Consider the following 121,896-nt stretch of genomic DNA (forward strand, 5'->3'; position numbering starts at 1 on the left):
TGGCCCACAAGAAGCTGTCTGTTCCCGTCACATGCAAAATTCGCATCTTCAAGGATGTCCAGAAGACTGTACGCTTCGCTCAGATGCTGGAGAAAGCCGGATGTCAACTGCTCACAGTCCATGGTCGTACCCGAGAGATGAAGGGACCAGTGACTGGCCTGGCAGACTGGTCGGCCATCAAAGCTGTCAAGTGAGTTCTTAGGCTTGGGGGAGGAGAATATTTTGAGTGCAAATTCTCTTAACCAGAAACCAAGTGTATCATGAGCTGACTGATATCTGTAAGGTAAGGGAGTATATGTATACTTACATTTGTAAGTCAGTTCAGTGTGTTGTATGATTTAGTAAAATTTCAGTTAACAAAACAAAAGCAAGAACTTCGCTTTGTTCTAACATGTCAGAGGACATTAGTGTAGATTTGAACTTTCCAGTGTTAAAAAACTGTGAAAATTACCACAAATTATGTTAGTTTGTGTGAACTGTGGGCCACGTGGATATAGTGGTGGGGTCACCTACGTATGTCTTTATATTTCGATTGAAATCTCATACGAGCTAACATGATCCTTATGTTTGTTTATCGGTGAAATTGACTTTTTATGCCTCCGCCACGAAGTGTCGCCGGAGGCATTATGTTTTTGGGTTGTCCGTCCGTCCGTCCGTCGGTCCGTCTGTCCTTCCGTCCGTAATCAATTTTGTGGACAGCGTATCAAAAAAACTGTTAGAGGTATCCTAATGAAACTTGGCATGTATATGTATGAGTGGGCGAAGTTGTGCCTATCAACTGTTGGGTGCACATGCTCAAGGTCAAAGGTCAAAAGGTCAAGGTCAGATGCTCAAAATTTCACTATTTCCCTTATATCTCTGCAATGCCTTGAGGTATTTTCTTAAAACTTGATGTATACATGAACTACCAAATAAAGATTCCCCAGAGAGAGTTTTGGGTCGTGAGGTCAATGGTCAAGGGTCAAAGGTCAAGTGAAAATGTTAAAATTTCACTTTTTTCTCCATATCTCACAAATATTTCAAGGTATCTTCATGGAACTTAGTATATGTATGCATGTACTGACTGGCAGTGATGTAGGGAATTTAGGGGTCATGGGTCAACGGTCAGGGGTCAAAGGTCGAGGTCAACTCGTCAAAATGCCATTATTTCCCTCTTACAATGTATCTATACAATGCCTGCAGGATTTTTTCTTGAAACTTAGTGTATGCATGTATTACCCAATACAGATTATCTGGGAAGTTTCTTGTTAAAAGGTCAAAGGCCAAGAGGTCAAAGGTCAAGTGGAAGTGTTAAATTTCACATCTTTAAACTTATAAAAGGGTCAAAAGTTGGGTACAAATCCCCAAATACCTGCACTCTTATTAGACAGTATAGCAATTCATCCAAATAAACCTAGTTCAAGGAAAGTGAACATTCAGTGGATGTGTCACAAACCTGTCATTTTAATGTTTTGCCAGTTATGTGAAACTGTTATCACACATTGTCAAGGCATTGTGCTATAGACCTATTCGGAGAACCATGCATTATGGCGGAGGCATACCAGTCGCCATAGAGACATTTCTAGTCAGCAATACAATGTGTCCACATGTTTTGTGGTGCAATTTATTTCTGGGCAGCATTGCAAAGTGCACATAATCTACATTTGAGAAACAAATTACATGTATACTGCTTCATGTCTTTTTGTTGCAACTTGCCTATATATGCAATCCATATCAGGAGTGCACAAGGATGCAGTATGTGATGATTAATGCGCTATTTGTTGTAGTATACATGGCACCACGAGATTTGCTGTATCTAAGAATGCTTTGTATTCTTAGTTGTAATCATCAGTCAGGCAGGGGCTTCATAAACACTGTCTCAGGGCTAGTTGACCTATGCCCTTTGCCATTAGTTTGACCTCAATCCACTGCTGTAAACCCAACAGAGATGCTGTCAAGATCCCAGTGTTTGCTAATGGCAACATCCAGTCACTACAAGACGTAGAGCAATGCATGGCGGAGACGGGCGTTGATGGTGTGATGAGTGCTGAAGGAAACCTCCATAACCCTGCCCTGTTTGAAGGGACTTATCCTCCCATCTGGACCGTTGCAGAGGAGTATGTCAGCCTGGTCAAAGCTTACCCTTGTCCACTCTCATATGTCAGAGGTCATCTCTTCAAATTGTGGCATCATAGGTGAGTAGAAGTGAACAAAATCTAAAATTAATGATCCATTTTAAGTGATAATGTCCATGACATCTATTGCTGTGAGGAGGGGGAAGGGTTGCTAGAGCTTGTCAGTTTCTCCTAATGCTCTTTTATTTTTATGCCTCCACCACGAAGTGGTGCCGGAGGCATTATGTTTTCAGGTTGTCCGTCCGTCCGTCTGTCCGTATGTCCGTCCGTATGTCCGTCGGCATTTGTGTATGCGATAACTTGAGTAATATTGACTGGAATTTTACCAAACTTGGTCCAAGTATAAAGTATGATGAGGCAATTACTTGATTAGATTTTGGGTGAAATCGGCCAAAGGTTAAAGGTCAAAGGTCGAGGTCAAATCATGAAATTGTATCTGTGTATGCGATAACTCAAGACTGGATCAAGCAAATTTCACCGAACTTTGTCCAAGGATGATGTATGGTAGGACAATTACTTGATTAATTTTTGAGGGAAATCAGACAGAGGTCAAAGGTCAAAGATCAAGGTCAAATCCTAAAATTTATCTTTTTACGTGATAACTCAAAACTGGATGAAGCAGCTTTCACCAAGCTTGGTCCAAGGATGATGTATGATACGGCAATTAGTTGAGTAGATTTTAGTGACATTGGCAAGAGGTAAAAGGTCAAGGTCAAATGCTAAAAATGTTGCTATTTCCACATATCCATGCAATGCCCAACGGTATTTTCTTGAAACTTAGTGTAGACATGTACTACTGCATAAAGATTCTCCAGAGAGAGTTTCATATCATAAAGTCAGAGGTCAAAAGGTCAAAGATTAGGTGAAAATGTTACAATTTCACTTTTCTCACAAATGGTTCAATGTATCTTCATGGAACTTGGTACATAAGCATGTACTGACTGGCAGGGATTATCTAGGGAATTTAGGGGTCATGGGTCAATAGTCAGGGGGTCAAAGGTCAAGGTCAACTTGTCAAAATTTTACTATTTCCCTCATATACTAGTATATGCAATGCTTGCATTATCATTTTTTAAAACTTGATATACATGTATAACCTAATGGAGATTCTCTTGGAAATTTCCTGCCAGAAGGTTAGAGGTCAAAGGTTAAGGGTCAAGGCCAGGTTTAAATGCAAAAAAAGTCAGTCAGAAGTCAAGTAAAAATCCTTAATTCCCCAAATACATGTACCTGCACTCTTTAATAGACAATTATAGCAAATGTAGTTCAAGGAAAGTGAACATTCAAGGTATTTCTGACAAACCTGTCATTTCAATATTTTGCCAGTTATGTGAAACTGTTATCACACATTGTGAAGACATTATACTATACACCTATTGGGAAAATCATGCATTATGGCGGAGGCATCAGTCGCCATAGCGACATTTCTAGTTTTTCTTTAGTTTGTATGTTTGTTTAGATTTTTATGTCTTTTTGCTTGGTTTTGGAAATCATGTAGATGTATTTACTGTATTTCTTCAACTGTATTTTCTCCATGGATCATATTTCATATTGTTTACTCGTGTAACATGTAAAGGGAGATAGCATATCCATTATACATTTGTTGAATAGGTAATTATAATTTTCTTGTGTCAAGTTTTCATTTATGTTATGCAATATTAGTACCAGTTATATTTCATAGTACAATTGTATCTTAAAGTTGTCTAGTGGGGAATGAAATTAAGTATGAATGAATGTAAGTCTTGTGTGAAGAACAAAATACTTCCTTGTATCTGAATTAAGAAGGTACTACTCTTTGCTAGATGTACAAACTAAGAGCAAAATACCCAAACCACGTAGAACAGAATCAATTACTCACACATAGAATACTGTGTGGACTGACATGCCCTTGTCTGTCTTCATTCTAGCCTGCTGGTTAACAGTGACCTACGCATTGAGCTAGCCAAAGCCAAGAGTCTTGGTGAGTGTGAGAACATCTGCAGCCGGCTGCGTGCTCGCTGTGAGGAGGAGGCTAGTCAGCAGCCTGCCGCTGAGATAGCAGACAATGGCAAGCGCCCCCATTGGCTTTGCCAGCCCTACTTCAGGCCCAGGTTAGTTATGACAGCCCAGCCTTAAAGACCTGGGCCCCGTTTCATAAAACTTTTATCAATAACAAGTTATGATAGTTGTTATACGCTATTGAAATCCTTGCATCTCATTGGCTGAGAGCAAATTTTTTCATAGAAATGTGCTGATAACAAGCTTTATGAAACGGGACCCAGGTAGCATGGGTACCATGGAGTGAGAAGGCTGGTTCATGTTGGATGTATGTAAAAAAAAAAGCTTGTAACAAATTGTGTACAGCTTTTATCACTGATCTTTGTATACACACAGCCGAAGAATCTCAATTGCAGTTGACTGTTACCAATGAGTGTATGATTTGATGCACATATTTTCTTACGGGTGCCATTCGTGGCGTCCAAATTTACTCCAGTGGGCACTTGCAACAAGGGAACATCAATGCATTAGTTTTTCTCTGTAAGCACTGGCATTTTCCATAAACTTGATAATCAATTTAAGTCCAGATGATAAAGTATTTGTACATGAGGGCATAGTGTACTCCTGATAGCAAATGCAATTACACACATATTGCACATTGATGAATGCATTGCATGACTACAAGTTTTAATAGACATTTCTAAGCATTACTGTATAAGCTGTTACTTTCGTGTACAGATATTTTTGCGAATGAAGAGGTCATGAACATTTTCGAGAGATGTTGTTTTCACGAATTGACACAAAGCTGTTGTGAGTGCACTATTACAACCGCATATGGGTGACATTTTCATGTGTTGTCAAATTCGCGGTCCAACAGGGATTTGTGAAATTCGCAAAAATGAGAGCTTATACAGTATTGCATTCAATAAAATTACATCACTGTCTGGTACCTTATATAGTGAACATGTTTCAGTTTGTAAGACCTTTTGTCATTTGATAGCAGCAATTTCAAGAGACTAAAAAGGAACAATGTAGCTAGATGAGTGGCTCCTTTTGTCAATCTCTATAGTCCTGAGCAGATGGAGAAGAGCAGAGCAGAGCGGAATCGAAAGCGCCCTCTAGCCCTCATCAATGAAGATTTCAATAGCGAGGGTCTCTCCAAGAATCAGCTGAAGAAGAGAATTCGCAACCCACGTGCAACATTCCATGTGAAATGTAAGTGTTTCCTACATTACCTTGATGATGTCAAAGACGTTAGAGCCGTGAAAACTGGAAAATAAGGTTATTTGGTATGAACGAGGGAGAAGAATTTGAAGTGTTAAGTGATCAAAAGTTTGAGATTCAAAGTACAGTACCTCATTTCCATATTTCATGGTGTTTGAATATTTTGAAGTTATAAATGTTTGGTTTGTGTGAATAGTGTTACTTTCGTGTTTTCAATTGAACAATTCACTTTAGGCCTAGTACCTAATTTCATACCTACTTCACTGTATGTAGGGTTAAAGGTGATATTCTTAGAACTTTGTTTATCCGGTGGCTAGATTTCTCATTGCTTTGGTGGTGGCTTGTTGGAAATGGAGAGGCCCAATTCATGTAGAAGGAGGAGAAGATTTATTTTTTTTATTTTTTTTTATAACAAAATCATTCAGTGTTTGGTGACTTTATCATGCTCTCATGGTTACAAGTCACATTTATCTTCAGTATATGTAACATAGAAAGAAGGAATAATTAATTTGTGATCATTGGATTCGTTCCTATTTTGTAGCAGAAATATGGGACTCTATAATGTTTTGTGGTTATTTGCCCTGTGGACAATAAACAGAGACTCCAACCCCAAGCACCTTCTGATCTGGAGATTCTCCCGCCTGAAACTCCTAGCAAACGGGAGACCCAAGTTTATGTGTGCGAAGGGCGAAGTTCCTAGGGTTATAGATGCTCTCTAGTGCTATCTAAGGCTTATTTTTGCAACATACGATAGCAATAAGTAAGAAATCCTTTCCAACGGGAGACATTGAGCCAGGGCGGGAGAAATTAAATCTTAAACGGGAGAACGGGAGATTTTGCAAAAATGGGTTTTCGGCGGGAGATCTCCCGTCGAAAACGGGAGAGTTGGAGTCTCTGAATAAACTACATTGCAAGTACCTAGAAGCCAGCATTCTGATTATGCACAGGAAAAGTTGGAACCATTATGCTTTAGTTAAAGACAGTCACAGCTTCCAATGTGACATTGCTAAACCCACACAACTTCTCCCATCTAATATCATATCAGTGCAACAAGATTCATTATAGTGAGTCTCTTCTTGTGTGTTTCTAAACATTTCTCCTCTTCTAGCAACTAAATATGAAAAGTGTGCAAAATGTGCCAATCCACGAGGGAGGAAGTGTGTGTTTGAACAGTGTAGAGCATGCTGCAAACACACTGCACACAAAGCTATGGCAGACTGTCCAGGTGAGTCATGGATGAGAGTGGGATAGGGATGGGATGCATGGGTTACTTGGCCCTCCTAAGATCTCGGCCATTGATCACGTGATCATGGCTAAAATTTGACGCTCATGTTGCCCATTACATTATCTCCAAGAATTAATCATTAAATTTCCCTAAACATGGTCTTTTTCTGTAAATTATGCTCACTATGCATATTTATGCCATTTTTTTTTTGTTGTGCATCAGATTTTAAAAGAGAATAAAAGTGTTGCAACATATACCATTTTATCTAAATAGAGAACATTACTACCTACAGTTTGTAGAAGAAATTACAAAGTTGCACTGTACTGTGAAATGCTGTTGTGTACGCATAATTGTGAAGAATGAGTGCACTAGTTTTCTGTGGCTTAATGTGTCGCTTGTTCGAGATGCCGTACTGTCAGGCCTTCGGATATTCGAAAGAAGAGTGGAATGGTGAGTGGGAAAATGTTCAATTCCCTCCCAAACCCAAAGAAAAACAAATCTCTCACAGTTTGTCACTTCATGGCAACATCAGCAGTGCAAAGCCGAGTCTAGTGTCTCACAGTAGCTACAGCGGCACCACTGATTGTTGGCCATCTGGTCTGCAGGGATAGGGGAAGCTGGGCAATCATAATCTCTGATTGTGCTGCTTCTGGCTGCTCCTACTGCAGCTGCATCAAACCGTTTTTACTGTGTTCCAATTCACTCTCTAAAATACACTAGTTCATACCCGTAAGCCACTGGGCCAGCCATTCACAAATGTAACAAATCTAGAGATTACCAATCATATGTGATAAATGATGACATTAAAACACTGAAACTTTTGATCCACAAAAAATAGCACGAATGAATGAAGAGATGGAAATAGCATCGATGGTAGTGTAAACACAAGTGAAAACACACAGTCTGCTTCTGTGGATGTGTTGGAGCTCAATGATCAATTTCATGATGTAAAATTTTTTGTGTAATGTATGCTGCTAAACAAGAAAAAAAAAGATTTAGAGGAAATAAGATACTTAGTAAGAATGTGTTTTTTCTTTTAAAGTTGGAATCATGACTAAAAACATTTTAAGTGATGATCTACTCTCTATGGAACAAATGCACACTGATCGAGTGCAATTGAGAAATGTTGAGAGCTACATGGGGACCAGAGAGATGCCACTTATGAGAATGAATGGTGCTCCAAGTAGATTTTTGTTTTTTGTTCTCAATGCAGGTCATAATTTACTCTTCAAGTCCAAGCAAGAGAGGAGACTGCAGTGGGAAGCAGAGCAGAGACTCAAAGGCATGATGGAGATTTCCTCAGCCGGTGGCTCCTCCTCCTCCTCCTTTGTCACAGCAGTGCAGGCAGAAGGAAATGGGCAAATTGATTCTGGCTAGACAGAGAGGGAGGCACAGCTCTCTCTTTTTGCATCTATCTCTTACTCTATACATATCCTGTACATATCTACCAAATATGAAGTGAATATACCTACTTTTTATCAGGGCCCAGAATATTGGTATGAAGAGTAGTAACTAACTGTAGGATGAAGATCTGTCATGACTACTGTAAAAGCTGTTATTTTTGTGAGATGTTATTTTCTCAATTTGACACAAAGGTTATCATAAGTGCACTAACAACAGTCCACCGCTAATTCATGCAATGCAGATCAAGTGGTGATTTTTTTTTGCATGTGATTAAATTGTGGGGCAATAGTGGTTTGTGAAATTTGCAAAAATCATACCCTCGCAAAATATCAGCTTTTACCGTACCAGTTAAGTGATTGTCTGTATGCAGGACAATGTTGTGATAAATGGCAGTTGTTTCATGCTGGGCTGAGTGTCCTGCAAAGGTTGCAGGTGACCACAAATCTTTTTAAACCACTTCAGTAACGACTGATGCCAATGTTATAGGCAAAAGCAACAGGGTCTAGGACAATATCTCAGAGGAGAAAAAGAGGATATTGGGTTATTCATAGCAGCATGATGTGTATGTGTGTTTGTTTGTATATGTGTGTGTTTGTTTTTATGTGTGTGTGTGTGTGTGTGTGTGTGTGTGTGTTTGTGTATGTGTATGAAAAATATACAACTTCTACAGATCTTTCAGAAAACCCACTCTGACTGCTTACAGATGCTTACATTTTTATTGTCTTCTTCCCTTAAAAAGATTGTAAAGTTGTAATCCTGCAGTCCAGATGCCCATTCTGTGGATATAGCTTCATCACAAGTCCTGGAAGCATTGCCCTTTTGTCTTGTCCTCTACTTTAAATTTGATTATACAGTGACTCAAATTACATTTCTCACAAATCTATTTAAGTTCCTTCAAGGTTCAAACAAAATAGGGTACTTATCAAGGTAAAGGTTATGAAGTACAGGGGTAACAGATGGAGGTCAAATGCCAATATTTACCTCTGTGCATCTACTCAGAATACTTCAGATTACATGGGCAATGGAAGAGATAGTGAACAAATTATGGTGAAAGTTTTTTTTATTGTGGTTTTATTTTTTCAGATACACGGACATATGGGAAGGCGAAATGAACTGTACATTGTGATGTAGATATAATATATTCATAGTGTATTAAAAGGTAAAATGGTTCACTGCATTGGTATTATTTATTTCAGTGTACAGAATGACTGTACAGCATTGTTAGAATTCTGGGTGCTTCTGACTTCCTTGCTCATGCATTAAACCTTGATGTCACACTGAGCTTCACTATTGCTTTGCATACAATGAATGTCTGACTGACTGTTTAATCTCACTTAATGTCTAGTAGACATTGTGCCAGTGGGACTATGACCTGCTAATTGAAATGTTCTGGCTGCCTTAGGGCCTTTCAGTTGTCTGAGGATTACTTGTTTTTCTTTTCTTCTTTTTTTTATAGGTGATACAAAATAAAAGTTAAATGATACAAAACTTCAGTCTGTTGTGTATGAATTAACAGATGTCCATAATGGAACCATCTCAGTGTCATATGTAATGTCTGCATAGTGCCCATTGACAGCTGTCATATGATAGTGCTGATCAATACTGTGCTGGCTTTGTGGTATAACTTTTGAGGTACTGCATGGTCTAAAACAGACTACATAATATATTTGAGCATTATATTTTTGTATTCATAAATTTAAGGAACTCTCCAAATCATTTTATCAGAGTGAAAAGAGTGTAATCATGTGGTAATATCATACTAGGCTCTTTCACCTCAATATTCTGGTCGATATTAAGCTTTACAAGTAAGACTGTTTGACTTCTTGTAAGTTTATGACTCTTATAAAGAATAATATGGGTATGATTTGAAGGTATGTTGCATCCTGCAGACTTCATCACAATGATTGAAAGAGTTTTTTTTTTTGTCAAGTAGCTGCTCTATTATGGGAAAGATGTGTCATTTGAGTAAAAAATATACTACAGGGAAACCCTGTTACAGCGAGCTCACTTACAAGGTACTGCTTTTTACAAGCTAAACATGATGGTCCTGATTTTCTGCTCATGCTGTTCTATGGCAAGTCACCCCACATAAAATGAGTGTGATTGTTACAAGATTCCAGTTATGAATAATCAATGAAAGAAAACATAACCATTTTGCTCATTAAACATGTTGAACATCATTGGCAAAATTGTTAATAGCATGTACCAACTGTATGCAGGCACCATTACTGTTTTAGCTGATTTTTTGTTGTATGTTAACAATGTGGTACATTGTTGTACCTGGTACAGTATAATGAGGTAAACTTGGCGGTCGTGGTAACATCATTTTTAGGGGGTTTCTCTGTAGTACTGTACCAAATGTAATCAAAACTTACCATCCTGAAGTTAGACTTCTGTCTTCAGATATCTATTGCCAGTTTATATACAGTGTACATGTGCTAGCCCAAGGGGAAGCGAAACGAAGATTTTGTATCAGTCCATGCAAAGTAATTTCGTTATCAATACTAGAGAATGCTCATTTGAAATCAAATTTTGGTCACGTGTACAGTATGTGATATACAGTATACTCTGAGAGAATGGGTATTGTAAAATTTTTGCTCTCTTGCATATTTATAGTATTTTATGTATGTAAATCAGTTCCCATGCAGTCTTTGACTCGAATTTTTTTCCATTTCCAGTGATTTTTACTTGAAGAAATTAAGTACCCTGTACCTGTACTGGTAACCACAGTGTAGAATTAGACACAGTTTTTATTGCCCATCACCATGAAAAAATGATGTTTCAAACCATGCTTTTCAGATGTTCTCTGCTTTTATCAAACTTGTAACAAGTCTCAGTGCAGAAAAGTCATCCAAATGTTTGTGTGTACTTTACAATATAGCCCCAGGAAGAAAAATGGGGTATTCTGCATCTCATTAACTTTACATTTCTACAGGACAATTTTTTTTTTAGTAGTGTACAAATGAAAGTCACTAAATTGTGCATAAAATGTGTTGTTACCTTGTACACTTGTACTTTTTAGCATATCACAAAGACCATGGTTTCAGCTGCAGAAACAGTCAGAATACTCTGGTTATCTCATTCGGTGCAATATTATCTTTCTCTCTCTCTCTCTCTCGGTCAAGAAACACAAATATGAGTGCCTTGCATTTACTACGTCTGACATGCTTAGAATTATTGCTATGATGTGTTGAAGACATGACAATTCATTGAAACTAACTGAAGGTGAAGAGCTCTGAGCAGATCACTGAGGAACACTTTTGTAGTCTCAACCAAGACTCCCGCCATAATGAGAACCTGTTATGTCTCTTCTGTAGAGTCTTCTGTATTCATGTGATACATGTACATGTATTGTCTTCACTGATTTAGTGTAGTACTTAATTATGATCAGATATTTGGCAAAGATAAGGAAATGTTATTGCAGTCAAACAACTAGTCGGAGGTATCTACATAGTGCTGTGAGTGCCACAATAGTTTCGTTTGGCGTAGCCATCAAATTGCTCTGCCAAGCTGCCAAAGACAACAAGAAGCATTGGCAAGTGATATTTACAGGCAGAGGTCACAAAATAATATAGCACAGCATTGGTTGATCATATAAAGATAATCAGTACTTTTCTCAAACAATCATGTCAATATTGTACTGTGGTTTTGCGTAAGGATGAGAACTTAGCCTGTGTCGTTGTCACACACACACACACACACACACACACACACACACACACACACATAAAGTGTACTACAGGACCATTTACAGTAACATGTACTGTCACCTCATAAAGACAGGCAGAGCATGGCTTCTGTTTGTTCAGAGTTCTTTGCATCTGGAAGGCATGTTTCAAAATGAGATTTGCAGTAGATATCATTAACAATAATTACACACTCAGAACATCAATTCAAATGCTCATTATTTATTGATTGTTGATGAAACTTGTCATGGTAATGGAATTGAATTAGATGAAATTGACGTTTGAATAATGTAAAGTCCCCAAGGACATAAAACATTGTGATGTCTGCAGTAATGTGACACTGATGTTTCTGCTTTTTTTTTTTCTTTCTTTTTTTGGTAATAGATAGGCAGCAGAGGCGTGCTAGCAAGTCACCAGAATAATATTAGAAATTTGATAGCTGGCAGAGGGAAGGGTGTGGACTTCAGTGATCAACATCTTCAGGCTACAATATGGGTCTAATCTTATGATTAGTTGAAGGTCACAGCCATGCTGCAAGTGTAAAACCCATTACTACGTTCAGAGAAAAGCTATGCATGTGCCTCTATGTGTAGTGAGGATTGCCTTTGTGTTTTGGCTGTTCTGATCTGCAATTAGTGGGTAAGGGTATAATGAGTCGGACAGTGACTAGCAGAGTGAAAAGCTGCAAGTGCAATGTTTACTAAGTAGCTTCAGAACGATGTACAATGTACATATTGTAACAACTGCTTTATGTTGCACTCAGTGACTGTAAAATGCTTTGTATAATAAAATTCACACTTTGTAGAGCCGTGGATTTTTCTCTATAGATCTCTTTGGCGTCCAGTTTTATTTAGTTACAAAATCATCCTGGTAAATGTATGATGTATTTCATAGCTTCATATCCACTTACATGTGCAGTACGGTTCCTGTATTTTGGAATACTGTATTCTTTGTGCAGAAAGGGACATCTTTTGGGGTTATTTAGATACTTTGTGTTCATCGACGAACAAGGAATCAAACCTTTGGGAACTTGTTCAAACTTGTTCACAATTTCAAAGTAGAAAATAAACATATATATATATATATATATATATACATATATATATATATATATATATATATATATATAATGTTAATCTTGGAATTTTCCACGTGTTGGACTTCGAATGTTATAATTATAAGAAGAATGAGTCTCAAATACGCCATCTGTAGATCCAACAAGAAGGTTTTGTGAATAAAAACCTTGTTGGATCTACAGATAGCGTATTTGAGACTCATTTTTCTTATACTGTAATTATATATATATATTATATATATATATACATATATACGAAAATCTGCACAAGATGTATCAAATAGTTTCACCGTATTTGAAGAGGTTTACTTGGGCTCCCAAACGTATCAAAGATATACCACATTATGCTGAACCAACTAAGGTAAAAATAAAGCGACATGAAAGTTATGATAACTTGGAAAATCTATGCATTTTGAAGAATTTCGAAGCTGTGAATAATTAAACGCTAGAACATACAACATATTTTGGAACCAAAAAGAGCGTTATCACCGTCACCACAATGGTATTCTCTCTGACTGTAGGTTAAGATAAATACGCCTTTTCTGAAATGGTTGATACCTATTCGTTTGACAGATCTCAGAGGATGCCAAGAAATGCCTCGCCACAGACCACGCCTCCCAAATCTCAGACCTTCAGACCCAACGAGAAGATCTCAAATCCAAATTGGAGGTAACATTTTGATTGAGCCGTCTTGCTCCGATAGACGTGTATGACTTGATAAACTTTATTCATTTCTACTCCCGGGTCTAAGTTAAAATATTTGTTTGTTGTTTGGACAAATGTGACTGGCCTATTGATGTCCAAAGAAAACAAACCGCAGGACACCAAAACATATCCCTTGCTGCCGGCTATCAAATAGTCGTTTTTGCTTGTTTTTTGAATGATTATTAGATAGCATTGTCTACAAACTTAATACAGAAATCACACTTGCCCCATGAGAACAAAAGACAAATTCAACACAATAGAAATGCAAATTAATTTGCAAAAATCAACCTATGATCTCAATAATGTCTCTGTATCCCTCCAAAGATAAAGAAAGGCAAAAAAATAAGGAGGAAAATGAAAAATCTTCTGTCAAATCCGCAGTCAAAAGACATAAGAGAAAAATTATGGTAACAAAGAAAGCTGAATTTGAAACGTTATTCCAAATTAAGAAAATTTGAAAAAATATTTGGTTCTTGAATTTGTCTCGTGCATTCTTAAATTCCTCAATTAAAAGTTAAAATGAAGAAATTCTGTCGAGTTTATCACCTTTACGGTTTACTCCCTATGTCATTTCAAGTTTGAATTGATGGAAAATGCTTATGTTACACCTTCGGTTCCCCACTATGTTTTTGTTTTGAATATAAAGGGAAACAAGGGAACGGAAACTTATTTCTGCTGTTTCATTCATGTCTCTCATTGCGTTAAATTGGTCTTTTGTTATCATTCCTATCTTGGAGGGCATTTGCAAATGAATTTCAATATGTCCAATTCTGCAATTTTTACTTTTCTGCATTGGACGACAAAAACGAATGTGTTCACTCATGCGTAAAATTTCCCTTTGTATAAACCTACCAGGTTGATAGCCAATTAAATAATCTTTGATATGGTATATGACAAACTGCTTTTTATCAAAATCTTCTATGAAAAATATTAACTGGAAAAAGTGTTTACTTTCTTTTTTTACCTGAGTGTATTACTGTTCATGGTAGATTGATTCTCTGACTCGATTCGACATTAATTTAGTCAGTCTCGCGACACTTGATTTACTGAAATTATGGATATTACTTTTTGCTCCAATTAAGTGAGCAATCTACTGTCTTCATTCGATTTTTTTTTTAAATTTAAAGAACATTATGCGCTCGTAAAGTTGAATACTTGATAATTGGCAGTAAATATTCTTGACCGCATAAAAAAATAAAACGGAAGAGGCAAAATTAGTAAATTATCGGCCGAATTAATCTCCACTGGAAATAAAAAACAAATTGATGCAAGCTAATGTTACAAACAGTATTTTAACAACAGCAACAACAACAACAACAACAACAAACAGACTGAACAATGCAAACTATCTCGTTGAAAGAGTGGCGAAAAATTAAACAGCGCTGACCAGATATATCTCAAGTTTAGAAATGAATGACACGAATTATGAAATTATAAAGCGAAATCGAGTGACCTAAAGTTGAGGCATTGTTAATCCACGTGGTCAGAAATTTGTATGTATTACCTGTGATATCATTAAAACTGATAAAAGCCGATGAGAACTTCTATGTACACGCTTTCTGTGTTGCTGTCGTCAAATATCTCATGGTATATTCAGTCTTTTGATTTTTTTTTTTCGGATGACCCATGTTCGTGTCTTTCACGAGTGAAATAATACAGTGTATGTTCCTACCCGTATCACATCATTATATGGGTCATCGTTCAAGATACACCTCGATAAACTAAAAAAAATACAGATTAGGGCTGGTCGAATTATACTAAGATTACAACCTGACTCATGTTTCGATCTATTCTCGAGATGCACAACGCCTTAAATTGGCAACTTCTTGACCAAAGAAGACATCATCATTCTCTTACTTTTATTTTCAAAATAATGAATAACTTAGGTAGGTAGGTAGGTAGGTAGGTATTTCCGTTACAAACATGCACAAAATATATACAGTTTAAAACGGCTGGAAAGCCCATATTCAGCGGTGCCGCCATGGCACCACTGGTCTTCCATGGGGTCCAGTTACATAGTAATCAAACAAGGCTTTACAATATGCAAAAAGGCAGAATGGTACATAGAGATAAAATTGGAAAGAAAATTAGAGAAAAAAATACAGGGTCTGAGGTAACAACATACATAACATTACATAGTCAAACATTACATAACAGAACAGAACAAAGTAACCCGGCTATCCTATTACAGCAAACAAAACATTGCAACTGGGATTCATAAATTTGTATATATCCGCAGAAAAACATCTAAATTTAAGGCTGATCGAGCAGCTGGTGGTAGGTTATTATACATTTTGGGTAAGGTTTGGGTAATTTAAGTTTGTTTCCGAAACGCAAAGAATAAGGATGAGAGAGATAATCAAAAGATTCAGACAGATATTCTGGGGTCATACCATGGAGTGTTCTAAACAAACATACTATCATCAACTTAACCCCGTCTTATCTAAAAGAAATGAATGTGAATTTGTAACTCATTCTTACCCCTCTCGTTTTGGACAAAAATTAAGACCACCCAAACCTAGAACTGATTTTGAAGAAATAATTTAAATACATGTATAGATATGCCAAGGATTAAAATGACCTCCCCATGGATACAAAGATTTCCCCCAGTGTTTATTCATTGAAATTTAAAATAAGTATGTTTAAGGTTACTGCCCTGTTGATTTGATTCTCATTATAATTGTTGATGAAAATGAGTTGTATTATTTGATACAAGTTATTATAAGTTATGATTTATTATAATATTTTCCTCTTTTCTTTCCCGTGTATCCTTTCTTTTATTATTTGCTTGTATCAACTGTGATATGCGATATTGGGTTTTTTCTCTCTTTCAATCTACTGTATGTACTTCATGTCTTCATGGTTTCAATTTATGTATTTCATAATTTCATATTGTATTTGGAATTTTCATGTTCTGGACCCCATGGAAGACCAGTGATCCCATGTTGGCATCGCTGAGTATGGGCCATCCAGCCGTTGTTGTTGTTGTTGTTGTTTTTTAAAACGGAAAATACAATTAATCAATCAATCAATTAATCTATCAATCAACCAATCAATCAATCAATCAATCAATCAATCAATAAATCATATGATTATATGAATATACTTCATTGATTGTCGTACATACTGAGCGTTACCTTTCACTATATAATAGCATAGTATAAAAACATTTCTAGTCCCCTTTTCAGATTGGTGATGAAATACAATGTATCAATAAAGAACACTGTATCAGTAGTGATACATTTTTATACGTTAATCAAATAATGACATTAATTATAGTGACATAGATTATGTTTGCGAGGAGCCGCAAAACGCTATATATACAGTGTACAATGAGTTTGTACTGTCCCTATATAGACAACCTTTTCCGGGATTCGATTAACAAAAAAGTACCCGGTAACCCATGCAAGACTGTGAAAAACTGCATTGAAAAGTCTACCATTCCCACTTGGAGTATAAAATAGACTGACACGGACAGGGTGTCATTTTGGAGGGTAGTTTAGATCTAGTTTTGTTTTCCGACGAGACTCTGTCCATTCGGTAAGATCTTTGGGACTACAATGTATACGTTTATGCCATGACACTGCATGTTGGGAGATAATACGACGGACAAAATAATTAAAAACCTTTTCAGAATCTAAACTACAGCTGTACAGCGTGTCCCAGAAAAAACGAAACCGAGTTTCATTGCAATTCTTTGCGATCATAATCACATATTTGCTTTATGAGTTAAAGTACATGTATTGAAAGATACACTTCTCTTCTTTCATTTGATGCACAACTCATTGTTCAAAATTCGTGCATGACTGAGTTAGACCAATAGACAGTAGTGCTACGAAATTTTCATTTGCACGGGCAAATGTCGACTTTGAATGAGTTTTTCACACTTTTTCAGCAATCTTTTGCAAAAAATAAAATCATAGCCTTAATATTCAATCTTTTTCCTTTCATATGATATTCCATGCGTCAAAAATGATCAACGCCTGCTCGAGAAAACTTAATTTGAAAATATGCTTCCATTTAACCCAGATATAGATAGTAAGTAAGGAGCCAGTTAGCTTTCCCGACATGCCCAACTTGGCAGATAACAATGGCCTTCATGCTTCAATGAATTTACACAAACACGAAGGGAGGGGGTTAAAGAGATTGTTAATCAGTGGCGGATTCAGAGGGGGCGCAACCGGCGCGCCCCCTTTATTTTTCGTTAAAAACAAGAGAAATAAAAAGAAAAAAAATAATTGAAATCCGGAAGTGGCACGAGAAATATTAGTCACGCCCCCCCCCCCCTTTACAGAATTCCTGGATCCGCCCCTGTTACTGACGGTACGGTTGTGAATAGGGTCTTAAATTAGCACATGATCATGAGCTTGCCTGACCATGCAGCTAACTACAGAGCAAAGGGTGTTCATCAGCGGAATGTTTGGGAAGGTGGGGTGGGAGAAACGGACTGAAAAAAACCTTCCGTGCGCCCCCCCCCCCCCCCCAAAAAAAAAGGCGACTTTCTGCCCTGCACTTGCACCTTTGAAATGTTAGAAGCGCAAGTTCAGTGATAAATAAAGTGATGTACCCTCTCTTTCTACTTCACCTCCCCCTTAAAAAACGTCAAAACCCTGTCAGTGATGAAGGACTAACCACGCGTGAGGGAAATGTAGAGAGGAATGAAAACAGTGAAATAAGTTTGAGGTACAAAATCATCAAAATGTGTTTCATTGCTGTAATGTTGATTTCCCATAGCCATTGGACTGCGTGCAGCCCGAGCATACTAACGATATTAGTCTTCAATAATTTTGGTTATGTCTCATAGCTTGTTCTAAATAAATAACAACAAAGGGCTTTCCATCTCGTACAACATTCTCTGTAAATATCTCCCCCCCCCCCCCTCCACCGAACAACATTCACTGTAGCACTGCGGTTGTTTTGTCTGAATTCAATGGTGCAGATGAGCCCATTTTCTGATGCTAAGTCGGGAGAGCTGAATGCTTGTTTTTCGACTATCCGTCGTAAAAGAAAGCATGTTTTCATGCAAATTTTTCTCAAGCATGCGTTATTCATATTTGACGCGTTAGGTCTCATATGAAAGAAGAAAATATGAATATTTGGCTAATGAACTTTGTGTTTCGAAAACGTAACGTTAAAAGTCTGAAAAATTCACTTAAAGTCACCATTTGCGCGTGCAAATGAAAATTTGGTAGCACCACTGTTCATTGTTCTAACTCAGTCATGCATGAACGATGAACATCAAGTTGTACATCAAATGAAAGAAGAAAAGTTTATCTTTCCATTGATGTATATCTCATAAAGAAAATGTATGATTCCGATAGTAAAAAGTTGCATGGAAACCCGGTTTCGTTTTTTTCTGGGACACGCTGTATATAATGCAGTGTATTCCCGTTATAATGAGCACGGTTATAACAAAACTCGTATTACAACGAAGTAAAATTTCAGACCCTAAAATTGTATATTTGTTATGTACAATGTATCTTTTTATATGTTATTGTTAGGCTATGACGAAATTTCGATACAACGAAAGAAAAGTGCCGGTCCCGAGGACTTCGTTACAGCGGGAGTCGCCTGTAAATGCAGTTGCACAGACTTTGGATGCCTTAAATTTCTGTAGAATCAATACTTGTCAGACTGGATTCATAACAGATACACCCTCAATGTATGGTATCCTTTCTCCACAAACACACACACACACCCACACACACACACACACACACACACACACACACACACGCACACACGCACGCACGCACGCACATACACACGAAAGAACCTATGAAAATAACTACAATAATGTACACAACTCAAAACAACTCGTAACACAATTGTCACTATCCAACAGGTACACGAAGTCACAAAATTTATTGCGGAAAAAAAGTTTCTACACATGAAAATCTTTGGCTTCTAACAGGAAGTGGGGTAACATCACAGGGTTGTAAATACAGATACTTTTAGGAATAGTCTCAAGGCTTGAAGACCACAATGACACACAAATATATATTTCTATATACAAACAGACAAGTCTTCATATAACCCCGGAAGCCATGTCATGAGTTACCGTGTATACAATGTGGAGGCACAGTGAATGTGGATACACTGGTGTTTTTTGTAAAGCCCCTACAAACTTGCTTGGACTATATGTACCATGGGCCGATGCTGAGATGTGACAAGAAAAGAAAGATTTAATTTCTTTCAGCTTTCTTCGTCTACGATGCACTGTGTCGTCATGCAAGATTAAAGGTTCACCTACTGCTCATGGTGCTCGTCAGCTGGCCATTATGTAAGTTCATGTATACAGAGCAACAGCAGCTTTGATTGGAAAATATGGTACATTGTCTAAAGTGGATGTCCATTATTTCTTCTATAGACATGCCGTATTACTCCACCAGCTGTGCGGTAACAACAGAGACTTTATGAAATATTTTGTGGTATGTCCATTAAAAACTAGAAATGTCGCTATGGCGACTGACGCCTTCGCCATAATGCATGATTCTCCCAATAGGTGTACAGTACAATGTCTTCACAATGTGTGATGACAGTTTCACATAACTGGCAAAATATTGAAATGACAGGTTTGTCAGAAATATCTTGAAAGTTCACTTTCATTGAATTGGGTTTGCTATAATTGTCTAAGAGTGCAGTTACACATATTTGGGGAATTGAGGATTTTTACTTGACTTCTGACCGACCCTTTTATAAGTTTATGCATTGAGTAATTCTCAAGGTATGAAGAAAGAGTGTAATTACGGTACAAAATAGATCTTTTTTTTCATTTAAACCTGGCCTTTGACCCTTAACCTTTGACCTTCTGGCTGGAAATTTCCCAGAGAATCTCCATTAGGTAATGCATGTATACGGTGTATATTAAGTTTTAAAACTAATAATGCAAGCATTGCATATATACTAGTACATGAGGAAAATAGTAACATTTTGAGGAGTCGACCTTGACCTTTGACCCCTGACTATTGACCCCTAAATTCCCTAGATAATCCCTGCCAGTCAGTACATGCATATGCACCAAGTTCCATGAATACATCGAACCATTTGCGAGAAAAGTGAAATTGTAACATTTTCACCTAACTTTGACCTTTTGACCTTTGACCCTATGACATAAAACTCTCTCTGGAGAATCTTTATGCAGTAGTACATGTCTACACTAAGTTTCAAGAAAATACCTTCGAGCATTGCATAGATACGGGGAAATAGCAACATTTTTAGCATTTGACCTTGACCTTTTGACCTTTGACATCTTGCCAATGTCACTAAAATCTACTAAACTAATTGCCCCATCATATATCATCCTTGGACCAAGTTTGGTGAAAGCTGCTTCATCCAGTTTTGAGTTATCACGTACACAGATAAATTTTAGGATTTGACCTTGATCTTTTACCTTTGACCTCTGTCCTATTTCACTAAAAAAACTAATCAAGCAATTGTCCCATCATACATCATCCTCGGACAAAGTTTGGTGAAATTTGCTCAATCCAGTCTTGAGTTATCGCGTAAACAAATACAATTTAATGGTTTGACCTTAACCTTTGACCTTGACCTTCGGCCGATTTCACCCAAAATCTAATCAAGTAATTGCCCTATCATACTATATACTTGGACCAAGGTTGGTAAAATTCCAGTCAATATTACTCAAGTTATCGCGTAAACGAATGCGGACGGACGTGCGGACGGACGTACGCACGGACGGACGGACAACCCGAAAACATAATGCCTGCGGCACCATGGAGGCATAAAAACAGCACACAAGATTACACACTACCTTCAACATTCAAGGTTCACCTGAGTAGAGGTTGACTATTAATTTAGTGGATGTCTGACAGTACAGTTCTCAAAGCACAAATACAGATCAGATGGAAGAATAAAACTACATGTACTGGTAATGGGGGGAAAGTCACTTAATGTGGCATACTTCTGATATAATCCTGATTAACTGATTACAATGTTCAATGCCATGATTGCAAATCTGTCGTGTGTAAGCCTGGATTTTATATCCTTACAACTTGTATGCATCTTTCCATCTAAAGAAGTTTTATGACAACTTGACCAAGACTGGTCTTAGGTTTAGCACTACTTTTGTCTGACAAAAAGGAGTCATTACAATGTACCATACCAACATTGCAAAATGCAATGATTTGCATCAAACTTTACCTCATTACCATATCAACAGCTGACATTCAAAAACATAGTGCAATATGCCACAGAGTGAGTAGCCTTTTAACAAGGCCTCATGGCTAAGATTTATGTCCGACAAATTAGGGCGGCTGAAATTAGACTAATCACAAGACTCCGGGTGAATGCGAGGGCGAACGGCGTCATTCGCGTTCACCCGGTATAGCCCAGTCTCGTCTAAGTCGTCACGCGGCGTGGAAAAATAGCCTAAGACGCGAGGCCTTGTCAAAAGGCTACAGAGTGAGTGCTTTTGGACTCAACTGGCAACACTATCAAATGTACTGTGATATACAGATTATCCATTAGACCAGCCAGTGTAGCAAGCCAGTCGATATACCTTGTACAGTAGTTTTCACACACAAAGGCTTCCTGACAAGGCCTCAGGTATGTCTAGTGGTAGAATTACCATCAATCACACAAAGAACCATAAAATCACTAACATCATCATCTCCAAAACGGCTGAATTACATACATCCTGCATGAATATGCAAATGTACTAAGTCTGTAGTACAGATTACTAATACAAACAATCTGTAACTTACAGGATTGTGATAATTGGAGTATGATAATATCATTATCAAAAGCAAATCACTATGCAAATAAAAAGCGTATCATGTCATGTATGTTTCATTACTTTATATTCATGGAAAAGCATTAAATTTACTACAGTATTTTTCAGATGCATTTAAACATAGTATCTTCCAAAGATCACTCAAAAAACAGATGAAAAGTTGCATTATCATTATCATACTGCTTTATCAAGAGAAGAAGCAAGACTAAAAGATTTGTGCTTTCTTTTAAACGATGAATTAATACTCTTTGATTGGTCAGGGTGTTTAACATGTAAGGCATTCACGGAGAAAATTACACCGATATTGCATTTTCCCCTGATTTTCTATCACTTGACAAAAAAATTCTTTCACTGATACTTCATTGATATACATTCATTTCTTGATTGGTGTGTATCATTTGATATAAAATGACATTTTCTGAACAAAATACACAAGAAGGGAATGATTTCAAGGATACAAATACTTTCAAAATACATATCATTTAGCAAGTGATCACTTCACTGTACAATGTTATTACTTGGAGCTGCATATCAATATTTTTAGACTTGTTTTAATGAATGAAGAATTTTACAATTCTGTTTGGCACAGAACAGCTAAAGCAATGTGATAAAACACCTCTCACTGCCTTATGTACAAGAAGCCAAGAAAGAATTTATATGATACACAAATATAAGTGAGCAAGAAGATTGCATCATCATCCTTAGCATGATCATCACTAAATACTTCAGCATGATTATCACCAATACCTACTAGATATACTGTATATGCCAAAAAGACACAATGAACACACTACTTAGGTGCACATTGGGCTATTTGGATCTCACACTGAGTCAACTCTGAGTATATTGTAGTTGACGCAAGTCAGAAAATCCCGTAATATTGACAGCAAAAGTTCTGTGTCACGGACTACAAACAGTATAAAGCAAACCCTTTGATCTCAGTAGAGTGAAACTTAAGAAAAGTTGTAGCAAAGTGTGATGTCATAGCAATTCATCGCCATGGAAACTTGTTCTAAATAACCTCACCTGGCCTGGATGTCTGTGTACATGTACACTATTCTTGCTAACATGCTCACACCCGATAACCCAAGCTACATGTATGACAAAAGATTGTGACATCATCACTTTGATACTCCATAGTAAAATCAAACAAGAAGTCAGCCCTGAAATAAGAAAGTCAAGGCATTTTACAAATTTACTTGTCTGTACGAAACATCTGTACTCGAATCAACCACATATCTTTCTTTTTGTACGCACATTAGATAAGGTGATGGTGATGTAGTATACCTTTGACCAACATACACATTTTCAATAAATTTCCCTGTTGAATTCAACATCAAAGAGAAAAAGAAGCACACACACTTGAATCATTCACATCAGAGTTGCAATAACCTAGCAGTAATGATGTTGTAGGGGTACAACTGCTAAAATCATCAGCTGGCAGGTTTACTTGCAACAAACATCACACAAAGCTACAATTTTAAAGCAAAATTACAGGAGAAAAAAAATCCAAGCTTTATTTTGAAAAGAAAAAAAAAATCAAAATCACAGTAGATTGGTGACAAACAGGATACCGAGGCTGTACCCAGACAAAAGCATGTTACTACTAATTACTTGGCAATGCCAAGTATGCTAAAATTGAGATGAGTTTTCTTCAATTTGTCTGCCCTCTGTACAAATGAAATTTGTGAGATCGCAACTGCAGATCTAAATTTTTTAACATGTCGGAAAAAAAGCAACCTACAACATGAAACCTGTCATCTACCGCTTTCTGGGCAGCGATCCTACCACTAGGGTATCCTAGGTTGCCGACAGTGTTACGCTGAACATGGAACAAATATCCGAATGTTCCGATATTTCGACATTTTTATGTTAAGAAGTCTAAGGCAGACAAGTCATGTTAAATGAAAGCAGGAGATTACTGAGCAGAGGGGTGAAGATACCAGGTATGTATTTTCTTCAATTTGTCTGGCCTCTCTACAAATGAAATTTGTAAGATCGCAACTGCAGATCTACACTTTCAACAAACATGTCAGAAAAAAGCAAACAGCTGGAATAGAACCTGTCATATTGCTTTCTGGGCAGCGACACTACAACCAGGCCATCCCTGGCTGCTGGCAATGAACTTGGAACAAATACCTGAGCTCCAAAATTCCGACATTGTTATGTTATCTAGTCCAAGGCGGACAAGGCATATCAAATGCAAGCAAGAGATTATAAAGCACAGGGGGTGAAGATATGATGTATGAGCTTTTTTTCAATTCATCTGCCCTCTGTACAAATGAAATTTGTAAAATCGCAACTGCAGATCTATATGTACATGTCTAACAAACATGTTGGAAGACAGCAACCAGCGGGAATGGAACCTGTCATCTACTGCTTTCCGGGCAGCAACCCAACCACCAGGCTATCCCTGGTCGCTGGCAGTGACATGATGAACTTGGGACAAATACCCGAGCTCTGAAATCCCAACACAATAATCTCTTGCGTAAATTACCTCCGCCAAGGGAGGAGGTTATGTTTTCGTTACCGTTGGTTTGTTCGTTAGTTAGTTCGTTAGTTAGTTAGTTAGTTTGTCTGTGTGCAACATAACTAAAAAAGTAGAGAACGGATTGGGATGAGACTTGCAGGAAAGGTTGAGAATGACACAAGTACCAAACGGTTAACTTTTTGGCAGTGATCCGAGAATTTTTGGGGAATTTATGAAGGATTTTTGACATTTTGGCAGGTAGGGTCAATGAACTTGAGAGTTCAGGCTGCGCGTATTTGAGGTTTGCCTGCGCGCACTAAAGTGCGTGCTCTAGTTTCTGCTGGGGTGAGGTGCGCTGTGCAGCTGAGGGTTTATGACGTAACAAAGGCTTCTATATTGGGAAATCTCGCAACTTTCAGCACACAATGCAGTACGTATGGGTGGAAATCACCGATATCTCTACGGAAGAACAAGATCAGTGGTGAAAATGATTTGCATGCTTGGCGGAGGTCTGCGCTCTCAGAGTGCTTCTCTAGTTTAATATACCTTGCCCATCTTTGACTTCTCATTAAATAACAATGTCTGAATTATAGTCGAAGCAGTAAAGCTGTCATAATGGCGATTGTACAAATCACATAGAAGTGGATCCACACATCTGTCTCTGTTGACCGATGCTTAGAATAGTCAGTTGTGCATACAGTGCATGTCAACAACAACAACAAAAGAAGAAAGAAAATAAAAGGTTATCCAATTATGAAGGGCTACTACATGTATTTCATAATTGTCGGCTATGGAGAGTGCAATGTTGCTTGTGAGGAAAGGGGAACTCTTCTTCTTTCCATCGATACCTAATTATGTTGCCAAATGTCATGCATGACTGAATACATGAACTTTAAAGACAACAATGACACACTGCATCTTTTCCAAGTTTGATTGTCATAGTAAAGGAAAAACGGCTGTCTCAATAAATGGATGAGATCTGTCAAAAAAAGAAGAAAAAAGAAGAAGTGGTTAAATGAATAGGCAAGCCTGCACAACTGCAGGTTTGTTTTAGGGTTTCTTCTAACCTCTTATGGTCTATAACCTTCAACATGGCCATGTTGTCGATAACTTGTTCACTCTCAGAAAGGTTAACCCATTATCAATTTTTCTCTCTTCATATTCAAGACATGGTTTGTCACTGCGAGCTGTGTGTTGAATATGAACAGAGAGAGAAAAAAAAAAAGGGGACGGTGTGGGTTGGCCTTTGTGGGAGTGACAAAGTTATCAGACAGGTGGCCATGTTAAAGGTTATGGACCATAAAATGTTAGAAGATCCCTAAACACAAACCTGTATTCATACAGGCTGGCCTATTTATTTGGCCTCTCTCATTGACAGATCACATCCATTCAGTGAGACATTCATTGTTTCCTCAAGATGACACTGAAACTTGGAAAAAGTGCAATTTGTAATTGTTGTTTTGAAGTTTATGTGCTCAGTCATGCATGACATTCGTCAACATAATTAGGTTCCAATGGAAAGAAGAAGAGTTCTTCTTCTCTTCTCACAACCAACATTGCGCTCTCCAGGGCTGATAATTATGAAATACATTGTAGTAGCCCTTCAAAGTTGGATCACCCCCCTTTTTTAATACACATTGTATAATTTGCTTAAAGAAATAGACTCAAGCAAGACAGTCATATTCATACGTTGGAAGTATAAAGCCATTCAGAGGGGGGAAATGTATGTACATTGTAGACCACATGACTACTCAGACAGGTCTCCCCCCCCCCCCCCCCACACACACACACACACACCAACTGTAACATAGATATATCACAGATGCAGAAAATATGTCACACTTAACATTCTACCTGTCTTTAGAAATTACAGTCTTCTCCATTACAATCATTTGATTGTCTAGGTGTTTTAAGGCATCCATCTTCAAGAAACTGTTTCATTGAATCCCTAATGTTTGTACTTGTGCGAAACAACATTCAATACACTTTAAATGGCCATGAATATATCAATGTCATTTATGTTTTTTAATCAAAGACATGAAATGATATAAAAATTGCACATGTTTGGTATAATTAAAGGCACAATTTTCCTTTGACTGAAAGACAGTTGAGGTTTACATAGATCCTTCTTGATTTAACTAGCTGAATACTGGCTCAAAGTTTAGGACATTACAACATATGTCGATGTGGTAAGACTTAATGGTAAGAGAATGGTAGCCCCATGTATCAATACCTCCTCTTCCATGAAAACCAAGCAAGGATTGCATCTGGTTTTAGAATCATGCTGCCTTCCCACTTTACAATGTTTAGTAATTATACACGTATTACTCCTTACATCTCTCTGCAGATTCTGCACATCATAACATACTTGTGCGAAAAACTGGCATGAAGGAAGCTAATGCAGGAAATGAAGATTACAGGTGATCAAAGCTTTGAGGTAGCTGATATAGGAAGAGGGATTTTATACTTTGGCAAAGAATGAAATTATCACAGGGAAGATTAATTCGAGAACAATTTAGATTGCATGCCTCTTGGTGATATTAAAAAAGGCTGTAGAACAAAAATAAAAATTTTGCATAAAGGAGCCACAGTATGAACTAAAGTATATCACAATCTCACCCAACAAGCCATTATTTCATGCCATACCCAGCAAATATCTGTTCAGAAACAGCATGTACCTTGCATAAATGTATGGAGTGATATCTGATCAAATTTCAGCCTTACATGTGATATGCAGTATTATGAGCAAAGGAAGTTCACTCATATATTTGCTGACAGCCTGTTGTGTCTTAACTACAGCATCTATGTTGGTATGTGAGTGGTGTTTTCCTATTTTTACTTCAGACACTTCTACCAGCTCAAGGTGTTTAAAAAAAAAGTGTAAAAGAACTCAAAATGTTCTTTGATTCAGCTCTTGTCTTTCTATCTCTACTTCAGCCAGTAACAAGTAGCACTCTAATACATTTCAAGAGAACATGAGCTCTACTTTAAAATCACCAGAGCCTAATCTCATCAGTAATGTCTGTTGATTTCCAATCAACTCTTCAGCCTAACCAAAAACATTAAAGACCCAGTAGCATCTACAGGCATACCATGCAATGGGATATATTCAGGAATTCCCAAAACTAACTGAATACAGCTAATCTCTGTGTAAGTACAAGTGCAGCCGAAGAATCTTGACTGGAGTGGAATGTTATCCATGAGCATACACTTTGATGCTCATATTCACCAACAGGCAATTCTGAGAGGAAGTCTGTACTAGTCTCTGTTTTTCAATGTACCATGGTGGGCAGTTTGGTTAAAATTTGGTTAAAATTCAGTTCCCAGTGTTTAAGAAGATAAGAATGATGCAAATTTGCAAATTTTGGTACTTGGTATCTCATCAAACTATGACCCTCTCTAAACATTGATGATTCCTGCCAGTTTGGTCAAACCCAGCTGATAGGGGGCATTACATCAAGCCTTTTGTCAGTGATTTTCACTGACAATATTGCTCTCATCCAATCAGATGCAAAAATTTCAGTAGCTTAAAATGGTTGTCAACAAATGACAAATTTCATGAAACGTTGCAAAGCTTTTCAAGAAGGTGGACATGTGAAACAGAGGTGACAGCACACAACAGATGACACACATGATGGACAATATGTGGACGATGCATGCAAGATGGCGAGTAATCGCAATACAACTTTTGTAGCTCAACGGAGCTGAATGGCTCATGTGAGCTAAAAACATCAAAATAAATAATCTCAGATGCTACATCAGGTGTCATCACAACAACTAGCCTGATCATCACTATCTATATTACATAAGAATAGTGGAAACTATCATGCTTGTGTTACTATCATGATTATCATATCAATTATCATAATACGTACACTTTATGTAAAAAGAAACAACGCCATTTACAAGTATGCATCCTAAAAATGAGAAGAAAGACGAAAAGGGACGGACTTATATGTGTTTATGACAAACTGAAAACATATCTCATCTGCACTGTATGGAGGAAACACTATAAAGATTTCACATTGTCACTTTGAACCACTTACTTGATCCATGCATTCTTACTGTGACTGTTGCACTAGAACGACAAAATTGATTTTGCCTTGTATGAAAAAAAATAACGAAGATAATGACTTTCAGCTACAAACCTTGCTGCAGTCAAAAAAAATCAGAACAAATGAGAAGTTCTGCATTCACGAACTTGTGCACATTGAGTTTAACTTGGACTAAAGTTTTCTAAACAGAGAGTGACCAAACAATCATACTAAGTTCATTCGAAGAGTTAGAACAAATACATCATGAATGGAACAGTTAAAGAGTTGCAATCATTTTATTTTGTAAAAAAAATATTTCATACATTTTCAACCAAGAGGGAAGAGTGAAGAGCTTAACAAACCAGAGTATCAAACTTGTATTTGCTTTCAAGTTTGATCATAGTGGCCCAACTTAGAGAGTGAGTCTTTTCCCTCTATGAGTCCCCTCAGCCACGACAGCTCTCCTCAGCCTCTGGTTATAAAAAGTGGGGCACACAACTTGCCAGCAAACAGCTCAGAGACGACAGTGAGCACGATGGACAGAAGAAAGATGACATAGGAAGAACCCACTGACACAGTGCTGGGGAGTTTGTATGGCTCACCACCAATTTCATCCACGTAGAACCCCATCGGAAAGACAATGGCAGCCAAGCAGAGAAGAACCACTGTGTAAGATTTAAAGAAATCACAATCACTTGAAAAAGAAATTAATTTTCACATTTATAAACATTGTCAGGACATTATTCCACGTGGTAGGTCATACAGTAATAGCAAACATCAAATCGAACAATATAAATTGAAATATAGATTAATGTATCCACAGTCATCAGCAATTGTTATAGCAAATGATACTAGCTGTAAATCATGTGATACACATATTTCTATTAAATGACTTTGGCACTAATAATCATTTCACTTGAACAATGTCACAGCATGAATGCTCACACCAAATCAAATCAAATTATGTTAATTCATCCTGTCAAAATTAATAAATCTTTCTATTCTAATGACACTATGTTTATTGTGTTTTCTTTAATAATGCTGCTGGCACCACAGTCCAGACACTTTGCCCTGGAACAGATCATTATGGGTTTGAACAACAGACACAGAGCAGAACTCACTTGCTGAGAAGGAGAACCAGCGGGCATAGTCCAGTGCAGACTGTCGACGGTGGGAGTAGGCAAACATGACACATGTCGTTGTGAGGCAGATGATGGCACAGACAATGAAGAAAAGAGCTGCTTGCCAAGCAGGGCACAGTGTAGGGGGCATGCATACAGTCTCACGACCAAAAATTGTCAGACACTGCGAAATCAGTCCCATTGTCATTGCCCCTGTATGTTGTGACATCAAACAACAAAATGACTTTCAAGACCCTGAAATTTCCTGGTCTTTCACTTAGACAAAATATTCAAAGTTCTTTGTGATGAGACTTTACTGGGAATATAATAGCACCTACGTAAAATATATTGTGCTAGTGTACCTTCAGATCCATGTAGATACATTTTACACTTTACAGGTATCTCAAATTCCACTGAACCAAATTGCACCAAAATCACAGATGTACTTAGAATAGCTTATTTCCAATCACTTGCATGAATTTGAACCAAATCGCTTGTCAAGAAGAATTCATATCGACATCGACTTTTATGTCATCACTCACTCTTCACAACTCACTCTTCACAAGCAATTGCAATGTACCCTGTTTGCACAATCTGAATCTGAAATTAGTCGTCCGATATAAATATGCAACATATCTTTTAAGTAAAGTTAACCGGGAGTTCAAAATCCTTTTAGTTTCAATAATTATGGCAAGTTGAAACTAGAAATGTCGCTATGGCGACTGATGCCTCCGCCATAATGCATGATTCTCCCAATAGGCGTACAGTACAATGTCTTCACATGTGTGATCCATGACAGTTTCACATAACTGGCAAAATATTGATATGACAGGTTTGTCAGAAATGACTTGAATATTCACTTTCCTTGAACTGGGTTTGCTATAATTGTCGAAGAGTGCAGGTGCACATATTTGGGGAATTGAGAATTTTTACTTGAATTCTGACAGACCCTATAAGTTTATGCATTGAGTAATTTCCAAGGTATGAAGAAAGAGTTAATTACAGTACAAAATAGATTTTTTTTTTTTTTTTTTGGGGGGGGATGCATGGAAACCTGGCCTTTGACCCTTAACCTCTGACCTTTGACATTCTGGCTGGAAATTTCCTGGAGAATCTCCATTAGGTAATGCATGTATATAAGTTTGAAAACTAATAATGCAAGCATTTCATATATTAGTGTATGAGGGAAACAGTAAAATATTGAGGAGTTGACCTTGACCTTTGACCCCATGACTATTGACCTACGACCCCTAAATTCCCTAGATAATCTCTGCCAGTCAGTACATGTGTATGTACCAAGTTCTATGAAGATACATTGAACCATTTGTGAGAAAAGTGATATTACATTTTCACCTAACCTTCGACCTTTTGACCTTTGACCTTATGACATGAAACTCTCTCTGGAGAATCTATATGCAGTAGTACATGTCTGCACCAAGTTTCAAGAAAATACCTTAGGGCATTGCATAGATATCGGGGAAATAGCAACATTTTTAGCATTTGACCTTGACCTTTTGACCTTTGACCTCTTGCCAATGTCACTAAAATCTACTCAACTAATTGTCCCATCATACATCATCCTTGGACCAAGTTTGGTGAAAGCTGCTTCATCCAGTTTTGAGTTATCACGTAAACAGATAAATTTCAGGATTTGACCTTGATCTTTGACCTTTGACCTCAGTTCGATTTCACTAAAAAACTAATCAAGTAATTGTCCCATCATACATCATCCTCTGACAAAGTTTGGTGAAATTTGCTCGATCCAGTCTTGAGTTATCGCGTAAACAGATACAATTTCATGATTTGACCTTGACCTTTGACCTTTGACCTTTGGCGGATTTCACCCAAAATCTAATCAACTAATTGCCCCATCATACTTTATACTTGGACCAAGTTTGGTAGAATTCAAGTCAATATTACTCAAGTTATCGCGTAAACGAAAGCGGACGGACGTACGGACGTACGGACGTACGTACGGACGGACGGACAACCCGAAAACATAATGCCTCCGGCACCACTTCGTGGCGGAGGCATAAAAAGTTGGTTGAGAAATAATCATGTGTATAAGTGTGTGTTTGCCTCTGTCTGTCTCTGTGTGTGCCTGGCAAGTTCATGTGCAATCTACATGTACAGCAACAACTGCATTTCTCAACCAACTTCATTCAACTTGCCATAAATCATTTTATTTAATGATTGTTAGGTAATGTTAGTTCAGTTACTTGAAAGGTAAATGTATACATCATGTCACATATTAGACGGCTAACTTCAGTGTCAGATTATGCCAGCAGTGGTCGCTCGAAAAGAGTGAATTGTTTGGATTGACGACTTGAAAGTCAACGGCAATATTGATGCCTTGCGATAACCAATTTTGTTCAAATTCATGCGGTTGATTGGAATTAAGCTAATGTTATTAGTATCATTAAGTATTTCCTGTGATTTTTGTGCAATTTGGACTTGCAGAATCTGAGATATCTAAAAGTACATGGGTATGAAAGTACTGTAAAGCAAGCCGCCTATAAATCAACCATGATGCCATCCAAGGTTCGACCTAGAACTCCCTACGCTTTTGCTTGAGGTCAAATTTTGGCACAAGCCCACTGGATCCTGGAGGTCAAACCTTGCCCTTGGTGCAGGTTTTTTTACATGTCATTGATAGAACTAAATATACCTGTTAGCTGCCTGCACTTTATGATGGCATTTATTTCATTGATCAAATTTCTAACATGTTAAGCTGTTAACATTATTAATATAGAGGGGATTGTGAAACTGTGTTGACTAATTCCAGTCATTGTCATTCGTCGAAATGTGCATTCGCCAACAGCAAGACTCGACTCAACAGGGAACCACCAGACATTAGATCTTTGCACATGCACAATGAACTCAGAGTCAGTTAACCCCGTTGCGGGGTGCTGTAGTGTGTGAGTCACCTCCCTGGAGTAACCAGTAAACACGTAATTTACGTGTTGGGGTCGCTGTTGCGGTTCAAGACTCAAGACAAAAGTCAAGAGTCTAGCTAACATGTTTATGCCAACAGCAAACTAATTTACTATGAGTTCGACCTAACAAATGCAGCACTTTCCTGTAAAACTGCACTCTTAAGATACCAATTCTGCATTCCACGTAGTGAATCTATACCTCTATGTCTACTGTGTTAAAGTAAGCAAAACAACCCTAACCTAGATTCTAGAAATTTACACAAGCAAAATGAAGATAAAACAAATCACACAATATACAATACATGGGACTACATGTGAGCTTAAACCGTTGTTTTCCTTACCCGAGCCACGAGAAACCACCCACATTGGGTTGAATAAACTCGTTAAAGCGAATACATCTGCTGTGAAGAATAACAACCCCGCAATCACGATAAGTTTATCCATTGTTTGTGCAAATATGCTTTGCCTCCACAGCCACGACGAGGGAAAAACTCATATTTCTAGCCTCCGTACAAAATTAGGTTCCAGTCACCTAGCTGCTAGCAACACACAGCACGTTCACACAGCAACAGCGGTCGCGTAAGGTCGGCCAGGTACAATGTATCCCCGGTACAGTACAAATTGTACGTGTATCTCACCAGCATGAACATACGCTGGCAGGTGTCTATGGGAAATGCGTGTTATAGCAAAATCAGTCCGTCCTCAACGGATTAAGAAACCGACACACTGTTTATATGCACCAGAAAGCTTTCTTACCGTGGGGAAAGCATTTTGTCAAGATTATGAGCTCTAAATAACGAAATTGAAACGTGATGGCGATTCTGCATTCTATAGTTGTTTTTCTTTCTTAATCTAATCATTACGTTAAACATGTTTACTGAATGGAATATGAAACGTTTTAGGTTGCCATTTCTTACAAACCCACATCGTGTAGTTACCTAATTATCTACATGTATTTTCTCCCTCTATGCGTATTCAACCGAGTCTTGAATTGCAACTTTATCTCATAAGAAAAGTAGTGATAAATCGGATGTATTATTCACTCTCACAGGCCCTATAGTAACTGGATTAACACCCTCACCCCCCCCCCCCGTATTGTACACTATTATACATTCATTATCCCCTATTCTACTTTCTTATCATTACCCTTCTACTTCTTCTTTTTAAAGGGACTGTACAGTTCTGGTTGAGGTGAAAATTTAGCTTTTAACGTTTTGCGAGATATTCAGAAACCACTCTATGAGATGTCAAAGAGCATACAATTCTAACGGGAATCAAGACTTTATTTGATGAAAATCGGTTTTGAAATGACTGAGATATCCAAAAACAAGGTGAAACAAAGAGATCCTAATAAAAGGCGTGGCCTGTCGCCTTTATTGGTATCACTTTTTGGGATATCTCAGCCATTTGAAAACCAATTTTCATCAAATAAACGTTGAATCCTTCTTAAAATTACATGCTCAGTCTTTCATACTTTATTAGAGGTTTCTCATTATCTCACTTAGGTATGTTATAAACCTGAATCCTCACCTCAACCAGTCGGCCTATACTGTACGCTCCCTTTAAGCCACCTTTACTTTCAGAGTTGCAGCTCAATTAATGCTGTCTATGTTCTGCGCCACGGTTTTCAGACCACTTCTTCTTCCGCATTAATGTCTTCTGATGTCGCTTTTGTTCATGAATTGATTTCTTGTAGTGTTTTAGTATGAATGCATTGTATTCGTTCTATAGTGGAAAGAACTTGCAGTGAACTTGAACTTATTTACCTACCTATACTTACTATATGCAGATACTCTTTTTTTTTTTCATATCTGTACGTGGCTGCATTTCCGCCCCGGTACTCCTGTGATGATGGCGATCGGGAGACTAATGATATCATTTGGCGTTTGCTTTGTGAAGTAGGTTTTTACTACCTATTTATTATACTCGAGCACATATTATTTTGGCCGTTAGAGGAGGAGGGGGGGGGGTGGTAAGATTCAGTGTGATTGTGAATTGCAGTGTATGTAGTGCACCGAATATGGAGAATCCCATCTTGGCAGGTGTTTTAAAAAAGCTTTTGAAGACAGAGCCTGTAATCTTTTTTTTTTTTTGTTATTCGAGTGAACGTTTAAGATTCCACAACTCAGTTCGAAAAACAAGGTGTAAACACAACAAAGCTTCTCAATGTTAAATGTATGTTCATACATCCGTTGCCATGAAATCTGATTTCTCGTTCTGCGGTTGCCCTATAGGACCTACTAGTACCTATAGCTTATACTATAGCCTTTACGGTTATTTTGTTAGGTTTTTCAATACAGGTTGTCATCAGCTCCATGACGACAATTAAAGGACCAGTTCACCTTCATAATGATACATGGATTGAGTACATGCAATCTAGTAGAACACGTCAGTGAAAGTTTGAGGAAAATCAGACAATCCGTTCAAAAGTTATGACTTTTTAGATACGCACTCTCTGCTGGATAAGAACTGATTACTGATACAGTAAAATGTCACATGCGTAGAACGATAATGAAGAAAATACAAAGAGAATTTCATAAATTTTCATGTTTTGAAAAAAGTACACATATTCCCTCGACTTATCACTGACATTATGTTAAGGGTTATTATGCCCTGCATGCCTGCTGAAAGAGGCAAGTCAAGTGCTCTGTTATTAAGTGCGAAAAGTGAAAATATGTTGAATTTTCTTTATATTTTCTTTACATTGTTCTACACAATATTGAAGTGACATCAGAAGATGTATAGCAGTCTTCTCATCCAGCAGTGACTGCGCAAAAACTTCATTATAACTCTTGAATGGATTGTCCGATTTTCCGAAAGCTTTCACTGATCTGTTCTATTAATATTACTGCATTCTCTCAACACTTAGCGAACTTAATTGTCCTTTTATCTTGAGAGGATATAGATGCCAACGGGTCTTACACATTGTACATTGTATATTTATATCACCTAATCATTTCCACTCTTTCCTCTTTGCATTCTAATACGCCTTCACTTGCAGCTGCTACGACTTACGGAAATTAATTTATGCCCTTCAGGGGGCATTTCATGAAGCGTTTTGTCAGATATTTTGTCTGACAAACTGTTACAAGCTACTGAAATCCTTAAATCTGACTGGCTGAGAGCAAATTTATCCGACAAAATTGTCGGACAAAATGCTTCATGAAATGCTCCCCCCCCCCCCCTCCCCAGTAATGGGTATAGTCATTGGGTTTATTATGTCATGTACGAGCTTTGATTGCATTAGCGCTGTTTACTCATTCACTTATATATAACAACAAAAATTCGACGAAAATTTGTGCCAGCTCTCTGGTCATATTAAGTGTTTTCACTATTTTTCTTTTGCCTCTTAATTTCACCTCATCCGCCCTCAGTTTTCCTGCTTTCTCCTTCTGACAACTCTCTTTTTTCTCATAGGAAATTCCACATCTTTTATAGTTTACGCCTTTTGCTTGCATGGATCCTCTCATCAATGCGTACAACTGTATAAAGGTGACATGTATGTCCCGACCACAATAATGAAGAATTTGAAAAACAGATCAGCGTCATTTCACTTTTTTAATTTTTTATTAAGGTCATCATGAAATATGGGGGAAATCCCTTTTTTACTGACATTGCACTCGTTACATAATAAGAAATATTTCGAAGACATTATTGAAATTATCATTAAAGACATCTCAATGTCTTTGTATTTAAGAAACTTTATTCTCAAATAATTCGAATTGGTAAGAATAGATTTCTATTTTTGCATCTAAACACTAAATAGCTGGGGGGGGGGGGGGGGGGCAATGGTAAACCGGTCTCTAACGACAGTGTTCTGCTGTATTGTTCTGCTGTACACCATGGAATGACAGTCTGCAAATAATCATTATTTGCCATTATTATTACCATTTTTTGTCCGCTGCTTTTTATTATTGTCTCCTAGTCAAAACCAAAAGGCTGTGACGAGAATCCATAATAACTAATAACTTTTTTTTTACTCAAATCAAGAATGTCGCATTATCTGTCATAAAGTTGTCTTTCTACGGCCTTGGCTTTGTAATCATCTTAACATTCAAGAACGTTCAGTTAACTAATAGTGCAAATATTCTTATTATATCGTATAAAGTCACTGGTTTATATCAGCAACGAAACAAAATCAAAATTAAAAAAATATCAATAGACACAGCATGCTGAGGCGGATCTACCGGGGGTGTGTGGGTTAGGGGTTTACCCCCCCCCCCCCCTAAAAAAAAAAAAAAAAAAAAAAAAACCCTCGGCCACGCCTTTATTTTTCGTAACAAAGAGAGAGATTACCTCAAGAATATTCATTAGTGTGTGTTCACACAGAGGTGTACGCGTGTACAAATCGTCTGTGTAGTGTACTGTATAATTATTAGTTGTCTGCACGCAGGTGGTTGCATGCATCAACCGCGACAAAAAAAAAAGAAAGACCTAGTCAATTGCTTTCCAAATGAATTAAGGGGAAATATAGAGATTATTTAGGGTCTGGCAAAAATAGTCAAAACTTAAGCTGATTTCACCCAACACCAAACAACCAACACCCAACACCCAACACCGTACCTCCTTGGAAGAATCATGGAGCTATTTCCTTGATAGAACTGATGATCGCATACAAGAAACATATATCCGAACTCACTGGCGTAGCCAGGGGGGGGGGGGGGGGGGGCGATGGGGGCGGTCGCCCCCCCTAAGATTTGGACCGGGGATTTGGGAGGCGGAAAAAAAAAAATGCGTGTATACTGTATGCATGCACATGAAGCGGGTCTCCTTTGCAACCTTTCATCTAATAAGATATTTTTTTTTGAATATTTCACTCAAAGTGTGCACCAGATCGTTGAATTTCAATTCAAAATATGCAAAATCTCTCGTGCTTGGGAGGGGGTATCCCCCTCCCAAACCCTCCCCCTCTGTGCCTCTTTCCCTAGCTAAGTACACTTTTTAGATTTACAAAAAATTATGAATAATTCTGAGTGCACAAGACTTATCACTTATATTCCGAAAACTCAAGGTTCCCTCATGTATTAGGGGAATTTCCCCTTTTAATCGACCCTTTCCTCCCTCAGCCCCCCCCCCCCCCATCAGTTTTTTATTTTTTTTTTTGGTGATTTCCCAAATGTTGATTCCATCAAATATGCGTATACGAGATATCTCAATTTCAACCTTCAAAAGGAAGGGAAGAGTGGAGATAACACTCGCCCACGCCTTCTCCCTGCTCGCCCCCCCCCCCCCCCCCCCGCCATGCATAGAAGTAGACTGTGGCTATACCCAGATCGCTTTATTTCAATTCTAAGAACGCAAAAGCTCCACGAGCGGGAGGGGGAATCCCCCTTCCCCTAAGCTCTACCTCACTAGACTTTATACATACACACAGATGGTGCACATTCGGAATAAGAGCTAAATTCCATGATTTTAACACTTCGATGAAAAAGTATGGCACCAAAAATTTGCACCAGAAAACGCAAAATTACCTTCGTGTGGCAGGGGATATGCCCCTATCTACACCCTCGTGTGCATGCTTTTTCTGTTTGATTGCTGAACAGACAGCGTTCATGATATTCAGTGAATACAAGAAGACTAGTGTATTTAAATTATACCATTTTATAGGCAAATTGTTCAATAATAATCTGCACTAAAATATACTGCAACCTTAAACAAGTGGCACTTTTTCAACTCGTTAAAACACGCAAAAACATGCATCAAATTGCACCATTTGCAACATCAAAATGCAAAAAGTTCTCACCGTGGAAGGGGGGACACTCCCCTCCCACACCCTCCCCTCCCCCCTGGCTCGCTCCACCCGCTCGGGTTCAATCGCGTTCATGATATTCAGTGAAAAGAATTAATACAAGAAGTGTATTTAAATTATATCATTTTATAGGCAAATTGTTCAATAATAATCTACACTAAAATATACTGCAACCTTAAACAAGTGGCACTGTTTCAACTCGTTAAAATACGCAAAAACATGCATCAAATTGCACCATTTGCAACATCAAAATGCAAAAAGTTCTCACCGTGGGAGGGGGACACCCCCCTCCCACACCCTCCCTTCCCCCCTCGCTCGCTCCACTCGCTCGGGTTCAGTCGCGTTCATCAGTGAAAAGAATTGATACAAGAAGTGTATTCAAATTAGATCATTTAATAGGCAAATTGTTCAATAATAATCTACACTAAAATATACTGCTACCTTAAACAAGTGGGACTGTTTCACGTCGATAAAACGCGCAAAAACATGCACCAAATTGAACTATTGCAAAATCAAAATGCAAAAAGTTCTTACCCTGGGAGGGGGGAAACCCCCCTCCCGCACCCTCCCCTCCCCCCTCGCTCGCTCCACTCGCTAGGGTTCAGTCGCGTTCATGATATTCAATGAAAAGAATTAATACAATAAGTGTATTTAAATTATCCCATTTTATAGGCAAATTGTTCAATAATAATCTACACTAAAATATACTGCTATATACCTTAAACAAGTAGGACTGTTTCACGTCGATAAAACGCGCAAAAACATGCATCAAATTGCACCATTTGCAATATCAAAATGCAAAAAGTTCTTATCGTGGATAGGTCCCCCCTCACCCTCCCCTCCCCCTTCGCTCGCTCCGCTCGCTCGGGTTCAGTCGCGTTCATGATATTCAATGAAAAGAATTAATACAATAAGTGTATTTAAATTATCCCATTTTATGGGCAAATTGTTCAATAATAATCTACACTAAAATATACTGCTATATACCTTAAACAAGTGGGACTGTTTCACGTCGATAAAACGCGCAAAAACATGCATCAAATTGCACCATTTGCAACATCAAAATGCAAAAAGTTCTTATCGTGGGAGGGGGGACACCCCCCTCCCACACCCTCCCCTCCCCCTTCGCTCGCTCCGCTCGCTCGGGTTCAGTCGCGTTCATGATATTCAGTGAAAAGAATTAATACAAGAAGTGTGTTTAAATTATACCATTTTATAGGCAAATTGTTCAATAATAATCAACACTAAAATATACTGCTACCTTAAACAAGTGGGACTGTTTCACGTCGATAAAACGCGCAAAAACATGCATCAAATTGCACCATTGCAAAATCAAAATGCAAAAAGTTCTTACCGTGGGAGGGGGGAAACCCCCCTCCCACACCCTTCCCTTCCCCCCTCGCTCGCTCCGCTTGCTAGGGTTCAGTCGCGCTCATGATATTCAATGAAAAGAATTAATACAAGAAGTGTATTTAAATTATACCATTTTATAGGCAAATTGTTCAATAATAATCTACACTAAAATTTACTGCTATATACCTTAAACAAGTGGGACTGTTTCACGTCGATAAAACGCGCAAAAACATGCATCAAATTGCACCATTTGCAACATCAAAATGCAAAAAGTTCTTACCGTGGGGGGGGGGGGGACACCCCCCTCCCACACCCTCCCCTACCCCCTCTCTCGCTCCGCTCGCTCGGGTTCAGTCGCGTTCATGATATTCAGTGAAAAGAATTAATACAAGAAGTGTATCTAAATTATACCCTTTTAGAGGCAAATTATTCAATAATAATCTACACCAAAATAAACTGCTACCATAAACAAGTGGGACTGTTTCACGTCGATAAAACGCGCAAAAACATGCATCAAATTGCACCATTTACAACATCAAAATGCAAAAAAGTTCTTACCGTGGGAGGGGGGACACCCCCCTCCCACACCCTCCCCCCCCCCCCTCGCTCGCTCCGCTCGCTCGGGCTCGGTCGCTTCGCTCCCTCGCAGACTAACCGCCCCCCCTAAGATGAAATCCTGGCTACGCCGTTGTCCGAACTACAAGATCACCTGGGTGCCGTTTTATCAAAAGATAATTGATTATAAATTTCCTTTTCACGGAGTTTCCTTAGTTACTGCTGTTGTGAACTAATATGTTCGTAGACTTCGAGCAGAAACTTTTAGCGGTTATTCATAAGTGTATAGGCCTACATTGATAGGTTGTTGTTTTTTTTTTTTTCAAGTGTTCGGATACAACGAGAGTCCGGTTATAACGAGAAAAATCACCCAGAACCGCGACGATCTCTTTATAACGGGATTCTCCTGTATTTGATTTTATGCTTATGATTGATGTCGGAGAGTTAAATCATTGATTTCAGGGACTTATAATCGATTAGGCCTATAAGTTTTAATAAAACGGGGTCCAGGATCATTAGGAACAAATAGTGCACAATTTTTAAATATGGTCACAAAGCAAACCCCATTGTGGCACAAGATGAACAGGTGAGAGTGCGTTAGTAGAGATGCAGCGTACTCGAGGCTATAATGGTAAAACATGCACGACATTGTGAATACCCGAGAGTGTGCTGCATCTCCATGAACTTAAACCTGTGCATTATTAGTTATATATATAAGGCCGAAAACGAACGCAAGTTTTATGTACTTTTAAGGGTGAATACCAGTCAGCTACATGCAGAACTTGCTCAAAAGCCAAGATGTCCGAAAATGTTTGTTTCAAACACTATACACACAACTAAAAGTTGTTTTTCAGAAATAAGTGATTGAGAGCGCACCAGCACAGTTACTGATAGTGCCCACTGCTAAAGTAATCATTTTGACGTCAGTGAGCGTGCAGTTATGCTTTTTCGGTAATGTGTGGGCAACAGGATAACAAGCCGTGCTGTATATGCTTTGTTGCACTTTTTGCACGTTAGTATGAGAATAAAGATCGAACACGAAACTTAAGCTCATCAGCGCTTCTGATTGGCTACAGTCTTGAACCCGTTTTATCAAAACAATTGTGACATCGCGCCCTGCTTCATACGGTCATTGTCACTCATCTTTACGTAACATTATACGGGTGATGAAAATGGATGATGGTTTTGAACACAGACAAATGCAAGGTTCTGACAATCTCCAGGAAAAGAAGAAAGGCTCAATTACACGTGAATCATCTGAACAACGCCCCTCTTGAATCTGTTGAATCCGTGAAGTACTTGGGTGTAACCATCACGTCTGATTTGCAGTGGACCCAACATGTCTGTAATACTGTCAAGATAACGTCCTTGCATTCTTCGCATAAAATCCCTCGATGTCAAAGCCACAGCTTACAAAACGTTACTCGTCGACCAATTATTATATAGAGTTTTATGCCTCCTCTGTTTGATACCCAGCTTCCAAGAACTTCGCATCCACAAAGTGAAATGGTCCAGAGAAGAGCTGCGAGATTCACTCTGAATCCCCACCATATTATGATACCTCAAGTGTCACCAAAATGCTGCAAGAACTTAATTTGACCACTCTGCAACAGCGCCGAGAAAATGACAGGCTAACCATGATGACAACGTACAAAATACACAATAATCTTGCTCATCTTTCGGCAAAGGACTATAGTATCAAACAGGTAACTCAGTTGACGAGAGCCACGCAACCACATTCATATTAGATACCATACTCGAGAACTGAATCGCATCGTCATTCGTTCTTTTCGAGAACATGAAGGAGCTGCACTCCCTGTCCTCGGAAATTGTTGCAGCGCCATCTGTGGGAGCCTTCCGTGAGGGTATAACATCAGCTCGTCTATGTTCTTCGTATTTGCGCTCCAAGGTGTAAGTGTTTGTAAATACATGCAGTATCTGTGAATGAGTTTGAGTTTGAGTTTGAGTTTATTTTATTTCACCACGGGTCACTCACTTCAGCCAATGGCTGTTCTTCTGTGAGTCCGTGAAGTAAAAAAATCATACAATTACAAAATACAACATTTTATACATAGTATAGGAAACTTTAAAAAAAGTAACAAAAAAAAAAAACAAAAATCAAATAAAAAAATCAAACAAACAGACACACAAAAACAAATCATAGGAAATCATGCATACTACATAAAGAACATGAGAATTAAGATACTGAAAAAAACCAAAGGAAAACAATTAATGCACAGTGTTACAGTTCAATGTAAACAATTACTACGTATATAATTTATCCACCTTATGTTTACATGTAAGAAAAGATACACTTTGCTTTACATCATCTGATAAATTATTCCATAATTTAGCGCCTCGATATGTTACACTACGTTTCTTAAAATTAGTTCTTGGGTGTGGTACATCTAGTTTCAATATTCCTTTTCTCAGTATGTAAGTAGTCTGCTTAAATGGAAATAAATTACATACAATTTGTGGCATAATCCTATTTACAATTTTATACATCACATACAATAACTGTTTATCACTTCTTTCAATAAATGTATCTATCTTTAACTTTGCATTTGTTTGTATCAAATCAAATAATGCTTCACTCGAAAATCTCCATTTTACATTCATAGAAACTCTCAATGCTCTATTTAATAATTTCTGAATTTTATCAATACGTATTTTCCCCGCGTTTCCCCAGATTATACTACAGTAATCAATCCTACTTTGAATAATAGTTTTATAGAAAATCAATGCCATTTGCTCTGTTATATAAGGTCGAATTCTTTTTAACAAATATAAAAGGGTTTGTAATTTTTTATACAATGAATCGATGTGATTTGTCCACTCTAAATATTGATCAATTTGCACACCCAGATATTAACAATTTGAAACACGAGTAATAACAGTGTCCTTTATCTTAATACATGATGGCTCCACTGAGTTGAGTTTCTTTCTTGACCCAACTAAAAGAAATTCACATTTTGTAACATTAAGAGCGAGCTTATTTCTGGTTAACCATCTATGTATTCTCACCAATTCTTCATTTAAAACGCCCGTCAATCTCTTCACATCACTACACGAGTAGTGCAGGCAGGTGTCATCTGCGTATAATGAAACCTTGCATTTCTTTACATATAAAGGCAAATCGTTTATGTATAGAACAAAAAGTAAAGGGCCCAGATTTGACCCCTGTGGTATTCCACATGTGATTGTCCGTGGACTAGATTGTACACCGTTGATGATAGTGCATTGTGTGCGACTGGTAAGATAACTTCGGAACCATTCAACAACAACATCACTGATACCATACATACGTAATTTCTTTAAGAGGATACCATGGTCTACTGTATCAATAGCCTTCTTTAAATCCAAGGTTACTATCCCAACAAAGTTGCCTTTGTCCATATTATCAAGCCAGTCTTCAGTGGTGGTAAGCAAGGCAGTCATGGTGGAATTGTTTGGCCTAAAGCCTGACTGGTGCTCACTAAGCAAATCGTTCGTTTGCAGATATCCGTAGAGTTGATCAAATACTAACTTTTCTATAATTTTTGTGATAATCGATAATATTGATATAGGTCGGTAGTTACTCATATTAGTTTTCTCCCCACCCTTGTGGACTGGCGTAATACGCGATCGTTTCCACGACAACGGCACCTTACTTTGATGTATTGACTGATTAAATATATATGTCAACGGCTTAAAAACATAATCAGCTATTGATTTCAAAACGATAGCGGGAATATTGTCCAAACCAGTTGCTTTATCAACAGATAGACTATTCAAACTGCTCAAAACATCTTTCTCATCTATCTTTTTCAACTTAAAATCATTTCCGTTATCAACGATTCCAGGGTCATTGCTCTCATCTTCATCATTGACTTCAATACTCTCTTGAATAACCTTTCCAATATTTGTGAAGTGCTTATTGAAGTTATCTGCTATTTCAACTTTATCATAAATGTCCCTGTTTTCATTTGCAATACACGTTATTCTTTCAGCCCGCGGTTTACGAGGTAAAACATAACTCAATGATTTCCATACGTCACCAGAGGTACCACAACTATTTTGAACACAGCTAGCAATATACTCTTTCTTTGCTTTCCGAATTTCATACGTTACTTTATTTCGCAGTAGCTTATACTTATTCCAGTCATCAGACAGACCTGATTTCTTTGCTACACACTTTTGTACATTTCTTAGTCTGATTAATTCGAGGACCTGCTCAGTGATCCAAGGTGATTCTTTTTTCTTTATTCGTTTTTTCCTCAATGGGGCATGTTTGTCTATAATACCAGTTATCACCTCTTCAAACTTATTGTACAATATCTCCACATCAGTTTCTGTCATCATATCATCCCATGCTACAGACGATATATCTTTTTTCAGCAATTCAAAATCAACCTTCTTTAAATTACGAGAAACCTTATACAAATGTCGAGCATCTTTCTGAGTGCGTCGTTTCCCAAAGGAACAATACACAAGATAATGATCACTTAAAGTTAGTGGCAATACATCCACCATACCTATTTTTTCTGCTGCATTAGTCATGATGAGATCAATAATAGTGGAAGATGAAGTAGCTGTATCCCTCGTTGCAGAATTCACTAACTGTTCATAACCATAACATTCAGTTACTTCAAACAACCTTTTAGTTTGCCACGATCTTTTCTCAGACATTGTATTACAATTCATGTCACCAAGAAGTATACATTCATAATCTAAATCTTCTATCGTCTGAAGTACTGACTCCAGCAAATCAAATGCGCTCCGATTTGAGTGAGGAGGTCTATACCACGTAGCAATCAATACTGGCTTTAAATACACACGTTTTATTTCAATAATTAACATTTCCAGCTCGGAATTCATAAGGTCATAATTATCTTACAGTATAATCAACTTCATCTCGCACATATACAGCTACACCTCCCCCTGATCTATCCCTGTCTTTACGAATTATGCTATAACCGTTACACAGTAATTCGTTATCATAAATTGATTCATTAAGATGTGTTTCACTCAGTGTTAACACGTGGATATTTGTTTGAGTAGTGAGTACACGTAATTCATCAATGTTCTTTGTCAGCGATGCACAGTTTAAATGTGCGATTTTGATTCCATCCGCACTGCGAAGGTTATCTATATGTTCTTCCAAGGACGCTAATACATTTCTTTTCGCTTTCCAGGGTTCCAAACCTCGATGTTCATCACTGTGGGATGCATTTTCATTATCAGTGTGCAAACCTTCATCAGATATATCGTAAATGCAATCACTGTTTACATGAAATGGTAATTCAGATAGGCAACAACATCGGCAGATCCAGTCATCGTCTGAGACAAAAATGTCTTCACTGTAAGGAGTGCATTTCAAATGACACCAACGTCGACATACAGAACACAGGAGTGCATTTTGGTTGCATTGAACTTTTTTATCACAAACAATACATGGGTACTTAATATTCATATTTGTCTTAGTTCACTAGTTGGTATTACAGCTAACCTTTCTTTACTGCAGCCTCTCGATGTCGGACATGTTCCTGATCGGGACTCGCTTGTCGTCTTTCCCGTAGATTTTGACTAGCGCGGTGATTTTTCCGTCTTTGGTCCATACTCGCTTCACGGACGACTTTTTCGCTGCGGCGTTGACGAGTGACCGTCGCTGCAGCGTCAGGTCCTCGTGAACGAAAATCGGGCTGCCTTTGAAGCGGGACTTCGCGTCGTAGACAATTTGACGAGTGTTGTAGACTGCAAATTTGACGATGATGGGTTTGGGCGTCTGTTGTCGCTCTGTTTCCTGTCTGGACCTGGGTGTAATACGATGGCTCCTGGCAATGCATGAAGACTGGAGGGTGATGCCAAGGTGTTTCTTGACGACATCAATGATGACGGCGTCAGTGTTTTCGTCCTTGGTTTCTGGAATCCCGTAGAATCTGAGACATTCTCGTCGGGAATACTGTTCCTGTTCTTCAATGTCATGCTGTACCTTTGAGATGTCGTTTTCCAATGCTTTCAGTTTTGCATTCACTGAGTGTTGTTCGGCCTTCAGCTGCGCTAGGTCCAGTGAAATGGCTTCGTACACACTCTGTGTCACTTTCTCCAAAATGGCGTCGGTGATTACCTCCTGCATTCTTTCAATGATGTCATCCGAGCACAATGCCTCCTTTATTTGTGAATAAACTGTATTATAATGTAAATAATATTCGAACAAAAGACGTAATTTACGGAGAACACTCTCAGTCTGTAAGAAACTTCAGTTTATTGAAGGAGGCAGAAGAAAAAGAGACCATGTCAGGGGTCACTGTAGGATCTCTCCACATCATCGCATCCACCACACGACTTCTCTCCTCGCATTTTCCTCTTTTTTGTTTAAGTTTTGATCACAAATATAGAACAAATTGAGAGTTTGTTCGCAAAAACCGATAAGTCCATTTATGAAGATTTTGAAGTACGGTCTCTATCATAAAGTACAAAATAATACCTTTTAAATGATATATTGGTCACTAAAGGTACATTTTTGAAGTTATGGTCAAAAGAAGCAAATATTTTCTTATTATTGTCTTTATTTTTCTTGACCTTTAATCGCAAATATCTCCATTTGGCAAATATGGAATTATCGGTTTTTGCGAACAAACTCTTCAAATATACTCTGCCTAATTTGATTTTCTTGTTAAAACTATGGGCAATGGTGTCTCCAAAAGGACTATTCACTTCGGGGCTGCGCCCTTAATTAGTGAATGCATGTAGTATACCGGATGTCCCAAAAAAAAAGCGGAACGGTGGATTTTCAGTACCTTGCGTTCTAAAAGTGATATATTTTTTGACATCATTAGAAAGAGCATCTTCTGCAGAAGACCATGATACCAAAATCATTAAATTTGGTTGCGCACTTTTTATTCTACGCCAATTTCTGTAAATGCAGTCATTTTCAATTTTTTGCGACTTATGAGATAATAATTTGGGCGCGACTCGCGTTCCATACGGTGAATTGTGTTAGCTCGTTGATCCATGTCAACAAAAGATAACGCTTTCATATTGGGAGCGCGCACACACACACACACACACACACACACACACACACTATTTTTTTCCCCTGGCCCGTGTCCAATGCACAGAACTCTTACAAGAGTTCTGTGGTCCAATGTGAAAGCTGTATCTTTTGTTGACATGGATCACCGAGCTTACACAATATCCACTGTATGGATCGCGTGTCGCGCTCAAATTATTATCTCATAAGTCGCAAAAATCTGGCGAAATTTGACAATCACTGCATTTTCAGAAATTGGTGTAGAATAAAAAGTACTGAACCAAATTAAATGATTTTGGTATCATAGTATTCTGCGGAAGATGCTCTTTTTAGTGATGTCAAAAGATGTATAACTTTTAGACCGCAAAGTACTGAAAATCCACCGTTCCGCTTTTTTTGGGACACCCGGTATTGGGGGGCATTGATAAGTTTTCACGTTAGAGAGGGCAAAACTTGGAAATTAAAATTATTATAATACAATGTGCGAGGGAGCGGAGCGACCGAGCCGGGGGTGGGGTGGGGGGGGGGGGGGGTTGGGAGGCCACAATGAGAGGGATATCCCCCTCTCACACTTACCGGGGGGGGGGGGGGGGTGCATTTTCAGACCTGCTGCACACCTTTTGTATTTTTTTAATTTTTTTTTTCCAATCAGAAAGTGAGAGAAATAGATATTCCCAGAAATGACAATGACTAAATCGCGGTATCTCAGCTCTCGTTCCGCGTCTGTACGAGTAATCAGTGTTGTGCTGCGTGTTTGGCAGTTGACGGGGGAGGGGGGAGGGGGGAGGTTTTCGACCAACAAGGGTTTGTGCCTGCAAACTAGGGGGGGGGGGGACATGACGGACCTATTGCTTTGCATCATCAGAACTGAAATAGAACGATCTGATGCACACTTTTTTTAATATATTCGGAAAATTGTCAATTTCCGTGAAAGTGTACAGAGTCTGGGGGGGGGGGTTGAGGAGGATGGGGCATCCCCTCTCATTCGAGGGAGCTTTTGAGTTTTTAGAATTGAAATTCAACGATCTGCTGGAGCACACTTTCGGTGGAATGTCCAGAAATTTGTATGGGAGGAATGTAGGAGTTTATAAGTGGTCATGTCGGAGGGAGACCATGCGGGGGAAGGATGGAGGAGGAGGTAGCCACCTCCCACATGAGGGATTTTTTTAAATGATTGCAATTCAACGATCTGGTGCACACTTTTGGTGGAATATTTGGAAAATTGTCAATCCCCAAAGTGTAGCAATAGTCAGTGCATGGTGGGAGTCTAAATAGAAGGGAAAGTGTGTCCCCAATCCGTCTCATCGACGAGAAAGCTTTTGCATTTTAAGAATTGAAATAAAAATATCTCTGATAACCAGGCCGCATATAGCCTTAAATTCTGAGATTATCGTTACAGGGCGGATAAAAGCGCCATATTTTGAGAGATGATCCCTCAGGACATACTCAGTTATAGAGTAGGAGCCATCTGGATATTTTTTTTTTTCATTTTCATAGTATGAATGCTGAACTTCATTTTCCAGGATTTTTTCGCATGCCGCATGAAACTTTCGCAAATTTCGCGAGGAGTTATACGATTAGCGAAAGGAACATTATTTTGCGCGACTCTTATACACAGTGCATTGAATGCCAGTGACAATTCGCGGAAGTTTTATGCAGCGAAAGTAACACTGCATTTATGTATCTGATGAAGTACAATAAAAAAAAAAGAGGTTCAGATTTGCTGTAAATTTTCTCATTTCTCATAGAAATGAAAACATGAATATATCAAGAAAGTATATGAAAACATGGAAATGATTAAATTAATTACCGGTTTATAATTATGCTGTTGAGGTGCCACAGTGTGACGTATACAAGCACATAAAATTAGGCCTACTTCAGTATTCCCAGTTCAGAGTTACGTATGGGCTGCGAAACGTTTTCTAATGTGCGCTGTGTGTGTGTGCGGGGGGGGGGGGGAGGGCGTTCAAGGGTCAGTGATTCCCCCCCCCCCCCGCCACACACACACACACACACACACACACACACACACACACACACACACACATACAAAACGTTCCGAGGCCCCTTTGATATCGATATACGCAACACTCTAAACTGGAAATAACGCATCACACTGCAATGCACAATGACACCTAAACAGCATTTTAAACTTATAAATCGGAAATTAATTCAGCCAACTATTATAGAGGCGCCTGCCCCCGGGAAAGGCCAAGACATCACCGGCGTCGACGGGCGGGTCCTATACCTGCTTTGCCGACGGGAACGGCGTAACCCTGCATTTCTCTCGATGCAGGAGTAGGCAGATGACATCATTTCCGGAACCCTGTCCCCTTTTCCTTCCTTTGTAAATATATCACTTGTAAATATTAAAATAAATGTGATTAGTTTTTTTTTGTAAATAATTAGAAGTAGTATAGGTTTTGTAATTGAATTTAAAGGTATATTTGAATAACTATATCTTTTGGAGCAAATTGCCCACCCGGCAGAGAGTTCCAATAAATCTAAAACAACAACAACCACCTTCATGTTTCAAATGCTTTGTTGATCATGCATGGGATTCAAGATTGGGTTCATGTTTTCCAGCTCCATGAAAAATGAAAAATTACAACAAATCTGAACCTTTTCTGTCACTATATATTTCCTCATATACATACAATGTTACTTTCGCGGCATGAAGCTTTCGCGAACTGAAGCCGACGTTTTTTTTTGTTTTTGTTTTTGTTTTTTTTCGTTTTTTTTTCCCGGCATAAACTTCCGCGAATTGCCACTGCCATTCAATGCATTCCGTAGAATCGCGCACATTTTGCTTCTGCGAATCTTGGCCCCACGTGAAATTTGCAAAAGTTCATACAAGCAAAAATTTATGGAAAATGAAATTCAGCATTTATACCATAACAATGACAAAATTCCAGAGGGCTCAAATACTCTAATATTAACAATCAGTATGCCCTGAAGGACTATCTCTCCAAACTTGGTGCTGTGGTGCCGTGTAACGGTCATTTCACTGAGCGACCTGACTATGATACACATTTACTATTGGCATATGAAATTTGGGAAATTGTCAATAAAAGGGGTCTAGGTACACTACCCCCTGGAAAACCACCCTCCGGATAACTACCACCCGGATGATTACCCCCAGGACAATCCCCCCCCCCCCTAGGGCAACTACCCCCCGGACAACTACCCTCCAAGGGCAATTACCCTCCAGGGTAATTACCCCCTAGGACAACTACCCCCCGGACAACTACCTTCCTAGGGCAATCACCCCCCAGGGCAATTCCCCCTTATAGGAAAACTATACCCCCTGGATAACTACCCCTCGGATAACTACCCCTGGATAACTACCCCCCTAATACCTAACATTTTTTTTTTAACCACAATCGTCTATCGTTTACCACAACTCCATGTAACACTTCTTTATTTTGAGGAGCTTATATCTCATGCCTCACGTGGCACGTGCCCTGGTTTTGACCCATCATCTTCTTCTTCCCTCTCGCTTTTCTCTGTCCACCGTGAAGGTAGTCTATTCCTGTCATTCATTACTCACCTTTCCTCTTTCTCTCATTACAAGGGATTTATCTCGTGTGTGTTCATGTGCAGTGCACTCCCGTTAAAACGAAATGCTCAGGACCGGCATTTTTTTTTTTCGTTTTAACGAAATTTCGTTATAACCGAACAAATATAATAATATTATGCAATGTATAACGAAAAGAAGGAAACCACGCATAAAAAATTCTATTTGTTGAATCCTCATCATACGCTGGAAAACTAAGTGAAATGGGAGAATACCTTTTTAATTTCGTTTAAATATTACATTTAAAAAAGAGCATAAAGTTGTTTATGTTGTCACACATGTGTAGAAAATGACGGTGTAGGATTTGGTTACAGTTCGCTATAGGTTCTTTTCTTACTAAAGCACGTTACTCCGAAGGCTCCTTAATCCGAAGTTTCGCCATTCCCGGGATTCCGATGGTTTGTTTATCTGAGGGTTCGCATTTCCGAAGAATCATTATTCCGAAAGTTCATAATTTAGATCAAAATAATATATTGTTCATTTTCCGAAGGCTCGTTGATCTGAAGGTTTATAAATCAAAAAATGAGAAAGGTTCACAATTCAGAAAGTCCGTTGTTCCGAAGGCTTTTTCATCCGAAAATGAAATAAGGTTCGTTATTCCAAAGAAATTTTGTTAATGAAAAAAAAAATGATAAAAGGTTAGTTATTTCGAAGATTTATTTATCTTAAGACGATTATAAGGATTGCAATTCTTAAGTTTTGTTAGTGTACTCTCTTTTTTCCACCATGGATTAACGATACTTTTTGTAATGTTCCGATTAACGAACGTTTTGAATTCCTATCATTTTCGGACTAACGAACCGTATAAGAATAAGAATAAGGACCATATTTTATTATCGGATTAACGAACCTTTGAAATAACGCCAAAATGTGCTTAATAACAAACCCTATTTCATTTCCGAACTAACGGACATTTAGTTGTATCAGAATCTGTGTGCTTTGTATTAAAGGACTTCGGAACAATGAAACAAACCTTAAGGCCGTGTCACACCATTCCGTGCAAGCTACGCGGGCTTGTGGCGAGGAGGTAGTTTCCAGCACGTAGAAGATTTTCAGCGGGCGAACAAGAATGTTTGTAATTTTCATTCATGCCTTGTCATACCGTACGGGGGAACTTCTGCAGCTTGACTTGCGGGGAAACAAATTTACTCCCCGGAGCTCTCCGCAGTTGGTCCGCACCTGACAGTATCTAGCGCGTAGTTGCCCGGAGGTGCTCACACAAGTCCGATTTAGCCGCAGCCAAGTTCTGAGCATGACCAAAACTTTTTCCGGGTGAGTCGCGGGAATGCCCGTAGAGGTCCACGCAGAACGCCAGTAGGAGACCCTTAGCGGCAGTACTTCCCAGGCAATTCCCACGCAGGTACTTCGCAGTCCCGTATGCAGCCAAGATAATGAAATTCTGTGAGATTTCAGCCATTCCATTAGAGGAATTCCATCACTGAGTTGTCGGCCCCCACGCGACTGGTACAAAGGTCACACAGTATACTCGCAAGTATAACGCGTCCAGCAAGTAAGACACATGCGCTGACTCGCACAAATCCTTTTCCGCCCTCAGGAATGTCCGGTATGCTAGAAATCCCTACACGTAACAAGCCCGAGTAGCTTGCCCGGAAAGTTGTGACAGGGCCTAAACACGGTTGCGGGTAAAAAAATATGCGTGCGCACCTCCGGGCGACTACTTTTGAGATACATGCTAGGTACTGTCATGCAGAGCTACCAAGTCTCACGCATTCTGCGTGAGACTCAAGCATTTAGGGGCCATCTCACGATCTCACGCATGGCACCCATTTTTCTCACGCATCGGGCGAAGTCTGCAACTTGGGCCTATAATAATGAGCATAGCTCAAAAAATTAAAGTCATAGCTGCAAATGAAGGTATATTTCCCTTTTGTCTTTCAAGATAAGTAAAAAATAGTCACTTAAGTATGCACCTGATCGCACCATTAAGAGCTTAAAATTGAAAAAGCTCCCTACCATGGGAGGCCACAGGGGGGAAAACCACTCCCATACCCTCGCTCGCGCGCACATTCGCATGCCGAGATGCCGAGTCATGAAAATCTCACTTATAACATTTTTTTGAACTTGGCATCCCTGTGTCATGTGCGGATCATCTATACGGGGACCTCCGGGTAGTCAAAATTGTTCTTTGCAAGTCGCACGCAAGGCTGGTGTGACACGGCCTTTATCTGAATTCAGATTATTGTATTACAATAACGCAAGTTCCTCTCGGAAACTGCGTGATACACGGAGTGAACATTCAATGATGCGTTCGCTCATGCAGAGACGCTTGTTCCGCAACGCATTTTCGGATGCGATCCGCATTTCGTTAAAACGAAGCACATTTCTTTTGTTTTTCTTTGTCAGTGGCGCTCAGAAAAGACTTCGTGATAATGAAAATTTTGTTATAACCGTCTTCGTTATAAGCGAATTTTGTACCATGACTTTAATGGCGATAATTCTGGGACCGGAAGTTTTGCTTCGTTATAACGAAATTTCGTTATAACCGTGTTCGTTGTAACGGGAGTGCACTGTATCTTTTTTTGTGTACTCCGTCTCTGTCTTAATTTGCTTTCTTTGCATTGTTTCATCAATTTTGTAACTATTTTGCTGTTATACCGTTAACGCTCATTTCAGAATTGCCCTACTGCATTATTGGGCATTAACAACTTATAATATCAAGGACGTGGAAAGAGATTGTCACCTCCTTGGTATGATCACCGCAGAGCATTACCTCCCTTGACAATTACTCCTTATCAAAATTAGGCTCCAAACAATCACCCCTCTTACAATAACTCTCCCCCAGAAAATATACGTCTCTCATTGTTATTTTCGAACAACGTTTTCTATTTAAATTGAAAAAAAAATTCATATCGTCTGGTTTTGGTCGAGACCTAACTTCAGGCTATAAACATCTTTTGGGTGAGATAATTAGAAACCCCTTACGAAATATTAAAGAGCATGTTATTCCAAGAAGGATTCAAGTTTTTGTGAAAAAAAAATACTCTTGAAATGGCCGGGATAAAACAGAGCAGCCCTATAATGTAAAAAGGATTCTGTCAACTACAACTCTCTATAGATCTATTCAAAAAGAGGGTGCAGGACAAAAGACTTCATTAACAACTAGGGGCGTTTTGAAAAAAGAAAAAAGAAAAAAGAAAGAAATACCGTTAAACTCGAAATATTTTACTCTTTCTCATCAGACTAACTTATATTTGAACTGGATTTCCCCTTAAAGTGTGGAGAACATTTCATTTGAAAACTAGCACAATTCTACTTGTATGGAAAGCAAGCTGTAATTTTACTCTTATGACAGATTAGGGCACCGTTTGATAAAAGTTGCCAGTTATGACATCTTGTTAGTCTCTAATATTTTCAATAAAACCATGGGTTCTGCTTGATTGATAAGTTCGAGTCACTGACTTGTTACCATGGACCTGCTTTGATCGACCTACAACGATTGGTAATTGTGTGGAACTGACAGCTTGTCAGGACTGATAACTTTCATAAAACCGTGCCTGGATCCTATCAGAAATTATGGCTTTATATCGAAGGGTATATGAATTGCAGTGAAATCAACTCTCGTTTTCTTATGTTTATCGTCTAATGTGCTATAACGGTAGAAAATGACAAGCCAAAAGAGTAAATGATGACAGTGTAAGAGAAAGGTGCATCTTCTGATATGGTGTTATGAACTTATTATGGAAAAATTACAACGGGTGGTAACTTTCGGGGGGGGGGGGGGGCGAGGAGGGAGGGTTGTCCAGTAGGTAAAGTATCAGGAGGGGCGGGGGGGGGGGGGTTCGGGGTATGGTTATGGGGGGGGGGGGTAGTAATCCGGGTGGTAGTTATCCTGGGGGTAGTTATCCGGGGAGTAATTATCCGGGTGGTAGTTATCCTGGGGTAGTTATCCGGGGGTAGTTACCCAGGGGGTAGTTCTCCGGGGGTAGTTATCCAGGGGGTAGTTATCCGGGGGGGGGGGGTAGTTTTCCAGGGGGTAGTTATCTGGGTGGTAGTTATCTCGGGGGTAGTTATCCGGGGGGTAGTCATCCAGGGGGGTAGTTACCCAGGGGGTAGTTATCCGGGGGGAAGATGTCCTAGGGGTAATTGCCCTTGGGGGTAGTTGCCCTAGGAGGGTATGTGGTAGATGACCGGGTGGTAGTTAAGTTGTCCTAGGGGGTAATGTCCCTGGAGGGTGATTGCCCTAGGAGGGTAGTTGTCCGGGGGGTAGTTGCCCTAAGGGGGAATAGACCTGGGGGGTAATTATCCGGGTGGTAGTTATCCGGAGGGTAGTTGCCCAGGGGATAAGTGCCCGGATACGCAATAAAAGAAGTGCACGAAATCTCCCCGATGGGTAAAGGAATCGAGCGGGTGAAGGATACTAGTACACTGTAATTGAAAGAGGATACCCCCCCCCCCCTGCTCTCATGAGGGAACTTGAATTTGTTGCAACTGAATGAAGTGACAGGTGTGGTGCACACTATTGATGAAATATTCACAAATCTGTAAATCTAAAAGTATATCATGGCCTATAGGCATATATATAATGAATTCTAGAAAATGGGAACGGACCGAGTGGGGAAGGTGTGCGAGGGGGTAGGCCTATCCCCCTCCCACGCGAGGAAGATTTTGCATTTCATATTTGGACAGTTTTCTATAAAAAGAAGGCAAGAAAATATTCCACATCTAGGAAATCATTGAGGAGGGGCCGGGGCAAAACGATGCGCTTGCCCCCCCCCCCCCCCCTCCCCCCCACCCCTCCCCCATTGACGCCCCGGGTGCTACTCTGGGAGTACCCCTAACCTCTGCCTAAAAGCTTGATTCGATGTTACGTGTATTTACCACTGGAGGTGGTCCCACCTCTCTGCTGGATTGTACAATCCCACTTCAGGAGCTCACACACAGCTTCTGTGAGCTCACACAGCGCAGGACATTTTCCATCTTTGTATTACTGCACAGTGCCGTATATTAATTTTTGTTTTTAGCTTATAGGGCCTAAACTTTTGTGTAAACACGCTCAAAGTGAAAGGTCAAAATCATGTATATAATGGTTAAATTCTTAAAATATCACTATTTCCCCCATATCTATATGCAATATCTGGAGGTATAAGTACAGGTATTTCCAAACGAAACTTACTGCCTGACCGTGATTTTCTCGTAATTGTATTTATTTTTATTTTTTTTTTAGGGGGGGGGGTATGGGAGGGGGGTAAGGGTCAAGGATCAATGTCAGGTAAAATGTAATATTAAAATTCGACTATCTATTGTTGAAATACTATTACCCATGCAGTTCCTTAATACCTTGGAAATTACCCAATTCACAAACTTAAAACAAAATATGGTACACGTATTTGCATACCCTCATTACTACACAATGACGCGTGATAGGGAAAGATTTGGCCATGATGGTCAAAGGTAGGTGAAAATACTGAAATGACAGAATTTTATATTTTTTTTTAAATAACCGTTGAAAGTGTTGCTATGAAAATAGTAGTAAGTAAAAAGTAGTGAGAAGTAAGCAAAAGTAAAAATGCTCAAATTCCTTAATACTTCCTCTCTTAAACAATAAAAGACATCCATTCATACCTAATTCAAGGAAAGTAAACATTCGACGCATCAAATTTAGTGACAAATTTGCCATTTTTTCTGCCAATTATGTGAAACTGTCGTGTAACATTGTCAAGACGTACTCTACACCTGCTGAGAGAACAATGTAATATGGCGGAGGAATACCGGTCGCCATTAGGACATCTTTATTTGTGTGGGGTTTTTTTAATTATTATTTGGTACAGATGTCACTGAGGATATCCCTCATAAAGTACAGTACTTGTGCTTTCGTTCAACATGTCTTTTTTAAATATTATTTTTAAACAATTTTAGATCATTTTTACATACCTTTATATCGGTGACGTTTTCATGTTGTACATTGTCCATAGGTACATGCTAATCGGCCTTCATGTCAGTTTCATACATAATGGGACTAAATAGGATGGTAATTGATGATTACAATGTATTTACGTGCGAAACAGTAATAACTGTGGAATTCGTCTATCCTCTGCACAGCTAGAATTGTAAATTTATATATCATGTTGTTATACAATATTCTTGTTCCCTGGACAACGACTTACTGTGAATTCTTCTTGTATTTTCACAGCAATAATTCATCATATATTCAGGAGTTATGTCCTTTAGACAGCTTCCCTATTATTTATACGGTATACCTGTGTGCTTATTGTGTCTATTTGAATGTGTAAAATGATTGATTGTTGGCTTTGTTCAACATGGATGGAATGAAAGAATGTCCCCCCTCAACCTACCCCTTTCTCTCCCCCCCCCCCCCCCTCTCTCTCTCTCTCTCTCTCTCTCTCTCTCAAGCAACACCGTGCCTTTGGGACGCCTGCGCGTACACACTTAACCCTCCAAGCGCACACGATAAAACCATAAGCGCACTGTACGCTGGCGTCCAATTTATGAGTTGGCCAGACTCTCTTAATATACGGCACTGTTACTGCAGTATGTAGGACGCCATCTTCGATGTCAAAGGACGAATTGTTAGTAGTGCACTTGCAGTTACTCAGTATTATTCGCGTACAGAGTGGGTGATTTCAAGTTCGGTGCTAGTGCTAGTGCTAGTGCTATCTCAGCACTAGCACCGGCAATAAAACCGAACTTGAAATCACGTCGGTGTTGGGAGTTGACCTCAAAATTATGACGTATTTCCGGTTGCTGGTGCTGGGCTCGGTGTTGAATGTCGTCTGCTGAACCGAGCTCCGCCGTTTGTGTTAGCGATTTACGTGCTTTTTCGCCATTGACTAACACTAGCCCTTAGGGATTAACATTTTTGTCATTTCAAGTTCGGTGCTGGTGTTAGCGTTGCCGTGCGAGACTCATATTCACGTCCATAATAGATGCACGTTTTATGTGCAAAGTCTATGCTAATGCAGTGGTCGCCCACGTAACGTACACGAACACTCTCGACATGGCTTTATAAATCCGAGCCTGGGAGCAAATTTAAGATAGTTGTATTTAGGGGAGTGGATGAAATTTGTGGCATTTTAATCTGTCTTCCTCACTATGTCTCTAAAACTAAGCAATTTTGTCTACATCTTTTAATATTTTACTGTAATCACGCACAATCACTTTTTTCGTCGCGCAATTCCCGCGGAGCTCGCGGTGCTGCGATTCCAACACCTAGTGCTGGTGATCGATAATTTTGATCGGTATCGCCTCGTTAATCTGACCGTCGGTGTTGGAGCTCGATTTAACGCTGTTATTCGGGGGCTAGCACTAGCACTAGCACTAGCACCGAACTTGAAATCACTCAGTGTATCGGGTACGGTCTGATATACAATGTACATTACTGGGAAGGAGATGGTCGTAAAAAGTGTGGTAGCATTATATGCACGGGGATACTATCAACAGGAACAGTACCGCCCCGTCTAGCATATCGTTAGCTGTCGCCTGCGAAGCCGCCGCCGATGAATCGAATTTGCGGCTTTACCAACAGATGGACTACATGGAGGATGTCAATGTGTGCCATGCACGAAGTGTGAGTGACTTTTACCGGACATAAACTCGAGCAGTAACTGGCGCTTCTGCTGGATCATACGTCTTGTTAAGTTGTCATCTCGTGTTGGTACCGGTGATATGTTCATGTTTGCTGCATGAAAACATCTTCTTGCAACCAACAAGTTTCAGCAACATTATTACTTCGAGTCTCCACAGTCCATTAGTATCTACAGTACGCGTACGTTGTAGGACATTCGTTGCTTTTTCTAGCAAAACGCTGGTGTTTGTCCGTACACGTCGCGGCCGCTCATCTATCGCTGGCAAACAGGGTCGTACATTGTAGAGCTGGCCTGTGAAAACGCGAATAATAGAGGTATTTCACTGATGAAACCAGCATGGCGGTGCCTAACAGCAGAGATGTTGTCGGTGAGTGAGTCATCATGACGAATAATTCTTGACTAGACTATAGGAGCTCTGGGTTTAGGCACCTAAGCCCTACGTAATTTGGTATGTTTGGTCTAAAATACCTTGTGTCATAACATGCATTCCGGTTCCCACTTAACCTTACCACTGTGCATTGGTTGCATTGAAGTGACCGACGTTCGACGACTCCCCCGGGCCCCCGGAGTCGGGTAGCGACAGGGGCTGTACGTCTACTCTCTAGTAACTGTTAGACGTTGTCATTTTCAGCAGTGGGTGTACGTTTCCTTCATGAATATCTTTATTAATTGTAGAAAACTAAAATATAAGGAATCCCCATAATCTATGATATTCATTCAATAATCGGTATGCGATTTTTTTTTTAACTACGTCAAAAACTCACCGAAATCCCTGACTAAAATCAGGTCTGTAAGCGTCCATACTGCTCACTCCTCATCTTCTGCGTGTTATTTGAGAGGCAGTCACTCTCGTATACTACAACGTAGCGAGTCGAAAATATTAATGAGCTAGATAGTCGCTAGTCGGCAATATGAATATTCATGAGCTAGTCGGAGAGCGGAAGTGACTCATGCAAACATCAAACCATTGCCGGAGCAGCACGCGCAGATACGAGTGCTTTGCGTAACACGCACTGGCGCACGGGCGTACGTAAAACGCTACCACTTCCAGTTGCGCATGCGTGGTAGTTCATTGATTTTGTGAAGCTCTCGAAGAAAAAGATGCCACTGCACAATCTACTGTAGTTACTCCGAAAAATTCAACAATAAGGTCTGGATACCAACGAAACACCAAATTCAACTCCACCATCAGCAAAATACGACGTGGATGAGTGGTAAAAATTATTTTTATGTTAAAATCTAACCAAATAAAAGACATTTTATGTGATTTTGCCGTCAATAGCGACGGTCGTTTACAATGTTTAAGCACTAGTATATCATGTCAGACTGCTGTGCTTCGCACAGCGGTCTGGTCAGGCAACCCCGGACCCAACTCCCACCATAGTCCATACTGGCATTAGACCATACTCCTTTCCGCATCCCATCTTCAACCGTAGTAGCAACATAGTAGGATGGTAGGTGTTCAACCCACCGACCGGGTCCATAACGACCGGCCGCGCATTATAATGGCATTGCGCGTACAGAAAGAAAATGTATGCATGGGACTACGCGCAACGGTGTTCGATTCTTCACTGGGCTACGCTACCGAGTAAAATGTGGCGAAAACAACTAAGTTATTCGTATTCCCTCTAAATTACCGAAATTTAGCAAAATCGAATAAGGTTTATCGTGTAACTACATATAACTAGGCCTACCTTTGCTGACTCGTTGTTAGATGTAGAGTATCCTTCCGTAATAAATTTGACGATTTTGACCGCAAAATTGTCACCGCCGCTTGTACGATCGTGCACACACGTTACACATACACATGACATAAACATTTTGTCGCCCGCTACGACCGTACGAGTTGATGCAGAAACGAGAAATGAATGTGAAAAAAACAAACCGACTCATCTAATTTATTTCAATTATGATGAAAAGTTTCCGAATGAAAATCAATTCAAATTCATCAAACAGTCCTTCATAAGTAATATCGAAGGATTCAAAATATATTCAAATATTATTGGGGAAAAAATGACGGCTAGAAAAAAACAGCGGCCTGTCGAAAAAACGCATTTAAATGCCCTTTATATGTATTGTCAGGGTGGTGGGTTGAAATGAGCAGGGCAACTGAGTGCGGAAAAAATGACACCCCACGCGTTCGAAGCCGCCATCTAAGAGCGCGTACCTCAGATCACATTTTCAGTGCGCGCTTGTGAATCCGGAGTATTTTCTCCACACGGGAGTAAAATTTCAGGCAAATTGTGAGATTTTTCATGTTTCTATTGATAGAAAAACGTTAGGTGTCCGGTATTACGAACACCCAACCATACTCGTTATGATCGATCGTCTAACGTTACCATGTAGATTATTCTACATGAGATAATAAACGGAAAGATCTTAACTCCGCAAATGCCATGGGTCGTCAGCAGCACACCAGGGATCATCAGTGTTTCGGCCATTTAAGTGCTGTACACCTCCCCCTGGCTGGCCGATGCTGCGCTGGGATCCCCTTGACAGCACCCCCATGGCATTTCAAAGACAAAACAAAACAAAGCAAAACAACACAAAACAAGACACACACACACACACACACACAAAAAGGAAAACGCTTGGCCTCAGTCACCTCTCCTCACTCCAGAAACACTCTCTCTATACCCCCCTATTCCCATCAGCTCCCCAAGCCTTCCCAACTATCCATGCAGATCCTGTCTCTGCTGCCCCACAAATTCTCCTGATCCACCTTTCCCCGTCCCTACCACCTATTCCCATCCCTCTGACCCACCTCCTTACCGATCGTCCAGCAAATCCCCTGCACCCCCCCCCCCTCCACAGTATGCACCTCTGCTCTCCACCCCCTTTTCTCACAGTCCTCTCTCAACTCAGCATACCTATCCAATTTTCTTTCCCTTGCCTCATCCATCCTTGTCTCCCATGGCACAGTTAGCTCCACCATTGCTAACCTGTGCACCTACCTAGCCACCAGCACCATGTCCGGCCGAAGGGCAGTTACTACCACCTCCTCTGGCACTGTACGGTTCCCCTCATCCACCCGCACCTCCCAATCGTCTCCCGCTACTAAGATCCCCCCACCATCATCCCTCTGACCCTTCCTTCTCACTCTGCATCTCACCCCCTCCTTCACAAACTGGATTCCCCTCACCCTAGGAGGCCCACTCTTCTTCCTTGCCTCCACTGCCACCCTCACCACCTCCGCCATCTCCTTCAACACCTGGTTGTGCCTCCGTGTACAAACAGGCCTGTAATAGACCTCCACATGCTGACAAAATGTGCTCTAATGAGCCCTTCGCCTTGTTGCAAACCCTGCATCCACCATCCTCAACCACTCCACCACTTTCTCATAGATCTGAACTCCTCGGTGCCTATCATTCAACTTGCCCTCATACCACCGCCCAAGGCTCTTTAGCCCCTGCTCAGTGACCTGAGGGATATCTTCTCCCCCAATCTGAGACCTCCTTGCCACCACCTTCCCCTTCCGCACTGACACTGAGCGACTCTTCTTGGCCTTGGAACTTCATCCGTGTCCAGGCCACCAACTCCTCTAACCTATGGAGGCCATCCTCGACCTGGGTCTCGTTACCAGACATGATTGTGAGATCGTGTCTGGTAACGATCGTGTCTGGTAACTGGTGTCTGGTAGATCTACCACCAGTTGTAACGTTACTCGTTTGAAAGTCCTGTTTACCTTTGGGAGAAGTGATTTAAAAATTTTCAAGATATCACATTACATGCATATGTATAGGTCTGTTGTATCACAAAACATCCTACCATATAAAATTTTCGCAATAAAGCCTAAAATATATGGAGACATCAGTATTTTTCTTAATGAACCATAACTGTAGACGGTTTAGTCTGGAAACATTTTTATTATAACTATTGTTCACATTTTGTGTATTTAACAATACTTAACATCAATTATATGGATTCAAATTTTAGCAGTGGTTGTTTCTATCCCTAACTCACATTTTAGAACACTTTTAAAAGCACTAATGCCAAGTTTTTGTTTCATCTGCAAATGGTAAATTATGCCTTTAAGATAGAGAGACTAGCCAAGCAGAAGCATAGCCGTAGGGTATGCACTCTCTGGGCCAGGCCAGGTGAAAGAGTGGATAGACATAGTGCCCTCCGGCCCTGGGCCCTGCCCTCTCAGACTCAGCAGTCGTAAACTGCGACCTCCCCATTCAGGACACTATTAGAAAGTAACCTTGGCATCTCTTCTAATGTTACATGAAAAATTATTTGAATATCTAACATTAGAGACCTATCTATCAGGTAGCATACGATCTGCAAATTTTAAAGTTATTTAGTTTCTAGATGTAGGCCTCCATTTTGTATGTTCTACCCGTAATCAGCCGGTAATACTAATTGAAATAGTAATCCAGGGGTTACCATTTAGGGCCATGTACAGTTATGACCTCAGAAAGACAGTGATGTTTTTTATTTTTACTCTCACATGTTTCAGTTTCCCCATCTTGTCGTTGGAATCCTACATCGTACTTTATCAGTAGAAGGGTGTAGATGATGAAATAATTACAATGTTTGTAAATGGTGCCAGATACAAGCGTGTACTGTACAGATGCAGATATGGAGATCATGTACACCTGTACACTGTACAACTCACAAGGACATACATACAGTACGTGTATATCATGTACAACCATGTACATCTGTACTTGTCAGCACTGTCCACAATAAGTACATTCATAGACCCCTCTGTCGTTACACGTACACCTATTGTCAAGTTATGGTGGCCTTTAATACTCCTGAACAATGGAGGAACGCTTGAGTTTGCCTTTTTTTAAATTCTTTTTTTTTCTTTTCACTCTCAAGAAGAGATGGCCTGATCATGAAAATGCATTGAAAATGACAACAATTTTTGTTGTATTTGGATGAAGTATTATGAAAGATTATAACGATTTGACATCACAAGAAAAAATGAGACATTTCTATGAGAGAAAAAGATTCAGTGAACCAATAATCGATTTGTGTCATTTCTTTTTCTTTAGAACTAAAGATCCCTCATCAATGTTTATCTCCAATGCCCTTGCTGCATTGTATTGAATGGCAATGAATCTGATATTATACAAATGATGCACAGGATAGAGTGCGTTAGTGTAGGCGTAGTGCACTCGAGGGTATTTACAATTGTGAAACATGCACGAGGCGAAGCTGAGTGCATGTTGCACTACATTGTAAATACCCTCGAGTGAGCTACGCCTACACTAACGCCACGAAATAATCCTGTGCATCATTTGTTTTATAAAATGGGTCGAAAATTCGAAAACTAACATCAATTTTTCAGCGTTTTTCACGTACCTTTGTGAGTCAAGACGTCCGAAGATGTTCGTTCCAAACTTTTACGCACGTCGCACTCGCGGAAGTCCCGCACATACAGTCGATAAGTATAATGGGGGGTTGGGTTTCCGGACACCCGCATGAAAACTTACTTATTTTACATAGAATATGCACCCTTTACCTTAAAGACTTGATATAGACTCCTCATATAGGCCTACTAGACAACATACTCTGAAAACGGCGTGAGAATTAACCTGCTAAATCGTTGGATTTGCTCTTCAAAGTGACTCCATGTATGCGTCCGGTCCCATAACGCTTGGTCTACTGTACTGTACAAAGTGTACGTATAGTACAGTATACGTACAGTACGTACGCCACATACTAGGTGTTTCAAAAAACATTTCCCACTTTTGATTCTTAATAATTCATAAACTCTATATCAGATACCATTGTCATTCATGTGAGTGATAGCTGAATACTGTACAATTTGGTTGAAGGTGGTTTGAATATGAAAGCATAAATCAGTTTCATGAAATCCATGATTAATTTCACAGTTAGGTTCCAGGTTTTGCTCTATTTTCAACCCTCTGTACAAAATTTCACTTTGCACAGTGGTCAATGGGTGTGTATGGGAGTGTGTGGTTAACACCTGACAATGGTCCTGAACAATGGCCAGGGTTTGAATGCTTCATTATTTATTCATGAGAAATTCCACTGTCACAACTAGTCTTTATTCAGGCTCTGGCAGTATCTGTGTAAAGTCAAACACCTGCCGATACTGTCTTTGAGTCGCGACAGTCCTCTCCCTACTTCTGAAAAACGAAATTACAATGAATACCTTCTGTTCTATCGTAAACATGGTGACAGGAAGAAAAGAAAATCAATTAGAGTATACACTCTTGTGTATATGGAGCCTTAAATAAATTTACTGTGAAACAAATCGCCCCAATGATAAATGCTGCTGAACTCTTTACCAAAAATGATCTCTTTTTATCGAAAAAGCGAAAATTTGTCAGACTATTTAATTAGTATACATACACTTGTAGACAGTTGTATAAAAATGAGGAACTTTAGATCATTAAATGCTTGATTATATCCCAAATTTAGTGATATGTGAAGCAAAATTTGAAAATGATTGCCAGCTGGAATGAAAGATGGTGTTTGCAAGCACATGGAAACATGTGCTTACTTTTTCCATGTGCATGCATTTTACCCTTTACCGAGCATGAATTCAGACTAGCAGTGCCCAGGGCAATCAACATGAATTATTGATTAAGCATTCATGTGCCAGGGAGCGCGAGACTGACGCCCCGTCAACAGGTGGTTCAGGCATGTCTATTGTTCAGGGCCATTGTCAGCACACACTCACATACACATCATTGGTTTCTGTGTAAAGTTTATTTTTGTACAGAGGGTTAAAATTTGACCAAAATCTGAAACCTTACTTCAAAATCAATCTTAGATTTAATGAAACTGATTTAAGCTTTCACATTCAAATTACCTTCAACAAAATTGTACACTATTCAGCTATTACTCATATCAATGACAGTTTTATCGAATGAACAGTTTCAGAATTATTAATGATCAAAAGTGGGAAATGTTTTTTGAAACACCTAGTATGTTATGCACAAGGGAAGACAGGCCGGCCGGCCGGCAGCCCGAACTAGAAGTTGTTTACAGGATTGACAGCGCGTACGCGTATGCATGCAATTCATCAAAGGAGCCGCCGCGCGCAGACGATCGGCAATCTACCATAGGATTACAGGCAGTGCAGTTGTACTGAAGTAAAGGAAGGAGGTGTGTCTCATTTCAGCGCTTCCTATTGGCTACATTCTTGAACCCATTTTATAACAGGAAATATTAGCCCTAATGTGTGCAATATTCCCTGCTATTCCATGAATTATTAATCCATCCAATATAGTTATTATTATCTATAATCATTACCTATCAGAAGGCATAAACTGTAAAAAAGTATTTTATTTAGAACTCCGAGACTTTGAAGTTGACTCTGCACTGAAAAAGGAGTGACTCGCACACCCCGTGCGTGTGTAGTATCAAAGATATTTGTGCGCTTGTGAATTGTACGTAACAAGAGTTTGTGCACATATTGTACATGTAGTACAGCACAAGCGTTGGCGCATTCAGCAAGTGCTCGCACAAGATATGAGACAGTATACAATGTATTATTGCACGGCCTCTAAACGATGTTACACTGTAAGTATTATACAAAATGTGAACGGTAGTTTAAAAATTGTTTCTAGACTAAACTGTTTACAGTTATAGTTTCGTGAGAAAAATAGTGATGTCTCGTGATATTTTAGGCTTTATTGCAAAATTTTTATATGGTAGGATGTTTTGTGATACAACTGACCTACACATGCATCAAATGTGATATCTCAACATTTTTAAAAATCACTGCTCCCAGTGGTAAACAATACCTGTTAAGTTCCTCGTGTGAGATTTGGTGTCTCAAAAATTGCTTACATAAGGAACCTTATTAAACTGGTTGTACGAGGGTGGAATCCATATTAGGCATCAATAATGAACTGTTTGTTGTTATTTTGGGGGCACTCACATAGTTTTAAAGATTTTGAGAGAAAATTGGGTAAAAAACAACAAATATGAAAAGTATGGCCAATCTCTCAGGTGGCTTTCGTGTCCTGCGAAATTACATCAGGGCACGTTGATAGCTCATTTTTTGTGTCTTATTACAATATTGCACCTCATACATACACATGACTCACAGGACAGTACAATACGTACAAACTGTACAGTCAAACAAACTTGTTTGCTACAATGTTTATACATTGATATCAAGCATGCTTTTCATATAAAGTAGCAATGCATACGTGTGTAATATTAAGAGGAAGTGAGTGCACATTGTATGATTCAGCATTAGTTCATCATCTTCAATGCATGTGCTGAATACCCTCCTTGATGTACAATGTACATGTATTCATATCATTTGTTGCTTTTTGTTCCACTCTGTGAGGATAAGACCATGACCCACATGTCAGATGTAAACATTAACAGAACAACGATCGTGGGCAATTGGGGCTGGAAGGACAAGATCTCAAAGAAGAAGGATGAAGCAGTTGTAGCAGCTTCAGCACACTTTGTGGATGCTGAGGCAGCAGTTGATGCTAGAGAAGATGAGGAAGGTGGTCCAGCTGCGATCCTGCTCGAAAGAAATTTTGGTTGTCATCTTAGACGGCACCCTGGAGTCTACTTGGTGAGAGCGCAAGCTCTTTTTATGCCTGCGCCACGAAGTGGTGCCGGAGGCATTATGTTTTCAGGTTGTCCGTCCGTCCGTACGTCCATCCGCTTTCGTTTACGCGATAACTTGAGTAATATTGACTGAAATTTAACCAAACTTGGTCCAAGTATAAAGTGTGATGGGGCAATTACTTGATTAAATTTTGGGTGAAATCGGCCAAAGGTCAAGGTCAAATCATGAAATTGTATCTGTTTACGCGATAACTCAAGGCTGGATCAAGCAAATTTCACCAAACTATGTATGAGGATGATGTATGGTTGGACAATTACTTGATTAATTTTTGAGTGAAATTGGACGGAGGTCAAATGTCAAAGATCAATGTCAAATCCTGAAATTTATCTGTTGACATGATAACTCAAAACTGGATGAAGCAGCTTTCACCAAACTTGGTCCAAGGATGATGTAGTGTATGATGGGGCAATTAGTTGAGTAGATTTTAGTGACATTGGCAAGAGGTCAAAGGTCAAGGTCAAATGCTAAAAATGTTGCTATTTCCCCCAAATCCATGCAATGCCCGAAGGTATTTTCTTGAAGCTTAGTGTAGACATGTACTACTGCATAAAGATTCTCCAGAGAGAGTTTCATGTCGTAAGGTCAAAGGTCAAAAGGTCAAAGGTTAGGTGAAAATGTTACAATTTCACTTTCCTCGCAAATCTTTCAATGTATCTTCATGGAACTTGGTGCATACGCATGTACTGACTGACAGGGATTATCTAGGGAATTTGGGGGTCATGGGTCAATAATCAGGGGTCAAAGGTCAAGGTCAACTCTTCAAAATATTACTATTTCCCTCATTTACTAGTATATGCAATGCTTGCATTATTATTTTTAAAACTTTATATACATGTATTACCTAATGGAGATTCTCTTGGAAATTTCCTGCCAGAAGGTCAAAGGTCAAAGATTAAGAGTCAAGGCGAGGTGTAAATGCAAAAAAAGAATCTATTTTATACTGTAATTACACTCTTTCTTCATACCTTGAAAATTGCTCAATTTGATGCATTTTAATAAACTTATAAAAGGGTCAGTCAGAAGTCAAGTAAAAATCCTCAATTCCCCAAATACATGTGTACCTGCACTCTTTTATAGACAATTATAGCAAACCTACGTTGTAGCTCAAGGAAAGTGAACATTCAAGATACTTGATACTGACAAACCTGTCATTTCAATGCTTTGCCAGTTATGTGAAACTGTCATCACACATTGTGAAGACATTGCACTATACACCTATTGGGCAAATCATGCATTATGGCGGAGGCATCAGTCGCCATATTTCTAGTTTTTTGTTTTTGTTTCTCAAGTTGCTCAAGTCAGCACAACTGCTCAATTCAGACAGTTGGCAGCAACATTTCTGCTGAAGAGATGGGCCCCGTAGCGGTACCCAATTTTTCAGAGACTATTTTACCACCTATAGATGTCAACTACTAAAGCATATAATCAGAGTTGTTGACTCCAGAGACATTTTTATGCCTCCGCCACGAAGTGGTGTCGGAGGCATTATGTTTTCAGGTTGTCCGTCCGTCTGTCCTTCCGTCTGTCCGTCCATCCTTCCGTCCGTTCTTCCGTCCATCCGTAATGAATTTTGTGGACAGGGTAACTATCAAAACCTTTTGAGGTATCCTAATGAAACTTGGCATGTATGTGTATTAGAGGGTGAAGTTGTGCCTATCAAATTTTGGGTGCACATGCTCAAGGTCAAAGGTCAAAAGGTCAAGGTCAAATACAGGAAATTTCACTATTTCCACCATATCTATGCAATGCCTGAAGATATTTTCTTGAAACTTAGTGTATATATGTATTACCCAATTAAGATTCTCTGGTGAAAGTTTGGGTCATGAGGTCAAAGGTCAAAGGTCAAAAGGTCCAGTAAAATATTAAAACTTTACCTTTTTTCTCTGTACCTTGGAAATTGTTCAAGGTATCTTCATGGAACATAGTATATACATGTACTGACTGGCAGTGATTATCTACAATTGTAGAGAATTTAGGGTTCATGGGGTCAAATGTCAGGGGTCAAAGGTCAAGGGCAACACTTCAAAATATTACTATTTCCGTCATGTTTATGCAATGCCAGCAGGATTATTATTTTTTTTTACACTTGGTGTACATGCATACTAACCTAATGGAGATTCTCTGGAAAGGTTTTTTACCCGTGCCGATGAAAATCGGCAGGGGGTTATGTAAAGGGTTCCGTATATTTGTTTGTTTGTTTGTTTGTTTGTTTTTTGTTTGTTTGTGTACAAGATAACAGGAGAACGGGTAAACGGATTCGCACGAAATGTTCAGGAAATGTTTGGATAATGACAGGAAAGAATCGATTAGATTTTGGTGATAATCGGTTGACCCTTGCAAATTCTGTGTGACCTTGAAGTTTTGACCCCATGGTATAGTGACCACTCCAAACATTTCCTGTTTCTTACTTTGTGATTTTCCGCTACCATACGAAAAATAACTCCCAAACGATCCAACTTCGCTGCTCAAATGTTCGTAAGAATTCCGAAATTTACGTTTATTTGAGGGACTATGTCCTTCTGGATTTATGAAAGTTCGCTCTCAGTCGTCAGAAACTGGCCCGTATTTGTTGATTTTCCAAATTAATAGTGATTCTTTTTTTGTTGGAGGAGCATTCCTCAATCGTGGAAAAATTTTGCTCGGTCCCAGTCACACTGCACGATATGTGCGCTCAATGTCAGTGCATGTTCAAGGCCGCTGAAAATGCATCGCGCTCTACCCTGTTGGCGCAAAATTGCATCGGGGACGTTGCGGCGCTTGTTGGTGACCGAATACTGGTGCAGTAGACATTTGCATTCAACCCTTGCATTGAATAATTGCCGTAGGGGTAATTGCCCAGCTAGGGGGTACGTAAATTTTGTTTTTCTTTTGCGCTTTTGTGGATACCATCAAAGATCGTACACTCATGACCTTTGATACCATCACACTCTCGGCTTGCTATTTCTCGATTTTTAGCGCTTTTTCGGCGACCCGTAGACCCTACTCTTAGAAATGGACTTAAAATTTAATTCGCACGCGCTTGGAAAAGTTCCGATTCTGCGCTTTTGACGGTAGAATTTTGGGGTTTTTTCGATGGATTTTTGGAGGAGACTAAAGGACTTTCCTGTTGTGAATGAGTGTTCCAGTATGTGAAATGATGTGATTTGCGTGTGATGTGACTTTAGAACCAAAGATCGTACACTGAAGTGTACGATCTTTGGTAGAACTCACTGGCTGGTGATAAGTGATAGGGCCTACTGGTAAGTGACCGAATTCTGGTAGGTGACCGAATGCACACTACAGACTGTATGTTTACCCCGAGTCTGTAGCGCCGCTAAGGCATGGGTCTGCCGCCTTTGAAGGCCCCTCTAGTTTTCTTTTGTTTTTGCCTCAAAGGTCAAAAGGTCAAAGATCAAGTGAAAGTGCTGAACTAACTTTTTCCTCCATATCTCGGAAGTGGCTCAAGTTATCTTGAAACGAACTACATATTTATGCATGTTCTGCCTGACAGTGATTATCTTATGAATTTTAGGGTCAAAGGCCAGATGAAAATGGTAACAATTTACTACTGTAAAGTTCCGTGTATAAGACGCACCCGTGTATAAGACGCACCCCTACTTTCGGACCTAAAATTTAAAAAAAAAATAACACGAAAATTTCCACGCAAATATTGCAAGTGTCATACATATTATTTCAGCTCAAAATTTCCCTAGAATGCAGCATGGATTTGCTCTATTTTTTGTTTCCGTTTATATTTTCTTTTAACGGTATTCATCGAACATCGGCAAAATATGGAAGACGCAAAACGCGAGACTTGTCTCGGTACTCACTTGCTATTGTTTCGCCTTTCAATCGTGGTACATGTGTCAACTCATGCATATCATACTCATGAGTGTACAGTACGATCTTTGCTGTCATACATAGCAGAGGGTGTCTCGCATATTGACGCATGTCAGACTGGAAGGTTCATTACGAAAAATAAGAAAAAACATCAACAAGTTTAGCAGAGGGATCATACGGCAAGACGTACGGTGCGTACGGTAATTACACTCATGCACTGTTACCAGTAACAATGTACATGCTTGTATCATATGCACAGTGCTAGCCTTTTGCAAAAGGCAGCTCGCTATAATTTCAGCACACGCACACAGAGAGCAATGGACTTGCACACACAGCGCGCAACAGGCAAGTGCGCTTCGATCCGATCGCTGTGTGCACGCGAGTCCATTGCGAAAGCCTCTCTGCAGCTGCTGCCTTTGCCAAAGACTTGCTAGCTAGCTAGCTAGCTACAGTGTAGCTATGCTATCCTAGCTGGCCTCGTGAAATGAAGAGCAAACGAACGACATGGATATGCATGCATGCTTCACACATCGTTCATATTTACGGTGACATAGTGTTGATCCTACTCCGTATTTTACAGCTTTTGTCTATGGCCATATTGATATTAGTACATTGATAAGTTTTACGGTATCGGTAATTTACATTGTAGTAATGATACCTGTACATCGCGTATTCCAGCTACTAGGTTGGCTGTTGGTAGCTTGGTAGACTGACATCGGTAGCATACAGCAGTGCTGTTACAGCTGTTGTCTATGGCCAGATTGATACATCGTTACTGCACAAGGCCGATGTAAGTTTATCTTGTATTTGCAGCTTTTGTGTGTGTCCAGATTGAAAGATCGCTCATTTATCCGTAAGTTTTAGTGATTGCTTACCTTCCAAACGTCGATGGGCATACATGGCCCCAAGTTGGCCTTATAAAATTGGGTGTACATGACAGATTTTTTTCCGTGATGCGACTGTACCCATGTATACGACGCACCCCCGATTTTCAACGTTTTCGGACGAAAAAATAGTGTGTCTTATACACGGAACTTGACGGTATTCAATTCAGAAATTGCACTTTTTCTCCATACCTTGAAAATTACTCAATGCATAAACATATGAATGGGTCACAGTCAAGTTAAAGTCCTTAAATCCCAAATACATGCTCTCCTATTCATCCAATTAAACCTAGGTCAAGGAAGGTGAACATTCAACACATTTGTGACAAACTTGTCATTTTAATATTTTGCCAATTTTGTGAAAATGTAATCACACATTGTCCACATGTACTATCTAGACCTGTTAGGAGAATCATGCATTATGGCGGAGGCATACCAGTCGCCATAGCGACATTTCTAATTTCTTGTTTGCTGTATTGAAAAAGCATACTGTGCACCTACAATTTGTGCAAGCGTACATATTTGCTTTGACTTTCTGTCTGTGTGGAGCAACATACAGCCATGATGAAGAAGGGCAATACGTGATACAGTTTGTATTTTGAAGCATATAACTGGTTGCAGGTACAGCTACACAATGTCATGTACATAGTATGCAGACCAAGTGGTTCAGATACAGTTTAATTTTTGCGAATTTCGTGAATAACTGTTAACTGTGAATTTAACCACACTAAAAAATGTGTCAAACTGACAGGCATTAGTGCACTTACTATAGCCGAGGTGTCAAAATCGAAAAAATGTCCTTGACTGCCTCATTCTCGAAAATATCTGTACGCAAAAATGACAGCTTTACAGTAGATCATTGTGTGTTTTGATTGTTGTTTTTTTTACTTCATGAGGGGTAAAACACGTACTGTAGTGGTAAATCACAAATGTTCCCTTTTCTGTGTAGGGTTTTTATATTGGTGTGATCTATGGTTCAAAAATTATGTAAAAATGTAAGATTACTATGCGATAGACAAATACAAGTGTACATGTATGTATGTGCCCATGATCAGACTTTACAGGGTTTACAACATATGTTATCAGAAAACCAACACATATGAAAGCATCTCCTCTTTATGAGGTAGAATAGGCCTACATACATGTACATGTACATCTCTGCATTGCATGAGGTGTAATCTTGATTTTCAAGATTGATTGATCTTATTTTGCATTTAATTTTCTTACATAAACACAAGGTCATTTGAACTAAGTTCTTGAGTACCTGGTATTGTTTGGGTCTAACAGTTGAAACAGGTAAGTGATTAACTAGAATGTATGACATTTTTTCATGATAATACAAAATAAAGGTGAGCAGGTGTTATTGTATGCAAATATATTCAAATTTGAAAATAACAAAAATTGTACATGCTCCTGCTGTTACAAAGAAAAATTGAGCAAACTCTTGACAAGGATAATGGCCTTTTATATAAAAATGTATACAGAACATATCTGTTTGTGTCATCACAAACAAATGTAGTCAAACTTTCAATAAACTGAGTTCTTTTGTGGGAACCATCTCATCTGATTGTGGGAAATCTTTGCTATCGGGCAAGTCCAAGATAATGTCCCCTCAGATGCTCAAAATTCATCTTGATTTAATCAAAAAGTTATTGATATCATGTTGTAGCCAAAGAGTTAAATTACATATTTCCAGCAAAGAAAATATTTAATTATGCAAATTTATGCAAGAAATATGCCCTTAATTTGCATAAATCAAAAACAAACCTTACGTATGGGACAAATTGAAAATATTCATCTAAAATCAGTTGAATTTGTCCTTGACCTAGTTCCTTTATGGACATGACCCTTGTATGAGCTAGTATGATTTCCAATAGGTAAGTCAAGGTCAGCACATTAATTATGCAAATTATGCTCTTTCCCAGAACGAAGTGTCCCATACGTAAGGATTTGAGTATGTTTTTTTAAGTTTTTTCTGAAGATTTGTAACATTGACCAATCATACTTTAGGAAGTTCTAATTTATTCATTTTAACTCCAGATTAGCAAAACTAAATGTGGAAATTTAATTAGTCCTTCATCTTATAACTAATTAAAGTTTGCTTACGTATGGGACAAATGCCTTACGTATGGGACATTACATGCAAAGTAAATGGGACATTACATGCAAAGTAAATGGGAAAACCGCCTTTTGACATGGATGCTATATGTCCTTACATTTGTTTGGTTAATGGTTATCTTTGCACCTACTCTGAAGGATATGTCTGTATATCTACCTCTCCTACTTTAGTTGACCTCAGGGAGAGTGTAAGAACAGCATTATTGAGTCATTCTATGATTAAGAAAGGAAAATAAAGAATATTCATTTATACCTGTATTTTCTTATTTTCATTACAGGCTGTGCAGCTGGTCATCAATTAACATTCCTCCTTTTAACATTTTGATATTGGACATTTTCTTAATTCAGTTATCATTTTCAACTTTACCTCTCTACAAAATGACTTTGTCCTAGAGAATGGGATTCTCTGAGTGTCATTTTAGGTGCAGTACACTGTTCAGCATGTACTACAGGCTGTACAGCCTAAAAAGGGAAATCAAAACAATTGTGCTTGTGGCGCTTATCAATGACAACATTACAGGTCTTACTGAAAAGAAAAATCACTTGAGGTGACAGCAGGTAACTTTGTCATTACTTGAGTTGATAGCAAAGGAAAAACCCTACGAGAATACTTTTTACTTTGATATGATGTTTAATATTTCAACTGCACACCCTCAGAATATGTCATGACTTATCAAGGTCATGAACATGATTTCTGAAAATCCTGTAAAATGAAGACTATAGTTTACATTTGCCATGAACCACAATATCAATACTGGTTCTGTGGTTGGAGTGCTAATATCACAAATTACACAAACAAATAGGGAATTCAATTTTCTTTTCTATATTGTGTTTGAAGAGACAGATGTGCTCTGAGACACCTTCATCAACTCATACTTACATTGTACTTTGTACCCCACATCTACACAATTATCAACAAGCATTGCAATCTTGTAGTGTATGATCAAATTAAGTTATTAGAATTTATCAAAATTGTAAGTTTCAGATCAGTGAGTTACTTAAGTGTTTCAAATCTAGAATTACATTTTCTCTTAAGATTATGTACAAATGATAATCTTTCCTGTATCACTACACAAGCATACAGTATGTATGTACAAAGTATAAACACAAATTTTGTCGTCTTTGGTTTCATAGACCTGAAGCCAAGCAATTTGAAAAAAAAAGAAGCCAGCATTGGCACCTACATTCTTCTATCTCTTTGTTCTACCAAGGCTTTTAAAATCTAAAAGTTTCATTAAAATTTGATTGATTTTGCAGAAGCTAAAATTCACATGGCAAAACATGATGATTACAGAGCAAAATTAATCACTCTTCTTGTTGTTTTGTTTTGTGCTGCATCTCAAACAATTACAAAGCTCTATAAAAACTTAGACAACTTGCAAGGTAAGCCTAGAACTACTAAAAGTACCCACTTCAAACTGTATTTGCAAATTACACTGTACATGACATTTGATTTTACAGTTGAAATTATCAAGACTACAAATTAGGCATGGTACATGTGCATGTATGCTACATCAAGGTCGCAAGCTAGAATTCGCACATTTTTTTTTTTTCATTTGATAAAAAATATTGACCAGAGTATTACAAATGGGCTAGAAATAGAGTGTCAGTATACTGTATCTGTATGTGTAGACATCATGAGGACAGTGTTAATGCATGACGGATTCCAAACTAAGACATTTAATTGTAAATTGGTAATTACTTTATTTGTCTTATTTTAGCTTTTGTTAGGTATCTGAACCGGGAAAGTACCCACTTAGAAGTCTATTTCATTTGTTACATGTTGTAGTATGATTTGCGGAACAGAATATGACACTATGGGAAAATTTAAAGTCATTCCCATGAATACACTTGTGCACTAAAGACAAATGTCCCATACGTAAGTTGAGCCATGTCCCATACGTAAGGTGTACTTTCGTTAATTAAACGAACTTCATGAAAATATGCGCCATTCTTTTGCAGTGAAACTTTGCTGAAAGACACTTCAGTATTGTACCTTTCTTCACTTGTAAATAGAACTTGATCAGTAAGGTACTTTCAGAGAATTTTCAATTCAAACTTTATTTTGAAAAATCCAGTTTTTCTCTGGTCCCATACGTAAGTTGCCATGTTTTTCTTAATAAAATAATTAACCCAAGGTCGAATGACATCAAAGTTCAACACAATATTCTTCTCAGGGCTACCAGTCCTCCTGATGATTAACAGTAAAATCCAAGTGCTCCTTCATTACTTTTCAGAGGTTTGAAATCTCTGAATGTCCCATACGTAAGGTGCGCGATATCTTGGACTTGCCCTATCCTGTAAATAGAACATGTACATCATGTCTCATTCGTATGGAAGGAAACAAACATTGAATAAAATATTTTTGATGAGGCTTACGAAAGAAAGTATCCTCACAATTCAAATGTTAACCCTCTGGTTGGCTCTTATGCAAAGATAATGTACATGTACATGAAGTTTGATTAAGATTTTGCTCTCTGCAATTGTTATTGGTATCTTTAATCATATCTTTCCTTCTTTTTTTTTTAATGAAAGCTACTACATTGTAGTAAATTGTACTGCATGTGCACAGTTGGTCACAAACTTCTTCTTTCTGATTGTACTTTTTAAAATGCAATGCCTTTGTAGGCCTGATCCACCATGAGGAATAATTGTGTTGTGAATTGGTAAGATATTTGATAAGAAATAGAAGGAATGTCACATACCAGAATGTGCCGGGACTTCCAGTTTCAGTTTCGTCTTTGTCTGGAATAGTTTTGTACAATGAGGCTAGTTCAGTGTTCTTGTTGTAGTGAGTCTCTGCTTTTGCTTTGGGTGGTTCTGTATACCATGTACAGTGTATGTGTGTGTGTGTGTGTGTGTGGTTTTTTTTTTTTTTTTGACCTTGAGTCCCATAAGATTGGTTTCCATATCATTTATGCTTTTTTTTCTGCAATAGTAGCCCTATTTGTAGTGCAGGTTTGACCCATTCACTTGCTGCAAACGTGTATACAGTGAAATGCTTTGAAACAAATCAAATCTCAGTTTGAATAACAATTTCTCATTATGGGTGTTGAAGAGAGACAAATTTCAGCCAAACTGCTGGTACACACTAGTCATTGAAGAGACAACATTGAGTTGGCAATCCCTTACTTGTCAAGGTGTTGTCAATCTCAGAATTGAATACAATATTTGTTTTCTCCTATCAAATATCACACCGTAGGATACATTTCAAACACGCAACAAACAGAACAAAAAGTGTATCTTATGGGGGGGGGGGGGGGGGGGGCATTTCATCTAGCATTTTGTCAGATACAAGTTTTCCTGAGAAACTGTTTTAAGCTAGTGAAATCCTGGCATACTGTAACACGAAGAATGTTCGCGTGCATTTTAATTTCGCGAATTTTGCGAGAGGCAAGATTAGCGAAATTAAAATGCATGCGAAAGTTGTTGTCTACACTATTATGCATTGAATATTAGAGGCAACTCACGAAAATATCATGTTGTGAAAAGGGCCGTCTGCTCCAATTCGCGAAAATTTCATGCCGCGAAAAATATTGTGTTTTACAGTATGATTGGCACAGAGCAAATTTGTCCCCCCCCCCCCCCCCCCCCCGAAAAGAAAAAATACAAAGCGCTTGATGAAATGCCCCCTAGTCGTACTGTATTTCAAACACAGTGTATATCTATTCTGAAGACCAAAAACACACAAGAGATTATTATCAAAGCCATGTGATACAGTACATTTGTAGCATTGTATCTTGCTATGGCTGATAGTGTAATCTCATATGATTCAGACAGCCCATGCACATTTGTGTACAAATTTGTATTACATGTATGCATAATAGTCTGTAGAATGTGTGTCACATAGTGGTATTTATATCAATCATGAGTGCATTGTCATAGGGTGCAATGATACCTTTTGTAAGCTGAATTCCTTGAGGCAAGCATTAAAACAGAAAGTGCATTGGAAATAAATGTACAAGTCTGCAAAATCACTGAATTGAGCTGATGTGATCTCGTACCGTATGAGTTGTACATCATGTCTGCCATGGTGGACGTGATGTACAGGTAGAGGTAGTAGAATGACACTGCTGTATAGAGTTTGTTCAAATGAGGACTCAGGAAGGTGAGTCACAGCATTGGGGTCAGTGGTTTTCCCTGAATTCCTGGGATACATTACGGGTGGTTTACTCAGCAAGGACTTGAATCACATCACCCGCGATGTGGGTTGTCTAGCTTGACTAGCATAGCTTCCCTGCTCAGAGGGTAACTTGTACTTTTTGGCAACAAAACTTGGACACAATATGTTTATACACATTGTATGTGTGTACAAATGTATGTCTTTGTACCATCGTGAGCTTGGTTAAAGAATGTGTTCTGAGGATGTTTATTGACATCAGCAAAATTTCAGGGCTGATGAAGTCTCAAGCTTGATCGGGACAAGGTCATGTATGGTCTTCTACTTGGTGTAGATGTACAAAGTAAACCACTGCTGGGTGGAAAAGACAGGACTGATGAGTATCATTTCATGTATCTTGTAGAAAAAGACCTGTAACACCTTTTTTTCACCCTTGGAGGACGAGTCCCAAGTATACTCAGGCAGGAATCTATGGGAAATGCGTGTTTTAGCAAAATCAGCCGGTCCTCAACGGGTTAATGTGATGCTTTGCAGGGATTATCATTTAAAACATTGTCGGCTAGCATTAAAGAGGGTAACATTACCACTTGGAGCAGGAAGTTGTTAGACTTATCTTGAGCCTTTCATGTCAAGGTGACATACATTTTTCATGGACAGGAGGAGTGAGTGGTATGTAGATGACTATACTGTTCAAACACCGTTTTCCCCCTGCATATGCCCCAGATCAATTGTGTATGATATTCAATCTTGACAGTTTTTTTTTTCTGAGATTTTGTAAAAAGAACAAAAAATAGAACATCTGGGTAGTACAATAATATACACTGTGTACAAATGTACCTGGAAGTACAACCTAGATACTCATAGCTGATGGACATTGCTGAGATTGTATGGGCTTTACCATTGACCATATTGTCAGCTGGGCATCTTTTCTTCATGTACATGTAGGCCTACAATGTAGGTGTGTGTGGGGAAATTATCTAGAAAGAATGACAGTATTTATAAGTTTATACAGTTATCAGTTCACTATCTACATGTATGTATACATGTACATGTAGATGCACAATTACCTCCAAATTTTGCCACTATCAAGTACAGTGTTTACAAGCAGAAATATCGTGAGGTATGTGAACCTCATGTTGCCCTGGGAGAGAGACCAGAGTATACCCAAGTGAATGGTGAGTCATGGTACTGACCAAAGCCAATTGCCGTGATCATTCAGTGGGTTACCACAGTAACATCCGATCCATTCTCATAGCGGGGATATCTGCATGTGTTGACAGTGTAGGACCTGTACAATGTAGACTTAGTGAAGGAAAAGTGATCTTTCTCTCCCACTCGTTCCCCTGCTAGCATCCTAAAGCTGCGTACCTTGCCTTGGACAAGGGCAGTGAGCTTGTGGAACTGTGTCTATGTACATTGTGTAACAAACCATGACACTATAATCGGTGTGTATGATACATACAGACATGTCGACCTTCAGAGAAGGTGTTGTAAAGGAAGTTCAAGTGCACACACACATTGTGTAAGCTGTTTCTCCTCAGGTAGTTCCTATCTATTGTTTTGAGAGAAATTTTTGTACATCTGTGACAGATCCAGGAATTCCATAAAGGGGAGGCAGTTTATATTTCTGGTACCATTTCTGAGTTGATCACCTGACAAAAAAAAAAAAGAGGCCTAAACAGGAATTTCCCCGTGTCATTTCCAGGTTTCATTAGCTGACAAGCAAAAAAAAAAAAAAAAAAAAAAAATCATCTTGCAATTTCATGCATGCTTTTATTTTAAAAAGCACAACACAAAATTAGAGGGGGGGGGGGGTGGGCACCTGCGGTTGTTTAATTTTTTTTTAACATTGTATTTCTTTTGTTTAAAAAAGAGAAAACAAAGTTAAGGCATGTGCCCTGTGCGCCCCCTCCTGGATCCGCCATTGGTACACAGTGATATTGTATACACCATATGCCCTTGTATTATTTTATGTGCGTAATACAGTAATTGTTGATAAAATGTGAGCTGTATTTATGGATAAACTTGGCCTAACGGGTAAACTCGGCCCCTAGCGCCCTCATTACATGTGGCCAAGTTTACCCACAAGTACAGTACACTATATTTGCCAAGCAAGTGAAACTATTTGCTTAAAACCATGTCTAGTATACAATGTACAATTGTAGGATGCTGATGCCTACACCAAGGTGTAGGATTTTGTGCAGACCAAACAAACCAACACTTTACCAACAAAACAAAATGTGGTGTGTTTTTTATGATACTGGATAGATTTTAGCACAGATTTAAATGTCATTTTTATAGTGTATATATCCATTGTTTCAGATACAGTGGTGATGTTTCTTTAAAACACACACACACATACACATGACATGATATCGTCGGTGGAGAATGATAAGGGCGTTAAGTTGTCGCTAAACCCATAGTGTTCAAGACAACTTAACGCCCTTCTCATTCTCAACAGACGATATGTATACTGTAAAACCAGAAATATTTGCGTGCATTTTAATTTCGCGAATTTTGCAAGATCCAAAATTCATGAAATCAAAATGCACGATCTGTGCTGATACAAGTATCTGTGCTCCACACTTGTGAATTTTACCACTCAAGTAATTGTCGTGAAGTCCTGATTCGCAAAAAAAATTGGACTTGCCAAATATGTGGTGAATACAGTACACTCACCTAATAAAGCATTACTTGTATACTATGCTATCAGCATTGTACAATATTATCATTTTTAAGCAAAGCTATTAAACTTAATCACTGATAATATGGCGCAGTTGTGTAACACTAGTGACTGGAATGAAGATACACAATTTTGTATGAATTTGTGAAGTGCTGTGAACACCACGATGTGGTGGAAAGGTGATACATGTACACGTACATTAAAAAAAGACAAATTTTTCTATTCATTTCGAAACCACAGCAGGAAGTTGACACAGTGTTGGAGGACTTTTGTTTTATACATATATACCGGTATATGTACAATACACTGTCATGTCTGTTATTATCAAGAGAAAACTTCCTGTTGAGGGGCTACCGTATGCCAGTCCAGTACAAACCCAGTATCTTGGAATTTTCAGCCTTCTCTCAGAAAATGCTATGGGATTGTTCCTGTTGCAGCAGCCATTCCTCAGTAGTGTCTCAAGGTCTTTATTGTGAGGGGTTTTCCCTTATCTTAGCAGTAGCAACTACATAAGTTGATTTTGGGCACTGCCAAGTGGTATATTCAACCAGGAATTCGGGAACCACGGATGTTATTTTGTCTTCCCACAAGCTACACAGTACTGTATCCAATGAGTTTTTCAACAAAGTGATTTGTCTTTTTATTCCATGTTCACTATACCCATCAATGAATACCTTGGTATTGAGAGAATCATAAATGTAATGTTTACCACCATCAAAGAAGAAATCGTAAATCAGTTGACACATGCATCAGTCTCACTGGATTGTATAGAACGTGTACAACAGTACCCCAGTATAATTGGTTGAATGATATACAATTTTGTACAGCAGTAAACATTGTCCATACTGTACCAGTTATCATCATTTATGCCAGTTGATTTTAATGATCATGTGGTGTTATCAAATATGTACATGTATGGTGTTCAACTGAAGAACTACATGTAGCAGTGTATACATGGAATGTAGGTGTAGGAAATTACATGTACGTGATTCATGTACACTGTACCATTGTTGAGTTTTGCTTTTACACACAGGTGTACAAGGTGTTGTTGTATATAGGAAGTGGTACACTGTAGAGAGAATGTGTAAAGGGAATGAGTGGAGATGTCTGTGATAGCGTATTGTATACGCTATACATGTATATTTCGCGGGGGGTTTATTTTCGCGAATTTCGCGAGTCGGGAGCTATTCGCGAAATTAACAACACGCGAAAATATTACCTTCCAAAATGAATCCCTTGCCTTGATGATACGAACATTTCAGTACTAGTACTGTATACCATGTCACGGCTTTCAGAACAGACCATACTGGCTAAGCTTGTTTACGCACGTCCACGTCTACTTACGAATACTGTAGAGAGCCAATCCATTATCGCAAGGGGACCACTCGTCAGAAATCTAGCGCGATGGACTTAACCACTTCAAAAATGTTGAATTCTAACTTACTAGTTCGCAGAGTTTGGGAAGTTTTTTTTTTTCATGCAGTGTATAACTAGTATCATTCGTATTTGCTAGTAAGTTGAAAATTCACACTTTCTTTGCCACCTCATATTTATACCCCCGCCAAACGAAGTGTGAATGGGGTATATAGGAATCAGCGGACGGTCGGGCGGTCGGGCGGTCAGTCGGGCGGTCGGTCGGGCGGTCGGGCGGTCGGTCCGTTGCAAATCTTGCGTCGCGAACTACTTCCTCAGTTTTCAACCGATTCCCATAAAACTTGGCACAGATGTGTGCCTTGGGTTGTAGATGTGCAAGACGTATTTTTTGACAGTACCCAAAAGTACGTTGCCATGGTAACGGCATATTATGGGCAAAAATGGGTACAAATCTTGCGTCGCGAACTCCTCCCACAGTTTTTGATCAATTTTTATGAAATTGGTACAGATGTTCATCTGAATATGTTAATGTGCAAGACACACATTTCCACAGTGGCAAAAAGTGCGTTGCCATGGTAACGGCATGTTATTGGTAAAATATAGGGCAAAATGCTTCATGGCAAAACTGCTTCATCAGTGTTCTTCCAATTCTCATGGAATTCATATTGAAAGTTTGTCTTAGGATATAGGTCAGCATGACACATTTCTTGACAGTGACAAAAAGTATGTTGCCATGGTAACAGCTCACATATTATGAGCCAAAATGATGGAAAATTTTGTGTTGCAAACTCCTTCCTCAGTTTTTGCCCAATTTCCATGAAACTTGGTACAGATGTGTGCCTTTGGTTGTAGATGTGCAAGACGCATTTTTCGACAGTACCCGAAAGTACGTTGCCATGGTAACGGCATATTAATGGCAGAAGATCAAGGAAAGATCTTGCGGATTTAACTACTTCCTCAGTTTTTTGACCAAAGCTTATGAAATGTTGTTTTGACCAAAGCTTATGAAATGTTGTTTGGCGGGGGTATAACCAGTCGCTGTAGCGACATTTCTAGTTTCTCTGGTTCCCCAATCGCGAATTTAATCACTCGCGAAAATGTGTGACAGCGGCAATTCGCAAAAATTTATGTACGCGAAAATTATAGTGTATACAGTAGTTTACCTACATACATGTCTGTTTCATTGATCTGAAACAGAATGTTGGCTTCTGAAAGTTTTTATTGCATTGTTTATACCTGCTGCTAGAAACACCATACAACATTGTATGTGTGATCTCAACTGCTCATATATTTTGCCCCCCCCCCTTTTTTTTTGTAGAAATACATGTATATTCACTGCAATTTTTATTATATCCTATAGTACTATCACATTGTTATATTTCTACATCTACAAGTACACATATGTTTCACACATTTCAGAGCTATAAATCAAGCACTTGTATGTAATGGGAAGTGCATGTTTAAACATGTTATTATGCTCTACTCAGAGATGGAGAAAAGTCATGAGATTGTGAAGAATCTGTGGATTCATAGTATTGGAAATTTTATTTACATTGATAGAAACTTTAAGAAGTAAGAGCTTCTTGACAAGATAAGTTCCATTCTACAATGCTATATTATAACCAAATAGACTTGTGTGGTTAAGTAAAAGGCATTAGCTGTGTGGTTTCCTAAATGCCAGAATGATTCCTAAATGCCAGAATGATAACACTAATGTTCATTTTTACAAAGAACACTGAAATGGTAGGATTTAGCATGTCAACCTTGTGATAGTGATTGTCAGGCATTCAGATTGTACAATAGAATGTATTATATGTCTTTACGAAATTGGAATTTCATGTAATATCAAGTGGCACAAAACAACCATATTTTCTCACTATGCTATTGTTTTGAAACTACTTATCTTCATGCTACAGTGAGTGGAGGAGGGCGAGGCAGGCTATCACTGAGGCTAAACATCCACAACAGCACACCCAACCTGGTGGAGATGCCTGCAGAGAACACAAGGGAAAGAGAACAGCTGTAAGTACCTATGACTCAAATGTTGTGTTAATAAACTGGAGAGAGCCATTGTTATGCATTGTGTTCTACCAGTCAGTGATTTGATAGAAGTGATCACATAATAATAGAACCAGTTTTCATGTTCTCCCATGAGCAGAGCATCCTGGGATATTTTACCCTGGAATAAACATCCCAGTAACAAATATTGGCATATTTGGTTGCAACTGGCATCAGTATAGTTGGTGAAAACATTTTAGATTTTGAAATCTATACTTTTAGAATTTCACTTGGCATGAGATTTCTACCTTTCTTTTCACCTGATTTTACTTTGGCTAGTACAGCACGTTTATCTCTTTCCTGTTTTGTGCTGTCAGTCGTGCAACATAAGGAGTGGTTGGTGTATGAGCTGGCTAACTGTAGTTGTAGATCAAGACCCACGTTTTTGTTGTTACGATTCAATTAAAGCCCAAACAAAGTTCTGGTACGCCTGCAAAAGTTGTCAAATTTCGGTCCCAAATGTGAACGTATGCTTAGGAAATGTGCAGGATAACGATGTTATTACAAGATATTCGATGGGTAACGACGAAAATACGAAATATTAACCAAAAAGGTTCAGTCTCAGAACTTACCCGAACGGGGTCAGACTAAACTCGGACTCGGGGATAACTCGGCTTCGCTTTGACGGCGGGGGATGAGTTGTAATGGTTGTCCCTCTGATTGTACAGTGTTGTCCAATGGGAGCGGCCTGTATAAACTAGCGCTTCGTGTTCTGGCTACTCGCAGTAATGGTCCGAGTTGTTACAACACGCGCATCAAAAACCTCTTTTGCGCGCATGCAAAATTAGTGTGCGCCTATCAAGCACCTCTAAAACAATCAAAGGCGCTTGATAAACAACAACAAAAACTCCAAAGACCGCGCGTCTCAGCAACTGAGGACCGCGCGCTGTCATTGTTTTGTTTTGTACAGGATTACGTTAGCACGCACTTTCCTGTCCATTCAGTTAGGCCTCATTTGGTATTATGCAGTGGCCAGTAGAATGTGGCGATCACTTTTACTGCGTGTGAATTGTCTGAAGTAGGGTCGAATTTTTCCCGAGAACAAGTTAGTCTGGAGCCTTCTGGAATAAAAGTCGGTTTTCCTACTATTATTATTTTTCTCAAAATACTCTAAACCGACTCATCATTCCGGCAAACCGCGTCAGCCAGGTAAGTTTCTTAGTGGACTCTTTCGATATATTGCAAGCAAAAATGAAATTATGCTAGACGGGTTCTCAAGCACTTACCGAAACTTAGTTTTCACTTTAAGCAACTTAGAGCATATATTTAGCTATAAGACAACTGCCCTCTAGGTTGTCCAACCTCAAATGTCAGGGAGGAATCATTATGTAGAATTCAGATATTAAATGAGAATGTGATGCCAAGATGACTGTTTGGAAAAAGGAAATATTTTGGTATGATACATGTTTTGTTTTTTTAATTGTTGTACACTGTGTGTATAGAATTGATGTTGGTAGTGCATAATAGGATAGATTGGTCCTTTTCCTATCTGATCGTGTGTACACATGAGAATTTATGACTGCAGAGGTGTGTAGTAGTTTTTATTATGCAGGTGTGGAAAAATGCCATTTAGAGTGTGACATGTCATATACTTAAATTTCCATAAATTTTCTGTAGATGTGAAGGATGCCAGACTGTCTATTTTCCCTATCTCTTCCCCTCTATCTCTCTCATCCATAGAAATTCTATGAGGTCACGCAGTATGGAGTCTATTGGCAAGCTCAGCATCTCACCAGATGAGGTAAGCCATTGAAGTCAGTGGACACACCCAGACCTCATAAATCAGTGAAGAAGGGCTCTGTTAACAAACTGGTGCATTTGATAGCAGTGCATCGTGTTCACGTTCCAGTCCTGTATATGTGCACACTTTGTACTTACAAAATTTGTTTTTGACAAATCAGTCAATTAATCAAACACACAAACCAAACGAAAGTACAGAGCTGTGATGAGAAGCGCAAGTTGCCATTCTGTGGTTATGGCTGTAATGCTGTCCATTGTTTAGTATGATTTGTATTGTTTTTTATCTTAAAAAAAGGAAAAAGAAATGGAATATATATGACTATATTACCTTTTTAAACTTTTTAGTGAGCACATTGTAGTTTAATTTTTAGTCTTTGAAACTTTCAACATGGTTTTCCAGAAAAATGAGGGATGTACTTACATGTCATTACTCGAATGTTTTATATATATAAGTCAGGCATGTAGATATAGTTTCTGAGAATTTTTACTCACTATCATGAAGAGAGCAAAACTTGATATTTATTTCTCTCTATTTTTTGTGTTTTTTTTTGTGTGTGTACGTGTGTGTATGTGACCGTATTAATTCAAGGAGGACAAATACATGTATTCATGTCAAATTCAAAAAGATACTTGGAGAAAAATATAGAGGGCCAATTGGTAATCCTTTGGAAAAATGTTATATGTGTATTAGAAATGTTATGTATTGATATCATAACATGCTAGACAAACCTATGGACCACTTTGAAATGATCCCCACAGATATACCTGATTGCTTGATATAAATGTTTTAAGTTATTGCCAAACGCATATATGTACATTCGTAAACAGTACAAAACATTGACAAAGCAGTTGTTATTTTTTTGTGAGCTGAAAAAAAAAATACATGAGGACTACATGAAGTCCAGAATACTATAGTCAGAGGACAACAGAAAAAATATATGAAGTATGTGAAATGAGGTAATGTTTCAATGTATATGAATATTTTCATGCTGATATTATTTTTTCCATTTTGTAAGATTTCACATTCAGAATAACAAAGGAATACAAAATAAAACGTTACAGTAATTTAGACAAAAAAGCAAGATTCTATTTCCCAGATGTAAACTGTTACTGAGTGTGCCTGTTTTCTGTGGATTTTTTTAAAGCATATTTGACAATCAGCTGTGAAAAAATGTGGCACCATTTTCTTTTCATCTATTTTAAGCTTATGAAAGTGTTAGTGAAGTAGACTTCATGAATATAACATCTTGTCTACACTGCAATAGTGTATTTCATGCTACCATTCTGTGTTCGGAGCTAACACCCCATGAAAGATTTAGATATGCACATGTATTGATACATGAAAGGGTTCCCTGTGAAGCAGAGAGTAAAAAACTTTGTGTGGGAAGACATAGCTTGCCTATATTGGTTCCTAGCAGTGGGAGGAATTAATCAATCATCTGGCTGCAGGGAGTCTGAGGAGCCGTGGGGATTTCTGCTCCTTTTGGTATAGGGTAACATATGTTTGAAGGAGAATTTACATCATTGGGCCTCATTTTCACATAAAAACCTGATGTAAACAGATAGAGGCTTCTGAGAAAACCAGTAGAATTTATGCCCATATTGGTTTGCGGACAACTTTCAAGTAGCCCTGTATGCATAGAAAACCCGATTGTTACGTTTGTATTTTTTCTTAACATTTACATTTGTGCCTATATTTGGGATGTGAAACTTTGAAATTTGGGTGTCTTTTGTGCCCATGGTCATCCCTTTTTATCTTTGAGTACAGTGTAGACATGTACTTGAGCAGGTTAAAAGAGTATAAATTGAACTTGTACTTGCCTCAGATGTGTAAGGAAATTATTTCCATGGTGTGTCTATTTGGCAAAGTCTGAGAAAATACCTTTTTGAAGAAAAAAATGCTAAATCAGTAAAATTTCAATTGCAAAAGAAAGAAAAGAGTAATGAAAGAGCTTTATTATACTAGTGGCCCGGGCATAATTATGCCCACTGGATATAACATTTTTGACTTATTGATGAGTCATGTGATAATAGCAGTCTTGAAACTTGATTTGTTTGATTTTTACTGAGTTGATACTTTTCTTCGGTTTTATGTCATTTTTTGTCCCCGCCGAACGAGTTCGAGCAGGGGACTATGAAACGGGCTCCGTACGTGTGTGTGTCCGTCTGTCCGTCTGTCCGTCCGTCCGTGCGTCCATGTGTGATCAAAATGTTCAAAATGCTACTCCTTCGCCATTTCTAACCCGATTTTGATTCTGTTTGCTTTATATGATAGCACTACATGGGAGCTGTGAAACTTGTATACAGAATTTCAGTTGTGACCTTTGACCTTGACCTTTGACCTATATTGTACATTTTGCTTCAAAATGCTACTCCTTCGCCATTTCCAACCCAATTTTGATTCCGTTTGCTTTATATGATGGCACTAGGTGAGGGCTTCAAAACTTCTACACAGAATTTTGACCTTTGACTTCTTTGACCTTTGACCTTGATTTTTGACCTATATTGTACATTGCCTACAAAATGCTACTCCTTCGCCATTTCTAACCCGATTTCGATTCCGTTTGCTCTATGTGATGGCACTAGGTGAGGGCTTCAAAACTTTTACACAGAATTTTGACCTTTGACTTCTTTGACCTTTGACCTTGATTTTTGACCTATATTGTACATTTTGCTACAAAATGCTACTCCTTCGTCATTTGTAACCCGATTTCAATTCCGTTTGCTTTAAGTGATGGCACTAGGTGAGGGCTTCAAAACTTCTACACAGAATTTTGACCTTTGACTTCTTTGACCTCTGACCTTGATTTTGACCTGTATTGTACATTTTGCTACCAAATACTACTCCTTTGCCATTTCTAACCCGATTTCGATTCCGTTTGCTTTATGTGATGGCACTAGGTGAGGGCTTCAAAACTTCTACACAAAATTTTGACCTTTGACTTCTTTGACCTTTGACCTTGATTTTTTACCTTCATTGTACATTGGCTACAAAATGCTACTCCTTCGCCATTTCTAACCCGATTTCGATTCCGTTTGCTTTATGTGATGGCACTAGGTGAGGGCTTCAAAACTTCTACATAGAATTTTAACCTTTGACTTCTTTGACCTTTGACCTTGATCTTTTTACCTATATTGTACATTTTGCTACTAAATGCTTCTTCCGGCGGGGACATATATTACGCACCGCGTAATTTCTACATTTCCTTGTTCAAAACTATTTTCCGTGTTTGGCTAGGATATCATAGATTTATTAATTACCCACAAGTGATTACAGAGCCTCCCTGTGGATTGGCTTTACCTCTCAAGCTGAGCATGCTACACAAAGTGTACATTAATTTATTGTTAAGTACCTAAAATATGAAGTAAAATGGTGAAGCCATGTAGTGATGAAATTCCATGTTTACCTGATATGTATGATATTCACATTGCATGTCAGGAGACCATAATGTATGCTCCCAGCTTGTTTCCAAGAAAAATTCACTTTGCGAATGAGAGGGGTGTTGAGCATACGTGGTAATATTTTCATTGTCTACAAATTGATCAGTGATACAGAGCATCTATTTTCTTCGGTGGAGTGAGTATTTCTCCCAATATTGACGCAGAATGAGCATTACTAGGCTGGCTACAGGGGCTATGCTGTCTCGAAGATACTTCTTGTGTGTATTTGAGATGTGCCACCCTGACATTCTCTATTAAGTGGCATTTAGGCATGAAGCATAAATTTTGCTGATTAAATTCGCAAAGTCCCCAGTATCTAGGTCAAGAGGGTGTGTGTGTGTGTGCGTGCATGTATGAATGCCTGTGTTTGCATGACGTGTAAGGGGACAGAGAAGTATTTATGTATTAGATGCAGGTTAGGGTCAAACTGAGTATGCTGGCTGGTTAGACTGAGCCCACAACTATAGGAGCTTCAATGTTGTAATTACATTAAAGGACATTAAGATCATCAATACCTCAGGTTCCTAGTATATGTCTTGAGCAGGTTAATAGAACTGGGCTACCATACCTGAAGGGAAAAAACAACAACAACAAAGAAAATTATCAATTTTTTCTTGTTAGCCTTGCATCTGAAATGTTTGGAATCTGGCTTGTGAGAGACAGGGATTCAAATTCAGGTAATGCAAATTTGCATACATTAATTCTTGTCAGTTTCATGCTACTGAGGAAAAAATGATATTATGTAAGTTTATGCAAATTTTAAGGGCTCATTTGCATAAATGTGAAACACAGCGTTACGTATGGGACATTTATAAAAATTCATATTAATTCAAAGGAAAGCAAATGATATTTGATTAATATGTGGACATAAGAAGTTCATCAAATAGTTTAACTTGGTATAAAAATTTAGGGATTATGCAAATGATTATGCGAATTAGCTCGTGTCCTATCATGAGATGTCCCATACGTAACAAATTGAGGTCATTTTTTTAGGTTTTTTCTGAAATTGCTAAGGATATTTTAATGCCCTTTTGGAAAGTTCTAATTTATTGTTTAGAGAAATTAAATACCATAGAAAAAAGAAAAAACAGTAAAAGAAATATATTCTATTAGGCATTGAAATAATGTTACGTATGGGACAAATGCGTTACGTATGGGACATCCTCATACATATTGCATGTGAATGCATGTAGCTAGCTGGGAAGGTCTCTCAGTACACAAATGGTCAATCATCCTGAAGAAAGCATCCCAACATTGTAGCTACTTTTTGAGTTTTAGACACTTGAAACAATGCATGTACTTGACTGAACAATTTTCAGAAAGGGGGAGGGGAAAATGGCAAAATACACAATGAAAAATCAGCATTAAAGGGATGGTATGGTTTTTGTAGATATGGGGATTCAGTTTTCAACATTTAATGAGATGATTGGAAACCAATTATATGAATTACTAAAGAGCATACAATCCTACGACTAGAGGAATTCAAAGTTTATGTGACGGAGATCCAATTTGAAATGGTTGTGATATATACAAAAAATATATAAAGTAAAATGATTCCTTTTTATTGCAAGTGATACACAAATTGTCCTTATTCAGTTTCAATAGTTAGCCACGACAAAATTCATGGGTATACATACTGAGGTGTGACTCGAATCAATGACCTGACTGCTAGACAGACATCATCTACTCGATCACTGGGGTTCCATGCAGCAGGTATTGCTTATTTATTGAAATTAATATTTCTTGTGTCAAGTCATTTTTTATTGAAACTAAATGGCAACTGCCCTTCATCAATGGAAGTAAACACTTTGAACTATTCAATTTTTCAGTAGTAACTATCCTGATAAAAATAGGGCATACATACTCAGGTTGGTCATACAAAATATAGAATATGATTAGATATGATTATGATGGTATGGGGAATATTGTTCCCTTGTCAATCTGGAACAGCATTTGAGTAATTTCAACTGATTCTAACTCAATGATTATGCAAAAATTTGTTTATGGGTATTTTGCAAAATTATTTTGCAAAATACCCATATAAACTTGGTTCTCTACACACTAAACGAATGGGGGACAAAGGGCATGTATACTCAGGTTGGTCATAAATATATAAAAATATGATTGAATATGATTAAATGATGGTGAATATTCGGGGAATAATGTTTCCTTGACAATCTGGATCAGTATTTGAGTAGTTTCAACTGATTTTACTACAATAATAAATGTAAAATGCCCAGACGATGAGCTGCTGAGGAACACAGAACTGTAATGAGGTGTTTCCAATGAGGCCAAAGATGGATGACTAAGCATCTTCCCCATCTCACCAGCTAGCCATTTGACTGGAGAATGGTAGTTTGATTGCCTACCCACCTCATCATAGACTCGATCAACTTTGGGAGAGAGGAGGGGAGGGATGGGAATGGGCAAGGACTGTGATGTGTACTAAATATTTCAGAGAGATCAGGAATGACAATCAGTATTGCTTGAATATTGCAGAGGACACTGCTCAACAGTCAGCTCTTCAGGTAACATGTATAGATCTTCAAGTTTTTACCAGTAATACGATAGTGTTAATCCACAGGCATCGTGGGGTAAAATCAGTACTTCGCGATCACACTATCACTGATGATTTGATATACCCTCATTTTTTGTCACATTTAATTTCATATTGATCTCATGGAGCTATGGAGCTGGGATTTCAGTTGATGGGTTGACATCCTTTAATACTGAAAATGTTAGAATTGTATTCATCTGTTATCATTTATTTTCAAGTGTACAAAATGTGTAGTAGCATTGCTACCGGATAGAATCACTGTCCTAGACTGAATTGAGTGACATAATTTTAAAAATTATAAAGATTCAATGTGCCTCTTTACCAAATACTGTGCCAAGAAGGGCGGGGTAAATGGATGTAACACATTTTATATGCCAAAGCTAGGGCCCTTCACCCTCATGAGAAATTCACGAACATTGATTAAAATGCACAAGTATACATGTAGTTTACATTCTTTCAACCAAATCATCTTTGTCATTTAGATTTTGACACTTTGCCAAAGTCAGCTGCTAAGCACACAATGTACATTCTCTATCAGTGAGTCATACCAAGGTGGAAGAGTACTGATCATGTGAATTGTGCAGAATTTCCAGGGTACTAGCGCACTGCATTATACAAAATGTATCATATGACATTGACTCATTGATAAAGTTGATAGCTGTGCATTACTAAACATGTTGCATTTGGGAGAGTCATTTGAACAAAAACAGGCTTCTTGTTTGATTTGACATGTATGATAATCTGGTAGCGGTACAACAAATAATGCTCATATGGTGCTGGCAAACACCCATCTGCTAAACTAGATCTGACAATCACAGGGCAATGACACAGAAATACATCATTGTCTTTTTTTTTTATTGTATTAAGTAGTGTCTGCACAAGATTACCAATCAATTCCCAAATTTTTGCAGAAGTGCTGATGCTCTTTCCACAGCTGTCTTTATTCTTACCACATGAACATATATGTATCAGGCAAAGCGAAAAATCATGAAAGCAAAAATGTCTGCTGTATGTCACTATTTCATTGTATGTGACACAGATAGCTCTTGTAGTTTTACTTTAGAAATCTCCACCATGTACTTAAGATGTGCACTCACTGTCCACTTGTATGGTTTTGATTGATTGTACAGGAAATGAAACCAAGCAGACCCATTCTTGTATGATAAATGGTCATGGCATAGACTGTTTAATGCAAACAATGCAGAACATGGCACATGTAACATCTTGCTGAGATGTACAAATATCAGTGCAGGAAAAGGTGTTATATTGGGTGACTTTGCTGGATGAAATGGGGTCTCTGGTTTGTGTTTTTATCCTGGGCCAAACGTTATCAATGGCATGGTACCACCAGGGGCCACTAAAAATTGATGTTGGGCCACAAAATTTCAAAAAAAGTTATCATCTGGAGGCCAAATAGGGCAACTAAGTTTCAAAATGGATCGTTATGTTTCCTTTTATTTTGGGCCAAAACATTTTTTGTTCAGGCCACTAAGATTTAAGATTTTAGGGTCCTAAATGGGCCACCAAAGAAAAATGGTAGTGCCGAGCCCTGTGTTATCTATTAACTGTATGTCATTTTATACTGAAGTAAAACAAGCTTTGAAAATTCCAGAGAGCAGTTACATGTACCTGATTTTATGTCTCTCTTAAACTACACTGTGTGACAAAAAGAAATCAATGTCAAAGAAAGGAGCAGATAAGATGTACCTTTAAGACAACATCAATGGCAGTTTCATTCATGATGGGAAACGAGCACTAAACTGAGAAATAATGTCAGTGAACTTGATCTTGTCTTCCCCCCTCTCTCACTGTGGGGATCATCCATGAGTGTAACAAGTAATTCCCCCTGCTGGATGCATTTGTCCTCTTCGTCATCATGATTGGGCTGTGACTCATCCAGCCAAGGATGGTTTCTGACAGTGTCGGCTTGCTGGCACACACAGGCTGCATGGTCTCCACAGCTGCCCCTGCAAACTGTTGAGGCGATGGCTGCCATTTGCTCTTTTGTGTCATTTTCATCACAATTTGAAATTGATGTTTGTACAGTCAAGATGATACAAAGCAAAAGATGACAGTAAGAATGTACAAAGAAAGCTATCAAAATATACATGATGTTGGTTATCTGGTTATCTTTAATGGAAATAACAGTGACAGCATTAGATGATATGCAGGACACATTTTCACATCCATTATTGCGAGTGAGCGCATGTTGGGTAGATGCATATTGTTGTATGTCTCAGTGTAATTTTGCATTCATGTATTTATTTCCTGTTTGCTTGAAGATGCCTCATTCCAAGCTTTATGGATGAGGAGCATACGTGTACAGAAAATGTCTCTCAAGCCTGTTTAAGCCTGAAATGAAATTAAAACACAGTAGATTATATCTTTTGCATCAAATATTTGCTTGTCATTAAACCAAGCAAGGATGTCTTTTAGCTATATCTTAATGTGATGATCTTTAGTGCCATTTTCTTTCTGTTATTAGTTTTGGCTGATATCAGATTTTCATGGAAATGTGTTAGATTTCCAACTTTTCATTAAATTTACTGTCTGACAGTACTGACACTTCCACCATATTGTTTCTTATGTTTCTTATGTTTATGAATATTTTTCTGAAAGTCAGCTTTCAAAGCCTACACCTGGTCCACTTTATGTATTGCAGACGTATGAGTTCACATCAGAAGATCTAGAGGACAGGGGAGAGATAGGGCGGGGTGCCTTTGGCTCAGTCAACAAAATGTGGCATCGGCAGAGCCAGAGCATCATGGCTGTCAAGGTAAGATTTCTTTTGAATTTTAGATGGAATCTTGTATGATACATGAATCGTATCACAAAATACTAAAGTGACTGATACATGAACTTTTCCTGCCCTAGCCCTTGATTTCTTGTATATTTTGTCTATCCATGAAAGATAAATTTACTTTTCTATTTGTGCGTTTATTTCATTGTTGTCATATCAGATTGCTAATATACAGTCAAAGATGCCAAGTTTAGTCTAAGATTGGTTTTTGTTTGGTTGTTTTGCCTCATGAGAGTTTGACTAGGAAATCTCAATGTTTTGTCACATAAAGGTATTAACTGTATACAACTGTGAGGTTCATTCTTAGCAATCCCCATCCTAATGGACTGTGTCATGGTAGATTCAACTTACTTTGCCTAAGGGAGTAATGGTCATAAAGTCAAAGACTATTGCTATAATGTTCTACGTGATATTTGTTGCCAACAGAGGATACGGTCCACGGTGGATGAAAAAGACCAAAAGCAACTCCTCATGGACTTAGATGTTGTCAAGCGAAGTGCCAACTGCGAGTACATCATCAAATTTTTTGGAGCACTCTTCAAAGAGGTACGTGCAAAGTAACATGGTTGTTAGAATGGAGAGGGAAAGCTGTGAGCATTACAAGAACTAAGGCGAGATATAGTGAACTTATGTTACATGTCTGTGTACCTGAAAGCACAAGAAAGGTCTTTATGTTTCTTTAATTGGTCTAGTAATGCATCAGTACTTCCTTGCCTGTCTCATTGTTGCTGATTGGTGTTGATTATGATAAGTAATTTTCCTGGTGAGGAATACATGGTCAGGGAAAGTGAAAGTCGAGCTGTCATTTTTGTCGAGCCCACTGGAGGTTTGGAGAGACTAAGGGATCGCCTGCGGCGTCTGTCCGTAACGCTACAAAAACTTGAATAACTCTCTACTGAGGATTTCAATTTCAATGCTACATGGAGGGAAGAGTGGTTATACAAAGTTACACATTATACGAAACATGAAGGGCACCTCAAGGTCAAAGGTCGCAGGCAGAGGTCAATGAACTTTAGGGCCCAATGTTAAGTTTTTAGGGCGCGTTTAGTTTATGGCTCGTAACTTTTGATGTATCTGTCTGTTTGTGACCAAACTTAGATGGTAGATGTCCCTTGGGAAGTTGAAGGTTACCACAAGGTCAAAGGTCACAGACAGGGGTCAACGAACTTTTAGGGCCCAATGTTAAGTTTTTATGGCGTGTTTTGATTATGGCTCATAACTTTTGATCCCTTTGTCTATTTGTGACCAAACTTGGACGGTAGATGTCCCTTGGGGAGGTAAAGGTCATCACAAGGTCAAAGGTCACATACAGGGGTCAACAAATTTTTAGGGCCCATTAAGTTTTTATGGCACGTTTCGATTATGGCTCAGAACTTTTGATCCCTTTGTCTGTTTGTGACCAAACTTGGATGGTAAATGTCCCTTGGGGAGTTGAAGGTTACCACAAGGTCAAAGGTCATAGGCGGGTCAATAAACTTCTGGGAATTAGAAAAATACTAATTTCTTGTACGCGAATGGGCGAGACACAATTTGGCACTTGCCTTGTTTTTTCAGTGCAGATAATGGACTGTCATTGAAAATGTCTTTTTTTTTTCTATTGAAGGTCGACAATCCTACATGTATTTGATTCTTTCTGAAGGGGATATTTCCCTAAACTCATATGTGGATTCAAAGAATACAGGAGGATCACTGTACAACCAGAAATATTCACATGTATGAAACTTTTTAAATTTTGCAAGGAACCAAAATTTGTGAAAGTAAATGCATGCAAAAGTTTTTGTCTGCACAATGCATGGAAAGCCAGGAGTATTTCTTGAAAGTTTCATTGCCGCAAAAAGGCCATTTCACACTGCATATGTTTCTGGTTTTACAGTAGTGAAATATGCGGAAGCAGTTTTAGGAATATAAAACTATACATTGAAAAGTTTTGCTCAATGCCTTGTGTTGACCTCTATAAATGCAATTCATTTGTAATGTTGATATGGTACAATGATGGTATGAAAATGAAATCTCACAAGTTTTTTTTTTTTTTTTTTTAAATGAACTTCATTTCCTCAACAAAGTTTTTTTCCATACCTTGTAGGAGAGCTAAGTCATGTGCTCTTTTGGCAACCAAGAAAGTTTGTGTGTGTGTGTGTGTGTGTGTGTGTGTGTGTGTTATGTGTTTTTCTTTATGCAAAATTGTATTTTTGTAACAATGTTTGGGGGGAGCACAATATGGTTTCCCCCAGATATGGGGGAACATGCAATTAACCCAAACTTTAGAAATTCTTGACTTTTGAGTAGCATATCTGATTTTCTTCAAACTTTCATTGCGCTCATTCTTCTTTCTACATGCAGCAAAAAGAAAGAAGAAAGTAAACTTTTTTAGTTCATATTTTTCATGGAAGATTATGATGAAAATCAACATGAAATATACCATATTAAGGCTGATTAAGTGGCTATCAAACTAGTGGGTCAATGTAAAGGGAAACTTTACGTGCGAGTGAACACTTTCTTTTTATTCTCCAAAACACTCTAAGTAAAAATTGCAAAAATGACATGTTGTCTTTCATTAGGAAATACCCCTTAAGACAGCAATGATAACAAATGACCGGTTTAACACAATGAAAGACATAAATGAAATAGCAAATATAAGTTTTCGATCTCTTTATTTCTGTATAATCTCAAACAAAAGCAAAATTGGAAACTATAGGGGAAAAATAAGAATTTTCTGTGAACTCAAATGTCAAATGACATAGGGAGTAAGGGAATAAAGATGATTTAATACACAGAATATATTTATTTCATTCTTTTAATTTAGTAATTTAATTCAAGATGCAAATTCAAGAGTCAAATATTATTTACAATTTTTGATATGAGAAATCAATTCAAATTCCTACCATTTTTGTTTTTATTGTTTTTTCTCTCATTTTTTTAAAATCTGGATTTGACAGAAGATTCTTCATTTTCCTCCATTCTCTTTTTAGCCTTGATTGAGCTTTTAGGCTTCAAAGATTAACTTCATAGCTTTATTTTTTGCAACTTAATTCATATCTTTTATTGCATTAAATTTGTCTTTTTTTTTCTCTTATTGTTACATGGAAAAGCGCTTATGAAGAGCACGCATGAATTACAGCTTGCTAATTCTGGCAATTTTAACCTTTGTGCCTTTGAAAAGAAAAATGAAGGTGTTCACTCATGCGTGAAGTTTACCTTTTCATTGACCTACCAGGTTGATAGCCAATTTAATTACTTTTCATATGGTATATAATACTTTAACTTTTAGACAAATATTTTATGAGAAATATAAACTTCAATAAGTGTTCACTTTCTTTTTTTGCGAGTGTACATTCAGTGTAGTGCTCATATAGTTTCAAGTTTGATGGAACTTCTCCTTTCATCCAGAAACAAAGTATTGTTGTTTAAACCTTTCTTCAAGGGAAACCTGTCAAACTAATCATCTTCAGTTTGGGAGATGTGGCAAGGTATACATGTATACATGTATGTCAGGTGTTTTGATTAAAAAAAAAAAAAATGTATTTATTAAAGTTTAGGGCTAATAGTATTTCTATAGGTATTGGGGTGGGGGTAGGTAGAGTTTGACTATTCCTGGTGCCTACATATTAAAAACCCCTCTTCCCCCCCCCCCCCCCCCCCCCCCTTTCCGATGTATTGACGTCCATGCACCCATTCTTACAGGGAACTATAACAGCTCTTTGAATTCTGGTTGTTGTTTTTTTTCTGTGGACATGCAGGGAGACTGTTGGATCTGTATGGAGCTCATGGATACCTCACTAGACAAATTCTATCGCTTTGTCACGGAAGTTCAAAACAGTCGGATACCTGAACACATCTTAGGAAAAATTGCCTTTGCGGTAAGTGAAGCACCATCCATTTGCTGATGCTGGAATCTAGGGTATTTACTTCTAGAAAGCATGTGTTGCAGTGAAACCGCCATTGCCTTGTATTGTCAGTACTATGTAAACTTTTTCATCAACAGGGGAATGATATGCATTTTATGGTTAATACATGAAAATGTTATATGAGCATGAAGTTTTGAACAAGAATGATGCCATTCAAATTCAAGTCAGTCCTTGTAGGTTCCAGCGAGTCTTTTTTCTTTCTTTTTTTAAATTCTGATGGGGCACTAAACTGCAGTCATACAAGCACTTTCCATGAAGACCAGGTATGCAGAACTACTGTTTTGGTCCTCAGTGTGTCTACTGTGGTGTTCAGATACTATGTATTTCAAATTTTAAATCTGACAAGACCTATGAGAGCAAGTGTATCATCTTTCTTTATTTAACCAAGAAAGTCCACTCTGTTTGTGATATGTTTTGTGATTAAAGGGTACAAAAAATAGAATTCTGTCCTGATGGATGTGGACACAGCTGAATGACATCATTGCTGATTTATCAAAACTTCATCTCATATTCTGTCAAAAATGAAAATGTTTTTGTTTGTTTTTTTAATTTTTGTAGTCATTACAAATAGGGTTTTTTGTGAAGCATATCCATCATACTGTTTATCTTGAATGCAGAGACATCTTTCCCATTCTTTCTACATCTCCGTCTAGGAACAAATGGAGATGTGGTCCAAACTACTACATATGTTTGTCAGATATTGAAACTGTTTTCATCCCGCTCATTGTGAAGTCATTGCGATTTTCCATGTTTGTTTTTTTGTCTACAGACAGTAAAAGCTCTCAATTACCTCAAAGAAACACTAAAGATTATCCACAGAGGTAAGACTAAAGCTCTGGTGAGATTGCTTGTCCTAACTCGTGAAAGGGTGGAGGGAACAATTTTGAGAAGGATTAGTTTGAGTATTGGCAGACAGGATGCATCCTCTGCCATTTGCATTACAATATCATGGTGTTTAAAATGTGCCTTTGAAAGGGTAAGTGCAGGAGAAAAAAAAGAAAGAATGAAAACGAAAAAAGTGCAAACAAGCATTCATAACTATCCTTTTAGTTATTGTATGTATTGATTTTTTACGTGAATCTCCCTGACTTTGGCAGTAAGAAGTTCCCATGCTGCTCCTTCCTTTTTCTTCCTTTTTTTTTTTTTTTTTTTTTTGGTTCTTTTTTTATAATGCAGTTGGAATATCTTTTAGTAGGTGTGATCTCTGGCCTGGGAATTCTGATTTGTCATAGAAGTTGGTAAGGTAAAAGTGTGTTTGTTACAAGACGAGTTGACAAACTGCAGCATTTAGACTAGTGACATTAGGAAAGAAAAACATGCTTGCTACAGATACACTACATGTGTAGTATTCCTCCTGTTCCATTCTATCATCTATACCATAACACTTTGAAGTGAATAAATAATAATAGTAATATGAACACTTGTAATGCGCGGGTATCCATCATGAATAGATGCTCATGGCGCAAGAAAGAGAGGCAGAGAGGAAAAACCAGTGAAAAGGAGGTATGAGAAAAGGAATAAAGGAAATGTTTACAAAAAAGCTTGTCTAAATAACCAGGTTTTAAGTGAGCTCTTAAACTCACATAGAGAGGACAGATTACGAATGTTTTGTGGGAGTCTATTCCATGGGAATGGGCCAGCATACAGAAATGATCGATCACCTCAAGAATTATGAGTTTGTGGTATGGCAAGTAGAGATGAGTTTGAAGACCTAAGGTGCCTAGAAGGATTGTAAGGGGTAATCGCACTACAGTTGTAGTGAGGAGCAGTTCCATGTAATGAATGAAAAACAAATAGCAGCAACTTGAACATGATTCGATAACGAATGGGCAGCCAGTGTAGAGAGATAAGTAAGGGTGTTACATGTTTTCTTGTAGATGACAATAAAACTAAACGGGCAGCATTATTTTGAAGCTTTTGAAGGCGGTCTAGTTGTGATTTTGATGTGTTATACAGTAGACCATTACAGAAATCCAAACGAGAAGTAATAAGTGCATGCACTTTTTTAGCAGTCCTAGGGCTCATAATTGTTTGCTTAAAGTGATCTTTATGTATTCAAACTAAGCATCTCAGATCAGAGAAGACCTCTAAATTTTGATGACAATGCTACATACGTTTAAAGGAATTGCAAGAAACCTTTCTAGATGTTTAAAATCGTCAATGATGTATTTTTACTGTTCTGAGCAAAATGATCTCTGTATGTCTTTCGCTTCTTTACTTACCCCCACATATTAGATGTAAAGCCCTCAAATATATTACTGGATGGAAAGGGCAACATAAAGCTATGTGACTTTGGGATCAGTGGTCAGCTGGTGGACTCAATAGCAAGGACAATGGATGCAGGATGCAAACCATACATGGCAGTAAGTATTCACTTGTCACTCAGTGTGGTGTTCTCAAGTCTTACCTTGATTCTAAGACTCTGGCCAGGGCAGGAGGAGCACTGTTTTTGTTGTTGTTGTTGTTGTTGTTTTTGGTTTTTTGTTGTTTGTTGTTTTTTGTTGTTTTTTTGTTCTACATAGGCAGAGACACATGTCATGAAGAATAGGGCAATTATTCGTTTGTGTAATTCATATTAAATAGCCAGAGCACATTTTACCCTTCCCTTGTTTAGTCTTGTCACAGATTGGAGACTCTGTCCTTGAGGTCATCAGTAATACATTAAAAAAAAGAAAAAAATGAGGTGGTGACATTATGCCATATGAATCATTATGTGCATAGAAATTGTTTGGAGAACACTGACCTCTACCAATGCAACCTATTTTCGGCCATTCTGTTAAAAATATTCAAATTTTAAAAGTTTCCGTGTCCACATTGCTGGATGAGAAGACTACAACAGTTCCTGATGTCACTGCAGAACAACAATATAAAGAAAATAATTAGAGAATTCAGCACATTTTCATTTTTCTAGCATAACGAAAGAGCGCTTAACTTATCTCTTTTAGAGAGCAGGGGATATTCCCCTTAGTATTTCGTCGCTGGGGCGATAAGACCTCGTATCTACAAAACGTCAAATGTTCAGGAGAGCCAAAAAACATGGCGGCCAAAGCACTGTGGCAAATGGGATAGCCTTTCCTTTGACATGCCGTGGTGGCTTCATTTTTGGAGTAAGACAGTTGGGATTTGGACAGGACATCACTTAACCCATTATTTGACCATTAATCCAAAAAACATATTTTTACCAAAATTGCAGATACAAGGTCTTATCACCCCAGCGACGATTTGGCAGTAAGAAGTTGAGGAAATGTGCACTTAAAAATGAAATTTTATGGGAATCTCTTGATATTTTTTTAAAATATTATATATAGTTGTCCTACAGTGACATCTCAAACTGTATTAGTTTCCTCATTCAGCAATGGCTGCACCAAAACTTTAAAAGATTTATAACTTTTGAATGACTTAACCAATTTTGTCTAAACTTCATTGGTGTGTTATACTATTATTACTGCATTCATTCAATCCATATATGAATTTGGGTATCAGTCAATCACATTTCACTCAACATACTCTGCATCAATTTCCAGTGCCACTCCAGTAAGATGAGATGACTGACTTCTGCTGTAACATTGAATACACTAGTGTTTGTGTGCATTCAGTCTGTGCTAGTGCACACAGAAATGTAACATGGCTTTTCAATGTGTGATGTGATGTAATGAACTTACATAATGTGCTGGTATCAATCATGATTAGAAGGCAGCCATGTGTGGAATACAGCACTGACCTCAGCTTCCCTGATGACTTGTATGTCAGATTTTTTCCCCCTAAAATTGATTGTTTGCTACTGTGCCATTGGATTGGTTGTTGCCATGTTATGAAAAGAAAAACTGCCATTCAACTGATGGTGTAAGCAAACCAGTATCTTGCATGTATCTATGGAAGAATGACAAGAAGTGAAGACAAATTTGTATAATTTTAGATATTATATGTGAGCATGCTGTTCTGTCATGTACATCCATAAGTAGTCATGTGCATTTGAGTGCTCAAATGCTCCCAAAGTGTACCGTACTGTATCATACAGAGCCAAAAAGTGGAACACTTCCCATTTGTGCTCCAAAAGCGTAATGCAATGTCCTGTACCATGCCAGAGAGCGTTTGAATGCAAAGTGTACAAAAGTGTACTGAATCAGAATTTGGCACGAGAAGAATGCGCATAACATGCACAACGTCATAATGCAATGAGTTGGTTATCTTTGTTTGGGACACCTGTATGTATCGTAAGTGTGCAAGGTGCATGACCCTGTTGCTAGAAAACTTGTGACCCCTCTGAGTCAAGTCCAGAAAAAACTCATGAGATACGTTTTCTCCACAGTGTGCTTGAATGCTCCTTATCCAATCTGGCAAGGTATGGTATGGTATGCTTCGGTTTGATATGGTTTGATTCAATTTTAAAGGAGACCTCCGGATGATTTTCAGATTTTTTCATTTGAACAATTATAAATTAGTTATACTAAGGATAGAGTTTCAGAATTTGTGATAATTGCGATGAAGAATAAGAGTATTGTCAAAATTTAGAACAAATTGCAATAAACAAGGATGATGACATGGCAGAGTCACCATAAGAATGCATGAGTTGGGGCTCAAGGAAGCAGAACAAAAGAAGAAGGCATGCATAGATTATACACATGTGAACTCTCAAGCAAGCGGTATTGTAATGGATTACACTGCTACATTTCTGAAATATGTGAACCTCCTATGTCATCATCCTTGTTCAGTGTAATTTGTTGAGGTTTTTTCAAAGTATTGTTTCTCTGCTCAAGAACCACAATAAATTCCACAAATCTATACATGGAGTTGTCAATTTATGTACAACATGATGTGAAATTATGAAAATCGTCTGGAATGTCCCTTTAAGCTTGAACATGGCCTACAATATCAACTACTTCCTTCAGATCAAGTCTTGCTTATCATTTCCATGTGAGCTGCTTTACAACCAGAAATTTCTGTTTAATGTTTGCAGCCTGAGAGGATAGACCCTTTCCAGTCAAGACCAGGCTATGACATCAGGTCCGATGTCTGGAGCCTTGGAATCACCATGGTAAGCATACCAACAGGCTCCATCAGACTTGCTTCATCAGTACACTGTTATACCTAAAACTGCTTTTCTAATGTAGGTACATATTCATTTAAATGACTGATATGTACAAAACAAGAAACAATGATCAGTGTGACAGAAGTGTCATGATAGCCTGATTTCGTACTAAATTCGACACGTCAAGTACTACTCCAGTGATCTGTTTTGCACTTTAAATTCAGTCAATGATACCTCCATGGATATTCTGTGGATGTGCATAATGCAGACATGACTGGAACCAGGAACAGTGTGCGTAAAATAAGTGGCTGTAATAGTATGCTATAGAATTAGAATGTGATGGTATGAGTATCATTGAATATTTCATCTTTGGTTTTCAGGCAGACCTAAATTTGTATAATACTTGTGATTTGTGGCATTTGACATAGGAACTTTCATATTATGGCACTGCCCAAGTTCATGTGCTATTAGGTCAATGGTCATCAAAGGACACATGATAAAATTTGCCTACAAGATTCTCCTGTTTTTCTTTTGTCCATAATTTTCTAATGCAATCATCAATCACCAATGAAAGGGAAATTTACCCCTTAAGGATACATTACATGAATCCAGAGACTGACACAAAATAGAACACATCAGTGACGCTTGAGTATCATCAGATTATCTACTCCAAAGGTTTGGATTTTTTAAGTTTTTGATAATTCCATGTGCCATCATTGAATTAAGCCAAATTGTTGTTAATTTTAACATATATCCCAAATGTAGGGTATAAGTGATACAGTTACATGCTTGTGAATTTTGTGTAAATGGATAATGGTTACTTAGACATGTTTAGGTCTTTGCAATTTTTGGCATGCAGAAGTTTGAATTAGGCCAAGTTATCATTAATTTAAGCATGTACTAATATCTAGGGTATCGGCAAAACAGTTAAAGGGACTGTACAGTACTGGTTGAGGTAATGAGAAACCTCTTATGAAATATGAAAGAGCATGTAATTTTAAGAAGGATTCAACATTGATTTGATGAAAATTGGTTTTGCAATGGCTGAGATATCCAAAAAAAGTGATAATAATAAAAGGCGACATGCCACAACTTTATTAGCATCTCTTTGTTTCACCTTGTTTTTAGATATCTCAGCCATTTCAAAACCGATTTTCATCAAATAAACAATTGATACCTTTTAGAATTGCATGCTCTTTGACATCTCATAGGGTGTTTCTGAATATCTCGCAAAATGTTGAAAGCTAAATCCTCACCTCGACCAGACTGTACACACCCTTTAATCTTGAAGATATACAAGAAAAACATAATAGTTTCATTTTTGCCTCCTACATTGTTCTCTCCTAGTACTTACATTAGGATGTATCAGAAACATACTTTGTACCTGTCGTTATGTCTCTTCATTTCTCCCCCAGTATGAAGTGGCCACAGGGGAGTTTCCGTACCCAAAGTGGAACAGTGTCTTTGAGCAGCTCTCTCAGGTGGTGAAGGGTGACCCACCCCGGCTCAAGAGCAATGGCAGACTTACATTCTCAGAAGATTTTGTCCACTTTGTGAACAAGTGGTAAGAGACGGCCAAGTCCATCTTGATCCTCTAGTATAACATCAAGAAAGCAAGAAGAAAAACCCAAAACATGATATTTCTTGCATTCACATGAATTAACAAATTGTAGCTTTGGAGAATAAGTAGGTGTATGATGGCCTTCGTGCATTGTAAAGGTTGTGTGTATCCCTTTTGCTAATGTTATAAAATTTTGCATGAAGAATACCGGTAGCGTCTTCCAACAGGATGTGTGAAATCTTACACTGATACACATCAGAGTTTAAAAGAAAAAGAAAAACTAACCACATGACACTCAGGAATATGCTCTCCTTTTCTACTGAGAATAACTAATATTTGTTTGTTTGTTTGTTTGGGGGGGGGGGGGGGGTTTCAATAAGATTCACTGGAAGTCTCTAGTATATCTGGTGGGGGGGGGGCTCCCAGGCCCCCCCTCCAGATCTCGGCCGTCGATGGCGCGATTGCGACGAAATTTGGCACACACATTGCCTATGATGTAGTCTAAAGTACCATGAAGTTGATTTTTTTCTAGATTATCATTTTTGCTAAATTACGCTAATTTATGCTTAATGATGCATGAAATCAGACAATTTGGTATAAATCACTAAATAAAGCTCAAAACAGGCACATTTTTTGTGTAAATATTCTCTTTAGTGCCCTTAGCAAATGTAGGAGAAAAAAATTTGAAAAAAATTCTTAAGTATTTTATTGTTTTTTGAATTTCTTATGTATTTCTTTGTTTTTTTTACTTTATGTTTTTCATTGTTTTTTCGATGAAATTTGTCCGCAACATTGTTCCGAACAAGAAAATATGTTATGAATTGATTTTAATCAATAAAACCCCCAAATAATCATGCTTTTATGAAAGCTCCCTGTAAACACAGTTTGCATTGAAATTGTACACAAATTCACGTTTTTGAGCAATTTTTGGTGTGACATGCATGTACATATTTATGCGCAACTTCGGAACCGCGGGCCCGGGCATCGCAAATTTGGTGTCAAAAGATGCGGGAGACTCGAAAGAAAAAAGTCATGAAACGTTGCGGCGATAGCTTTTCACGATAGCGATACATCGCGCGAAACGTTGGCCTAGTTAGGGTTAAGTTTTGTTTGGCCTGCATAGTGGAGGCAAGACATAGGCATCATTTTTCCGTCTGCGTTGGTGTTGTCAACAATTTGGTGTAATCTCTCTGACTTTCCGCTGCTTTGAACTAGACCACCAAAATCACACCACAGGTACATAACCTAAAGATGCCGTTCAAGTTCGAATATTGGTGAAGGCTCACAAGGTCAAAGGTCAAACTGTTAATGAACTTTCCCTGATAAGCACTGTACTCACGCTATTGTGGTGTACTCTCAATAAATTTCCACAGATTTGAGCTATGACCACCAAATTCACAACACAGATATATAACCTAAAGATGCCAGTCAAATTTGAATGAAGGTGAATTCTGACAAGGTCAAATGTCAAACTACCCGTGGTTTAAGCGCCATATATTGTGTGTGCTCAGTAACTTTCCACAACTTTGAGCTGTGACCACAAAACTCACACCACACATACATTAGCTAAAGATGACAGTCATGTTCGAATATTGATGAAGTCAGACAAGGTTAAAGGTCAATGAAAAAAACTGTAATCATGGGATACATGACTCGGTGTTTGCCTGGTTTTGTCTGAACAGTTCACCCTGCAAGGATTCACGTTGAATCTGGTTATGACAAAACAATTCTTGCTGATGCATGACACATGTTTTGTGTGTCTGTGTGCTTGTGTGTGTATGCATGGTGTGTGATACAATATTATGCCAATCGCAAGCTTTCATCCTGTCTTTGTTTTTTTTTTTTCCAGTCTGACCAAGGATGAGAAATACAGACCAAAGTACCGAAATCTAATGGTGAGTTTACATTTTTACATTCTTTTGATTGTAAACTTTTTGTGAAAAAAGTTAAAATACTTTCAAGTTTGTATTGTAGTGCCTCTGTTTCCTTTTCATTGCATAAGCCATTATCTCTTCACAGAAGTTAACACTTAAGTTGACATTTTAGATTTTGAGTAATAGTTCTGTTTTACCAGTACACATCCATATGTGATGTTATGGCATAAAATATTGGCATGACTAACTGATCAAGGTTAGAGTGCTTTTTTTTTCCTTTTTAACAATATCATTTGTGACCTAAGCTGTTGTTTACATTTATTGATTGATAGGATCCCGACCATTACTTCTGCGATGCAGACTAAATATCTTATTCCATTCTATTTTGCTTTCATTCTCTGCAGGAATACCAATTCATCAAGGATTATGAAAATGCAAACATCGACGTTGCAACATATGTTGGTGAAGTTATGCTGGAAATGAATGGACACAGTTGAGAAAGATTCTCTGATCTGCCGTTAATCAGACTCTCATTCTCTTGTCTCACTGGAACCAAAAACCAAATGAGAACCAGAGAATTTGTGATGATATCAAAGAAGAGTGAAAGTCAACAGGTCTGGAATGGATCTGGCCTTCGAACAGTAGAATTCCCCGCCTGTGATTTTGTTACATCCATTTTCTTTCTTCATTTCTTCATATTTTCTTGCAATACAGTAATACTGGCCTTTGAATGGCTGATTCTTCACTTACAGATAATGTACCTGATAATGCTGTTGTGTTTTTTGTTTAATGAGGGTTGAGTGTGAAGTCTGACAGAGATTTGCCTCCGCTATGTACAGAATGCTTACCAGCGGGGGTGGATGCACAGTAATTCTCCTATGCGCAAAGCTCACATGTGTCGTTGGAGAATCCATATGAAATATTTTGATCTGTAAAAATCCTTCTTAATGGAGTCAATCATGTCTGGACAAGATTTTTATCTGCAAAACAACTTATTTGTGCACATTCTCAAAAATTAAGATTCTTAGCTTCTGATATTCAGAAAGAGCAAAGATTTACGACAGACATGTGGTCTTTTCTTTTCTTATCCTGTCAGTCAGTTTTAGAGATTGTAGATGCACTGATTATCTGTCCTGTTCAGTTGGTTTGATCTACCCTCTGTATGTGACAGTTTAATAATGAGCTTTACTACACAAACTGTGTATATACCGAGCTGAGTTGATGTAATGCTGCACATGATGGAACAGGACTTTGGCACAGTCTGCTGTTTGCCAACTTGGAGAGATAAATGTCTAGGGTGCCTCTCCACTTTATGCACCCCCCCCCCCCCCCCATACCAGACATACATACATGTATGTGTGGGTAATTTATGACATTTTTGTAACACATCTTGTGTGATACAGTTAGTATTAGTCAGCCATCATGTATGATATTTGTGGTCTTCGTACTTGATAAATTGCATGTGAACACCGAAACACCTATTAACAAAGCTACTGTTTGTCTGAGCTGATGTTTAGTAAAAAATTGTTTTGTTGCAGATTTGTTGGCAAACTTTGACTACAATCTATTTCACTGAAAGAATGATTTTTCAGAGAGATCTTCCATTTAGTGTACACAATGAAGTCAAGTATTTTTGATCATTTTGCTGCAAACATGTGTAGTCAAAGTAGGAGGGCCAACCAAAGCTCTACAGTTCGCGACTGAGGGCATTGAAATCATAATGCACCAAGGATTTAAAAAGGTTTGAAGTGGTGTTATTCTCCTTTTCACTTTTGAAATTGTCAGTACAAAGTTTAGGTATAAGTATGCAAATATTGATGTATGTATGTATGCACTTACATATAAATGTATAATTTAAGCATACATGCGCATACTTACATAAACATTAATTGCAGATAGGTGTGGAATTCTGTGGTATCAATAATGTAAAGTATCCCCTGTGATTTCATGTGATACTGATGCCATTACATTGACTTGCCAAATAATGCTGTAAGTGAACTCAAAGCCTGGAACCCTGACTTGATAGTAACCAGATTTTGAATTGCTGAAAGTGTGAAGGGAGGGATAGGGTTAAATGTAACCTGTGTGTGAATTTTGACAATTTGGATTTGTTTTCTGTTGCAGTGAATATGGTCCCTCTTCCGCTGTTCCAAAAATATTGAGGGAATCTTTTAAGACAGCAAGTACTCTTTATGTCATTAACCACAAGGTGTTAGTATTAGTGTTCTTATTGTAATTTGTGCCACTGGTGTAACAGCACTGTTTGATGTTGTCACTTTGCCCCTCTCTGCAGGCTTTTATATACAGTCAAACCTGTCTATAGTGGCCACCCAAGGGAAATGAAAAAAGTAGCTGTTATAGACAGGGGGCCGCTATAGACAGGTTTGACTATATTATCATTTTATACCTTAACAGCCTTGCAGATGGCTATGCAGCTCAAGCACCTGCCTCTTGAAATCCTGTACCTTTTATTCATTCTTACATTAGGGTATGAGTTGACCATTGATGATGTCTCTTTTGAAGCCTGTGATGCTGCCAACTCTTGGTTTATAAACGATATCAACAAACATGCAGGCAAAATGTTACAAAAACAGTACTATGTTTCCACAGCCACATCATCCTACAGGATATGGCAAGTGAAGAATTCTCAGATAATACCATAGAATTTTCACCCTGCAACTTTGTGATATAATGTGAAGTTTGAAATCAAGTGATGGAGGATTACCCCTGCATTTAGTGAATAAGTAATTGGACATGTTGTAATTCTTTACTCCCAAATTGTGGAACTTGCATGTATTATTTGTTTCCGCATATCTTTTCTTAAAATCGGTTTAAGTAAACTGTGTTTTTCAAGTATGAAGTATGATGGGGCAATGATTTGATTAGATTTTGGGTGAAATCGGCTAAAGGTCAAAGGTCAAAGGTCAAGGTCAAATCATGAAATTGCATCCGTTTACGCGATAACTCAAGACTGGATGGAGCAAATATCACCAAACTTTGGTGGAGGATGATGTATGATAAGACAATTACTTGATTAGTTTTTCAGTGAAATCGGACAGAGGTCAAAGGTCAAAGATCAAGGTCAAATCCTAAAATTTATCTTTTTACGTGATAACTCAAAACTGGATGAAGCAGCTTTCACCAAACTTGGTCCAAGGATGATGTACGTATGATGGGACAATTAGTTGAGTAGATTGTAGTGACATTGGCAAGAGGTCAAAGGTCAAAAGGTCAAGGTCAAATGCTAAAAATGTTGCTATTTCCCCATATCTATGCAATGCCCGCAGTTATTTTCTTGAAACTTAGTGTAGACATGTACTACTGCATTAAGATTCGCCAGAGAGAGTTTCATGTCATAAGGTCAAAGGTCAAAAGGTCACAGGTTAGTTGAAAATGTTGCAATATCACTTTTCTCGCGAGTGGTTCAATGTATCTTCATGGAACTTGGTACATATGCATGTACTGACTGGCAGGGATTATCTAGGGAGTTTAGGGGTCATGGGTCAAAAGTCAGGGGGTCAAAGGTCAAGGTCAACTCCTCAAAATGTTACTATTTCCCTCATATACTAGATTATGCAATGATTGCATTATTAGTTTTAAAATTCAATATATGTACATGTATTACTCAATGGAGATTCTCTTGGAAATTTCCAGCCAGAAGGTCAAAGGTCAAAGGTTAAGGGTCAAAGGTCAGGTTTAAATTTAAAAAAAATATTTTGTACTGTAATTACACTCTTTCTTCATACCTTTGAAATTATACTCAATGCATAAACTTATAATAAGGTCGGTCAGAAGTCAAGTAAAAATGTTCAATTCCCCAAATATGTGTACCTGCACTCTTTAATAGACAATTATAGCAAACCCAGATCATGGAAAGTGAACATTCAAGATACTTTGACAAACCTGTCATTTCGATATTTTGCCAGTTATGTGAAACTGTCATCACACATTGTGAAGACATTGTACTATACACCTATTGGGAGAATCATGCATTATGGCGGAGGCATCAGTCGCCATAGCGACATTTCTAGTTTTTTTATGCCTCTGCCACAAAGTGTCGCTGGAGGCATTATCTTTTTTTATTATTTTTTTACATTGAGTTCACAAAAATCTTACTTTCACTCAAGTTGGAATAATTCATAAATATTTTCATTCAAGGAGTGTTAAATGCTTTGACATTGGATCATATATTTTGCTAGTGAAGGTTGCCTAGTAGATTCCAAAAGAAATCATGTTTACCTGACTGACAAATGTTTGTTTGTACACAACAATCCCCACCACAGAAGCTGTGTGTAGCCTGTTGTGTTAAATGAAGAAGAAAAAAGGGCTTATGTTTATCAGTATAGGCTGATCATTTGCAAAATAATGGATGTGTCTTTTTGCAAATCAATGCCCCTTTTAATTTGTTGAAATTCCTGTATGAAAGGGTTTTGCCTTCTTGTGCTTTTGCAATCATGGAGGCATATGCTTAGCCCTCACTTTATTAGGAGCATTTTGACCAAAAAGAACGAATGGAAGTTTCTAGTGCTGTGTAGCAAGGGTAAGAGAGTATGCTTGATTGTGGTAATCACACCTTCTCTCTGTTACGTTTGAGCATCTGACCTTTGCCTCTTAACATCAAGCATTTACTATTGAGCAAGTATTTATTAAATTTTTTTTCAGTTCATATGAACACAGAACAAAAGTACATACAATGCACATGTGTTAGAGTATGTGTCCACCTGGCACTGGAAAAAGAATGAGTGGCTGCAATCCTGTCTAGAAGCATCATTGGATATAAGGCAACTGACCCATTTCATATGAAAGGCATTTCCCTGCAGGTAGGCTGTAAGTATATTGTAATTGAAATGTAGGGATGAAGGAAATGGCATAGTTTTCCTCCATGTCCTATGTTAAGACATGACAAGACCCATAGATAGGGGCGAATGACACCTACTGTATAAGCTGTTATTTTCGCGAGTGAATAATTTTCGCAAATTTTGCAAAGCACAGTTGGATCGCGAATTAAACAACACGCGAAAATGTCTCCATGCGCTTTGTTAATAGTGCATTAAGGTAAGCGTCGGGGTCAAATCGCGAAAACAACATCTCATGAAATGTCTATGACCTTGTCATTCGCGAAAATATTTGTACACGAAAATAACAGTGTACCTGTATACAGTATTCAGTTTTCTACCTTTTGATTTGCAAGAATTGTCTCATGACATTTGAATAAACTCAAGACCTATGGTTGGTTTTCCTGAGAAAAGGGGGGAAATGGATAATGTGTGAGTAAATAAAAGTTGAAGATTTGTTAATTGTTATCCAGGGTCCATGTTGAATCCTCTTAAGATCAACTGTCACATGTGGCATAATGTAAGCTGTGGTCCATGGCAATAGGTACTTCATGTGGTTTGATGAGCCTGAAAAAGTGCTGTTCCTTGTTTAGGGGTATATTGATATGCAGCCATGTGGTGTTTGATTTGGCTGGACCAGTTCCTAGGTGTAGTGTGTGCCTATTATTTGAAATCACTAGTCAAGTGGCATGAAATATCTATGACTTTGGTGGAGGTGGGAGGGGGGGGGGATGGAAGGAGGGGGTTGCTACTTGGTAGAAGGGCATTAATTGTGATGGGTTGGTTGATCATGGAAGTGAATATGATGTTTGATGTTCTATATTCGTAATCTTTCAGACTAGGAATAAGATATACTGTAAGTTTCATAGTATTGCTATTACCATTTGAATGCTCTGTTGCAAGGGCATAGTCAAGAACATAGTGAGCATAACAGGAGGGTTTGAATATGGGTGGTATAATAACATCTTATGATCACTGTCTTTATGTTTTTAGACTCTTTTGTGCACACATGCAATGAATGAATGATATCATGCAGTTTACAATTCATTTCATATGTCGTATATGTAAATGTGTATATCATGAGATGGGGTGGTATAATATTTCATTATCTGTCCTATTCTTCTCAAACTATTCCTGGCTATGCCCTTGCTCTATGTACAGTCATCTCAAAGACAGAATATTGAAATACTAGAAAGAAGAGAACTCTATCTTTATAAATCTCACACATCGAAACAGTATTCTTTAGGGGTTTCTCATTCCCTATTCACAAAAGTGGTTTAAAGTCAGTTTAGGGTCAGTGCACATGTGTTGTGAGTGTGCATTGTAATTTGAATATTGAAGAGGATGTAATTATTGACTGACTTTGAAATTTAGTAGTTTACTTAGGAAGAGGACAGAGTAGAGGTGTCAGTTTAAGTGTGTCTGTTGTTTGTGCAAGTGAAGATGGCTAGATTTGACCTGAATAGTACAAAAGCTTGGAGTTTAAACCACTCTTGAGAATATGAGACTAAATGTGAAATATATTTGGATCATGTATAGTGTTTGAATTGAATTGAAACAAAAAATAAGTGAGCTGAGATGTCTCATTTCTTTGTGTCTGAAAAACAAGAAGATAATAGAGAGATGTATGTATTTATATTTGAAATATGTTTAAAGATTGTATTTGTCTCGTCCAATGAATTTAAAAAGCATCTTTGATCAAAGATTTAAAAGACAAAAAAATACAGTGAACTTTGTTGTATATGTTTATTATTACATGAAAAGTTATGCGTGTATTAAATCTTTCTGTTATTGAACAAAAGGGAGTAACTTGACTCTTTGTCATCCTGTGCTATTCACCATTTTGATTCTATAAAAAGGTAGGAAGATTTAAAGGGATCACATAGTTCTGGTTAAGACCTAATTTCATGTTTCTACCATTTTTTGGTGAATTAACGAGAAACCTATAATGAAATAACATGTAATTCGGAGAGGAATTCACCGTTTATTTGATGAAAATTGGTTTGGAAATGGCTGACATATCTAAAAGGGAGCATTCCTAATAAAAGGTGGGACCCACCTTTTAGTACGATCGCTTTGTATACTTTGTTTTTGGATGTCTCAGCCATTCCACAACCATTTTTCATCAAATAAACTTTGAATTCCTCTTAGAATTGTATACTCTGTATTATTTCATAAGTGGTTTCATGGTATCTTGCAAAAAAAAAAAAGTTAAAAGCTCAATCCTCATCTCCACCAATACTCTACTATCCCTTTAACATACAGTCCCTGGTAAGTGTTACGACCAAAATCACTCCGAGAATGATCGCACAAAAGAAACAATCAACTGATGTTCAGGCGGTTTATTAACAATGATATTGTAGGTACAGACTCGTAATTGGTTTCACATCAGTACAATAATGATCAATAGAAACAAATATAAGTCAGTAATGGAATCACTTACGTACGCATTACACGCAATATCCCTGGAAATGTCCAAATACGATGCTCGATGCACAAACGAATGATCCACGATGCACCGATGAATGATTCCTCTGACGTAACTCCAGAGGCACAGGTTACGATAGTCCACGGTATAGATCCGGGGTAAAATCCACGATATACGTCCACGGCGAAACGTGCAGAGTCCAAATGTTGTGACGACCACATCCAGTTGATGCGTTGAATGATGATTCACTTAATATTGTCCACCTAGGAATCCAGCCCGTCACAGCTTTGCCGTAGCAATGTCCGTTGACATTAAAATATGGAGTCCAATGAAGGCACATTAATTCTCTGCAGGCAAAATGTCTCCCAGGCCTTATCTCCACAAACATAACAGGTCAGCAGGTAACACAGGACTGACTATAACAAGTCGCTTCAGAGCCAGAAGTGACGTAACTCTCAGAGCAGAGGTGTTGGGTACTCTGCCTACTGCAGAATTTCTCTGGCTTATATACTATCCATTCAACCCCTTCTAGCACATTCTATAACTCTCTCCAACCTACTAGCCAGTCCAAGTTCCAGGAAACCTGGATGACTCACTGCCTAACTATGTACAAAACATCATTACCAAGAATAACTACCAATCACATTGGGCTACAGGGACAGTGCCTCACTCAGCCAAATATGTTAGCACTTCCCAGAACATTCTGGAATGGGTGAAATCAATCTAAATTGAGTGAGCTATAATGTATTTCCTGTTACATGCATATACTGTATAGCTACATTGTATACCACCTAGAAAATTCTCCACTTATCTGGTCAGCCTGTATGTACTATATCTATACCACATAGAATGTTCTCCATTAATCTGGTCCACCTGTGTACATACACATTAAAACAACCATGCATACACTACATCATACATAAATGTACATAACTACTAGTGTGTGCATTTGTGACATAAGACTGTATAATTAAACTGGTGAGAAAACTGCTTGCCATTCTGCAATGCCATTATTAAATGTCTGAGTGGCTTGGGGTAAACCTGCGATATATTGATGTTCAATCTCTTGGTGGTTTGATCCCATACACTCAGAACTAATGTGTGGTTGAGCCTAATGAGTTCGACATTCTCTTGTATAGGGCACAGAAGTGTTGTGTCTTTGGGTTGTGTGTGTGTGTACATTGGGTGTGTGTGTGTGTACATTCACTCTCTATTTCATCACAGATATTCTTTCTTTTTTTCAGTTGTGGGTATCTCCGTATTCTAGAACTTCATTCAGATGGGCACACCTTGTATTTAGATGGGCATATTACTGCTCACTAGTTTGTGTGTGTGTGGGGGGGGGGGGGGGGGCACAGAACAAAGCTGATTCTTGGGTTTAAGGTCAGATTGTGTTGTTCATTGATACAATGTATAAGGACAATTTCTCAATAATGAAGTGTATGTTTCTGATATAATTTCATAAAGCTTAGCAAGTGGGTGTAGCATGACAGCATGATTACCTGATGGTAAGAAAAAAAAAGTGAATGTCAGAGATGAGAGGTTGAGGTAAACGAAAAAAAAAATAAGTCCATATAATATTATGTACATTTGATTGTATTGATGTTGACGTTGAGACATGATTGTGGGCTTGCTCGTCCTTCAATATTGACGTCATGAGGAAATGCGCACTTGACTAACCATGAACAAACACCGTGCATGACCTTGATCGCTGAAAAAAAAAAATCATTTTGGGAGGGATTATGATAAACATAGTTACGAATGAGGTCCACGTTTTGGGAATTTAGGCTATCTTTAGGGTGCTCAGCGCAGGCCGCTACATGAATTATTCGCACAAATTTAGGCATAAATGTTGGTGGTTCATTATGTTTATTTTTCTCCTCAAAATGTTAATTTCCCGTTGCAACATTTGCATACAAAGGATTATGCCGTATGTGTATACCAGTACTAGCGCGCATCTCTAGACACAAAATGTAAGAAATAATCAACAAGGTATGACGTGTAGACTTTTAAGATTACAACATTAAATATTGATGCTTATTAGTAATGATTAAATCCGTTTTCTGTTTTATTTCCTTGAAGGAGATCTCTGTTATCAGTTCATTTATACCAATTACAGGAAAGTGCACAGTTCATGAAATTATTCATACTCCTTCAGATTTGTTTGCGTGTGCGATATCTACTCTTGTTCATGTACTCTTCACCACCATGGCGCTTGCAGGAGGAGGAGGAGGCCCGTCGTACAGGTTCTTGGTGCTTACGATGTGTGTATTATTGTGACTGTTGTCACAATACGCCTGAAATTTCAACCTACTGCAGTCACTCACTCTAGACTGACTTGAAGATGCTGTTTTGAAGATGTACGAAAATCAAGGATCGTACTAGTTGAACAAGATAGTCATTTGTTGTTTTTCTTCTTTTTAATGATATTTTGTAATACATGATAAGATTTTCATGCGAAGAACATATAAATTCGTTTATTTCGGCCATATCTAAAAAAACACACACAAAAGAAAATTAGAAGAAAAAAATGCAGGCTAGTTTATCAAAATTCTGGCAAGAATTTTACCCAAACTCTTCGCGATTAGGAAGGCAAGCTGGAGGCAAGCTGCTCAACAAGCTCGTCATTTTTGCTTAAAATTCACACTTTTGCGATCACAAATATGCGCTGATGTGATACTCTTGCCTTTTGGATGCTTGGAGAATCTTATGTGGTGAGAACTTTATACTTTTATTGAGATTTTTGCACACTCTTGCCAACTTCTACTTAGTAATCTGACTGCACATTTTGGATTGTGGACAAGCAGCAGTCCCATACACTCATCTTCATGTGGTCTAACTGGATTGTTCAGCTATAAGACCTGTGTTGCCTTATCTTGCCCCACTCTTCCCATTGAAATTGCCTCTACTTGCTCCGCTGATTCTATTGAAGTTGCCTCACTGGACTGTGTATTGTTCTTGCCATCTGGGTTTACTTCTTCACGACACAATGGCTGGTACCCGGACAACAAAGAACCTCATTAAGGAGATCCTCCAGGATGATGAGGTGCTGAAGGTCATGAAAGAAGCTGTGATGCAAGCACTTGACTCCAAATTCCAGGAGCTCTTCACTAGACTCGAGGAACAGGCTGGGCAGATACTTGATCTTCAGCATAAAGTAGACTCTTCAGAGCGAGATCTTGCCACACTCAAAGCTAATGCTGAAAAGGATCGCCACCTGATTGCAAAACTGCAATCTGACCTGAACAACCAGGAGCAGTACTCCCGCAGAAACTGTCTGCGCATTTTTGGTGTCCCGGAAGCTGACAAGGAAAATACAGATGACGTTGTCTGTCGGATCGCCAACCAGAACCTCGGAGTGGAGCTACGACGAGACGACATTGATCGCAGTCACCGCGTTCAACGACGATCTCCACCACCAGTCGGATCATCCAAGCCGAGTGCGATAATTGTGAAGATGACATCATACCGACTTCGCCAACGCCTGCTCACGAACAGAAAGAAACTCAAAGGCACCGGCCTGAGCATCTGTGAAGACTTGACCGACCCCAATCGATCTCTCCTCCATGATGCCTTTCTTGCCAGTAGAACACAGAACAGCAAAGTTGTCTCCGCTTGGTCACAAGATGGTAGAATCATCGTCGCAGTGAGGACATCAGACGGGAAGACAATGCGGAGACAAGTTCACAGCAAAGCCGATCTGACCAGGTTGTAGTACGTGCAATGTTGATCCTCATAAACATGGCATCTTCATTTTTAACTTTGGTTTTGTGCAATTAGAATAATGACATTAGTTCTCATCCTAACTTTTAACTAATCGTTTCTGAAAAATGACAACCCTCCAAGCATCATTTTATCTCCAATTGGTATATTACTCCTTTTCTTGTGTATTTCAGTTTGATATATTCACTGTATATGTTTGTATATTTGTATTTTGTGTGCAATAGTGTGTAATGTCATGTAAGCGTAGATTTCTAGGATGTCTTGATGATGTAGACTTTGATACTCTTAATGAATATTTATCACCACCTGAATCTGAAGTAAATAATGAGTCATTTCAAACAAATTGTACACCTGTGGAGTTAAATGATTTTATAGAAAATAAATATTCTAATGATGATTTGAGTAAATATTTGTCTTGTATTCATATTAATGTGAGAAGCTTGTGTCATAATTTTGATGATTTATCACTTTTTTTATCTTCTTTGTCCATGCAAACTAAAATTGTTGGCATCAGTGAGACATGGATAAATGATAATTCCCCTTTATCATTGTGCAATATGAATGGTTATGAGTTTATTGGTAACAGCCGCAAAACAAAACGCGGAGGAGGTGTTGGATTATATGTACACAAAGACATATCTTTTAATCGCCGTTGTGACCTTGATACCAATACTGATTTTTTAGAAAGTATTTTTATAGAAATAACAAATTGCAATTCCTCTATTCTAATTTGTGTTGTATATAGACCACCCAATAAGTCAGTTAAAGACTTTTGTGAGTCTTTGAATGATATTTTAGATATTGTAAAGAAAGAAAAGAAAATTTTTTATTTGATGGGAGATTTTAATATTGATTTGCTTAAAGTAGGGCATGTGCAATATGTAAATGAATTTGTGGAATTGTTATTACTGAATTCTATGCTACCTTTGATTCGTCATCCTACACGTGTATCTGACTCTTCCGCTTCATTACTTGACAATATTTTCACCAATGATTCTTGCCAAATCCAGTCCGGAGTTATTCTTACTGATATATCAGATCATTTTCCTGTTTATTGCATTTGTAAAAGTGTCATTTCATTGGTAAAAAGAGTCCAAAGACAAGTAAAGAGGGATTTAAATGAAAATAATATTATATATTTTTTACGGTCATTGGAATCCATGTCATGGGTATGTGATAGAAATGATGGTAATATTAGCTTTGATAACTTTTTTGATTCAGTCACTGACAAATATAATGAATCATTTCCATTAATTTCAACTTGTAAACACAGGAAAAATGATAATGTATGGTGTACAAAAGATATTCGTAGATTGATAAGGAAGAAATGCAAAATGTATCAATTGTATAAGAAGAATCCGACTGATTATCGTAAAGCTCTTTATAAGAAATATCGAAATAAAGTTACTAATATGGTGAAATTAGCTAAAAAGAAATATTATGAGAAAAAGCGAGCTGACAGTAGTGGCAATAGTAAAAAGACATGGGATGTGATAAACACTGCCTTGGGGAAAAAGTGTAATTCGAAAACAATCATTAAATCTATTAAGTGTAATAGTGAAACAGTAGTAGATAGCAAAGAGATTTGTAATTTGTTGAATACATTTTTTGTCAATATTGGTAATGATATTAACTCTTCTTTTGATGATTCATATGAGTATGATTATCTCCAATATGTTAAAAAGGTTGAGTCAACCGCATTTTTTAAACCAATTACTTGTAAAGAAATAATTGATATTGTAAACAATTTTAAGAAAGATGTAAGTGCTGGATATGACAATATTGATGTTCGAATTGTTAAAAGAGCTATTCATTTGTTATGTAAACCCCTATGTGCAATATTAAATCAGTGTATGGAATCTGGTATTTTTCCAGATAGATTGAAGATAGCCAGAGTTGTACCAATCCTAAAGAGTGGTTCCTCTGATGTAATGACAAACTATCGACCAATATCAGTGTTATCTGTTTTTTCCAAGGTTTTTGAAAAATGTATTTCCAATAGGCTTGTTGAATTTCTTACGAAGTGCAATATCATTAAGAAAAATCAATATGGATTTAGACCGGGGCACTCCACATCTTCTGCTTTGATTGATTTTATTCATAAGGTGATCTGTGCAATAGATAGTGGGAAAATTTTACTTGGCTTATTTTTAGACCTCAGCAAGGCATTTGACACACTTGATCATAATATTCTTTTAGCTAAATTGAGTGCGTATGGATTTCGTGGAGTCACTTTAAAACTTTTGAAAAGTTATTTGAGCAATCGTAAACAGTTTGTGTCCATTGATAATAATATATCAGATTACAAAAACATAAGATGTGGAGTGCCCCAGGGATCGATCCTCGGGCCTATTTTATTTCTTTTGTATATAAATGATTTACCCAATGTTTCTAATATTCTACAATATATTTTATTTGCAGACGATACAAGTATATTTCTGTCTCATGATAATATTGATTCTCTGCAAGAGGTTTTTAATAAGGAATTGCAATATGTTACAAATTGGCTGCGAGTGAACAAATTATTAATCAATATATCAAAAACTAATATTATGATATTTACAAAGAAAAAAATTAACACTGACAATGTATTTATTAACATGTGTGGTTGTCAAATTATGCAGACATCTTCAGTGAAATTCCTTGGAGTTCATGTAGATAATAAATTGAATTGGTCGAATCATATTAATTTTATTTGTAATAAATTATCAAAAAATATTGGTGTAATGTATAAACTTAGTTTTCTCCCAAAGTCTGTTTTAAAGTCAATCTATAATGCTATAATTTTACCTCATTTGTATTATGGAATAACTGTTTGGGGCAATGCTCACGAATGTTACATTCAAAGACTTTTAATGCTTCAAAAACGTGCAATACGAATCATTTCCCATGCCACTTTTCTTGCCCATACCCAGCCACTTTTTTTATCCCTGAAGATATTGCAGTTGAATGATATGTACAAATATCAAGCTGGCATTTTTATGTATTTGTGTAAAAATCGTTTATTACCAAAGACTCTCTTAGATTTGTTCACTTTTAATAATCAAATTCATAATTATAGCACGCGATCCGCGAATGATTTTCACCTACCTCTATCCCATACTTCTTTTTATCAACGATCTATCATTTACATTGGTCCTACCCTGTGGAATTCTCTCCCCTGTGCAATTCGTAATGCTAACTCTTTGAATACATTTAAATCTGGTTACAAAAAATTCTCTTTTATAATTATAGCCAAACTCATTGAGGTCAAGAGTATAATCTTTTATTCTTTATGATTCAAGACATCCCGTATTTTGTTGTCATTGTGTGCTTTGTTTTGTCTTGTCTTGTCTTGTCCTGTTCCTACATTTTACTTCAATTGAACACACTATAGATACATGTAATTGAAATTGAATGAATGATTTTAGGTCAGCTAAAAATAAGGGACATTTCCTTTCTGGCTGCTACCTTCCATAGCATATCTGTTAAAACCTATTCATATATGTGTTATTGTCAATCTATTTCTGCTGTATTTTTTTTCCTTTTCACTGTATTATTGATATGTTCGTAGTCGTATCCGAATATTGATGTATGCATTGTTTTTTAATATGTTCCATGCTTTGGTGAAATAAAGAAACTTGAAACTTGAAAAAAAAGTTGATATTGAAAAGAAGAGCGCAATCGTTGAAGCAAACCGTGATTCTTACCAAGTTGCTTTTTGTTTAATATCGATATTTCAGTGTAAGATGGAAGTGTGCTCGACGAAAAGTGACAGTGAATAACAAGAAATTGAAATGATTTTATTAATAATACATGTATTGGGAAAAATTTAATGTAGAGA

General features: G+C 38.2%; 4 protein-coding genes across 4 annotated transcripts in view; 3 read left to right on the forward strand and 1 right to left on the reverse strand.

Moving 5' to 3' along the window:
* LOC139742811 (tRNA-dihydrouridine(16/17) synthase [NAD(P)(+)]-like) overlaps positions 1–8,530 on the forward strand; it is a 14,369-nt gene extending 5,839 nt beyond the window's left edge. Inside the window, exons 5-10 of the mRNA XM_071653325.1 lie at positions 1–190; positions 1,926–2,174; positions 4,022–4,204; positions 5,161–5,306; positions 6,424–6,540; positions 7,754–8,530. The exon at positions 1–190 is cut by the window's left edge and continues 6 nt beyond it. Coding sequence (XP_071509426.1) covers positions 1–190; positions 1,926–2,174; positions 4,022–4,204; positions 5,161–5,306; positions 6,424–6,540; positions 7,754–7,917 — 1,049 coding nt within the window. The 3' untranslated portion in view covers positions 7,918–8,530. The remainder of the gene's footprint in view (positions 191–1,925; positions 2,175–4,021; positions 4,205–5,160; positions 5,307–6,423; positions 6,541–7,753) is intronic.
* Positions 8,531–28,518: 19,988 nt separating this feature from the next.
* LOC139742812 (uncharacterized protein C16orf52 homolog A-like) lies at positions 28,519–33,263 on the reverse strand. The gene is made up of 3 exons (XM_071653326.1): positions 33,068–33,263; positions 29,791–30,003; positions 28,519–29,334 (listed from the first exon to the last, which is right to left on the reverse strand). Exons 1-3 carry the CDS (start codon positions 33,168–33,170, stop codon positions 29,135–29,137), a joined length of 516 nt encoding a protein of 171 aa, XP_071509427.1. The 5' UTR covers positions 33,171–33,263; the 3' UTR covers positions 28,519–29,134.
* A 25,105-nt stretch (positions 33,264–58,368) lies between these two features.
* On the forward strand, positions 58,369–108,405 carry LOC139742799 (dual specificity mitogen-activated protein kinase kinase 4-like). The gene is made up of 12 exons (XM_071653314.1): positions 58,369–58,907; positions 84,039–84,144; positions 85,861–85,921; positions 94,581–94,694; positions 95,145–95,264; positions 98,456–98,575; positions 99,393–99,444; positions 100,859–100,986; positions 103,581–103,658; positions 105,068–105,216; positions 107,063–107,108; positions 107,492–108,405. Exons 1-12 carry the CDS (start codon positions 58,877–58,879, stop codon positions 107,582–107,584), a joined length of 1,098 nt encoding a protein of 365 aa, XP_071509415.1. The 5' UTR covers positions 58,369–58,876; the 3' UTR covers positions 107,585–108,405.
* An 8,928-nt stretch (positions 108,406–117,333) lies between these two features.
* Positions 117,334–118,065, forward strand: LOC139742806 (uncharacterized). Its single transcript, XM_071653319.1, has one exon. The coding sequence runs from the start codon at positions 117,340–117,342 to the stop codon at positions 118,063–118,065; it is 726 nt and encodes a 241-aa protein (XP_071509420.1). The 5' UTR covers positions 117,334–117,339.
* Positions 118,066–121,896: the final 3,831 nt, after the last annotated feature.

This window comes from Diadema antillarum, unplaced genomic scaffold (assembly GCF_040938485.1).
Source record: "Diadema antillarum isolate AM-2024a unplaced genomic scaffold, OU_Dant_1.0 seq00001021_RagTag, whole genome shotgun sequence".
NCBI lineage: Eukaryota > Metazoa > Echinodermata > Echinoidea > Diadematoida > Diadematidae > Diadema > Diadema antillarum.

Excerpts from the sequence above, each read along its gene's own strand:
- LOC139742812 (XM_071653326.1), bottom strand. The coding sequence starts at position 33,170 with ATGGATAAACTTATCGTGATTGCGGGGTTGTTATTCTTCACAGCAGAT. Across the intron at positions 30,004-33,067 it reads GGTGGTTTCTCGTGGCTCGG|GGGCAATGACAATGGGACTG; the intron begins GTAAGGAAAACA and ends CACAACATACAG. Across the intron at positions 29,335-29,790 it reads CTGGTTCTCCTTCTCAGCAA|TGGTTCTTCTCTGCTTGGCT; the intron begins GTGAGTTCTGCT and ends AATCTTACACAG.
- LOC139742799 (XM_071653314.1), top strand. The coding sequence starts at position 58,877 with ATGGCGGTGCCTAACAGCAGAGATGTTGTCG. Across the intron at positions 95,265-98,455 it reads TTGGAGCACTCTTCAAAGAG|GGAGACTGTTGGATCTGTAT; the intron begins GTACGTGCAAAG and ends GTGGACATGCAG. Across the intron at positions 98,576-99,392 it reads TAGGAAAAATTGCCTTTGCG|ACAGTAAAAGCTCTCAATTA; the intron begins GTAAGTGAAGCA and ends TTTTGTCTACAG.
- LOC139742806 (XM_071653319.1), top strand. The coding sequence starts at position 117,340 with ATGGCTGGTACCCGGACAACAAAGAACCTCATTAAGGAGATCCTCCAG.